General features: G+C 43.2%; 2 protein-coding genes across 5 annotated transcripts; one reads left to right on the forward strand and one right to left on the reverse strand.

Moving 5' to 3' along the window:
• The first annotated feature begins 23,361 nt into the window (after positions 1-23,361).
• Positions 23,362-83,981, forward strand: Raf1 (Raf-1 proto-oncogene, serine/threonine kinase). 4 transcript variants are annotated; one of them, XM_032905868.1, is made up of 18 exons: positions 23,362-23,645; positions 60,304-60,536; positions 66,282-66,394; positions 68,779-68,881; positions 69,171-69,328; positions 70,877-70,975; positions 72,538-72,691; positions 73,204-73,263; positions 76,457-76,484; positions 76,592-76,719; positions 77,026-77,143; positions 78,797-78,881; positions 79,312-79,488; positions 80,575-80,621; positions 82,223-82,341; positions 82,620-82,751; positions 82,837-82,971; positions 83,122-83,974. In XM_032905868.1, the coding sequence occupies exons 2-18, from the start codon at positions 60,330-60,332 to the stop codon at positions 83,263-83,265; spliced, it is 2,007 nt and encodes a 668-aa protein (XP_032761759.1). In that variant the 5' UTR covers positions 23,362-23,645; positions 60,304-60,329; the 3' UTR covers positions 83,266-83,974. The 4 variants fall into 4 exon arrangements, with proteins under 4 accessions (XP_032761759.1, XP_032761760.1, XP_032761761.1 ...); XM_032905869.1 differs by lacking the exon at positions 73,204-73,263 and having other exon boundaries at positions 23,364-23,645; positions 83,122-83,981; XM_032905870.1 differs by lacking the exons at positions 23,362-23,645; positions 66,282-66,394 and having other exon boundaries at positions 60,460-60,536.
• Mkrn2 (makorin ring finger protein 2) lies at positions 83,935-101,727 on the reverse strand. Its single transcript, XM_032905872.1, has 8 exons — positions 101,627-101,727; positions 92,140-92,268; positions 91,155-91,336; positions 90,631-90,938; positions 88,702-88,916; positions 87,581-87,691; positions 85,187-85,331; positions 83,935-85,025 (listed from the first exon to the last, which is right to left on the reverse strand). Exons 1-8 carry the CDS (start codon positions 101,650-101,652, stop codon positions 84,888-84,890), a joined length of 1,254 nt encoding a protein of 417 aa, XP_032761763.1. The 5' UTR covers positions 101,653-101,727; the 3' UTR covers positions 83,935-84,887.
• Between the last annotated feature and the right edge of the window lie 6,186 nt (positions 101,728-107,913).

Here is a 107,913-nt window from a genome sequence, read left to right on the forward strand (position 1 = left end):
AGTGATCCGGGCTTAATGCTTGAATATATATAACCGTGGGTGGGGCTCATTCCTTTCTGCTCAGGGCCTGAGAATCTCAAACAAAACCCAACGGTGTTTGCAGTAAAGATAGGTGACATTCCTATGTTCTTGGAACTTTACCTTATCAGCTGGGACCTTCCCCTCTGGAACCACAGAGAACTTCATTAACCTTTCTTTGTTTTGCTTGTTTGGGGCAAGGGTCTCTCTCTCTTTGGCTGGCCTGGAACTCGCCTTGGTTCCACCTGCCTCTGCTTCCCAAGTCCTGGGATTTAAAGCTGTGCACTGCAAAGTCTGGTTCCTAATTTAGGTTTTTGAACAACCCCCTTTAAATACAGTAACTGTAAGCCCATGAAATTCCTATATGAACAGCTACCCTCCCTTTTGAGGCGGCATCCATGTTGGGTAAGTCTCTTCAGTGACTCTTCTTTACGAAGTCCACATCCATGTCTGCATGAGGGTGTAGGATCCCCTGGAGCTGAAGTTAGTCAGGTTGGAGCTGCCGCGTGGGTGCTAAAAACTGAACCTGGTTCCTCTGGAAGAGCAGTCAACGTTCCTCACCACCGAGCTACCTCTCTAGCCTCACACCACCTTCTCTTAAGTCTTATGCTTGAGACTATGTTAAGTATTTTTATTATACTTATCTATGGTGTGCATATGTGCATATGTGTAAAGGAGGTCAGAGGCCAACTCCCAGGAGTCCTTTCTCTCCTTCCACCATGTAGTTTGAACTCAGGTTGTCAGGCTTAGCAGCAAGTGTCTTTCCCTACTGAGCCATCTCTACAGTACCCTGCATTTAACCCATCGCTGCTTTACAAACTGGTTAGTCCTGACATTTTTTTCTGTGTAGAAGCCACCAACCTCTTTGACCTGAGTTGAGGATGCTAAAAGGTGGGTTGTCCGATGGACCGATGTGCTTGTTTAGATCTGAGCCACAGATGCTAACAATACCAGTACATTTTGATCATGATGTCTGCTGACATTCAAAATGGCAAGGCATCTGGGGTATGGACCAGGGCTAGAATGCTGCCTGGCATGTGTCAGACTCTTTTGCTTTTTTGTTTTTTGGTTTTTTTTTTTTAAATGATTTATGTAGTGGTGGGAATTGAACCAGGGCTTCATACATGGTACGCAAGCACTCTACCAAGTGAGCTCCATCAACCGTCTGTGGGCTGTGCACACCTGCACATATACATACAAATAAAATAAAATAGATAAACAAATAAGAGGGCATGGGGGTGGAATCTTCACGTGTCCACAGTGATTCTGGAATGCCGTATGTTTAACTCTAGGCATGTTGACTCAAGCTCTGGCCCTCTTTCCTCTTTAGGGCCAGAGAGATGACTCGGCTGTTAAGAGCACTGACTTCTCTTCCAGAGGTCCTGAGTTCAATTCCCAGCAACCACATGGTGGCTCACAACCATCTGTAATGGGATCCGATGCCCTCTTCTGGTATGTCTGAAGACAGCTACAGTGTACTCACATACATAAAATAAATAAATCTTTAAAAAAAAAAAAAAAAGACACAGGCAGGTGGATCTTAGTGTGTTGAAGGCCAGCCTGGTCTAAAGAGCTAGTTCTAGAACAACTAGTGCTATGACAAACCCTGTCTCAGAAAAACCTAAACTAGACACGGGGAGAAATTATAGGGGCTGGTAGATGGCCCCAGTTCACTTGCTACTCTTACGTCCTCGAGCACACCAACTGTTAGGAAGTAGATCAGGCCTAGACACAATGTTAGGACCTAGGTAAAATATTAGGGCGTAGATGGAATGTTAAGGCCTAGGTAACAGTTACCTGGCTAGCCTGCCATGATAAGGAAACCGTCTCATATATTTCTTCTGCCACGAGGAAACTTCCTAATGCCAAGATTTATTATGTATTCTGTTATGTTCTGTGTCCTTGGAAACCAATCCTGATAGAAGTCAGCAGAACTGCTTTGTATAGTTACCCACAATGAGCTTGGACCCGAACCAACCAGCCAACAGCACTATCTGCGGCTTTTATGGTATAAGCTGCCCCTGGGTTGGGCCCCAATCTAAAAGAAACACCTGCACCAATATAAGAAGCCATTGGAATAAGGCTTCCATTTTGAGTAGTGGTCAAGTAATGTCTAAGTTCCCAAGACCTTCCTGGGAGCTGACATCCTACTGGGCAGAAAGAGACATCCTGGTTGGCAAGTTAAGACATGTATGTTAGACAAGGCAAGTCCCATCCTGGTAGATAAATTAAGACATGAAAGTTAGACAAGGCAAGTCCCCTGCCACCGTTGAATACCCCAGCCAATGGGAGCAGGATAAATGTACAACAAAGCCATGTCCCTAAGGAAATCTCCTATCCCTAAATCCTGATTGGTGAAATAACTTGGCACAGATGTTAGTGGATTTGGGACTTGATTAAAAACACTGTAGGAAGCTGGAGAGATGGCTCAGTGGTTAAGAGCACTGACTGCTGTTCCAGAGTCCTGAGTTCAAATCCCAGCAACTACATGGTGGCTCACAACCATCTGTAATGAGATCTGATGCCCTCTTCTGGCACACGGGTGTATATACAGATAAATAAATCTATAAATAAATAAATAAATAAATAAATAAATAAATCTTATAAAAAAACACAAAAAACAACCACCCCCTAAAAAACAAAACAATGGCTGAGATTGGTGCTCATGAGGTTTATGGAGGCGATTCCTGGACCCCAACACAAATATGTTGCCTATACATACATGTAAACAAAACACTCTTACACAGAAAATAGAATAAATCTTAAAACAATTTTAAAGTAAAAAATATTTACTAAAATTAGATAGAAGAAGATAAAAGTGTAAACATAGAAAAAGTTTTTTTTTTTTTTTTTTTTAAGATCCCTCTCGAGTTCATACATTTAGAAAAACATGGAGCGCAAGGCCCTGGGTTGGGGTCCCCAGCTCAAAAAAAGAAAAGAAAAAAAAAAAAAGAAAAAACATGGGGTTGGGGATTTAGCTCAGTGGTAGCAAGCTCAAGGCCCTGGGTTTGGTCCTCAGCTCCGGAAAAAAAAAAAAAAAAAAAAAAAAAACCGAACAGAAAAACATCTGTGTGTTTCTTATGTGTGGCACTAAGATCAACTCCAATAGCCTACACTTAGACTGGAGTTACAGATCACCTCTGTGATCCCAGGAGTTAAGATGCTAAGGCAGGAGGATTGTCATCAAAGCTAAGCAGAGCTCCATAGCAAACCTTGTCTCATTAAAAAATAAAATAAGGGGGCCAGAGCGATGGCTCAGTGGTTAAGAGCACCGACTACTCTTCCAGAGATCCTGAGTTCAATTCCCAGCATCCACGTGGTGGCTCACAACCATCTGTAATGGGATATGATGCCCTCTTCTGGTGTGTCTGAAGACAGTGACAGTGTAATTATAAGTAATAAATAAATAAATCTTTAAAAAATAAAAGCCACACTTTTTTTTTAAAAAAGAGAGAAATGATTTATTTGGTAACAAGGAATAAAAAGAAATTCTTTAATTCTTCTCTCTTGTGGTGGTTGGACTGCAGTTATCCAGATGGATGGCGCCACACAGGAGTCCCTCCCTCAGATAAAGCCACACTTAAACATCACTTTCTGAGCCGGGCTCTGGTACATGGGCACTTAGGGAGCATGCAGCAAGCTTCAGTGTTCGAGATGATGATCAATGAGGTGTCCACGGATAGCCTGGGCTCAGTTCCAGGCCGTCCTGGTGGGGACAGATGCATGTGTCTTAACTGGCCCAGAGTGCCCAACTCGATTCATACTCATAGCTGAGACTTTGGTGGAGACATCTGGAATCCTGCGCTCAGCTGAGACAATGGGGCACGGGGCCCCTCCCTTTGGCTTTCCCATGCATTCTTTCTTGGTGGATTCTTGAAGTAGGTAGGAAGATCGAGGTCAAGTTTTGCAAATGCTCCGGCCTAGGTGTGGCCCGTCCTCCAATTCTCTCCTGAGGAGGTGCCAACCCCTTTTCTTCCTTGTTTAAAGTCATTTACCTATGTGCTGTGTTGAGCCCCACAGTGGGAACTTGACATTTACTTTCTCTCAGTACTGGCAATTTTTTTTTTTTTGTAGGAACACAAATTTATTGTTCCTGGCTAACACTTGCTATTTAGGGAACCACAGCAACCGTTTCACAACACACTTCAATTAACTCAAGATGTTCTCTTTAGAAATATCTTCCCAAAACTTTGCAATGCAGGAGGTCACGGGGGCATCAGTGAGCTTGTACACAAGCACACAGGGAAATGTTTTTCCTTTGCCTTGGAACAAGAGACATAAAGATAAAGCTTGAGATAAAGGGCAAGCGCAGGCTCTGGACAAAAACAAAACAGGAAATGGTGGTTTGATTAACTGAACCTAAGGAAAATTTATAGCAGGGTATTACTTTAAAAAATATTTATTTTGTTTTTACCAAATGTGTATGTATGTGATGTATGTGTATCTATGTATGAGTCTGCACTCCTGAGTGCAGTAACCCCGGAGTCCCTGGAACTAGAGTTACAGAGAATTGTAAGCTGCCCCACGTGGGTGCTGGGAACTGAACTCAGGTCCTCTAGCAGAGCAGTAGGCTCTCTTAACCACTGAAATATCATTCTAGCCCCCCAAATCTTCCTGTTTTGTTTGTTTGGCTTTTGTTTTTGAGACAAGATCTGAATTTGTACCTGCTATTGACAATCTGGGCTAAAGTGCCTATCCCTGGGGTGAGTTCATCCTCCTTGGTGGGTGGGATTACCAGAAGGGGTGTGACACCTGTACTCTTGGAGATCTGTCTTCAGTCCAGTCAGGGAAGTTCCCTTGCATTTGGTCCTAAAGTCTAAAGAGGCATGGTTTGGAGTGTTTCTCTGAATGTGTGCACACTCAGGCTAACCAGCATCCGAATGCCAGAAGCTGCACTTCTGTGCTCCCTCTTCTTGGAGACTACCAGCTTGCCTCTCTATAGTCTGTATTTATTTCTCTCTATGCTCACCTGGCAGTGGGTGTTTGGAGGCTTCTAGATTTCACTGGTTTTGGAATATTCATTTACCCCCATATGATGCCCACAGTTTTCCTCTATTCATAGTTCTCTCCTCCCTCCTCCCCTCTCCTTCTTCCTCCTCCTCCTCCTCCTCCTCCTCCTCCTCCTCCTCCTCCTCCTCCTCCTCCTCCTCCTCCTCCTCCTCCTCCTCTTCCTTCTCCTCCCCTTCTTTTTTTAAGATAGGAACTCACTATATAAACCTGGTTGGCCTGGAATTCATTACATAGAGCTGGTTGGCTTCAAAATCGCAGAGATCTGACAACCTCTGTTTTGGGGGATGGGGTGGGGGATGGGATCTTTTTCTTCTTTTTGAAATTCAGTTTCTTTTTTTTTTCAAGTTTTTTATTGGATATTTTATGTATTTATATTTCAAATGTTATCCCCTTTCCTCCCCCTTCCCATTCCCCTCTCTCCTTCCCCTGACAATCTCTTGACAACCAATTCTTTACCTTCCTAGGCATGGATGGAGTACTCAGTGTAAATAGATAGATAGATAGATAGATAGATAGATAGATAGATAGATAGATAGATAGATAGACAAACAAATCACTTAGAGTGAGACCACAGCATACCAACCCTAATTTACACTAAAACCACACTAGGGAATGCTCTTAGTGTACCTCAGGGGTAGAGCCCTTTGCCTAGCATTTTCAAGGTCCTGGGTTTAGTTCCCTGGTTTGACTCTGCACTCCTAATGAAGGACAATGAGACTATGTGATGTTGGGGAAATCATTCTTCATCTTTGAGCCCCAGAGTCCTCATCTGTAAAATGAAGAAACAAATCCCCACCAGACTGGCTAGCACCACCTCTCCCAAGGGCAAGCACCTGGACAGCCCTGAGGGTCCGCTAGTGGCGGTCAGTTCCTGGAATTGGGAGAATTGAACAGGTGGCACACGAGTGTGCAGCTGAAGCCCAAGAGCTCTTCCCCTCTCCTTCCCTCCTTAGTCTTCTCCCTCAATCTGAGCCATGGCAAAACCTTTAAAGGCTTCACAGCACTGACCTCCCCTCCCAGCACTTTAAAGGCTAGCTGGGTGCCCTACCTGTACCTCTCAGCCTTCCCTGGTCTGAGGGTTCAGGGAGGGCAGGGTTTTTTTTTTTTTTTTTTGTTTTTTTTTTTTTTAAAGAACTCATGCTGCATGTCCCAGACTGCTTCCAGCACTCTGCACATGAGGCCTCATGCCTGCCTTGTGAGGTCGAAGCTATTGTTAGCCTCTAGTCCTTCCTTGGGTGAGGGAGGGAGGCATGGAGTCACTAACACATGACTCAGGGACAAAGATGAGAAGTAGCAGTGCCGGGGTTTACACTCGGGCAGCCTGGCTCCAAAAGTAAGCAACACATGGCTTACTTTGGGTAAATGTAAGCTTTTTCTTACTTAATTTTTTTTATCAAAATAAACAAATATTTATTTTTCTGGTAGTTAAAACAAACCAAAACCAAAACCAAAAGCCAAAACCCAAAAAAAACGTGTAAGCCAGCTATGGCTATGTTGGTCCGTGCTTGTGAGTCCAGCACTGGGGGGGGGGGGGGTCGGAAGGGGCCGGGGGGGGGGGAGGGTTGCCACCTCGTAGGAGTGGTAGTAGTGGATACTGTATTCTCAGTTCTGGTGGAAGAAGGAGGCAGGAGAATCAGCAGTTTCAGGCCAGCTTCATGAAACTCCGTCTCAAGTAACAAGAGAGAGAGAAAAAAAAACCCAACCAAACAGAAAAGCAGTGATCTGGCTGAGGTGCCCAGCACGGAAGCTTCGGATAAGGACAGAGGGTCCAGGACCTCCCAAAATGTGGGACATAGGACGACCAGGGTCACTATTCATTTGTGAGAAAAGGCGAAAGGAGTCGCAACCTTGTGACCTGCCCCTAGGAGGCAGAGGATCCTCCTGTGCTCATCCGCAGGGCCCCACAGACCCAGCCTGAAACCAACCGCAGTCTCCGCCCTCCCAGTAAATAAGCGTCGCTATTCTAGGCAAGGCCCAGGATAAAAATACTTGCTGTGTTCTGCAAGTTTTTTTTTTTTTTTTTAAGTCATGAAAATAACAGTGCAGTAAGCTGTCTATTTTTGGTTAGTGCCTGTTGGCACTTGTTCAAAGTCACGGCCCAAATGAGATCTATTTAGAAACAGGTCACCGCACAGTTTGTGGGTGGACTGAGGGGCCTCAGACCTGAGCCTCAAGCGGAGGCCAAGGAGCCCAGCCTCTGGCCAGGCCTGAGCATCCATGTGTGCCCTGTTCCTTGACCAGTCAAGTTCTTAGGGGTGAAGACTTCACTCTGGCCTGAGGAATCCAGCCTTGGGGTGGGACTGGGGTGTGGGAATGTTCCCCGACTCCCCTATAAATCAGCTGATCACATAGCTGCGTAGCAGTCTGGCAGATAGCCCAGCATCTGGTACTGGGCTGGGTTTTTCCAGTCTCCGTGGACAAGAGGTGCTCCTGGAGGCCGAGAAAGGATCATCATTGTTAGATGGCTTCGTGCAGATGTGGAAAGAACCTGCCCAGACCTGGGTTTCGGTCTTGGCCCTGGGCCTCCAGGACAGTATGATGTTAGACAGGTAACTACACCTCTCCACCTTTTGCTTTTCTCTTTTAGTAAAATGGAGATAATAATGCCACGCTTAGAAGAAAGTTGGAGGATTGATGCAGATGGCACATTTTAAAGATTCTGAATCATACAGGGTGGCCACCATGTCTGGTTTGCTGTGTTCTCTTTCTAACCAGTCTTTTAGGGTCACCTTTCAGTAACAACAACAACAACAACAACAACAACAACAGCAGCAGCAGCAGCAGCAGAACCGTGTGGTATTATGTGCCAGGCATTGTTCTAAATACTTTCCTTACACGAACAAGGCTTTTGCCATAGCAACCCAATGAAACAGACACTGTGTGACCCTTCTCTCACAGACAGGGACAACTGAGGCTCAGAGAACCACAAAAAATTTGGTTTTGTGGCCTAAGACTGTAGTCCCAGTCCTTGGGAGGTGAGGATAGGAGGATCAGGAATTCAAGGTCATCCTTAGGTACATAGGGCATTCGAAGCCAACCTGGGCTACAAGGGACCCTGACTCATACAAACAGAAAGGAACAACAGGTTAACACTTTACCCAGTGTCACACAGGCAGCAGGTGACAGATCCAGGTCTCAAAGCCACAGTCACACGTGGCTAACCACAAGCTATTGGTTCTTTCTTAATTATAGCTGGTTTCTTGACCCTTCCACAATGAGAGAACAAACACAGTCAGGACAGTTGCAACACTCTGGTACCACAAAGAATCTTAAAAGGTCAGCTAGCCTCTTTGGCTTTAACCCTCTGCCTTTCCCAGGCCACAGTGCACACCTGGCTAGGTGTGGTGCAAGCCTGTTAACTTAGCACTGGAGAGGTGGAGGCAGAGCGATTAGAAGGAGTTTAAGGTCATCCTCAGCTACCTCACGAGTTCAAGGGCAGCCTGAGCTGCTTGAGACCCAGTATAAAAACAGGCAAATTAAAAACAATGAGGGGAGGGGGTGGAGAGATAGCTCAGTGGTTAAGAGCACTGACCGCTCTTCCAGAGGTCCTGAGTTCAATTCCCAGCAACCACATGGTGGCTCAGAACCATCTGTAATGAGATCAGATGCCCACTTCTGGTGTGTCTGAAGACAGCTACAGTGTACTTATATACAATAAAAAAAAAACAAAACAAAAAAAAAAAAAAACAATGGGGCTGGAGAGATGGCCGATAGCTTGGTGGTTAAGAGCATTGACTGCTCTTGCAGAGGACCTGGGTTTGAGTTCCTACACACCTGGCAGTAACAGGGAGACAGATGCCCTCTTCTGGCCTCCTTGGGTACCACACACATGTGTTACACATACAGGCAAACACAGGCGTAAAAAGAAATGAATAAAGAAGCAGCAACAGGGGTTGGGGATTTAGCTCAGTGGTTAGAGCGCTTGCCTAGAAAGCGCAAGGCCCTGGGTTCGGTCCCCAGCTCCGGAAAAAAAAAAAAAAAAAAAGAAGAAGAAGCAACAAAGAAGAATACTTTAAAAAGATGGACATGGGGGTCAGGAGGAAAGCGCTTGCCCAGATCTCCAGGTCCTGGTTTCCATCTCCAGCACCAAACACGAATGTTTAATTGATGTTGACTTGGAAGTGGGGGTGAGGTGGAGGGTGTGTGTGTGTGGGGTGGCTTCAGGGTCTCATGATGTGTTTTCTCCTATAATGATGCTGCTGATCTTTTCGTGTTTGATATTTTATGCTCCCTCTATGACCTCTTCATCCCTCACTGCCAGGGTCCTGCCCAGCCTCAGGGGAACGAGCTGAGGTGGAACACAGAGTTGGACAAAGGCCAAAAGACTGATGATCTCCAGCCTTTTAACTCTCTCTGACTGGACTGGGTATTAGAAACCGATGGCTTCTGGGAACCTAACACTCCCTTGCTTATTCTGTGGCTGGAAACCACTGGCATCTTTCTTCTTTAACTCTCTGTTGCTTTATTTTTATTTTATAAATCTCCGTGCTTTATTTTTAATTTATAATTCTCTGTGTTTTATTCAACCCTGGAGACTTAACTCTTTCTTACTGTTCTGTGCTTCAATAAGCTCTAAAACTTAACGTTTTATGCTTAAAAAAGTGCTAGGGAAGCAACTGTATCTCTCTCATTGCTTGTGGTTAAATAAGCACTAATATCTGGAAGTTAACACATGCTGTTTAGCAGGAGGGGGATAAGTAAAAGGATTTATTGCTAGTCCTTTCTCTCACTGGCCAGGTGAGAAGCTTGGAGCTAGTAAACTCTTTTTGAACCAGAGAGAAAAAGGAAAGAAAGGAAGTCACTCACACAGATAACACATACACCAGGTGAAGTGGAGAATGGCTGTACCACATTATTATTATTATTATTATTATTATTATTATTATTATTATTATTATTACTTTCTGCCCTTTTATAGCTTAAAAAGTTCTCTATGTGAGAAAAAATTACCTCATAGATAAAATATTAAAAGGGGAGTTACAGAAGAATATCAGTAACAAGTTCAATGCAGTATTTCATTCTGTAAGCTCATTATAAGTTCAAAGCAACAGTTTTCACACGGCCTTGCCTTATCATAGTGCACACCTGTAGCTTCATCCTTGGACCTGAATGATTTTTCTTGAACACAGATTTATCCCAAGCCTCTTTCTCTTTTTAGTGTAATTATGAAAGCTCATTCTATCTATTATTATGCAGCCTTTACTTACTATTATGAGGAGTGGGTACATTCTATTCTTCATTCTGACTTTGTTACATCTTTCTAGCAAAACAACTAAAACCATATCTTAAAACCTTTTTTAAAGATTATTTGAATTAAATCAAGAATTCTGTAAAAACAAATTAATTCCTCTAAATGGTATTAATTCATGAAAGTTCATCTTTATGTTGTTCTGCAGGAAATTTGCTTGATAAAATGGGCTAACGCCTAGGAATCCTTAGACTAGGGAATAGTGACAGGAGAGGCATACCAGCTGCAAGAAGCAATTCTGAGGTGAAGTCTCTTGAGACCTTGTCTCTCAGAGCTCACCCATCTTAGGTCATGCAAAAAAAGTAGGCCACCTTCAGGAAGGTCACCTGCTAGCCTTGGTCTCTCCTAGATGGCTCCTGTCACCCTATATCACTGGGTGTTGAACTCAGGTTCAAGATGTCAGGTAAGCAAGCTCTCTTCCAGTAAGGTACATTCTCAGTCCTTCCTCTTTTTACTATTTTTTTTTTCTAGTAGGTTCTAGTTTCTGACTGATATTTGGAGCTCTTCTGTTGAAGAAATAAATCCTTCATAAAGAATTGAATTGCTGCTGCTCTTGTTTATCTCCATGTGTGTTTTTGTTGTTTTTTGTTTTTTGTTTTTTGTTTGTTTGTTTTTTTGTTTTTTTCAGTGTCTCACCATATAACCCTGGCTGAGCTAAAATTCAATCAGCCTACCTCTCCTCTGGAGGAAAGGCACATACCACCACTCCTGGTCCTGGAAATTTTGTTTTTATTTTGAGGAGAGCTGGAACACAGTCCTACCACAACTATACAGTTGAGTTGAGCAAACTGCAGGGTTCAGTACATCCCGAGTGGAATGGATGGATGAGCTTCAGGCTAGAAAAACCTTATTTATTTATTTTATGGGCACTTGTGTTTTATCTGCATGTATGTCTGTGCATCATGGGCATATCTTGTACCTGAGGAAGTCCGAAGAGGGTGTTGGATCCCCTGAGACTGAAGTCATGGATGGTTGTGAGCCACCATGTGAGAGCTAGGAGTTGAACCCGAGTCTTCTGCAGGAGCATCGAGTGTTCATAATCAATGAGCCATCTTTCCAGCCCCCACACCAAATGGTATCTCTTTGCTATGTATGCTGCACGTTTTAAAAATCATTTGGCTTTTGAGCGTATTTAAGGTATCTTGAAAGTTGACTTCAAAAATATTTTTTTCATTTTTTTATCTTTATTAACTTGAGTATTTCTTATTTACATTTCGATTATTATTCCCCTTCCCGGTTTCTGGGCCAACATCCCCCTAACCCCTCCCCCTCCCCTTCTATATGGGCTTCCCTCCCCATCCTCCCCCCATTACCCCCCTCCCCCCAACAATCACGTTCATTGGGGGTTCAGTCTTGGCAGGACCAAGGGCTTCCCCTTCCACTGGTGCCCTTACTAGGCTATTCATTGCTACCTATGAGGTTGGAGCCCAGGGTCAGTCCATGTATAGTCTTTGGGTAGTGGCTTAGTCCCTGAAAGCTCTAAAAATATTTTAATTATGGATAAGTATGTATTTAACACTCCAGAGGTACAAGCAAGTGGATTTCTGTGAGTTTGCAGCCAACCTGGGATACATAGAGAGTTGCAGGCCACCCAGGGAAATATGGTAAGACTTTATCTAAAACAAAAACAAAACAAATAATAACAACCCTTTAGTTTTTTATTTTATGGGCATCAGTGTTTTACCTATATGTCTCTGTACCACATGCAAGCCTGATACCTACATAGGCCAGAAGACAGCATTAGATCTTTTGGAAGTAAATTTACAGATGGTTATGAGTCACCATGTGTGTGCTGGGAATTGATCTTGGGTTCAGTGGGTGCAAGTACTTGCCTATGATCTAAGTTTGGTCCCTGGAACCCACAAAGTAGAAGAGAATCAAGTCCCACAAGTCATCCTCTGACCTCCACAGGCATGCTGAGGCATGCACAAAGGCACACTGACACACACACACACACACACACACACACATACACACACACACAGAAGTACATGTAATAATAAAATTGTTTCTATGAGGATTTAGCTTAGTGTTTGAGCATGCTTAAACTACGAAAGGGTTGTGTTTAAATTTCCAGCACCTATCCCTTCAAAAGCACTGTCCTCATGCCGCATTAACTGCCCGAAAAGTCATAAAACAGCTTAAAGATAAAAAGTCAAACCAAAGACGAGAATAAACATTTGCTTCAAACACAGATTAAAATACGTTAACTCACTGTCATGCAAAATATTTCATACATGTTGATAAGATAAAACCAGCAATACTTCATGGGCAAAGGTCATAAACAGATAAATCCTGCACAGGGAACACATACGTGGGAAAATACCCACTCCCATGACTAATCAAAGGCTTACAACTTTATTTTTATTTATTTATTTATTTTTTATTTTTTATTTTTTTTCCGGAGCTGAGGACCGAACCCAGGGCCTTGCGCTTGCTAGGCAAGCGCTCTACCACTGAGCTAAATCCCCAACCCCCAAAGGCTTACAACTTAAAACATAATAAAGAGCTTTCACTTTTTGGATCACCAATAGAAATCATTTTTAATAGTTTGGGCTGCCAGCAGTGTTTTGAGACCGACAGGCTCATGTGCAGCGGGTGGCAATCTGGCTGGTACCCTTAAGGAGACAGGTTAGCAACCCAGATCTAAGGCCATAAAAGGGTTTATACCAGTTGATCCAGTTATTCAGCTTCTCCATCTGTATTACATGAGAAAGGCTGTGGTACAGACAAGCTTTCTGAAAAGGTGAGAGAGGAGCGATGGTGGGGCTCTTCTTATCTCATTTCATTCCCTCTACAGATAAGGAAACCCCAGCTCTGCGGTGTTAGGTCTTTGTCAAGGTCTCGGGAATTTATCATGACCTGTGTGGTCCGGGTTACATGGCTTAGGGCTCTTGCTGAATGGGGGGCAGAACAGGGAACCTGCTATCAGGACAGCTGATCCATCGGTCAAACTTTGGGGTCAGTGATGGATCCCTAACAGTTTTTCAGCTCTGGGCTTTGACGGCTTTTTATTATTATACATGAATCCCAGGAAGTACAAGCAGGGAATGAGCAGAAACCAGTGACATACTTCATTTGCCCCATAGCCTTGGGGCTTCCAGTCAGGAGCAACTTTTGTTTTGAATTCGTTTAGAATATATTTGTATTTCCTTTGTTGTTGTTATTGTTGTGGGGCAGCAGTGCTAGTGGAGATCAGAGGATAACGTGAGCGGGTCCCTCCTTCCACCATAAAGGTCCTTGGGGTCAGACTCAGTTTGTTAGCCTTGGCAGCGAGAGTCTTTATCCACATCTTATTGACCCAATGTTCCTCTGTGTGTGTGTGTGTGTGTGTGTGTGTGTGTGTGTGTGTGTGTGTGTGTGTGTGTTATGTGTTGCTGGAGACTGAACCTTGGGCCTTGTACATGTTACAGCAAGTGCATGCCAGGTTTATGAAGTTCTGGGAATCAAACCAACAGTACAACTGAGCTACACCCCTAGTGCCCCCCTTCCCTACCTCTTTCTTCCTTTCTTAATTTTTTTTATTACTTTTGTTCCTCCTCTCCTCCTCTTCTTTCTCCTCCTCTTCCTCATTCTCCCCTTCAAAAGCTACTTTAATACAGGTTCTCAAATGCTTCAACTCCCATTCTAGCCTACCATCCAAAGGTAGGGGAGAAAAGATGTTAAATAGGACAAGGGGATGTGAATCTGTTTAGAAGTAGTTCTATGGGACAAAACCAATCTCCTTTGTCAGGATACCAGCAGTCTAGTTCAGTCGTGTCAAGATATCAACAATCTAGTTCAAAGAGTTTCACCAAACACAAATCAGCAGTGGCAGCACAATCCAGCAGAAACAGCCAGGCCTCCACTGAATTAGTATGAGTCAGCAGAACCAGCTAGAAAGGCAGGACAAGTTCCCTGCCTCAGCCTCTTTCAGTAAAGTAAAGATCAAGGAAGATTTGAGACGAATAAAGCATTGTACAGTCAGCTAGGCAAGCATAACCTGCTACAGTCTGTTGGGTCCTACTTATACTCTATCCAAACATCATGTGTCTTCTCCCAGGTCTTGCTTCAGCAAAACATCACGAGTCTGCATCACATGACACAACCAGAAATTTTCACTTTACTCCCCCTCTTTGTTTTTAGCCAGAATCTCACTACATTGTCCAGGATAGCCTTGAACTCTTTTTTTTTTTTTTAAAGATTTTATTTATTTACTGTATATATGTGAGTACACTGTAGCTATTTTCAGACACACCAGAAGAGGTAGCATCAGATCCCATTACAGATGGTTGTGAGCCATCATGTGGTTGCTGGGAATTGAACTCAGGACCTCTGGAAGAGCAGTCATTGCTCTTACCCACTGAGCCATCTCTCCAGCCCCAGCCTTGAACTCTTGATCTTCCCAACTCTGCTTTTCTTTTTCTTTTCTTTTTTTCTATAAGGAGGGGCAAGCAGCCCCCCCCTTTTTTTTTGGAGCTGGGGACCGAACCCAGGGCCTTGCGCTTGCTAGGCTAGGCAAGTGCTCTACCACTGAACTAAATCCCCAACCTCCCAACTCTGCTTTTCTAATGCTGGGATTTTAGACATATGACAATGAAAGACAACATCCAGCCAGACTTACACAGGCCTCCATTTTCCTTTCTTCCTTCTTCTTCTTCTTCTTCTTCTTCTTCTTCTTCTTCTTCTTCTTCTTCTTCTTCTTCTTCTTCTTCTTCTTCTTCTTCTTCCTCCTCCCCCCTCCCCCTCCTCCTCCCCCCCCTCCTCCTCCTCCTCTTCTCCCTCTCCCTCCTCCTCCTCTTCCTCCTCCTCCTCCTTCACAGGACACAGTGAGTCCCTGTAAGGCTGGGCATCTCAGCATCTTCAGCAGCTAGTTCAGTCTATGGCTTCCAGCAGGAAGTTCATGCTCAGTAAATGCTTGTTAAAATAACCTGTGTGGTGGCTATTCCTTTTTTTTCCTCCACCTTTATTAAATTGGGTATTTCTTATTTACATTTCAAATGTTATTCCCTTTCCCGGTTTCCAGGTCAACATCCCTCTAACCTCTCCCCTTCCCCTTCTATGTGGGTGTTCCCCTCTCCATCCTTCCCCCATTACCGCCCTCCCCCCAACAATCCCATTCACTGGGGGTCCAGCCTTGGCAGGGCCAAGGGCTTCCCCTTCCACTGGTGCCCCTACTAGGCTATTCATTGCTACCTATGAATTTGGAGCCCAGGGTCAGTCCATATATAATCTTTGGATAGTGGCTTAATCCTTGGGTGGTGGCTATTCCTGATAGTCAATTTGATTATATCTGGAATGAACTACAATTCAGAACTGGAGGGCACACCTGTGATCCAGATCTTGAGGCTGGAAGACACAAATTTCTGACCTGGATCTTGACATGGAGATCTTGAGGTATAGTGGCCATGAAAAGCTTAGGCCTAGGCAAGGTGGTATACACATTTAATCCCAGGAAACTGAGGCAAGGAGATCCCTGAGTTCAAGGTCAATCTGGGACAATGCAAGTTCCAGATCCAGGTATGGTGGTATGCATCGTAATTTGGGGCACACCTTCTGCTGGAGGCCTACATTAAGGACATTGGAAGAAGGAAGATTTGCCTCTTCTTTGCCTGCTTGCCCTTACGTGCCAGCACATCTGTTGGAACCTACTTCTACAGAAGACCAGCTGAAACAACTAGCCTGATGGGATTGAGCAACTACTAGATTCTTGGACTTCCCTCCATAGCTGCCCAACAAATGATTGAATCTCAGAAGAGACCTTGAACTTTGGACTTTTAACATTGTTGAGACTGCTATAGACTATGGAGGCTTTGGAAATTGGACTAAGTGTATTTTTTATTATGCTATGGTTAGGTATGGTCCCTGTAGAGTCGTGTGTTTGAACAAGCCTATGGGGACCAGGAAGTGGAAAGTGATGATTTGTCTGTCCTTGGCACAGGGAATGGCACTACTAGGAAATATGGCCTTGTTGGAGTAGGTCTGTCACTGTGGGCATTGGCTTTAATACCCCTATCCTAGCTGCCTAGAGGTGAGTCTCCTCATAGCAGCCTTCAGATGAAGATGTAGAACTCTCAGCTCTGCCTGAATCACGCCTGCCTGGATGCTGCCATGCTCCTGCCTTGATAATGGACTGAAACTTTGAACCTGTAAGCCAGCCCCAATTAAATATTGTCCTTATAAGACTTGTCATGGTCATGGTGTCTGCTCACAGCAGTAAGACCCTATGACAAGCTGGTTCCAGATAATGGAGAGCAGTATGAATCTGGGTGTGGTGGTGTGTGCTTGTAACTTAAGCACTTGGGAAGCTGAAGCAGGTGGATGAATGGAGTTCTTCACCAGTCTACCCCATCTGTAAAAAACAAAACAAAATCCAAACAAAAAGGGCTGAGCTGAAGAGTTGGCTCAGGGTTTAAGGACTCTTGCAGAGGACCAGGTTCCAGTCCCAGAACCTGGACAGCAGTTCACACTGCTTATTAAACTAGTTCTAGGGGATCCAACGCCATTTTCTGGCCTCCTTGAGCACCAGGGACTCACATGGTGCAGGTACATACATGTACACATAAAACATAAACAAATACATCTTTACAAAGGACAAGAAAGAAAACCAGTGTGCTGTTACATGCCTTCAATCCCAGAACCTGGAAGTAGAGGAAGGATTTACCGTTCAAGGCCACAGCTGATGGCATACCCAGCTGGAGGCCAGCCTGGATCACAGGGGACCCTGTCTCAAAAACCTCTACCTCTTATCCCGGAAGAAGAAAGTCTGATTGTTTGTGCAATTTCCAGCAAACATCAATACCAGCATGTCTTTGGCTCTGATTCTCTGGCTTTTGTCCCTGCACTGGAGCAGTCAACTAGAGCTAAAGAAGGACCATTTTAGATGTAGATGCTGGATAACAATAACAATGAAGTAACTTGAAAGGAAGGTTTTTTTGTCATCCAAGGGTTTAGTCATCCAATAAGCCTTGTTCTGTTTGCATTTCGCTAATAGAAGAAAGTGCACATTAGGGACCAACTGTATAATCAGTGCTACTCATTCTAGGTGCTGAGAGAGGCCTAAGACACTTCTTTTTTCTTCCTTACAGTTTTAAAGATTTATTTACTATATATAAGTACACTATATCTGTCTTCAGACACACCAGAAGAAGGCATGAGATCCCATTACAGATGGCTGTTGGGAAATTGGACTCAGGTCCTCTGGAAGAGCAGTCAGTGCTCTTAACCACTGGGCCATCTCTCCAGCCCTATCCTTCTTCCTTTTTAAAAAATACCTTGTATACTTTTAAATTTTTTTAAGTAGTAGGTATAAGATGATGATGGTGTACTTTGTTTTGTTATTGTAGATTTTTTTTCCTTTCGTGGTGCTTATGCATACTGAGTACATGTACAACCCTGAGCTCTGCCTTCAGTCTAAGGATGATACACAAATCATTTAATATTTAGCAAAGAAATGCCTTTAAATTCACACCCTCCCTTGCAACCTAAGGACAATTTGTGATGCTTTTTAAAACTTTTTTTTTTGAGGTCGTTTATTTTTATGAACATGGGTGTTTTGCCTGCATGTATGTATGTGCACACTCATGCAGTGTCTAAGGGGCAGAAAGAGGGCATCAGATCCCCTGGAACTGGAGTAACAGGGGGTTGTCAGCTCCCACATTGGTGCTAGAATCAAATTAATGTTCTCTGGAAGAACAGCAAGAGTCCTTAACAGAGGAGCCATCTCCCCTGTGATGCTCTTTGTTCATGATAATTAAAGGATTTCTTTGAAAATGCCCCTCATATGCATGGCTGACTCTATTTCCAAAGAGGGCTGCAGCCATCCCTCCTGCCCCATAGGAACTCAGCAACTTCACTAGAGAGTTGGTATCTTTGTTTCCTCTTTTAGATGGTGGGTATGCTTGTGACCATTTTATCCAGTCCAGAGACGGTAGGTGACTAGTTCACAAAGGACCAGGCTGCTTCTGCGCTGTGTGCTGGAGCTCTGCTCTCCCAAGTGACTTTAGATTGACTCCACGAACCATGGATGGTTGCGCATTCTGGGCCTGAGGGGAATGGATGCTGGGCTAGATAGATGACCCGTCCAAACTTCTGCTTGCATTTTTTCATTCCCTGCTCCAGGAGGCAATCTCCCACTGGATCATGGTGTGCTGCTCCCAGTACATCATCTAGCCAGCCATACTCTATGGTCTTCATTGTTTGGCTGGGCCTCCTGCCTTTCTGGAAAATTCCAATCCATCCTTGGATGAGCCCCACCCCTGTGGAGGCCTTCCTGAGCCACTGTTGCAGAGGCCATTGTTCCCCTCCTCCTCTGGTGCCCTCCCACTCACCTGGTGGGGTGACTGTTTATTTACATGGCTGTCTCTCTCCCAGCACCCAGCCCAGGCAGGGCCCACACTCCAAACTCATCTGTGACTAAAATTAACCTTACTGGCGAGGCAAGATGGCAAGGAAGGGCCAGGGTGTGGGTGTCAGACTGGTTATGACTCTGCCCTCTGTCCTCACCTTGCTGTCCTCATCACCTCCTGGCTCTTTGCTGTCAACATGCTTTCCTTTCTCCTGCCCCATATCATGGTCCTTGTATGTGTCCTTTCAGCTGCTTAAACGGTCTCTTCTTATCCTTAGTGCCTAGCCTAACCATCATCTAAGGGAGGTTATCCTGTCCTGAATCTCAGGCTGTACTCTCTTCCCACCTTTCCATCCCATCATCTTCTTCACTAGCGTTAGCCTCACAGGTACATGGCTTACTTGTTTGATGCTCATTTGTAATTAGTCCCTTTGAGGGACTTTGGCTTGCTCACTGCTATGAGCTCCTCTGGTGCCCTAACACAGAGTGGCAGGGCATATACTTGGCATTACATAGGTACTTAAGATGGGGTTTTCTCTATGTAGCCCAGGCTGGTCTGAACTTTTGGTCTTCCTACCTCAGCTTCCTGAGTGTTGAGACTATAGTTACGCACCATCACCGCTGGACTTTCCTCTGATCTTTAGCTGAAGGAAGCAAGGAGAAACGAATGGGTCCTAATCTCTGCTCCACGCTTTACCGTCTTTGTGTCCTTGTGTTGATTACAGTCTGTGAAGGATCCGAGGCCTTTCATTGGCTGTGTGTTGGAGAGTCTGGAAACATGCACGAAAGATGAGAGGATTTCATACATGACAGATACCGTTTATTTTGCTTCTTTCATCTCAAAAGTAATCATTTTGTGTTTGTTGTTTTAGATTTTATATGAAGGTGGCTGAAGAGGTCAGCAGAGGGTGTTGGCTCCCCTGGAACTGAAGTTATGGATGGTTCTGAGCCGCCATGTTGGTACAGGGAAAGCCCAGGTCCTCTATGTGAATAGCAAAACTCTTTACCTGCTGAGCAGGTTCTCCAGCACCTTAAACATACTCTTACCGGGGTTGGGGATTTAGCTCAGTGGTAGAGTGCTTGCCTAGGAAGCACTAAGGCCCTGGGTTCGGTCCCCAGCTCCGAAAAAAAGAGCCAAGAAAAAAAAAAACAAAAAAAACACAAACTCTTACCAGGCTTAACGTGTGCAGCCTCTTCTAAAAGAAATCTCACTGAGCTATAACAAAAAAGAAAAGGCTATCCATATCAATTTTCACATCGAAACACATCTGAGTTGCAGCTTCTGAACTTGAGAATGTCCTAATACCAGGAAAGTCGACTTTAGCCTCCCCTCTCCCCCTGCTTCCACAACATCTCCATTTTTTCCTTTCCTGATCCACCACCACCTATTAATTTTTCAGACTATTTATCAGCCCCGACTCCCATACAGCTCCTTTTGCAAGCGTTACCAAATTAACTCCAGCATGCCTACCAACAAACTAGGTCTCCAAGGTGGGAGACGTGCAATCCATCAGGATGTAAAATGTTTCCCCAAATTCCACTCTTAGATATACACTCCAGAAAATGAAAAATGAGGATCTAGAGAGATGGTTCAGTGGCTAAGGGCGTGTGTTTCTCTTGTGGAGGAACTGAGTTCTACTCCTAGCGCCCACGAACACAGCTCAAATTGGGTGGCTCACACCACCTGGCTCCAAAAGATTCAACGTCCTCTTCTAGATCCCGTAGACACCTGCATTAACATGCACATGCCACTGCTCTTACCATAGACACACAATTAAAAATAATCCTTAAACAAAACAAGTACTTAGCCAGGAGCACACCTTTAATTCCAGCACTCCAGAAGCCGGGGCTGACAAATCTCTCTGAGTTTCAGGCCAGCTTGGTTTTCATAATGACTTTCAGTCCTGCCAGGACTACATAGTGAAAGCTTGTCTCAAAAATCAAGTAAAAACCAAACCAAACCAAACCAAACAAAAAAACAAAAAACAAAAAACCAAAAACAAAAAACAAAACAAAACAAAAAAACCCAAAAAACAACAACAAAAAACCCAACCAACAAACAAATAAAAAAAAAATCCTCAAGCAAGTACATATAATACTCTTTCTAGCACCACCATTCACTGTAGTTATAATGGTGAATCCTGACTGCCAATTTCACAGGCTCCAGGGTCTCTTAACCTGTGGGTCCTGACCCCCTTCTCTTTCACCATCTAAGATCATAAAAAACCACACATATTTACACAATGATTCGTAACAGTAGCAAAATTACAGTTATGATGTAGCAATGAAACTAATTTTATGACTGGGGTCACCACAACATGAACTATTTTAAAGGGTCACAGCATTTGGAAGGGTGACAACCACTGCTGTAGGTCTCACCTAGGAGACACATTTCTGGGTGTGTCTTCCAGGGAGCTTCTAGATCAGGTTAACTGATATCAGAAGACCCATCCTAAAAGTGACATAATCTGTGCACACAGTGTGTGTGTGTGTGTGTGTGTGTGTGTGTGTGTGTGTGTGTGTGTGTGTGTATGTCTCAGACTGAAGAAAAGAAAATCAAAAGGAGCAGTGAGCTAAGGCCTGTGTCTCTATTCTGACCTTCTGACCTGCAGGCGTGAAAGCCATCAGCCTCCATCTCCTGCCATCCTGCCATCATGACTTTCCTACCGTGATAAACTGTGTCCTTTAACCGTCAGCCAAAATAAGCCTGTTCCTTCTATATTATTATTATTATTATTATTATTATTATTATTATTATTATTATTATTATATCTATTTATGCGTATGAACATTTTGCTTGCATTATATCTGCACTATGTGATTGGTACACAGAGAGATCAGGAAAGGGCATTGGATTCTCTGCAACTGGAGTTATGGGTGGTTGTGACTACCATGTGGGTGTTGAGAATTGAACCTAAGTTGTCTGCAACAGTAGCTGGTGCTCTAACCACTGTTCTTTGGGCCAACTTACTTTCTTTCTTTCTTTCTTTCTTTCTTTCTTTCTTTCTTTCTTTCTTTCTTTCTTTCTTTCTTTCTTTTCTTCCTTTTTTTAACCGTGTACTTGTCCAGTCCACTATTTTGTCACAGAAATCAGAAAAGTAACCAGTACAAAGGCCAAAAGATGGAAAGAACATAAACTTCCATCGTTATCCTAGACAGAAAATCTGGTGCAAACTTACAATGAAATAGTTTAGCCCTAAAGAGGACTGAAACAGGCTAAGTGGAAAGACTTAAATCATAAAAGGACCCATACTTTATAAATATCCACACATACACGATAATCTAGAAGTCTGTAGTAGCAAAATGAGTATTCTCGGTTGCTGGGGGTAGGAAGCTAGTGAGAAACTGCTTGGTAGGTAATTTTATTTCAGAGTAATGGAAATGTTTTGGAACTAAAGCTGTGGTTACACAACACTGTGAATGTACTAAATGTCAAGAGATGTTTACTTATAAATGGTTACTTAAAAAACTTGTATGTGTATTTGTAAATGCGGTTTGCAGGTTGAGCACGTAGCACTGGGTTCGAATCAAGGTCAGAGGATGACTTTCAGGAGTCTGTTCTCTCTTCCATCATGGCACCACCAGGTTTTACTCTGCAAACTTTTTACTGAGTCACCTTGCAGATACCAAATGGCTACTTTGAAAATACACAGAGGTAGAATGGGAGTCTGAGGTCAACCTCCAATTAAGAGGGAATCTGGCACATATCTTTAATTCCAGCACTCAGGAGGCAGAAACAGACCAATCTCTTTGGGTTCGAGGTCAGCCTGGTTTACAAAGTGAGTTCCAGGACAGACAGGGCTGTTAAACAAAGAAACCCTGTCTCGAAAAACCACAAATAAACAAAGAGATAAAAAAAATTGAGAACGTATTTCAAAGAGGGATTTAAAAAGAAAAAAGCACGTTGACAATGTCACATTGTCCTTTAGGTGTCTAGTCCACTGGGGTTGTACGAAGGCGCACAACAGGCTTCAGTTTTCCGTGGGCCATATTGGCGCATCAATTTTTTTTTTTTTTGGTTCTTTTTTTCGGAGCTGGGGACCGAACCCAGGGCCTTGCGCTTCCTAGGCAAGCGCTCTACCACTGAGCTAAATCCCCAACCCCTGGCGCATCAATTTTATTTTTTTTCTCCATCTTTATTAAATTGTTTTTTTGTTTTTTTGTTTTTTTTTTTTGAGACAGGGTCTCATGCAGCTCAGCATGGCTGTGAACTCCTGATCCTATTGCCTTTACTTTCCAAGCGCTGGGATTACAGGTGTGCAACACCATACTTTTAGTTTTTGGTCAATCTGGTGTACTACAGTGAACCCTCGATCTGCAATACAAATGTGGAACCTGAGGTTTAATATAGTATGAGGGCTTTCCCGCAAAACCCGTAAGCCGCCATTCTCCATGGATGTCAACTTCGGAAGGAAGCACCAAAGCTGGGCCCTGGGCTGTGTGTCATCTGGCGCGTCTGGTCCTCGGAGGGCCTCGCGGGTGGCCGGACCAAGGCTGCAGCCCACTACCGCTGGCCTCCGACCAGAAGCAGTTACTGTGCCTCCACAGGTTGAGCCCCGAAATGGCGGCCGCAGTACCGCGAGGGCCACGCCTCCAGAGGCGGGGCCAGATTCCAGGCCCGAGCGATAGATCCCCGAGCCAAGTTTTAAGCGGACAGCCGAGCTCAGGAGCTCGCGCAGAGGCAGTGAGTCCGCGGCGCCGCAGGTCGCCGAGACGAGTGTCGAGCGCAGGGCTAGCTCGCCGCCGCAGCCTGAGAGCGTCTTCATCGCGGGTGCTTGTTCCGCCATCTTAGATGGCGGGAGTTAGAACCGAGCGAGCTTGAAGCAGGAAGGCTTCTCTGCCGTTCTCCGCAGGCCCTCAGACGGGCCAGCTGGCCGAGCTTTGGGGCGCGTGCCCTGAGGCGCGGGGCGCTAGTGCAGCGATGCGGGGCCTTCCTGGGGCCCCGTCCCCCGGGCTGGGGACACGCCGAATGTGACCGCAACCCGTTCTCTCAACCACCGCTGTCGCTGCACTACGGGACCCGGCGCTGCCCGGCTCCCTCAGGTAGGCCGCAGGGCTGACGGTGCGGCCGCGGGGCGTAGGGTCCGCCAGGCCGCTGTCATCCTGGTGGCGGGTCGGTCGAGGGCTGGGTGTCATGGCCGGCGAGCCAGTTTCCACACCCCTGCTCAGATTTCCCAGTGTTTCTCGGAAATGTGCCAGCGCCACTCCGGTGCCCAGCGAGCATTCCTCATATTTTGGCAATGGGGAAAAAAAATCCTCCTAGAGCTGCCCAGTGTCTGGGTTGTCACTGGGATGGGCTCATTCTTTTTCTCTCGGGCCGCAGAAGTGGGGGGAGCCCGGCCTTGCACCTCCTCTCGGGCTGCTTCGCTTAAGTGACACCCTTTTAGGGAAGACGAGAAGAATCAGGGACGGCAGCGAGAAACGGGTCAGTGCCCCGTCACAAAGACGTGGGACCTCGCCCGGAGCTTCCAAATGGAAGGCCAGGGATGCTCGAGATTGGGAGCTGGACTGCCTTTTGTGTGAAGCGACAGCCTCCCAGGCTCTGCAGAGCCAGTGAAGGATGCGGAGTTGGGACACCACGGGAGGCGAGGTGGCCGTGTTCATTCATTGTTCTCTCTTTAGGGCCCAGGGTGTGCCTCTGGTTTTCATTCTTTGTTTGGAGGGACAGTCGGATCTCTTCTTTCCGGGTTGAGACGTGACCGGGTCTTGGGGAATGGGCCAGGTCTGTGTATAGAAGTGGGGAATGAATTCAGGGCACGTATGGATGCCTGCATTGCGTCCTGTGGGGTCTGTGGAGACTTAGCTCCCGGGGCGTGAAAACAATGCGCGGTGATAAGGCTTGTTTTCCCAAGTGTTCTTGGGATTTAGAACAGTTAGGTGCAGAATAGAGAAACCCAGAGGTTCCTTGCTTGCTTCTGCGCGGAGTTTGGAAGGACTGTTCGCTAGGTGAGGTAGCGGGGAGGACATTGTCAGCGGGGGAACAAACAGCTGGCACCAAGGCACAGGGGCGTAGCCTTCAGGAGTTAGGATGATTTTGGGGAGCAGTTAGTAAATGTGGGGTGCAGGTAGGCGGACGGCAGGGTCTAAAAGGAAAATTGACAGTTGCGAAGGTTCTGTGTGATGGATAGTGAACTAGTTCGTTTGTTAATTAACTTCATGTTGTGAATTTTTAGTTCTTGCGGGTTGCTGCTTTGCTCCCCTCCTGCTATGGTAGTGAACAAGATTTACCTTGTTAAGTCTAGCTAACCAGTTTTGGTAATTGATAGGAAATGTTTAGTGCTTTTTCACTGGTTCTTCTTCAGAGATACTCTTGCAGCTTTTTCTAAGGTTATACCTGCCTTCAAAAATACTGAGGTCATAAACATATTCTTTACTAACTCCTGAGTTTTAAATCGCTGCTGACCACGTAAACACACGTTCCCCAAACGTATAGAATTTGGCAGATTATAGAAAACACCTGGAAAAGTGTAGCATGAAAGTATTTTTTAATGAATCCTATTTATGTAGTAGACTTTTCTTTAGACTGAGTTTCCAGGTTGCAGCTTTGTTAAGTCTCCAGCCCCATGAACATTTTATTTTGTAATTCTAATAAAATAGCTAATTTGATTAAGGCTTATGCTGAAGTAGCTATTTAGAAGTGAAGAGACATCAGGGGCAGTTTCCAAAACTTTGGTGTTGTGAACCACTGAAAAACACTGAGGTTCTTTTGATTTGTTTTTACTCTTATCACTTCAAGGGCTAAGTAAGCTGTTTAAAATCCAGCAGCAACATTTGACCTAGCTGAGACTGGATACTTGGAAAAATAAACCTGCTGATGTTTCTGTTCGAAGGCTTATCTTCAGGTCTGCAAGGCTGGGATTGTGCCCTGAAGTGGGATCAGGCAGCTTTGTTAAGGTCTTGTCAATAGTTGAAAGGACCTTGTATGCCTGTGAAGTAGAGGCTTGACTGAAAGGCTTTTGAATGCATTTTAAGGGATTTGGCCCAGTAGTAAAAAGACTGAGAACCTTTCACTTATGACAAAAAGTATCCAAAAATTAAGAATGACACTGCATTACAGCTGCTCTGAACCCACTTGGTTTTGGCTTCAAGTCAATTTTCTCTGATGATTAAACTACTTGACAGTTTTAGGAAGTTAATTTGATATTTGCAGAAGCACTAAGTATTTTTAATGGAAATACAATGACTAACTTCAAATTGCTCTTTTAGAAAGTCTATTAGTGAATGTTTGATTATTTAATGTTAAAATTCAGACAAAACTTCTTTACCTACCTGCTACCTAAAACCATGAGAGAATGCTTTGGCTTGCCCGTTAGCAACATGCCCCAATGTTGACTTGCAGATCAGAATTTAAATATTGTCTCTGAAAGACAGTGAACAAATGTAACAGTGAGAGGGGTTATGAAACCATACAAATCAGGCTTCAACTTAAAATGTTGTTTTATTTTTCTAAAGTTGAAACTAGACCATAAAAAATCAGGGTCTCCCACTCTTGAAAAATCAGAAATGTTGGGTTCTGTTTTTCTTTCTTTCTTTTCTTTCTTTTTTTCTTCTGTTGGCTGGATCTCACTGTTTAGTCCTTGGATGACCTGGAACTTACTACGTGGACCAGGTTAGCTTTGAACTCACAGAGATTCCCGTGCCTCTGCCTCCCAACTGTTGTGATTAAAGGTGTAGATTCTTTAGGAAGAGGTTGTTGAGTTTTTGTTTTTGTTTTTTTTTAATATGTACACATATGGATGGGTGAACTTGCTAATTGTTTATCCAGTGGGCTCAAAATATAACACTAAATATTTATGTTAAGATTCTACTGATATGGGGTAGGTCTAAATTCTTGTCTGTAATCCTATGATAGTAATGTCAGATTCTTTTATTTTGGTCTTCAAAGTTGTGAGTAAAAAGTCTTTAATTGCTTGTTAAAATTGACACTTTTAATTTTTGTAGTGTTTGTGTCATTCTGTTATTTCTTTGCTCCCAGATTATTTGTGTAGCTCTCAATGATTTAATTTTAGTTTTTAAAATTTTAATTATATATGTATGGATATTTTGCCTGCATATATGTCTGTGAACCACATATATGCCCGGTGCCTTGGAGGTCAGAAGTGGGCATCATGGTCTGGAATTGAGGATACAAACAGTTGTGAGCTAGCATGTGGGTTAGGATACGGGAAACTGAAACCAGGTCTTTTGCAAGATCTACTCTTAACTACTGATTCATCTCTCTAGCCCCTTTATGGTGATTGTTTTTATTTTATTTTGTTATTCACTTGTGTTTTTACTTTCATTGTACACATGTGTATGCTTGCGTGCCTGAGTGTATATGCATCACTGCGTGCAGTGTCAGTGGAGGTCGGAAGAGGGATCGGAGCCTCTGGAGTTGGAATTACAGGTAGTTGTCTGCTGTGTGGGTTCTAGAAACTGAATCAGATTTTCTGTAAGAGCAATAAGTACTCTTAAGTGATGAGCCATTGTTCAGTCCAATTGTTGTTTTTTAAATACACAGTCTCAGGACTGGAGAGATGGTTCAGTAGTTAAGGGCACTGGTTGGTTTTGCAGAGGACCTGGGTTTTGGCCACTAAGTACCCACATTGAGGTTTACAACTGTCTGTCTGTAACTCCAGTTCTAGAAGATCTGGCACTTTCTTCTATCCTCGTTGACACAAGGAACCACATAATACATAGACATATGCAGGTTAAACACCCATACACATAAAATAAAAAATAAATGCATGCTTGTATTAAATACGTATATGTAGACAAGGCTAGCCTCAAATTTGTGATGCTTCTGTTCCGGTCATCTGAGATTTGGGATTACAGGTGTGTGCTTCAACACTTAGTGATTTCAGATGCTTACCTTCTGAAATTGTTCTGAAGAATCTCTGTTTAACTGAAGGGAATTTCAAGTGGATGGTGTTTCTTTGTTATTTATTTAGCTTGGTGCAGGTTATTGGAAGGTTTTTTAAATTGCTCAGTGTGTTAATTGGCATTGCATTTCAGTGTACATAGTATATTTTGAAGAACACTTGACACAGTTTTATTTTTAGATCAGGTTCTAAAGGATTTAGCTGGGTGGTGATTAACAATTCTAAAAGAACTATTTTAGAATTTGCAAACCCTTGTGATTTGGTTATGTTTACATTTTTGGTTAAAGAATGGGAAACAACAGGCAATGAGAATGTTTTAAGTGAACTCTTATATGGTGAATTCCTTCAGCGAAGTGGTGTGGTCCACGTTGTGTAGAGTCATCATCCTCTGTCTCTGTCTCTGTCTCTGTCTGTCTGTCTGTCAGACATTAAAGGCATCCCCTGCTTATTGCCATGCTTCATCTTCCTTTGTCTATTGTTTAATGCAGTCCAGTAGCAAGAGTAAGCGCACTGACTGGTTGAGTCACTAAGTTCTCCCTCTTTATTTCCTTCCAGCCTACTATGAAGTAAAAATTCTCTCTGATTTTTTTCCTTGATTCTGTAATGAGACATGATGTTTGGGCAAAACATCTCCCTTTTCTGTTTTTGTGGGTACAGCTCTGGGGATTAAACCTAGGGCTTTACGTGGACCAGGCAAATATTGCCATTAACACTGCTAGTCTGTTTGCCTTTCTTCAGCCCAATACATCAGTGTTGGAATGGTTATGTCTTAACGAGGGGTTTCCCCCTCCCCCCCAGTTGAGGACTGAACCCAGGGCTAGGCAAGTGTTCTACCACTGAGCTAAATCCCCATCCCCCTTAATGAGTTTTTGTTTGATGTGTTTATTGTTTTTTAGACAGAAGCCCAGGTTAGCCTCATGGCAATTTTATTGCTTCAGCCTTCTGAGTGCTGGGATTGTAGGCACGCATAGCATACCTGTCTTTTTATTAGCTCTTTGAGAATTTCATACAGTGTGTTTTGATTGTATTCACCCCTTTCTCCAACTCTTCTCGGATTCACCACTCCTCTGCACATCCAACTTGGTGTCTTTTCTTTTTTAAATCTTTCAATACCAATTTGTGCTGCCCAAATATTCTTGGATGTGTGGTTGTCTACTGGAGAGTGGTTGACTTACCAGGGGGTTCTTAGAGAGTCTCTCCTTTTTCCAGCAGCTGACAATGGCTAGGGGTGGGATTATGTGCTCATCTCCCTTCACCCTGCTGGGATTTGGTCTGACTTAGTTTGCAAAGGTTTTGTACATATTGTCCCAACTGCTGAGATCCACACAGCACAGTGATCTACTGCAAATAGAAGCTCTCAGATGAGGCTGTAGAGATACATTGCACTATGTATTCTATGTAACAGTAAGTCTTTTAAAGAGTCAGTTTAATACTGTATTCTTTTAGCAACCCAATAGTAGTAAGTTTTCCCCTAGGGTCTATGACCTATCTAATTGTAGGGTTTTTAGCATAATAATGGACTTAAAATCCAATCAGAAAGTGATTGGTTACTCACATGCTGTTTGTGCCACCATTGCACCAGTGGGTTTGTCCTGCCAGGCTAGTCATTATTGTAGCTTGCTTTTCTCCTTTAGTACTGTGCACAGCACTCTCCAACCCTTTGAAAGCTAGCCAATAAGGATGAAGCTTCCAGGTACATACCAGCTTAATTTCACCATGTCCTTTGACTCAAGACCTTAGCAATAGGGTCTTGCCATCAAGTTTTGGAGGATATCCAAGAGTAGTGAAAATATCCTGTACTGTTGGGAGGGTGGTGTCCATGGGATCTCATTGGCCAATAGCTCAAAGAGTAGTAAGCCATTTCTGGTACAGAGTTTTTTATTAGTTAGCCTCTGTGTCTACTACTTACTTGTATTTCCACTCCAGGGGGTGCTTCTGCACTCACATGCATGTACCACCCACCCCCATGCATGCATAGAACATTTTAACGTGTGTGTATGTGTGTGTGTGTGTGTGTGTGTGTGTAGATGCAGATATTTTAGAAAGTTTTTATAGTGCTAGAAAGGTCCTTCTCATGATCCCTACTGTACCCTACTTTCTGTTCCCACCCCATTTAACCCTTCCTGCTCCACTATTCTCCTTTAAACCTTTATTCCCTTATGTAGTTGGTCTTGAACTTGCTATGCTTCCTAGAATGGCTTTGAACTTCTGATCTTCCTTCTTCTACTTTTCAGTTGCTGGGATTATAGACAGGAGCCTTCCCATCCAATTTGTGTGGTGCTAAGTATCAAACCCAGGACCTCTTGCCCCAGATTTAAAAGTGATTTTAATATAATTTATTTACTTTATGTATATGAACATTCTACTTGCATGCATGTATGTGCATTCTACAGGTGTCTGTTGGATTCCCTGGAACTGGAATTATGGATGGATGGGTGTATACTTGTAATAATTAAACCAGGTGGGTACTGGCAGTCGAACCTGGGTCCTCTGTAAGAGCAAGATATGGAGCCATCTCTTTAACTACTAAATTTCTAAAATTTTGAAATAGGGTTTTATGTATTCTACACTGGCTTTGAATTCATTATATAGCCAAATCTAGCCTTGATCTAATCCTGTTTCAGTCTCCCATATGCTAGGATTACAGGTGTTGTTATCATAGCCTACGAAAAGTCATTATTATTTTAAGATTTAGTTATGTGCATGCATGTGCCTGTGGGGATACATGCATGTGAGTGTAGAAGCCTAAGGAATCCCAGAGGCACCAGATCCCCCCTGGAGCTGAGTTACAGGTAATTGTTGGTCACCTGACTCAGATGCTGGGACTGACTGAAGTCTTCTGCAAGAATAGTAAATACTCTTAATTACTCACCCATCTGTCCAGCACAGAATGAAGGTCAGAGGAAGCACTATATTCTTTCCTTCTATGCAAGTCCTGGGAATTGAATCCAGATCATCAGGCAAGCACCTTTAACCACTGAAGCACTTGCTAGTCTTAAAAGCTGTTTTTAAAGTAATAGTAGATACGAGCACTCATTTTGAATGGTACAGGGTGATGAGTGCAAGTTCTTACTGTGAAGGATTTGGTCTGATGGAGAAGCTTAGCTGAGCTTACTGCTTGTTCTTGCTCCTCTGAGAGTCAGTCTCTGACCTTTTGCTTTATGACCTTTTTTTGTGAGCTCCTTATCTTGTTAGACAATAAACTCCAATGACTGATTTCTTCTTTATGTTTATTTATTGATATTTGTGAGGAAATTTCATGAGAGGCTGAGGGACCAGGCTGTTTGAGAGTGAATTGAAATCCCAACACCTGATGCTACTTGTTTATAGTTCGTTCGTTTGTTCTCTTCCCCCCCTCCCTGCCCCCATATATGTGTACACGGTGAAGGTCAGAGGACAATTTGCAGGAGTATATTTTCCTATCAAGTAGATCCCCAGGATCAAGCTGAGGTTCTCAGACATCGTGGCAGGCGTCTTTGCTGAGCCATCTTACTGGTGCTGTTTTGTTTTTTTGTTTTTGTTTTTGTTTTCTTTTTTTTTTTTCCCCCCCCGGAGCTGGGGACTAAACCCAGGGCCTTGTGCTTGCTAGGCAAGCGCTCTACCACTGAGCTAAATCCCCAACCCCTCTTTTGTTTTGTAAGACAACGTTTTGTGCTGAGTAACCATAGGCTGGCCCTGCATTTCTCTTCCTGTCTCAGTCTCCTGAGTGTTGCGATTCCAGATGTTGTGCTATCATGCCCACCAACACTAAACTTACATGTGGATTTTTTGAGACAAGATCTCTTGTAGTTCAAGTTGTCCTGGGACTCTGTGGCTGAGGATGATCTTGAACTCCTAGTCATCTGGCCTCCATCTTTGGACTGTTGAGATTTCCCATGTTTTACATCACAGTTCATGTGGTGGAGGGAGGCTACTTGCCTCATGGTAGACAGGAAGCAGAAAAAGGGGCCTGGGACAAAATATAGGCTCTAAGAACATACCCTTGGTGACCTACTCTCTAAAGTTTTAAGAATTTCCCAAGAGAACATCAATAGCTGTGAACCAAACTTTCACTGTAAGAGCCTTTCAGCAGAGATGGAAGCATACTTCATATCCAAACCATTGCAGTTGCTTCCTTTTTCCCTTCAAATTGATATAAAGTTCTGACTAAGTAGCCCAGGCTGGTTTCAAACTCTCATTTTTGAGCTTTTCTTCCTCTTACCTCAGCTTTCTAAGTTCTGGAATTACAGGTGTAATATGATAGCATTTGCATGAGAAAGGCTAAACAACGTTTTAAAAATTATTATTGTATAGGACAACTTTCAGAAGTCAGTTTTCTCATTTTATGACCTGGGGATTGAACTTGGATAGTCAGGCTTGGCAGTAAGTTTCTTTACCTGTGGATCTGTCTTGCTGGTTTGAGAGGAGTTAATTTTTCATTCATTCACCTACTTATTTAGAAATAGGATCTCACTCTGTATCCCTTGATGGTGCAAATCTTGCGGTGGCACTGAACTCGGAGATTCCTTGCTTTTGCCTCCTGAGTGCTGGGACTAAAGGTGTGCATTACCATTCTGCAAAAGACTAATTTTTAGAACTACTTGCTGTGTATGTAAGGTTTACCACAAAAATGTCTGATTTTAATGTGAAATGAAGTCATTAGTGTTTCCATTTGGTAAGCTGTAGTGAGATAACAGTGGCTTTTGCTGTTCCCCTTCTCACACTTAGTCATTTTAGCCTCATTTTGTGGGCGTCAGACTTTGCACTTTGTGTATTTTGTTATATGTGCTTATGTTGGACTTTGTAAATGATCGTTCATTTAAAAATTATCAGTTACTACCTAAATGAAGAAGGCAGTTACTCATTTGGAGATGAAAAGAAAAACTGAGTTTAAAAACAGTTCAAAGAAAGCCAGAGTTTGGGCTTGCCGTTGACAATCAGTCCCAGCACTCAGATTCTGAGATAGAAGGATCATGAGTTCAAGACCAGCCTGACATACACAGTGAAACTCAAGATCAGTCAGCCAACCTTGCATCCAACCAACTAGCCACCCACTGGCTAACCAAAACAGTTCAAAAGATTTAAAGCAGATAATGAAAAGCTCATTTTGTGGTGAAAGCTAAAAATGAAATTGGTCCCGGCATCTTTCACTGTGAAAATGATTGTTTCTGAACTAGCTCATACTCAGTTTGTATTTTAAAATCCGTTACACTTCAAAACAACAAAATCTGCTTCTGATACTTGGGTAGCTCCTGCTTGCTAACATTTAGAAGGGTAGACTGGTCCATTTCTTTATTTAAGCCTGTGTTGGCCAGTCATCTGATGAAGTCACCAGTTTGTGGCCAGAAATTGAGAAAGAGTTGATGAGGAAATTCAAAATATTGACACATACTGACCACCTTGCAATGCATGAGACTGCCCTTTTGGACTGGTTGAGAAACTGTAGCATAAGACTTGTGCAAACTAGACCATTACTGTTTTCTAACTGGGATGAGATGAGATGAGCTTCAGAACAGCTCATGCTTGCTCAGCAGGAACTTTGTGAACTCCCTCCCCCAAAATGTATGCTCAATTGCATTAGTATTTTCAAACTAATTACTAGATTTTTGGCTTTGTAGGTATTCAGATCTAAAACATTTTATTTTTTAATGTAATTTTATTTAGTTAGGCTCCTTTAAAAACTATTTTTAATTGTGTTCATGTGAGTTCAGGTGCCTGCAAAGGCAAAAGGTGTTGGATCCCCCTGAACTGGGGTTACAGGTGAATATGAACTGTGGGCGTTGGGAATTGAACTCAGATCCTCAGAGAAGCAGTGTGCTCTTAGTCGAGCCTTTTTTTCTAACCTTATTTGGCCTTTTTTTTTGAGCTTGAGAGGGTCTGGCTGTATAACACAGGTGGGCCTTAAATTCAAGATTTTCCTGCTTCAGCCTCCTAGTAGTGCCAGTTTAATTTGGGACTGGACTAGGAGGATTTATTTCCTATAGTATTTAAATATTTAATTATTGTGTTTTATGTGTATGAGTGTTTGTGTGAGTGTATGCCTGTGCATCACAAGTGTGTCTGGTGCCTACAAAGGCCAGAAGAGGGTGTCAGATCCCCTGGAACTGGAGTTACAGACATCTGTGAGCTGCCATGTTGGTGCTGGGAGTTGAACCTAGTTCCTCTGGAAGGAACAGCACTTTAACCCCTAAGATTTTTTTCTCCATCCCTTGTGTTTCTCCTCTCCCTCTCCCTCTCCCCTTCCCTCCTCCCCCTGTCTCCTCCCTCCTCCCTCCCTGTCCCTCCCCTCCCTGTCCCTCCCTCCAGCCTGGGCCTGGCTTCAGTAGACCAGATTGGCCTGAGCCCAAAGAGCTCCATTTCTTCTGGCTCCTCAGTGCCAGCCTGGCTTATTTATTTATTGATACTAAATCACTTTTATCTAAATCATTCCTCCTTTGCTGGGAAATGAAAAGATTTTTGATGAGATGACAAATTGAGGCAGAGAGGTATTTTGAAAGTTGCATTGGTTAGTAGTTCAGAAGTGCATTGCTTTCCTTCATAGGTTTAGACAGTGGGTCTAGATGAAGTGTCTCATTATTTCAAGGGATCTTTAAAATATTTACTTACTCATTTACCTACCTACCTATTTATTTATTTGTTTGTTTATTTATTTTGAGACAGGATTTCTCTGTGTAGCCCTGGCTGTCCTGGAAATCATGTTGTAGACCAGGCTGTCCTTGAACTTAAGAGGTCTGCCTGCCTCTGCCTCTGGAGTACTGGGATTAAAGGCATGCTTCACCACTGCCCAGCAGTATTCATTATTTTAAAATTGTCTGTCTCTGTGTAGGTTTTCGGATGTGAGTGCAGGTGCTGGTGGTTGCCTTGAGGACATTGGACCTTCCGGAGCTGGAGTTACAAGTGGTGGTGAGCTACCTAACAGGGGTGCTGGGGCTAAGCTTTAGTCCTCTGCAAGAGCAGCAACAAATGACCTTAAGCACTGAACCAGCTCTTCAGCTCCCAAAGCCTTTTAAAAATTTTGAGAGAGAAGCAGAGAGATGGCTCAACAGTTAAAGAATGTTAACTGCTCTTCCATAGGACCAGGTTTAACTCCCAGCACCCACCTGGTGTCTCACAACCATAACTCCACTCCCATGGGAATTCAATGCTTTCTCTGGTTTCCATGAGTGCACATACATACATTTAGGCAAAACACCCATGCACATAAAAATAATTAAGAAAATAATTTGGAGATAATCTGCAAACAGGAATGGTCGTGTATAATTGATACAGAGGAGATAAAGCATTCTCCAAGTAATGTGAGAGGGTAATTTATAGGCTCATAGTTGGTCAGTCCTTATTTCAGAACCTGGAACTGTTTTCGAATGTTTTTTAGGTAGCTAACTCAGGAAATCCACTTAGGAGGTAAAAGAGCAAGTTACATTTCTTTTTTTTTTTTTTTTTTCTGGAGCTGGGGACCGAACCCAGGGCCTTGTGCTTGCTAGGCAAGCGCTCTACCACTGAGCTAAATCCCCAACCCCTCGCAAGTTACATTTCTGATCAATAGAACCATCATTGCTTCTAAAACAAAGAATGACAGTATCATTTGGTAGCTTACACTAACAGTTCATTTTCTCTGTGATCTTAAAAGACTAAGAAACATGTCAGGCTGCATAGATATTCGTACTGTAATCCCAGTCACGGAAGTGAAGGAAGGAGAATTGGTTGGTATTCAAGGCCAGCCTGGGCTAGACAATCAGGCCCGGTCTTAACAGAGCAAGAGCTGGGGACGTAGCTCAGTAGTAGAGCACCCACTCTGAAATTATTTTCCAGCCCCCTGGGTTGTGGGGCACAGCTTGATGACACTAGACATGTAAATGCCAAGTAGAAGAGAAAGCAACATAAATCAGTCAATGCAAGTTACCTTATTTTGTTTCCTGCTTTCAAGCCAAGGAGAAACTCGCCACTGTGCCACAGTATGTAACATTGTAGCACAATTGTAACTTTAGGAGGGTGCCCAGTTTTCCCCACAAATAGGAATTGCTTTGTCTTGACTAACCTTTAGAACTAGTCATGGTTTGTAGTTCAGCAGTCTTGTAATGACATGGGGATTTATTTTACCCAACCTATTTTATTACCACCTGTGGGGAATTTTTTTTGGTAATGAAGATAAAAAAAATGACAACACAAAGTTTTCATGTATGCCTGTACACAGTGCCTTAATAGAAATTTTAGTTTCTTCATTATATTTGCAGATTGTTTGCTGAATAAACCGAAATTCATAATTTTAATGTATCTTCTTTTATTTAATGGCTAAGAAGAAGGGAAGGGGCAAATTAGAAAAACCTTGGGAGTGTAACTGTTAAGAGGACTACAGATTGCTAATGATATGTAAGGTGTAGTTTAGATTCTCCTTCCTTTCACATGTCCTACAGATTTGTAAATTACTTAAAAGTAGTAAAATACTAGCATCATTACATAAGAATTACCTCAAGTCCAGATTTATATAAAATATATATCATTTAAGTCAGTATTACAGTAGATCTATAATGTAAAGCCCGAGGACCCGATTGTTTCCCTGTATATTCATTGTGCACAGTACTGGGTTTCACCGATTTGCTTTTTTAACTCTTAAGTTGTTACCTGTTTTTTTAAGCTTTACTTTTTCTTTGTATTCTTTTTCAGGTATAGGTAATTAAACTTTGGGCCTTATTCATGCTAGGCAAGGCTTGACCATGGAATTATTTCCTAGTCCAAAATTTACTTTTTCTTTATCTAAAGAAGAGATAAGAAAAAATACTTGATGATGATGATGATGATGATGATGATGATGATGATGATGATGATGATGATGATGACGACGGTGATGGGTCTCACTATGTAGCTCTGGATGGTCTGTAACTTACTGTAGACCAGTCTGGTCCTGAATCAGAGATCTGGCTGCCTTTGCTGGGATTAAAGTCACATGCCACCATGCTTGGCCCTGTCTTGATTAATTCTAACTGTACTGTGAGATAATGGGGAAGAAAACTAAATAAACTGTCTTCTACAGTTCTGAGTTTCTCTTCATTGATGAAGACTCTACAGTCAACACTAACCACACAGTGTATTGCCATATTCTCAGAAACTAGGGGTTTTGATTTTTTGTTGTTGTTTGTTTTGTTTCTCAAGACAGGGTTTCTTAGTGTAGCCCTGGTTGTCCTGAACTCACTCTGTAGACCAGGTTGGCCTCAACAGAGATCTGTGTGGCTCTCTCTCTCTGCCTTGTGCGTGCTGGGATTAAAGGCCTGTGCCACTAACACCCAGTCTACTATTTTTTTTTTTTTTGGTTCTTTTTTTTGGAGCTGGGGACTGAACCCAGGGCCTTGTGCTTCCAAGGTAAGCGCTCTACCACTGAGCTAAATCCCCAGCCCCTTGAAATACTTTTAAAACAAGAAAATATTTTTGGACATATATATATATATATATATATATATATATATATATATATATATATATATATATTATATATATTATTTTTTTAATATCATCTTAGATTCCAGGCTAGGGACTGGAAAGTTGGCTCAGTAGTTAAAAGAGCACTCACTGCTCTTGCAGAGGATCTGGGTTTGGTTCGCAGCATCTACATGACAGTGCACACTGTCTTTGAGTCCAGTTATAAATGTGGTACCTTTTTCTGGCCTCTGCAGACATTGCACACAGATGGTACACATATATACATGCAGGTGAAACACTCTTCTACACAGAAAATAAAAGTATAAAATAAAATTATTTAGACGTTTCCCAGGCCAGTCTTGAACAGACCTTCCAGTTAAAACTCTTCTGCCTTTTGTCCTTTCTTCCTCTTCCTTTTCTTCCTTGTGCTAGGGATTGAACTGGCTTAGGCAAGTGCTGTACCTTTGTGCTTACCTTTTTTTTTTTTCCTAGCTTGTTTTATTTTTATAAAATGGATTTTATTTATGTATTTTGTGCATGCATGCATGAATGCTGTAGTATGTATAGGGAGGTCAGAAGACAACTTTCAGGAGTCAGTTCCACCATGTAGGTGCTGGAGATGGAATTCAGGTTGTCAGGATTGGTGGCAGCCACCTATACCAGTTGAGCCATCTCACCAGCCTTGTTTCTTTGTATTAAAAGCTTACTTATTTTTCATTCATGTAAGTGAGGGTACCTATGTTACTTTATAATATATATGCATGCTCAGAAGAGTAAGTGTAGGACCCCCTAGAGCTATAGGTCAGATGTCGGTGCTAGGAATTGAACTTGGGTCCTTTGGAAGAGTAGTAACTCTTAACTGCTGAGCTATCTCTCCACCCACCTATCCCAATTTTATTTTATTTTATTTTATTTTTTAAAGATTTATTTTCTGTATATGGATACACTGTTGCTGTCTTCAGACACACTAGCATTATAAAAGAACACTATGGGAACCCATACCCTTTTCACTTTGTATTTATAGCTTAGGGCAAGGCTCTAGAACTAAATCCCCAGCCCCTCACCAGAAGAGGCACGGATCCCATTACAGATGGTTGTGAGAACCCTGGAATTGAACTCAGGACCTCTGGAAGAACAGACAGTGCTCTTTTGAGCCACTTTGTACTTTTAAATGAAAGAATATTTGAAGAAAATCTCAAGACCTTAGTCTCATGTATCCATACATACCTAGAACTTCATGTCTAGCTGAGTATGACTTTGAGCTTCTGATTCACCTTCCTCTGAAGTGCTGGCCTCTCCACTCCTAGTGCTAAGACTTAGGTAGGTTTCTTAGTGTAAGTGTAATAACTCATTTGCTGAGGCATTTTTGGAGAAAGTTTAAAAATGGCCTTGTATTTACAGTATTTAATGCTTGTAGATGTGTCCTTACGTGGGAAGGACAGTTAGTAAGATTTGGCTGCTTTCCTTAAGCAGAGTCAAGGAATAGTACAAGACAAAGTTGACGTCCAGCTCTTCCAGTTGCTTTTGAACACCCAACTCCTTCCTTTTTTGACAGACTCTATCTATGTAGCCCATAGCTTCCAACTCACAGAGATCCCCCTGCTTCTCCTGCTTGATTGCCATCATGCCTGCCTTGGATTCTTTTTAGCAGAAAAAAATTAAACTTGGTTCTTGGAGATTTAATTCTGGAAAAGCCTCTGGGATTAGTCAGGGTCATTTGCATTAGTTATTTTTACTGCAGTCAAAGGGAGTTTGCTCTGACTTTTTAGAAAAGGAGCTATTCAAAAGCACCCATAAGAAAGGCTGTGTGTGTCTCATGGAGGCTGTCCTCTTGCAGGTGTGTAGAATGATAGCCTTGCTGGGCTTGAATGCCTTCTTTCAGTCTCTAATATGAGCCATGTACCTTAAGATGTCAGGACTCAAACTACGTAAAACAGTACTATAAATTCTGGTGCTTACATTTTGGTAATTGCAGTCTCCCTAGATTTGTTTTTCTTGAAGGTGTTTGAAGTACATTATGTGGATGCTTTTCTTTGTTAATCTTGCACTTGGATATGGACTTGCTTCCTTACATTTTCTAGCATCATGTGATGAAACTCAAAGGAAAACCAACAAGATTCTCCAGGACCTTTAATAGTTTGTTTTCTAAATTATTCTTTACTAATTTGATACTGTTTATTCTTTTTTTTTTTTTCAGTTTGGAAAGGTTTAATGAGAGAAGAAGAGTAGAAAAGAGGAGAAGTAAAGGAGGCCGGCCATGGGCACGTGGAGGGAAGGGGAATGGGGAGAGAAGGGACAGGGACAACAAAGAGGGCAGGAGAGCAGAGAAGAGCAAAGAGGATACTATTTGTTCTGATTCTTTTTTTTTATTGGATATTTTATTTATTCGCATTTCAAATGTTAACTCCTTTCCTGGTTTCCTCTCCGGGAACATCACCCCCCACCCTGGTTTCTATGAGGGTGCTTCCTCACCCACTCACCCACTCTTGTCTCCCCGCCCTGACATTCCCCTATACTGGGGCATCGAGCCTTCACAGGACCAAGGGCTCTCCACCCACTGATGTCTGACAAGGCCAACCTCTGCTACATATTCGGCTGGAGCCATGGGTCCCTCCATGTATACTCTTTGGTTGGTGGTTTAGTCCCTGGGAGCTCTGGGGGGTCTTGGTTGATATTGTTTTTCTTCCTATGGGGTTGCAAACCCCTTCAGCTCCTTCAGTCCTTTCTCTAACTCCTCTATTGGGGACCCTGTGCTCAGTCCAATGGTTGGCTGTATTTGTCAGGCTCTGGCAGAGCCTCTCAGGAGACAGTTGTATCAGGTTCCTGTTAGCAAGCACTTCTTGGCATCAGCAATATTGTCTGGGTTTGGTGGCTGTATGTGCATGGGCTGGATCCCCAGGTGGGGCAGTCTCTGGATGGCCTTTTCTTCACGCTCTGCTCCAAACTTTGTCTCTGTATCTCTTCCTACTAATATTTTTGTTCCCCCTTCAGTTCTAGGAAGGACTGACGCATCCGAATTTTGGTCGTCGTCCTTCTTGAGCTTCATGTAGTCTGTGGATTGTATTATTGGGTAGTCTGAGCTTTTGTGCTAATATCCACTTATCAGTGAGTTCATTACCATGTGTGTTTTTTTTTCTGATTGGGTTACCTCACTCAGGATGATATATATTTTCTAGTTCTATCCATTTGCCTATGAATTTCATGAGGTCATTGTTTTTAATAGCTGAGTAGTACTCCATTGTGTAAATGTACTACATTTTGTGTATCTATTCCTCTGTTGAGGGACATCTGGATTCTTTCCAGATTCTATTATAAATAAGGCTGCTATGAACATAGTGGAGCATGTGTCCTTGTTATATGTTAGAACATCTTTTGGGTATATGCCCAGGAATGGTATAGCTGAGTCCTCAGGTAGTACTATGGCCAATTTTCTGAGGAACCTCCAGACTGATTTCCAGAGTGGTTGTACCAGCTTGCAATCCCATCAACAATGGAGGAGCGTCCCTCTTTCTCCATATCCTCACCAGCATCTGCTGTCACCTGAGTTTTTGATTTTAGCCATTCTGACTGGAGTGAAGTAGAATCTCAGGGTTGTTTTGATTTGCATTTCCCTAATGACTAAGGATGTTGAACATTTCTTTAGGTGCTTCTCAGCCATTTGCTATTCCTTATTTGAGAATTCTTTGTTTAGCTCTGTACCCCTTATTTATTTATTTATTTATTTATTTATTTATTTATTTATTTATTTATTTATTTGGAGCTGGGGACTGAACCCAGGGCCTTGCGCTTGCTAGGCAAGCGCTCTACCACTGAGCTAAATCCCCAACCCCCTGTACCCCATATTTTAAAAAGGGTTATTTGGTTCTCTGGAGTCTGACTTCTTGAGTTCTTTGTTTATATTAGATATTAACCCTCTATTGGATGTAGGATTGGTAAAGATCTTTTCCCAATCTGTTGGTTGCCATTTTGTCCTATTGACAGTGTCCTTTGCTTTACAGAAGCTTTGCAATTTAATGAGGTCCCATTTGTTGATTCTTGATCTTAGAGCATAAGCCATGGGTGTTCTGTTCAGAAAAATTTCCCCTGTGCCTGGGTGTTCAAGGCTTTTCTCTTCTATTAGTTTCAGTATATCTGGTTTTATGTGGAGATCCTTGATCCACTTGGATTTGAGCTTTGTACAAGGTGATAAGAATGGATCAATTTGCATTCTTCTACATGTTGACTGACAATCAAACGAACACCATTTATTGAAAATGCTGTCTTTTTTCCACTGGATGGTTTTAGCTCCTTTGTTAGAGGTCAAGTGACCATAGGTGTATGGGTTCATTTCTGGGTCTTCAATTCTATTCCATTGAGCTACTTGCCTGTTTCTGTGCCAATACCAAGCAGTTTTTATCATGATTGTTTTGTAATACAGCTTGAGGTCAGGGATGGTGATTCCCCAAGAAATTTTTTTATTGTTGAGGATACTTTTTGCTGTCCTGGGTGTTTTGTTATTCCAAATGAATTTGCAAATTGCTCTTTCTAACTCTATGAAGAAATGAGTTGGAATTTTGATGGGGATTGTATTGAATCTGTAGAGTGCTTTCCACAATCTATTTGGAGTTCTGTAGGCTTCTTGTATATTCATGGGCATCTCTTTCTTTAGCTTAGGGAAGTTTTCTTCTATAATTTTGTTGAAGATATTTACCGGCCCTTGAAATTGGGAATCTTCCCTCTCATTTATACCTATTATTCATGTTTGGTCTTTTCGTGGTGTCCTGGATTTCCTGGATGTTTTGGGTTCGGAGCTTTTTGCATTCTGCATTTTCTTTGATTGTTGTGTCAGTGTTTTCTGTGTTATCTTCTGCACCTGAGATTCTCTCTTCTCTCTCTGGTATTCTGTTGGTGATGCTTGCATCTGAGACTCCTGATCTCTTTCCTAGGTTTTCTATCTCCAGGGTTGTCTCCCTTTGTGATTTCCTTATTGTTTCTCTTTACATTTTTAGATCCTAGATGGTTTTGTTCAATTCCTTCACCTATTTGGTTGTATTTTCCTGTAATTCTTTAAGGGATTTTTGTGTTTCCTCTTTAAGGGCTTCTACTTTTTTACCTGTGTTCCTCTATATTTCATTCAGGGAGTTATTTATGTCCTTCTTAAAGTCCTCTATCATCATCATCATGAGATGTGATTTTAAATCCACATCTTGCTTTTCTGCTGTGTTGGGATATCCAGTATTTGCTGTGGTGGGAGAACTGGGCTCTGATGATGCCAAGTAGCCTTGGTTTCTGTTGCTTATGTTCTCGTGCTTGCCTCGACATCTGATTATCTCTGGTGTTAGTTGGTCTTGCTGTTTCTGACTGGAGCCTGTGGTCTTAGATGTGTCAGCACTCCTGGGAGACCAGTTCTCTCTGGGCAGGATTTGGCTGTGGAGAGCTGTGCCACAGGGTTAACTCTGGGGCCCAGATGGAGAATGGAAGGATCCTGTTCCCAGTTCCTGAACCCTATGGTCTCCTGGCAGGTTCCTCTTTGGCCAATTACTGGAGCAAAAGTGTTGGTCTCACCTTTGAACTTAGGAGTGATAGCACTCTTGGGAGACCAGCTCTCTCTCTGGGTGGGCTCCCCCCCCCTTTTTTTTTAAGTTGAGATAAATACTCATGGAGACCTCAAAAAAAAAAGTTGGCCTCAAATTCACTATGTGGAAAAGGATCAACTCTGACCCTTCTGCTTCCCTTTACTTCCCAATACTGGCATTAACCATACCACTGTGCCCAGCTCTGTTTACTTAATTTTACAAAAGATTTAGTGTGTGTGTGTGTGTGTGTGTCTGTCTGTCTGTCTGTGAATCTTTTTGCACCACATACATGCAAGTGCCCGTGGAAGTCAGAAGTCGTCAAATTCCCTGGAACTGGAGTTACAGGTGGTGTTGAGTTGCCAGTTAGGTGCTCATTCAACAGCAGTGAGTGTTCTTTTTTTTTTTTTTTTCTTTTTTTTTTTTTTTGGAGCTGGGGGCTGAACCCAGGGCCTTGCGCTTGCTAGGCAAGCACTCTACCACTGAGCCAAATCCCCAACCCAGCAGTGAGTGTTCTTAACTTCTGAACTAGCTCTCCAGCTCCTTACTTATTTTTTTGTGCTATGGATTGAGCTGAGAGCATGCTAAACACATGGTCTATCATTGAGCTACATCTTGTCCCTATTTATTCTGCTTTAGAAATGCCTCTAGGTGCAGAAATTCACTGAAATTCATTTTAGAGCAGAATGAATGCTATCATTAGGCTGACCAGATGGCTCAGTGGGCAAAACTGCCTGTCACTGGAGCCTCACAACTTGAGTTTGATCTTAGATATATAGTGATACTCTGTCAAAAAAGAAAAGGGGTGTGGGAGTGGGGAGTTCAGAAGTCACACCCATGTGGATCCCGTGTAGGTAGAATATGTTCCTGAAAGCTATCCTCTGATTTATATAGGTACCCAGTCCCCTGACCCCAATAATAACAGATAAAATAAATTTATGAAAAAAAAAATGGGGCTGGAGAGATGGCTCCGGTTAAGAGCACTGACTGTTCTTCCAAAGGTCCTGAGTTCAAATCCCAGCAACCACATGGTGGTTCACAACCATCTGTAATGAGATCTGATGCCCTCTTTTGGTGTGTCTGAAGACAGTTACAATGTACTTATACATAATAAATGTTTAAAAAGAAAATTGACCTAAGTGTTTCTATGTTGTTAGTCTTAGTGTTATTGTGAAAATCCCTGATATAAGCAGCCTACAGGAGGAATATTTTGGTTCAATTCAAACCATCATAACAGGGATGGCATGGTTGAACAGAATAGCTCACATCATGATGGTTAGGTAGGAGAAAGAGGAGAGAGGGAGGGAACTGAGGTGCCTTTATTCTACCCATGTGTTTCCCAGCATATAGGAACAGTGTGGCCTACACTCAGCCTGGGCCCTCTTCCCATGGTCAGTCCTCTGTAAAATACTCAGACACATCTGGAGGTGTGCTTCTCCACCTAGTCAGTTAATAGTCATCACAACTCTCATTTATCAAAACCTGGCATTTTCCTAGATTTTGGATATCAGAATAAATTATACTGGTGTTCTTTGGAGAGCTCTTAGAATTTACTAGGACTTGTACTCAGAAATAAATTTGATTTCTTGAATTCATTCACTCACTTATCTGTTTGTGTGTGTTATGTGTTTGTGTGTGTATGTATAACTAAGTGCTGATGTCCACAGAAGCCAGAGGCATCAAATCTCTCAGGAACTGAAGTTACATTATGGGTGATCATGAGCTTCCCACCATGGGTGCTAGGAACTGAATCGGGCAGAGTTCTCTGTGATTAAATGCACAGTATCTCTTTTGCAGAGTTTTTGGAAACTAAGGATGTAGCTCAGTGATAGAGTATTTGCCTAAGGTACAGAGGCTCTGATGCTTGAATTTGAAATTTCTTGTTGCCAGCTAATTTTTATTTTTTTTTACTATTTGTTTTTTTTTTAATTAATTAATTAATTAATTAATTAATTAATTTATTTCTCGGTCTTTTGAGATAGCATTTCTCTGTGTAGCTCTGTAGACCAGGTTGGCCTCATACTTAGAGAGATCCACCTACCTCTGGGAGGTGCCTGAGTGCTGGGTGGGACTGAAGGTGTGTGCTTCATTACCCAGCTAGCCAACTGATTTTTGACAATAAAACTTTTTCTTTCTCTCTCTCTCTCTCTCTCTCTCTCTCTCTCTCTCTCTCTCTCTCTCTCTCTTTCTAGCAGTGCAGTGCTGGGGATTGAATTCAGGTACTTGGTTTTGTTTGTAATTTGAGAAACTTTGAAGGGATATGCCAAGCATTTGTAGAAAATCAGACTTTGGAATTCTTTTGCACAGTAGAGCTTCCTAATGGTTTCAGTTGGATGTTGTGAGGGTTTGTGCATGCATGGGTATGGTGAGTGTTTTGATCAGAGATTGATGTCAGTTGTCTTGCTCAGTTACTAGTCACCTTATTTTTTTTTTTTTTAAGATTTATTTATTTATCATATACAAGTACACTGTAGCTGTCTTCAGACACACCAGAAGAGGGCATCAGATCCCATTACAGATGGTTGTGAGTCACCATGTGGTTGCTGGGAATTGAACTCAGGACCTCTGGAAGAGCAGCCGGTGCTCTTAACCTCTGAGCCATCTCTCCAGCCCCACCTTATTTTTGAGACCAAGTCTTTTGTTGATCTTAGAGCCTCATTGATTTGGCTATGTGAATTTCAGGGATCTGCATGTTGCTGTCTCTCCAGTGGTAGGATTGTAGATAAATTGCTACTCCCAGCTTTTTACTGGTGCTGAAAATCCAGACTGATGTCCTGATACTTGAGTGACAAGTGCTTTATCAACTGTGTCGTCTCCCCAGTCTTTCATTTGGGTATTGGTTAATAAAATTCACAGAAGACTATTGTTTTGGACTAGCTTTTTGCACAAGACCACAGAAGACCAGATAGCTTGTGCCAGATTCTACTAATCAGCTGAACTCCTTAATGGGCCAGTTAAAAGACAAAGATGTCAGCCAGTCAAAGGGGCCAGTTTATCTAAGACAGCAGGCGAAAGACTCCTTAATTAATTAATTAATTAATTCACTCACTTACTCATATCCCCTCCACCCCCCATAGTCCTGGCTGTCCTGGAACTCACTTTGTAGACCAGGCTACTTGAATTCACAGAGATTTGCCTGTCTCTGCCTCCCAAGTGCCTGTCTGCCTGTCTGTATTACAAGTTGTCCACTCTTCTATTTCTTCCTTCTTTAGGTTTCATTTTTTTCTGTGTATGTGTGTGCACTTACATAGGTATGCTTAGTCATGTGTGTATGTAAATGATGGGGTGGGATTGTATGTTGTTCTCAGTTGCTTTCCATTATTTATTTATTTATTTTTTAATTTTTGAGAAAAGGTCTCACTGTGTACCCCTGGTCTCAAAGACACCCTTCTGTCTCTGCCCTCTGAATGTTACCATTGAAGATGTGGTCCAACATACCCAGTTCCACCGTAGCCAACCTGTACCAGTTCTCCTTGTTCCATATGGGATCCAGAGATGAACTCAGGTCATTAGGCTTGGTGGCATGTGCTTTTACTCAGCTGTGTTGCCATCCTCACTTTATTCTTTTTTTTTTAAACATTTATTTATTTTATTTATATGAATACACCGTAGCTGTCTTCAGACACACCAGAAGAGGGCATCGGATCCCATTACAGATGGTTGTGAACTACCATGTGGTTGCTGGGTATTGAATTCAGGACCTCTGGAAGAACACTTAGTGATCTTAACCACTGAACCATCTCTCCAGCCCTCACTGGAGCTATATAAAACACGTATCCTGTCTTATAGAGTGAGGTGTTGCCTGATTTTAGAATCATAGTTAAAAAGCCCATTATTTATTGGGTGTGGTAGTTTGAATGGCCCCCATAGGTTTATTATTAGAATGTTTGGTTCCTAATTGGACTAGGAACTAGGTGGACTATTTAAGGATTAGCTGGACAGTGGTGGCACTTGCCTTTAATCCTAGCACTCAGGAGGCGGAGGCAGGCCACCTCTGTGAATTTGATTATACTCTGGTCTACAGAGCTAGTTCCAGAACAGCCAGGGATACACAAAGAAACCCTGTCTTTAAAAACAAAAACAACTCTCCAACCCAAACAACAGCAATAACAGCAAAAAACCCCAGAAGGAGTAAGAGCTGTGCCCTTGTTGGAGAAGGTGTGTCATTGGGGGTGAACTTTTAGGGTTTAAAGCAGGATACCAGGCCTGTTCTCTCTCTGTCTACTGCCTGTGGATCAGGAGGTAAGTAAGCTCTTACCCACTGCTCCAGAGCCATGCCTGCCTAGCTGCCACCATTCTACCATGATGGTTATCAACTAACCCTTTGAAGCTGAAAGCAAGTCCCCAATTAAGTGTTCTCTTTTTATAAGTAGCCTTGGTCATGGTGTCTCATCACAGAAAGAGAACAATAACTAAAACACTGTGTCTTAGCTGTAATGCCACTTGTAGGTGGCACATGTAATCCCAGCACTTGGGAGGCTGACAATGAATGATTGCTCAAAGGTCAGGGCCAGTCTAGACAACATTGAGTTCAAGACCAGGCAAGGCTACATAGACTTTCTCAAACAAAACAAAAACCCTAAAACTAAAATTACAACCTAAAACCAAAATGAAAGTTACTCATAATCCTCTGCATTGACATATATTATATGCATGCATGAAAAAACACCATGAAACCTATTATTTTGTCCAGTTGCATTAACCAAAAATAAATAAATAAAGCCAGTTAAGAACCTTAAAGTAACTGTAATTCTCTTATTGCAGTGTTAACAATGGCTTCTCTTTGCAGTTTGTTTGATAAACTAGACTTGAGTTAATTGCCAGTCAACAGTTACTCTGCTGGTTCTATAGTTTCTTCGTAGTTGTTAGGGTTCCAGGTCTGAGCATAACTTCATAGCACATATGGCCCATCAATGAATAGTGGCTCTGATGAACTGACCAGATGATCACATATGTTATTCTGGAAATAGATATTAGAGGGTAGTGGGTGACATAAAAAGAAATAGGGAGCTGGAGTTTAGAGCACTTGCTACGCTTACAGAGGACCTGGGTTCATTGCCCAGCATCCACATCACAGTTCTAAACTGCTTGTAACTCCATTCCAGGGCATCTGATGCCATGCTGGTCATTGTTGTGGTTCATAGGCGTCATAGCTGGGTAGGAATGTTGGTTGCTTCCCACCTTTGAAAGCTTGCATGGTGCCTCAGATAGGAAGCATTTAGGTCAGTTTCAGCTCAGGGGGTCTTTGGGCCTTGTATCATGCATGGTGTCTTCAGCAGTAGCAACTTAATTTTCACCCTTGGGGTGGAGGTGTGTAAACAAGGGCAGTAGCTTCTAATATTTGGGGAGTCTTTGGACAGCCTTGAACAACAACTCAAAAGATGGCTTCTTATGCCTGCCTTGGGGATTTTGCTTAATGGTCTTTGACTTGGAGGTAGTAGTATTCTCATTCTGTCTCTGTTTCTCTCTCTCTCTCTCTCTCTCTCTCTCTCTCTCTCTCTCTCTCTCTCTCTCTCTGTCTGTCTGCCTTGGAGGTTTTTGCTTTATGGTCTCATTCTTTTTTATAGCTTTTTTGGGGGGGGAAGATAGTAATATGATTGCTTATGATTTTTTCAGGCACTTTACTTTTCTGCCTTCTTCTGTTTTCTGCCTTTTCTAATTTGAGCCTCTCTCTTCCCATTTTCCTAATCAAATCACCCTTCTCTATTTCTTTCCCAATCCCTGAACTTTATATTTTTATGGTTCCCAGTGACAGTTGCTTTCTAGGGAAGCAGTTCAGAAAAAACAGTGTTGAATTATTGTGTGTGTGTGTGTGTGTGTGTGTGTGTGTGTGTGTGTGTGTGTGTGTTTGGGAGACATGTGTTCACTTTGCACAGGTTTGTGTGGCATGTTCAGGTGCATGTCCCAGTTTGTGGGTATGGATGAAATGAGGTGTCTTTCTTGGATCATTTTTCACCTTATATATTGAAACAAGAGTCTCTAACTCAACCTGGAGCTGGCATGTTTGGCCAGTCTAGCTTATTGTCTTGCTTTATCCTGAGTGCTCAGATTACAGATGTGCTGCCAAACCCGTCTGGCCTTAATATGGGTGCTGGGAATTCTAACTCAGATTCTCATACATGTGTTACAAATACTTTACCCACTGAACCTTTTTCTCAGTAGTGTTTTACAATATTACACTCTTCAAGGATCTTCTGAGAGTTCAGATTCAAGCCATAGCACCTTGTAATACTCATTTAATATTATTGATAGATTGGATTCCTTTATTTATTGAGGCAGAGTTTCATGTGTCTGAGACTGGCCTTGAACTTATGTAGCCTTAGTATGACTTTGAACTTATTTTTGCCTGTACTGTTGGCTGCGATTAGGGGTGTGTAACATTGTGCAAAGTTTATAATATGTGGATTTTAGTATACCTATCACGGAAAGTCCTTTAAAATATATGTGTGTGTGTGTGTGTGTGTGTGTGTGTGTGTGTGTGTGTGTGTCTTGTCTGTATGTCTGTCTGTCTGTCCTATTGTGTACAGTTGTCTTCTGAGTCCAGAAGAGGGCATAGGATCTCCTGGAACTAGCAGTGTGAGCTGTCTGGCAAAGGCCAGAACTGACCTTGATTCTTCAGAAGAGAAGGGATCTTAACCCCTTAGATATTGTTCCAGCTCTCACTTAGTGAATTGTAAAATGTTTTTATCACCTCCAAAATAAAACTGGTATTAGGGAACCACTATTCTGCCTTTTACTTGTTCTTTGTTTCTGTTCCCCCTTTTCTTATAGTTCCCTTTCTTTCCCTTTACTTTATCTTGCTTTATCTAGCTGACTTCATACTTACTGCTTCCCGGTAGTCTTCTGTCCTTAACATTCTGAGAAACAGAGACTATGGCACATTATCATACTATTTATATGAATTTGCCAATTTGGAGCCTTTTTTTATGAATAGAGTCAGTATTTGGACTTTGGCTTAGCCCAATGCCTAACATTCCCGTGTTTTCACATGTGCAGTGCTGTTTCCCTCACGGTGCTCTGGATGTGCTTTGTCCTAACCAAAACCATGCTGGAATGTAATTACTGACTAGGAGTCTTCTTTTGCTGGTCTGAGTTTATTATCATGAGAGTGACTTTTAAAAATTACTATTTTTTATTTATATGTGTGTTTTGCTTGTGTGTGTGTCTGTGCACCATGTATATGCCTGGCGCCCACAGGAGCCAGAAGAAGGCATCAGTTCCCTTAGAACTAGAGATACAGGGGTTGGGGATTTAGCTCAGTGGTAGAGAGCTTGCCTAGGAAGCGCAAGGCCCTGGGTTCGGTCCCCAGCTCCGAAAAAAAAAAAAAAAAAAAAAAAAAAAAAAAAAAAGAACTAGAGATACAGATGGTTGTTCACTGCCATGTGGGTGCTAAGAACTGAACCCAGTTCCTCAAGAAGAACAGCCTGAGGGTTGAGCCCTCTCTTCATCCTCTCAAAAGTGACTGTATTAAAGTATGAAGGCCTGCGCTTTGTCTCTTTGGCATATTCTGCTTCCCTTCTGCTTTTGGCTATGAGCTGAAGCAAAGGCCCTGAGCAGAAGCCAAGCAGACACTGACATACGGTTGGCTTTCTAGCCTCCAGACCACGAGCCAAAATAAGCTTCTATACAAATTATGTATCATGTTCTTTTGTCACAGCTGAAAATGAACTGACACTCTTGTCCTCAGTTTGCTTTTCCCAGTATTTTCCTATTAAGAACATACCTGTGTTAACTGTGTTCTTAAAATATTAGCTGGACAATTAGAAAGGAACAATTCTTGAGTTTTAAATTGTGTGCCATTTGGGGTAGCATGATGAAATCTCACACCATCTTTTCTGTTCTGCCTGGGACATGAGTCATCTCCTGGTTCAGTATACCTGTGCTCTAACTGCTTCTTCCCTCCAGTCACATAGCTGCTGTCTTGTTTATCAGATCCTCTGTGTGGTATTGCAGATTGGCACCCACACTGCCCTTATTTTACTTGATAATGGCTCGTTTTGCAGAGGATAAGCTGAAGAGAAGCAAATAAGGAACCTAAGAAAAGAAGTGTGCGAGTTGTAGTCATTTATGCTGTGAAGGAGTAAGAGACTCTGCTTTTGCGCCTCACAGTTTAACCATCCCATATGACAAGCTGGGCATTGGGAAGTTGATTAGAACTTACTAAGTCCTAGCCGTGGGCCCTGGCATTACTGAGGTCTGGAAATATACACCCATAGGATAAGGGGCTTCTCTACTAGCATTTAATTTGTTGTTGTTGTTGTTTCTTTTTAAAAAAGTACTTTTTATTTAATCTTAGGCAGTATTATGTGTATATATATTTTTATCCTACCCTACAACTCCTCATTACTTTTTATAATCAAGTACTACCAGTCTATTGCTTAGATTATGTACCCATGCCACTTAATGGACTTTGGGGTCCCCCCCCCTTTGGCTATTTGGAATAATGCTGATATGGAATCTTATGTTTTAAGGTTATTGAAACCACTTGGGCCGCAGCCATGGCTCAGCACTTCAGAAGGCTTGTTCTTGCAGAGCATCTGAGTTCAGTTCCCAGCACCTAAAGTAGTTGGCTCACAACCACGTGTAACTCCAACTCCAGGGCATCTACTGCCTGTAGGTCCATAGACACCTATACTCTCATGCAAATATCCTGCCCTCCATATACAAAATAAAATGATAAAAATTTTTTAAAATTACTTGGAAGTCCTATAGTTTTAGTTGATTAAAAAATTGTTCTGGACAGACTTTTTTGAAAGGTAAAAGGATAATTTTATTAGATTTTATTTTGTACATTGAGAATAGGATTTTTTTGTTTAAATTGATGTCTTGAAATTACTTGAGACTTCATGCTGTGAGTAGAAGTTGATACAGTGTTACCCATCCTTGCTGTCACAATGAAGAAGCCACTAAGATAATGAAGTTGTGTGACTATCCCAGGAACTTCAGATTTAGTACCTTTAACTTTAGTAATGTTCCACTTTTAGTGATCAGCATGCTTTTTTAAAATGACACAATAGATTCAATTAACTGTACTAAAAGAAATTATGGCAAAATATATGTATAATAAAGTTTTCTGTGTATAGTGGTGCGTGTCCTTAATCCCGGTACTTGGCAGGCAGAGGCAGGCAGCCAGCCTGGTCTCCTACATAGCAAGTTCCAGACCAGCCAGGGTTACATAGTGAGACCTATAGTGAGGCTATAGAGGGCTCAGCAGTTAAGGACACGATGCTCTCCTAGAGGACCTGGTTCCCAGCACTCACACTGGGAGACTTACAACCACCTGGAACTCCAGTTCCAGGAGATCCGATGTCCACTTCTGGCTTCTGTAGGCACCAGGCATGCACATGATGTACAGACATGCATTCAGACAAAATACCCATATATTTAAATAAATAAATAAATAAAACTAAAGATAAATGATATAATTTTTTAAAGTTAATCACTTTTAAAGATTTATTATTTTATGAGTATGTGTGTGTATTTCTGTGCACTACATAAATAAATAAAACTAAAGATAAATGATATAATTTTTTAAAGTTAATCACTTTTAAAGATTTATTATTTTATGAGTATGTGTGTGTATTTCTGTGCACTACATGAAATACGCATGCTCTCAGGCCAGAAAAGAGGTGTGTTCAAGGTTAACTTGTGGTAAACTGAAAGTTCCAGTCTATTCTATAGTCTAGATCCTGACAACAACAAAACCCAAAACAAAAATGAGATTGTTTTGGCTTCTCTGTGTCATTTGTGTTTCCATCTGAAATTTAGGATCAGCCTGTCATTTTCTACAAAAAATTTACATTACAGTATTCTGGTTATTTGATTTTTTTTTTAAAGATTTATTTATTTATTTTATTTTATTTTATTTTGGTTCTTTTTTTCGGAGCTGGGGACCGAACCCAGGGCCTTGCGCTTCCTAGGCAAGCGCTCTACCACTGAGCTAAATCCCCAACCCCGATTTATTTATTTAATATGTATAAGTATACTGTAGCTGTCGTCAGACACCAGAAGAGGGCATCAGATCTCATTACAGATGGTTGTGAGCCACCATGTGGTTGCTGGGATTTGAACTCAGGACCTCTAGGAAGAACAGTCAGTGCTCTTAACCACTGAGCTATCTCTCCAGCTCTGGTTATTTGATTTTTAATTTTGTAACTTTTATATATTTTTAAAAAATTTTTGTCACCTTGACACAAGCTAGAGTAATCTGAGAAAAGGGGGCCACAGTTGAAAATGCCTCCATAGCATTGGTCTGTATCCTAGCCTGTGGAGCATTTTCTTAATTAGTGATTGATTATGGGAAAGCCCAGTCCACTGTGGGTTTCCCGGGAGTGTAAGAAAGCAAGCCAGGGGGAGCAAGCCAGCAAAGAGCACTCTTTATGGCCTCAGCTTTTGATGCTGCCCTGACTTCCCTGGATGATGGAATACAGGCGGTAAGATGAAATGCACCCTTTCTCCCCAAGCTGTTTTTGTTCATGATATTTTATCACAGGATTAAAAACCATAAATGAGTGTAGAAAGGATTGGTTGAAACCCTAGATGAATGTGGAGATTACTGCCTCTTTAACAGTGACCTGTGTATTGATACGCATGGCCCAACATGCTCATGAGTTTGTCTGTTTTCAGTTTTAAGAACCTCATGCTCAGTGACTCCGTTTCAGATCAAGTTCCAGCTTGGATCCTTGCAGTAATTTGTCAAGATTGGGGTTAGAATGTGAGGGAGATAACTGTTGTTTCTTTAAAGAGGACTGTAGGTTGTGTATCTCACTTTACTGAAAGAGAACTCTGCAGACTGGCTGTGAACAGTCAGCTGTGTGGTACACTTGTGTGATCCCTGAACTCAAGAGGTGAAGGCTAGAGACGCTCCAATTTGAGGCGAGGCTGGGCTATCCTGTGAGGCTCCCTGTCTGAAAAACAAAAAGGGCTGGAGAAGCCACGCAACTTATGAAATGACCCTTGATGTCTGCTTTGAAGCAGGAGAGATGACAGAGGACAGGCACTGCTAGGTGCTTTGTTTAGCAAGAGACCTGGAGGTGCAGGAGAGAGGAAGTGAACAGACAGGCTTTAGATCTGGTCTAGAATTTTACGGTGATTAGTTTTGTTTAAAAGTCTGTGGGTGGTAGAGCGCTTGCCTAGGAAGCACAAGGCCCTGGGTTCAGTCCCCAGCTCCAAAAAAAAGAACCAAAAAAAAAAAAAAAAAGTCTGTGGGTGGGGCTAGAGTTATGGCTCAGAGGTTAAGAGGTTAAGAGCTGGGGTTGGGGATTTAGCTCAGTGGTAGAGCGCTTGCCTAGGAAGCGCAAGGCCCTGGGTTCAGTCCCCAGCTCTGAAAAAAAGAACCAAAAAAAAAAAAGAGGTTAAGAGCTTCAGAGCTCCATGGTCTTGAAGAGGACTGGGGTATGGTCCCAGTCCTCACGTTGTGGCTCACAATTCAGTATCTGTAACTCCAGTTCCAGGGGCTCCAGTGCCATCTTTTAGCCTCCCTGCGCTCTAGGATCTGTTAAGTACAAGGTCATTTTATGTAAAGGACACCATTTCTACTAGCATAGTGTTCCGTTAACTTTAGCCTTTGCCTTTCTCACCTAACAGCAGTGAACTGCTGTACTTAAAATATACTGCACTGCACCCAACGACAGCTTTTAAAATTTAATTTTTATGTTTATGTATTCCTTCATTTTGTGTGAGTTTGTGTGTATGTGAGTGTGTGTATTTGTGCCACGGGACACATGTGGAGGTCGGAGGGCAGCTTGATGCTGGTTCTTATTGTTAACCTTGTGAGTCGAGGTAATCAAACTCAGGACAGGCTTAATGTCAAGCCTTTTACACACTGAGCATCTTATTGGCCCTCACTCTTTTCTTACATTTTTATTTATTTGTGATTGTTTTGTGTGTATGATATGTAATTGCATATGTGCTTGCTATGGCTCAAATGTGGAGGTCAGAGGACAACTTATAAGAGCTATGTGTCACTATCCACTGTGGTTCCTGGATATTGCACTCAGGCTTGAATGACAAATGTTTTTATCCACTCCAATGGCCCCGTTTCACTATTTATATTTATTTATTATTTTACCACAAATCAAGGGACAGTAATGTTATAAGTACTTTTTTTTCTTTAAGATTTATTTATTGTATGTATGAGTACACTGTCACTGTCTTCAGACACACCAGAATCCCATTACAGATGGTTGTGAGCCACCATGTGGTTGCTGAGAATTGAACTCAGGACCTCTGGAAGAACAGTCAGTGCTCTTAACTACTGAGCCATCTCTCTAGCCCTTAAGTACTTGTAAGAATGTGGAAATTGAGCAGACCTGCTAAGAGAGTTGCATATAATACTACACTTTCTGTACTGTTTTGGTAAAAGAAAGTCAGCAGTGTTACTTTAATTAGCTATCTGGTTTCTCCAGGGTTTTGAGCTGGAAAGAAATTAGGAAGTATTAAAGAAATGCAAACCAAGTCCTAGCACCAGCTGAGGCTTTCTCCCCTTCAAGCCCTTCTTAGGGTCATTGGTAGTAGTCAGTGCCATACCCCATATTCCTTAAAGTCATTCAGGAGGTATGTGTGTCCTGTGTTTTGTGAAGTGCTGCCCTGTTGGATTATGTCACTCATGTTCAGCCACCAGGAAGTTCTCAGAACCCAGCACAGGCCTTACTGCTTCCTCCATGGGGAAGATAATAAGCTTAAGGGGCTAAGTTCCCAGAAAACAAAAGTAAAACAAAAAACATACCTGTGTAGAAGATTCTAGAAGGCTGAATTAGAACTTCTTTAATTGTGGAGAGTTAGAATGTCCTGAGTGAATTATCTTGGGCTACTTTTAGTCCTCTTAATAGTCATTGATTGTCCAAGCATATATTTGACCAAAGAGTCTGGTTGATATCAAGCAAAATCTCTGAACTGTCCTCTGAACAGACCATTAGGTTCCACCCATCCCCAGAGTAGATGTGGCTTGGGTGGATCTGGAGCCTGTAGTAGAGCTGCCCACTCCTCTTGCGTCCCCTTGCTGTGTCCCTGCCAGTGAACTCAGTAAGTGCTCTGACATATGACTTCTTTCTCCTGCAGTCAGTCACTTCTGTGGTGAAGCATGTCATTTGAGGCCACATAAGTCCTTGTTCCTGGACTGCTGCCACTCATTTTTGACTCAGAATAAATTCTCTCTCATTTCTTTTGAGGTGAGCTGTGTTGTCAGCAGGACCATAGATGCATGGAAACTTAAAATGTGGGTTATCTGCTGTTTTCTCTTTTTTCCTTAGAAGACAAGGAAAAAAAAAAACCCTTTGGTGTATATAAATATTGCTAGTGGTGGTTTGATGTTTCTCGACTTAGGTCATTAAGGGCTCCTATGTTTGGCACATGTATGTCATCCAGGAATTCCCTCCCCTAGCCTGCTGGGAATTTCCTTTGCTTCATTCTATATTCAGTGTCCTATTGCTTCCTGTGTCTTAGGTTATTTTCTTTCTTGACTTATGTGAATAATGAGGCCCTTCAGAAAGGGACCATGGACAGTAAAGCTCATGAATCATGAATGTTAGAAAAAGCTCTCTCTTTTACCTTTCTTTATAGTTTTCTTTCATACTGTATCAGACATTTCTTCCGATGTTGAGATTTGAAGCCATTCCTGATCCTTTGGCTAAGACTTCTGGAGTCTTGTTTTCTTGTTATTATAAAAATAAAAAATAAATGATGATTCTATGTATTCTTAGTCTGATATATAATCAGGTCCCCATCTATGTGGTTTGGTCTCTGTCCTTCATATTAGAAGTTCTCTGCTAATCTGCTTAGTTAACAGGACAGGATTAAGAACTGAGTATGGTCTTAGAGCACAAGTGAGCTTTGCTGAGCATCGTGGTGTGATGGGGAAGCTCTCTGAGTCTGGTTGCTGAGCTGGGAAGGAAGCTGCCAGGTTTTGTAGTCAGACGTTGAGTCATACGTTAGGCTCAAGTGTTGGGCCTGTTGAAATAGCATCTGGTCTGTCTTTACAGTTCATGCTGGTCTATAATCAGAGCCCTATGTGCCTCCTCCCATGGCCTGAGTCTTTTGTTTTGAGTAAGGGTCTTGCTATGTAGATCAGGCTGGTCTTGAACTCTCCATATTCCTGCTTTGTGTCTGAAGTGCTAGGCATATACAGACCTGTACTACCTACCACCTGACCTGGTGTGGTCTGTCTCTCTCTGTCTCTGTCTCTCTTTCTTTGCTGAGCCGTCTCTCCAGTTCTGTTTTTCAAAGGCATATAAAACATAAGTAGTCTAAAACTTTTCATTAATATTATAGAGTAGACTTAATAATGAGACTGTTAGGCATGTTACAAAACTGGGGATGTGGCTTGGTGGTAGAGTGCTTTCCAATCTAGAGTGTGCTGTGTGGGTGGAAGGAAAGAAAGAAAAGTTACACCCGCTAGTGTTGGTTACTTTTATCAGTCTGTGTCTTTATCCTTTGTAAATTTGAGAAGTATTTGTTATTTCTAAGAGAGGTGAAGCAGTAGCACATCCCATGCTTTCTGTATCTACTCCCAACCCCAGAAGGCGATGACAGAAAGTGGATATACTATTGACTGGTCAGTTAAACAAACGGAAATGCCTTAACATAAAAGTCATCCAAAATCTAATTTTAAAATGTAAAAAAAAAAAAAAGACAGTATAACTTTTTATTCACCCAGTTTTTAGCAAGAATTGTATATAAGATAACTCTGTTCCTACATCTCATTTGTCTGTTCTTTGTGTTTTTCCTTTTTTTCCCCTAGGCTTTTGTCTTTCTGTTCCATGCTCCCCCAACCCCCTTGAGCCTTTGTCCAACTTTAGCCCGTGCTAATCACTTTTCTGGGATGACTGCCCACATAGCAGTGTACCACAGTCTTTTCCCACTGCACATGTACAGAGTAGATGGCGTCATTTTATACTGTAAATCTGAATTACTTCTGCTGACTTCTGTAGTGCCCTTGGACAACCTGAATGTCATCATCTTTTAGGGTGGGTATATGTCTAATGCTAGGCCTCTGTCTCTGCTCTTTGGAAAAAGGAAAAGTCATAATGTTCTTCTGAGTGTGAGAAGCTGCAGTCAAAGCCTTCTATGGTTCTTGCTTTGGTCAGAGTCACAAAGAATTAAACTCCAGCAATGGCCAACAAAGGGAAGAGCTGTATATAGTTTTATTGATCTAGTAATCCTTTCCTTAGATGTCAGCAGACTACTTATGTACTTGCCGGCACGGGGTCCTCTATGTCAGCAGTACTTACTCTTAACCTCTGAACCATCTCTTCTGCCCAATATTTCTGTGTGGTTTTTTTTTTTAATGGAACCTGCTTGTAATTATAATTTTATGTTGCATCTTCTAGCAGTTTTCTTAATACATTTTAATATTTAATGTTATAGACTTAGAACGACTGCTGTTTAGTTTTTCCTTTTCCTTTCCTCCTGCTCCTCCCACTCCTCCTCCTCTTTTCTTTTTCCTTCTTCTTTTTTTTTTTTTTTTTTTTTTTTTGAGACAGGGTCTCTGTACAGGGCCCTGGCTGTCCTATGTAGATTAGCTAGCTGGCCTACTTAACAGAGGTCTGCCTGCCTCTGCCTCCTTGTGCTGGGATTAAAGGGATTACTATGCTTGATTTTGGTTAGTTTTTTTAATTTCAGTTGATAGCTCACTTTGGTTGATTTAAAATGATCATAGAAATTATAGTTATCATGACTTCTTCCACTTTAAAATCAAGTCACAATGATAAGTAAGGTCATATAATAACTAACAGTTACTGTGTAAAGAATTAAAATTTAGTGTATTACAGCAGTGGAATGCCTGAAAACTCACAGAATTACACAAAGCTTTAAGTTAGGTGCCTTTGTGTTGCAGGTACTGGTCCAAGTACTAAGAATATACCAGTGAGCTCTGCTCACAAAGCAGACATTTATGTATGTGTGTATGTATGTATGTATGTGTTTGTTTTTAAATTTATTTTTTGTTTTTGACATTTATAAACAGTCTTTGTAATAATAAATGTCGCACTGAGAATTAATCAGGTTTGTTTGCTGGGGGAAGGAGAGTAGACTCTTTTGGCTGGAGTGTCAGGTAAGGACTCTTTAAAAGGCTATCTTGGTGGAGACAGGTAGTGGAAAGGCCATCTTGACTGTTTGTGGAATTTTCATTCTTTTGGGTGAAGGGAATAAGAAATTCTGAGGTATGAATACTGGTATGTTCTGGTGGGTTTGTTTGCTTTCTTTTAAAAACAAGGTTCCACTTTGTAGCTCTGACTATCTAGGAACTGGGTGTTTTGACCAGAATGACCCCACACAGAGATCCACCTGTGTCTGCCTTCCAAGTGTTGGGATTAAACCGTTACTGTTACCAGTATGACTGGCATGTTCTGAAAGCAGTTTTAGAGGCCTGGTTAAGGGGTTCAGAGTTTATTCTGAGTTTTAAGCAAGGGGGTCACATGATGCACAGTCTGCATTTGTTCAGGTCCCTAATGAATAGTATTTGCATGGGCCCTGCATGTGTCTCTGATGTAAGTCCACTCCACCCAGAGAACTCAGGATTGCTAATCTAGTGTAAATGTTGTGCAGATAGTTACACAGTGACGAAAAAGAAGTCTGCAAATGTTCAGTGTAGACACACACACACACACACACACACACACACAATTTTGGTTTACAATTGGTCGAGTCGATGGCTGTGGACCCACAGATGTGGCACAGGAGTCTGGTTGCAGTTAGTCCCCAGTTTCTTTTCATGGGCTGAAAATTTAGCACATAGTGGGAAGTCAGGGAGAAAGTTCTGGTTGAAAATGAGGTATAAATTACATTTTCTTTAATTCTAGCCATCTCATCCCCGACTAAATGATTTGTGTGTCATGACTGTATGTGAGACAGTAAGAGCTGTGGAGTTAGAGCTGCCCAAGTCTGCATCTTAGTCTGGACACTCAGAGTATGTTGTAAGAATTCTCTCTGCTCTAGATGGGACATCACTTCTATTAGTATCTAACTGTACATATCAAGGTGGATAATAGGAATGGGTCATATGTATATATGTAAATTTCTATATGTGCTATGTGTGCATGCATGCATATATGTATGTGTACATGCATGCTCTGTATTCTGCCTCACAATAGAGGCTCCTGGTGAATTCTAGCTCTTGCTAGATAGACAAAAATGTCTGACAGAAGGCTTGAAGGGGGATTCTCTGTTAACCTAATAGTTTTCTAGAGGAGGAGAACCATTTACTTTGCCTGCTTGCTGACTTGCAAGTGTCTGGGCATTCCTAGTCCTTATGCCTGAGGCATGTTACGTGGTTAAAACATCAGATTGTGATGGGTTAAATGACCGGTTTTCTTCTTTGGTTCTGCACCCAAACTGAATGCTGAATGTTATAGTGGAAAATTCATGGACTTTGTAAATAGATATGGAATCTGGGAATTTTGGGACAGCTAGGGTGATTTCTCTGATTTAAAGAGAAAGTAAAATGAAGATTTAAAAGCTGAAGTTCTTATACAAATTAAATGAGAAAGCTTATCCATAAAAATATACACATATGGTATCTACAGTGCATCCTGGGAATTAAGTTTTCTGCTTTTCTCTTGGAGGCAGGACTCCCTACTCCCCAGTGCATAATTCTCAGAGTTTAAAATATATTGCTCATGGACAGAGGTGATGACCCAATTTATTTATACATTGTAATCAAAGAAAATAAATATATATGAAAAATATGGACTTGATGCCAGGCGATCTTGGCTTATGCTCTAGGTTAGCTTTGAATTTTGGTCTCTTTTTCTTTCATTTTATGGAAATATACCACTATATTTCTTTCCTGACTAACTTGCTCTCAGATTACAAAAAGCTGTATATCACTGTTTTCACAACTTTCTATATTGTGTTCTTGGGTTAAGTACTTTTTCTCTAGAATTATAATTATTTGTCTTTCAGGTATAAATACTGTTGAAATTGCATCAATGGAGCACATACAGGGAGCTTGGAAGACGATCAGCAATGGTTTCGGACTCAAAGATGCTGTGTTTGATGGCTCTAGTTGCATCTCCCCTACAATTGTTCAGCAGTTTGGCTATCAGCGTCGGGCCTCTGATGATGGCAAACTCACGGATTCTTCTAAGACAAGCAATACTATCCGGGTTTTCTTGCCGAATAAGCAAAGGACTGTGGTATGTGACCCTAGAAAATGTCGTTCTCCTGCCCTTGGAGACTGTGCTCTGCTGTCCAGTTTATAGATGGGAGCATCTCCTTGTCACTTGGGGTCTCTTAATTGTTTTTTCTCCCCCAAGTGAGATTTATTTTTATTTTTAAGAAGACCTATTTGTTTTATCTCTCTCTATATAAGTGTTCTGTCTTCATGCAGAAGAGGGGATCAAATCCCATTACAGATGGTTGTGAGCCGCCATGTGATTGCTGGAACTCAAACTCAGGACCTCTGGAAGAGCAGTCAGTGCTCTTAACTACTGAGCATCTCTCCAGCCTTCAGATTTATTTTATGAAAAAAATCACTGTTCTGCTCACACTCCCTATTGTGTTCTAACATTGCCCACAAAGGCTTTTTTTCTGTATCCTTATTTTTTGGGGAGGAGGAGAGGATATTTCTGATACTTTTTTCTTTTGAAACATTTTAAAAATTGTATTTATTAGTTTTATGTGTGTTCATGTGTTTGTGGTGCTTGCATGACATAGAAGTGAGCAAACAACTTGTGTGAGGAAATTCTTCTCGTTTATTACCACATGGGTTTTGGGGATTGAACTCAGACTGTCAGGCTTGGCAGCAGCTGCCTCAGTCCAGAGCCATCTTGCCAGTTCTTAGCCATTTCTTTGAGAAGATTTTTTTTCTTTTAGTTTCTAAGCTAATTAAAATAATTAAAGAAGGAAAAAAAGAATGCAAAGTATTGACTTAATTTTTGAGATTGCAATTAAATATGATGAAAGTAAAATTTTCTGGGTTATTTCACTTTAGGAAAAAGGTCTAGATTTTTAATTTTGAAAAAAAAAATGTAGTCTTTGTTTTATGTGAATGGGTGTTTACTGCCACGTATGTCTGTGTGCCCATAGCGGCCAGAAGAGGACATTGGATTACCTGGAACTGGGGTTACTGACAGGAGCTACCACGTGGTGCTGGGAACTGAGTGTGGCTGCTCTGGAAGAAAAGCCAGTGCTTTTAACTGTTAGGCCATCTCTCCATCTCCTCGGAAAAGGTTATTTTGTTATTTCATAGGCCCAAGACAGACTTTTCGGTTGCTTAAGAAGAAACTCCTGCCTTGTCTCTTCTCAGGGCACAAAATATTTCTGCATTTTCTCCATGGAATCGGTGACAGGTTCATGTTGGAACCAGATATTGTCAACAGGATTTCCTGACGTGAAACCCCATTATTTTCTAAAGACCCATTGTTCAAAAAACCCTTTACTGTTCTGAACTTTAAAAGCAAAAAACCTGTTTGGCTAAAACAGAAGAGTGAAGTTGTATTGGTTTTTGTTTGTCAGGTCTTGTTTAAACCTGAACTGAAAACTTGTCCATCCTTGCCCTCCCACTCCATGGTCTGTGGAGCACAGTGTCTGACATCTGTTTGTTCCTTTGGCTCTGAGACTGCAAGGCCAGCCAGAGCTTTTTTGGTTTTCTTCTAACAGCTCCCTCTGGTCTTTCTAGTTAATCCCTTCATCATTATTTATTTTGTGTGTGTGATTTGTACCTGAGTGTTTGTCAGTGCCATGGGTATGCAGTGCCCATAGAAGCCAGAAGAGGACATTGGATTCTCTAGATCTGAAGTTAGAGATGGTTGTGAGCTGCTGTGTTGGTGCTCAGCATGAATGGTCTTAAGTTTGAGGCTTATCTGGGCTACCGAGTGTTTTCAGGGTTCATAGGCAGCTTAATTTGAGATTCAAAATAAGTTAATTCTTTCTTTTTTGTTTTTTTAAAGAAGGTTTCTGAGCAGCTACCTTAAGATAGGGACACAGTGTTTGTGTCAGTTAGAAGTGCTGGCTGGTGTTTCTTTCAGACTGAGTACAAGACTCTATCTCTCTATTTACTTTTCCACTCTGGAGTTCAGATTCACAGAGCAGGTGTTTCAGAAACAGATCTGTAGTGCCGACATTAGATCATAGACCTTCTAGCTGTGCTCCCTTCCCTGGATCCAGAACTTTGAGTTGTAGGTTGTCTAGCGCAATTCTTCCAAGTCAGGACCATGTTGGCTAGGTCACATGGAACCTCCCGCTTCCCCTAAGCATGTAAGAACCTGGGAACCTGGCCTTTGTTCTTCTTGACTGAAGATGTCCTTTGTCTCCCCCTTGTTGTACTTCTGTAGTACAATATTCCAATTCTAATACCTTCCTTTAGGGCTTACGGTGGCTAGTTATGGCTGTGAGCTCATAACTATTCTTTTAAATGTGTCAGCTCTCCTAATGCTACATGTCCTGTTTCTACTAACCTGCACTGATTTCAGATCAGCTTATTTAAAGCTTATTTCTCCATGGGTAAAAAAGAAAATCTTCACTTGTTAGTATTGCTTTATACAAGAAAGGTCATTTTAATACTAAAAGAGTAAAAAGGGCTATTTCAAGGAGAGAATGGATTTTATTCGAAGGTGCATCACATGACAAAATAATTCAGCATGTCATAAATAATGGAGTTATTCTTCATGTTGCTGAACACTGTGATTTAGAACCATATTTAATACTTATTTGGGTCCATTTGTAGATGATGTTAAAAACTAACAGCCATTGAGGCTGCAGAAATGGCTGTACAGTTAAGAGGGTCCCAGAGTTCAACTAGCAGCACCCTAGTTAAGGAGCCCACACCCTCCTGCTCCAGGGGATTTACATCTGTAGTCTCTGTTACAGTGCACCTGCGTTTATGTACATGCCCCCCCCCAACATAGTTAGAAATAGTAAAACCCCTCTAACAACGAAAAGAGAAGCCAACAGTAGTGGCTGCTAATAGTATTTCTGAGTGTTTTATTCATCTGTGTAATCCTTGACACCTTTGTTGGGACATAGCAGGTAGTTGGGATTGATATCTCCTGAAGCTTATGGGAAGCACAAAGCAGATGTTAGTTTCTTCTATTTCTTTGGCAAAAGATGGAGCATCCTTCTCTGGGAAAACCAGTGGTGGAAAGTGCCCTCAGGCAGCCAGCACTCTTCCCCGGTCCTAGAGTGGCTTCACGGGATTTCTCTTTTTACAGCTCTTGAACTCATCATAGTGTGCATCATGGGGGTAGGAGAAACAGACTGAGGATGTGTCTAATGGAAACAAATTTAGAAGAATAATTACCTTTAGAAGAACAATAGTCTTTTAATGTTTCTTGTTTTTCTTTCTTTTTTTTTTTTTTTTTTTTTCCGGGGCTGGGGACCGAACCCAGGGCCTTGCGCTTTCTAGGCAAGCGCTCTACCACTGAGCCAAATCCCCAACCCCTGTTTCTTGTTTTTCTGATTTCTTTTTTTTTTTTCCCCCGGAGCTGGGGACTGAACCCAGGGTTTTTCTGATTTCTAAACATACACATCTCTCTGGTAGCTGCTTCTCATTGTTACTGGACAAGTGAGTTGCTAGAGCTGAGACTGCTGCCCTTACAACCAGCCACCTAGCAGGACAGGTTCCTGGGCTGTATTCCAAAGTTATGGACGCAGACTCCTTGGATGTGTCGGTACACAGAAGGCTAAGGAGTCTCTTTCGCAAAGCCTTCGTCTGCTGCTTCCCATGCTACATCTGGGGACATCAGTGGAGCAGAGAATCAAGATCTGTCTAGCTCTCAGAACCTGTGACTTCTAATGGAAACAGTAAAATAACTACATACAAAACTTTACAGTTTTGAAAGCTGTTGCCTGCAGTATAGGTGCCAGTATAGGTGTCAGTGTGTGAGTTTAGCACTTTGCTGTTTTCTCTTCTCATGTCTTTATAGCTCAGCTCTCTAGTGCAGGCATTGTCTGTCTCGTTTTGCTGGACACTAGTAAGGTGTTAAAGGGTAAATACCTGTGATTACAGTAACAGTTCTGGTATGTTCATCACCTGGCTTGCCCTTGGCTGATCATAGCAGTTCTTTCTGTCTGTTTCCACCCACACCTTTTCATTTGTTTTGATACAAATCCTAGGTAAGGTTTGTCTGAACTAGTTTGGTATGTCCAAGGAACTTTTTTCTTTAGACAGAACCTAACTCTGTAGTCCAGCACATGGACTTAAATTCAAAGCAGCCATTTGTTTCAGACTCAAGATGTTGGAAATAGATGCAAGGGACCATGCAGCTTTAAGAAACTTAAAGAATGTTACTTGTTTAAATAGGCAACATGATTTACAAGTATGGGTGACTTCTGCCCCCGCTAGTTCCCCAGTTCTTTCCCTTAGTATTCCTGTGATAAGGAAGGTTTATTAATCTGAAGAGTCAGATGGCCTCATTCACAGCAAAGGAGGAGATTTCAGAGCTGCTTAGAAACCCTTTTTCTTTCCTCTGATGTAATTGATCCTTTAGGAGAACTTTCTGACCTCTGTCACCCCTAAATTGTGTGTCCTACACTCTCAAATTATGCTGTAGTTCTCCCTTACTGACCTAGCTATTCTTCAGCGATTGGTGACTGGCCAGTTAAGTCCCTGTTAGTAGTCAGTGACATCAAAATCAGGCTATGTGAAGACAGATGCGCTGTCATTCCTTGGGTTCCCTCTTGCTCTTCCTACTAGCTTTGTCTCCACTTTGGATCCGGGTGGTGTGGTCTCTTTGACGTTGTTAGACAGCTCTGCCTTGCTTCTTAAGACTCATCTCTGTCTTAACCCAGCTAGAAAGGAGGAGAGAAAAGGGCAGAGATTGGTTCTGCAGAGCTCTACAGTCAGCCACAGGGTTCTGTGCAGGCAGTTCATAGCCACTTCAAATTATCCTGCTGTCCTTGATGGTTCTGGCGACTCTTTCTGTTTTTTCTCTTTTAATTAATTTCTTAGGCTTTGATATTTTGGAAAAATATCGACTCTTTAAGATTTTCCAGTATTTCAACACTGTGGGTACAGACACTTTGCATTGTGCTTCCAAGCAGCAACCTAGTTTTTGAAGCCTAGATTAGGACACTGCATGGGGCACCTACTGCCTAGGCTGTCTGGTATACATTGGTGTCTGCCACTAAAATCAAGCAGGAACTTTGCTCATCTGTTTCCCATTCACCCTTACTACTTTGAAATTTGTTAGGAAGATCATCTCTCCATTTTGTTGAAAGTAGGCAAGATTTTATTATAAAGCCTTAACTCATGTTTGTTTTACTTTCTGTTGGACTTGCTTATGTACACTTGCAAGTCCAGATAACTAGAGTGTATCCCCCCCTTCCCCGCCATACAACTTAAAATTATTTTTAAAAACATATCTATTTTTGTGTGTGTGTGTACGTGTACCTGTGCATGTGCGTGCGCCTGTGTGTATTTGTGCTCCACAGTAACATTTGTGGTGATCAGAGAATGGATAACTTCTGCTGTTAGTGTCTGCTTTCATGATATATTGGTCTCAGGGATTGAATTTCAGTTGTCAGGCTTGGCAAAAAGTACCTTTCCAGAACTCTATTGTTAATAGCAAGGCATACATCTTTCTAACCCACACAATATGCATAAATACATATTGGTTTCCCCTCTTTAAGAATACCCTTACTCTGTATTACTCTAATAGAAATACTTTCTCCAGTTACCATGCCACAGACTACTATCCCCTCAGATAGTAATGCAGGGTAGTGCAGGAGGCGCATATTGTTGCCAGTGCTGAGTCAGGTCTGGGTGCATTCGCCTATACTTAATTCTGGATATTGAGGTGTTTTTCCCTGTCCGTTCACTATTGCAAACAGTATGAAATAAGTCTATACCATTTTACCTGTGGGTGTGTGCACTTCAGGGTTCACTTTTGCAAGGGGTGCTGTAGCCTACATTGGTTCTAAAGGTGCTCGTTTGTTTGCAGGTCAATGTGCGGAATGGGATGAGCTTGCACGACTGCCTTATGAAAGCTCTGAAGGTTAGAGGCCTGCAGCCAGAGTGCTGTGCAGTGTTCAGACTTCTCCAGGAGCACAAAGGGTAAGAGCAGAGCCAGGGGGCCACCTTTTAGAATTCTAAGCATTTCCTGACCACAAATAACTTGTTCTATAACAAATGCTTTGTATTTGCTTCTTAGGGATTGGTGTGTGTGTATATACTTTATTTTTAAAGTGTCAATTCAGAAAAATTTGCTACTGAGAACTTGAAATTATTGCCTGGACATTGTCCTAAAATTTACAGTGCATAGGAGATGCTAACAGCAATATCCAGGGATGTAGGCGGCACTGTTAGAAGGCATGTTTTTAACTGCGAAGAATTTTCCTGGTGTTTGCCATGCAAGTGGGTACTCTGAACATGTTTGCATTGTGGTTTCTTCCCCCCCCAAGAATGCTAGGGCTGAAGAGTTGCTCATTAATGGCATTTGCTGCTCTTGGTTCAGTTCCCAGCACTCACATCAGGAGGTTCACAACTAGTTGTAGCTCCAGTTCCAGGGGCTCTGATGCCCTCTTCTGGCCTCCAAGGGGATCTTTGCACACACACCACTTAGAGACATTCAAATATACAGAAAGACGTCTCACCTCCCCTCTTTTTTTAAAAATAATTTTTAAAGATTTATTTATTTTATGTATATGAGTACCCTGACTTCATGCACACCAGAAGATGGCATTGGATCCCATTACAGATGGTTGAGAGCCACCATGTGGTTGCTGAGATTTGAACTCAGGACCTCTGAAAGAGCAGCCAGTGCTCTTAACTGATGAGCTATCTCCTTAGCCCACTCTTTTCCTCTTTTCTGCCTTCTTTCCCTTATTCCTTGTCCCTTGTCCCTTTCTCTCCCCCACAACCCCCGGGCCCCTATCCCTTATCCTTTTTCATCTTTGGCTTGAAGAAATACACTAGTTAGTGTAGTGCTTGCCGTGCTATCTGAGTGCCAGACTGCCATAAAACCCTGGCTGTGGTTGTTCTTGTAACCTCATCACCTGGAGACATAGACAGGCAGGTCCCTGAAACTTGCTGGCCTGTTTAACCTACTTGCTGAGCTCCAGATCAGTTAGAGAATTTGTCTCAAAAAGCAAGATAGATGGGACCTGAGGAATAACATCTTGTGTTGTTTTGCTATATGTATACATTTACTACAGTCCTAAAGGAAACTCTTGTCATTCATGCTTTCCTCACCCATCTCTTTTTGGTGGTACTGGAGACAGAGCCTAGGGCCTGGAATATGCCAAGTATTCAGTTTGATGAATATTACTTCTTGGCTGTCTGATAGCCACAAGACTGAAAGAAGCAGGGAATTTCTACTTCCAGGAAAATATACCTTATTTCCAGTGGTGGTAGCAAGATAGAGGTGGTTTCCCCATCCTCAAAAGCTGAGATCATGGCCCATAGCAACAGAGCACCACATATGTATTGTTATTTACTATGTTAGCTAAACCTTTGACTCTGTCCTCTTTGGGGAGCAGTGCTTCTTCTGTTACTGACCTCTTGCTTGGTTTTTCTGTGGTTGAGTTCCCTGGCTGGAGAGAGCATCTCAGGGAGTGACTCCTCCTTCCTCTGCTTATTCAGCCAGTTTGCTCATCTTCAACTTGTCATCACCTCTATCTAGCTAGATTGATTTCCATGTCCGTTCCCAAGCTGATACATAGACTTCCTTCAGGACTAGGGAGATTCTGAGACAGAGTCTTGGTCTACTCTTCTCCAAAGCTGTACTGATTTGGAACTGATCTGCATTCTCTCCTCCCTTTTCAGGAAGTGGGGTTTCCTTCCTGGTCTTCATTAGGAAACAATAGTACTTTAGACAGATGCCATTTCCCTACCTTGCATAGGGAATTATCTTAAGGAATGAATTATTGCTCTTTAGGTAACCAAGGGAGTGGCTTGTTGGCTTCTGGAAGCTGATAGGAGGGGCCTGAGTGATGTCATATGTGCGCTACATTTGGAAATATTCATCCTCAGCAAATGGGAAGATGACCTGAACAACAGTTTTTGCTTAAATCACTATGGTTTCCTATCTTCCTTGTTTTGGGCACAGAAAAAGTGGTGTCAGTCAATTTTAAAGACTGTTGTGCTCCTATAGACTTGTGTTTATTTTTATAATTTCTACAACCAACTTTTAAGTCTGTAAGTAATGCACAGCACATTGTGTTTGTGTTGTGTGTATGTGTTTCAGGTGGAAGTAGCTGTTGAACACTGACCTGTAGTGGCTTGGTAGGATTTTAACATTACATAGTCATTCTTGTCATGAGATTGTATTTCATTGTTTAAAGGACACTTTGTTCTAGGAGCATACATTTTGGCTTATTTTTTGGGTGGGACCAGAACACCTGTGAGGTGTGCTTAGCCAGCATGCAGTAGACAGAACTGCTCTAATGTCTTAAGCCTTGTCCAGTGCTCTCTCATGTTATGCTTTGGGTAATTTTTAGTAAGAAAGCACGCTTAGATTGGAACACCGATGCTGCCTCTCTGATTGGAGAAGAACTGCAAGTGGATTTTTTGGATCACGTTCCACTCACAACTCACAACTTTGTAAGTTTCAGCTTCTCTCTTTCTTTGCCATTTTGGGCTCTCTACGGTAGATCGTTGACCTTCCTGAAAAGCCCTGGGTGCACATTAGTTGCTTTCAGCCCTCCCTGTGCTGTCATGTATAGCTGGTAGTTTAGAGTCCGCTAACAGAGGCCCCTTTACCCCGAATCTGAATCTGACAGTGTCAGAAGTGTGATTCTTCCCAGGGGGGACTCTTGAGGCTGGTGAAGACAGTGCTATATTTGCTTGTCACTCGAGTTCTCACAATCCTATACCTGCTTTCTTGTCACAGGCTCGGAAAACGTTCCTGAAGCTTGCATTCTGTGACATCTGTCAAAAGTTCCTGCTAAATGGATTTCGATGTCAGACTTGTGGCTACAAGTTTCATGAGCACTGTAGCACCAAAGTACCTACTATGTGTGTGGACTGGAGTAATATCAGACAGCTCTTGTAAGGCACTATGGTTTTTTTCTTTGTAAAACATGTGAGGGTCAGGTCCAGACACACTTTTGACGGTGTTCATTACACATTTTCAATGTTAAATCTGAGTTTTAGGTTTGCTAAATAAATGATTGCTGTGAGTCGGAAACAATCTACTTTAGAAGCATAATATAGTTCTGAAATTAGTTATTCTTAGTGTGGTGGTTGTCTAGCTGTAAAATAAACAGCTAGGGAGCTGGGGGCAGGGATGACTCAGTTGGTAAAGTGTTAACTGAGCAAGCATGAGAACTGAGTTTGATCCCAGCCCTGACATCAAAGCTGGGCCCACAGTGTAATCTCCGAGTTGGGGAAGTGGAGACACGGCGATAGCTAGCCTGGGGTTTGCTAGCCAGACAGTCTAGTGAGTCACTGAGCTCCAGTTTCAGTGAGAGATCCCGTCTCAAAAACTATTGAGGAGGACTCCTAGCATTGACCTCTGGTACTCACACAGTCATATGAACTCAGACACAGATGCACAAACACCACCACAAGCAGGCAGGACCCATTGTCTCTCAAATTGATACTGACACTGCTTTGTCAAGGAGAAGAACAGGGACATGGAAATTGAAGGGTGGGGTTTTCTCTCTTCACCTGGGCTTCAAGTGGCCAGGGCTGCAGGCTATATCCCAAGAAAGCAGAAAGTGGAGTTTGTGCTGCTTCCTTCCTCTCACACTGGGGAGCAATGTGTTTGGGCCTCAGACAGTTTGGGTATAAAAGGTTGAGACTTTCTCTGTTAGGAGATAAGCCAGATACAAAAATATATTTCACAGAGAGAAAATGATTTAAATGCATATTTTAAATTATACTTCTTAGAGACTTTTTAAAACTTGTGTTGAGATTATGAAAAGTCAGTTTTACCCTTATTGCAACATGTTCGGAAAATGAAAGGAATAACATTTTCACATTTCCCACAATGGGAGGGAACCTTTTAGCTCCCACAGAAGTTACTTGTTGGTTCTCAGAATACTCGAGTAGCAGAAAGGCATGTGCTTGTGGCCAGCGCACACCTCACACCCTTAGGACTGTCACTAGCACAAGTCTTCTCAGCTCCTTCATTTCAAAAGAGTTGGTGGGGATAACCTGAGATTGCTTAGCACCAGGACTCAGCATTTGGAATGAATGTGCCTGGTTAATAGTAATCCCACTTCCTCTTCTGTTTTACTGTTGGTACTAAATATAATGAATTTGTGTGTGTGTGTGTGTGTGTGTGTTTCAAAGACAACAGTTCCAGAAAAGCTGTATGTGGTATAGGTTGTGAGATGTCGTTCTGTCACTTAAGAAGCATTATGTAGTGTAGCCGGACAGGACCGCTTTTCTAGAGGTGTACCCTGGCAGCTGGTTGCTGTCACTCAGCCTGTAATGCAGCCCTTCAGGTTGATGGTCTTCATAGTAGGTGACTGACTTTAGGAAAATGAATCAAGGGAAGTTGGGTTTTAGCTTTGGGTTTAGAGGCAAGGCGGGATGGTTTCTCTATGAGAGGACCAAATCCACAAACTACTCGTTCCATGTTTCTTCTAGGCTCTTTCCAAATTCCACTGCAAGTGACAGTGGAGTCCCAGCACCACCCTCTTTCACAATGCGTCGGATGCGAGAATCTGTTTCCCGGATGCCTGCTAGGTAAGGTTTTACTTTGGGCTTTTGGAAAGTTGCATTGATCGGGTAGGTTGTCAGCCTGAACACAAAGAAGTCCCTCTTCATGTCCTGTCTGCAGACCCTTGGCTGTTTCTGTGGAACACCAAGTACAGTGTTCTCCACGTTCTCTCTGTGGTCCCAGTGCACTTGCATTCTGGAAAGTGATTCTGACGCAGTCCTTCTGTTACAATACCACCTCAGTCTCACATTACCCATATAAAAAGCTTGAATTCTGTCTTCTTCCCGTTGTGGTGAATTAAGCATCTGTGGAAAGGGTCCCCAAAGTGAGTATAGCAACTAAGAAGAAAGCAGGCCTGAACTTGTAGATGTTTCCCCAGCCTTAAGACCCGGGTAGTTGGAGGTAGATCTGGTTATGGTCAGAGTTCGCCTCTAACTTGTCTGCACTGCTTTCTGGCTCTAAAACTCCAAGTTCAGTGAGTTACATCAGTCAGTGACACGCAAGTATTTAGGACCTAAGGTAAAAAATCTACATTTTTGTCTAAAATGTCTGATAGCTAATCAGCTATCATTTAATGATCCATGTAAAGCTACTATAGAACTAAAGGCAGCATTTAGAACAAGGAATTTGTGCTGAAATATGTGTTTATGCCTGACTTGAATGAATCGAATCCTTTTTGGTAATTTGGACCACATTCAAGCAAAAAACAACTTACCTTGAAGATAAGGAGCTAGACTTAAACTTAGAAAACCTAAATGTACAATTCCTAATGCAAGGTGGCATTTCAGTGAGGGAACAGCCTTCCCTAAATAAGGCCAGGCTTGTTCAGGGTAGTATGGGCACAGACAGAATAGTATTCCTTAGAAAAAACAGCCTTTATCCCTTGAATTCATGTGAGTGTGATCTGAACAAACCTTAAATTTCATCTATGGAACACATATGGTCTGCTTTGGTTTTTTGGAGTTGGGGTGGAATTTAGGACCTCATCTAGATGACATGCTATGGAGTCAGACCTTTAGTCACGGGAGTTACTGGTTTCAAGCTGTTGCGGTTCAGACTTAGAACTTTATCAGGTTAGGGAAACCGTCTGCCATGGAACTGCACCCCAGCCCTCCTTCTGTACTTGTTGATGTATGCTCCTAGGCTGAAAGTCTTTTCACAGTCGGGCTGCAGATGTCCTAACAGTAGAACACATGCTTTGCTGTGTGCTGACTACAGGGAGAGATTTCCAGTCTTTCTTTGAATTAAATTGGGCCGATTCCAGTTAGGTAGTACTTGTGGCAAATACTGATCTATTCTTAGAAAACTCTGAAGTATTCTGAAGAGTGATTTTATTACCAAGGATAAACTGTATAATGGACTCTTCACAAGGGGTGATAAGCACATTTATTTCTCATTTTCAAAATTTTGCATGAAAAGGAACACAGAAGAGTTTGTAGTGCATATTGAGAGAGTGAAATATTGTGTCATGGGTTGTATGGGTCAGGTTTGCCCTTAAGTGTCTTAATGAGCTAAGCAGTTGAAAAGACTTAGCCACTGTGGAGGCCTGAGTGCCAATCATGGGACTTTTTTTCTCCTTCATGCCCAGTTCCCAGCACAGATACTCCACACCCCATGCCTTCACTTTCAACACCTCCAGCCCTTCCTCTGAAGGTTCCCTGTCCCAGAGGCAGAGGTCAACGTCCACTCCCAATGTCCACATGGTCAGCACCACCCTGCCTGTGGACAGCAGGATGATTGAGGTAATAGGGCCCCTTGGGGGTGGTGATGAGCAGCAGTAGTTAACACTGGGAAGCCCAGAGAATGTGGATTTCAAAGCTGCTCAGGAGTGTTGCAGTACTTTCTCAGGCCCTTGGACTTTGAAATGTTCTTTTTAAATCTGTTAACGTCTATAGACTGGCTTAATAACTAGGCCAGTGTGTCATTCCAGCAGGAAACAGCTCCTCACTAATCAGTGTGCTCTGGGTCCCAGCTTTGGATAGGATTTCTTTGCGCTGGTACAGATGCTGCAGAGCAGTGAGGGTGTAGTGTGACGACTCAGATGCTCTAGAGGACTGTAAAGTAGGAGCGCTGGGTCTACTGTGCATTGAGGGAACTGTGTCAGTGCCAGGCAGTGTTTGCAAACTGCCCTTTCTTTCCTTGTGTGTTCTGTTTGTTTGGTTTGCTTTCTAGCTCATCTTTAAAATCAACTGAATACACTTCAAATGCTTCCTCTGTTCTTTATTCTTCTTTATTTCTCATTGCTTTGGACTAGAATAACAGCCTGAATGCTTCTCCCAGGGCGTGCTCCAGACGATTTTGTCTGAGGGGAAGAGTAGGTATTTTCTTCATGCCTTTGCTTTCTTGGGTTTAACAGGAGAGACTGTCTATTAAGTGAGACAACTGTACATTTATACTTCTAGCCAGACTTGTTGCCATGATTTTTTTTTCCTTTTCTATAGTTATGAGTAAAACACTCTGTGGGATATCACGGATAGGTGAATTTCTCAAGGTAGATTTTTTAAGACAAGGGCATTGGAACAGTTTTTAAAACTCAGTTCTTTCAAAAGATGGACCAATATAGTAACACAGCATCTGTATTGAGTTCAGACATTAGAAATCCATCTGGTTGGTACGACTTAGAAAAGCTTATCAGAAAGTCTGGCATACAAGCACACGCCTAGAGGACTCTGGAGGACCTTACTGAAGACCAGCTTGGGCTACATTGTGAGATCCTATTTCAAAATCAAATAAAAAAAGACCCAAGAGACATGAGCACATAACACCATGAATTGATCTTTGTAAAAACTTGTTTCTTGACACCTGTCATCTCAGGTGCAGGTTTCTCTCTAGCTATAAATCACCTTTAACTGCTTGTCCTACCTCATGTAAGCTAACAGCTTTATCATCATTAGTCCCAGTGATAGAATCATAAAGTAGCCTTTTTCTTCCCATGTCCAACTTGTTTCTGTTTAAACTGTTAGTAGATTCAAAGTGAAAATTCTTCAGTTTCTAACATAAGTAGCACAAGTATCAATCCTGTTTGTGCCTCAAAAGAAAATTTTGTTTGTGGCTTTTTTTTTTTTTTTCCTTTATGGAGGTGGTATTGTGTTCTTTGAGATAGGGTCTCTGTATAGTTCTGGCCGTCTTGGCACTCACTATGTAGACCAAGGTAGCCTCAAACTCACAGAGATCTGCCTGCCTCAGCCTCTCAAGTGCTGGGGTTAAAGGCATGTGCCACCATGTCTGGCTTTTTGTTTTTTCTTTTCCTTTTCTTTTTCTTTTTTATAACACAGGATTCATTCAGCATTTTGGACTGTATATGTATATTTTGGCTTAATATGTTCTTCTAAACTAATACTTAAACTTAGGAACACTTAGAATTTTATCCTGGGATTATGTGATCCAATTATAATAATTACTACCAAATAAAATAATGGGCAGAGGAAGGAAAAAGTAAGAGGCATTGAAAACTACCCCACTGCACTCTGGGATATAATCTACTTAGTAACCATAACAGAAGAGATTGGCTGGATGACCAGGCTTCTCCTACTTGGTTACATTGTGATAGGCAGATCCCAGGCTTTGCCACCCTTCTCACTCACACACACCAGCAGGCCTAGGTGAGTTGTAGAGTGAAGATCTGTATTGTGTGTGTGTAGGCATGTGCAGGCTAGGGATGGATGTCTTCCTCAATTGCCCTCCAGCTGTGTTTTGAAATAGGGTCTCATTGAGCCTGGAGCTTGCTGACTAGGCTAAGCTGCCCAGCCAGTGAGCCTCCAGGATCACCCTGTCACCATCTGCCCAGTATAGGGTTCATAGGCATGTGCCACCACATGGGGATTAAACTCTGGACTTCATGCTTAACATGGCAAGCCCTTCAGCAACCAAATCCTCTCCCCAGTCCCAAGGATCTGGATTCTTAAGTATCTCTGTGGATGTTTTTACAGATAGGCTTGGGACTCACAATTCGGTTTTATACTGTTAAGATACTTGGACAGGGTGGCTGAAACTGTGTGTGTGTTGAGGGGGGGTTTGGAAGGGGAGAACACACAGTAGCTTGGTTTGTTTTACTCTTGTAAAGATATCTTTGAAAGCTAATCATGGTGGCACATGGTGGTGCTATGTAGTCATAGCACCAACAAGGTTATGGTAGGAGAATGGCAAGTTCAGAGTCAGCGTGGGCTACACAGTGAGACCCTGTATTTAAAAAACCTACCAAACAGTCATCCAACCAACAGAAAACATGACTGGAGTCATGGCCCCGCAGTTAAGAGCACTTTTTTTGTAGAGGACCCTAGTTCAGGTCCCAGCACCCACATAAAAACTTCTGGAGAATGTAATATTTTCTTCTGGTCTCCAAGGGCACTGCACAGATGTGGTGCACACACATATGTACAGGCAAAATGCCCGTACATATAAAATGAAAAATAAACCTTAAAATATTGAGTGGGAACATTCTAGTAATGGTGTTGTAGAACAAATATCTTGTTTGCTGCGGTTATACAAAGAAAAGTAACAGATGACTTTCTAGAAAGACACTTTCTGAAGTGATAAGGGTCAAGTGGTTTTATATTATTGTATAAATCCCACACTCAAGGAAGAATTTTAAAATTAGAGTTTAGAACTGCCCCATGGAGAACTATACAGATAGTTGGGCAGTTAAGAGTGCTTGCTGCTCTTGTGGGGCATGAGTTCAGGTCCAAGTACCCATGTCAGGAGGCACACAACTAGCTGTAACTCCAGCTTCAGGGATCTCACATTATCTTTTGACTTCTGTGGGCACCTGGATTTTCATGTGTGTGTGTGTGTGGTGCACAGTACACAAATCAAAAATAAAATCTTTAAAAAATGTCCTGTTGAGGTAGGTCTCCATGATTTGAACTATTCTCTGAAACAGTGTCTAGTAGAGTTGGCTTGTCACATAAGAGAATGTAGCCTGCTTGAGAACATCACTAAGGTTTAAAGTAATATCTAGTGCTAATAGAGCTGAGGCTGAGATCCACATTCTGTCCATGTGGATTTTAAAAATGTAAACACAGGATTCAGGCTCTGGGGTTTATTGTCATCCTTCCAGTTCCCTGTGACTTAGGCCTCAAGTAGTGCTTACCTCTGTCAAACCCAACTTTAGGTCCATATCTGTCCTTATTCCTAATGAAGTGAATGTGAGCCTTCACTGGATCTCTGTCTCTCTGTCTCTGCCTCTGGTTAAGTCTCAGTAGACCTGAGTCTTTGGAGGAGATCCCTATTGATAGTACTTTGCCAGCCTTTGCTGAAGGTTTGTTTCTGTTGCCTTCCTCTTCTCTGAGAAATGTTGTTACCATGAATATTGACATTCATTTAACATAATATTTAATAGAAATCAATCTGGGAAAAATTTGCTTTTGACATTAGATAAACCAGGAATTTAGAATATGGAAGTATAATTTCTATTTTAGAGAGTTAATAATTGTTTTGTTCCTACAACCCTTCCCCCAAAGAGAAAGCCTTTTCTAGCTTGCCTGATCAGCTTTTGTTTTTTGTTTCAGGATGCAATTCGAAGTCACAGTGAATCAGGTACTTTACCCCAGTCATTTAGTGATCAGTAATGGGCTTTTTTTCTCTATGCTGTGATCTTCTGTTGGCTTATCTACGTGCGGATTCTGTTTGTCTTGTCTATTAAGCCTCACCTTCAGCCCTGTCCAGCAGCCCCAACAACCTGAGCCCAACAGGCTGGTCACAGCCCAAAACCCCTGTGCCAGCACAAAGAGAGAGGGCGCCAGGATCTGGGACCCAGGAAAAAAACAAAATTGTGAGTATGGCCAGTAACACTTCCTGTCACTCGGGGTTCAATAAAGATAAACGCTTGGAAATTAGATATTTGGGGGTGGGAATCTAATAAAACATGTTAAAGGGAAATGAATGCCAGTGCTCCCTGGCACCTTCACATCCTGTAAGTTGCCATTTGGCTACAATTCACTGAACTGGCATCTCCTCACAACGACAGAGACTGTAGCCGCAGTGACAGTGTCCATCATTAAAGGAAGCAGGAACAAATGGGGTTAGGACGGTCCTTTCTTTGATAGCACGGATTATGAATGTTCTCTACTTGTTTCAGAGGCCTCGTGGGCAGAGAGATTCAAGTTATTACTGGGAAATAGAAGCCAGTGAGGTGATGCTGTCTACTCGGATTGGCTCGGGCTCCTTTGGCACTGTGTACAAGGGCAAGTGGCATGGTGAGTTTACGGCCCATTTCTAGCTGCAGCGCTCTGGTGGTCAGGTTCTAGCAGAGAGGGCTAGGGGCTTCTTGGTTCATGGTGGCTTTCTCTATGGGTACTTGATCACACCTGGCAATCAAATCAATTTTGAAATTCCACAGCACTTTAACCTTATATTATTTTAATTGGTATAATAATAAGTAATTGGTAATATAATAAGTCCCTGTGGTGCTTAGAAACCAGTGAACAAGTATTAAGGGTTAATTGTAGCTATCTCTTCCTGTGCCATGGGAAACACTTGATCACTTAGAAGGTTCGAGCTTAAACTCTGTAGCTGTAGCTTGAATAAGGTGGCAACATACTTAACCATTTCCACACCAGGTTTTTAACACCTGGATTTAGGACGTTAGCAGTGTAAGTAGGGGTTTCTTGAATGTGCTTACAAAGTCTCCCCCAGTTCAGACATGGTGCTAGTAACTTTATAGATAATAGGGCAGAAATAGACAAAGGTTCTGAGCATCAAGTGTGCAGACATTCAAATTCCTCTGGAGACAGCAGCATCAATTTCTCTCAGTGAACATCATTACACAGGTTTTTGCCTAGCCTAGTTGTTGTATGAAGAATTGATTTCTTTTTTAAAAAAATTTATTTTATGAATATTAGTACACCGTAGCTGGCATACCAGCTGAAAACACCAGTCGAGGGCATCGGATCCCATTACAAATGGTTGTGAGCCACCATGTGGTTGCTGGAAATTGAACTCAGGACCTCTGGAAGAGCAGTTAGTGCTCTTAACCACTGAGCCATCTCTCTAGCCCCAAACAGTTGATTTCTTAAGAGCATAGATAGAGAGCTGGCTAGTGACTTGTACAGGGACTCCTTCTCTGAGAACTGTTAAGGAATGCCCTGCTGGCTTGTCTCTTGGTCTGCAAAGGAAGGCAGTCACTGCAGCAGGCCATGAACTAGGCAAAGCCTGCTCTTGAAGGGCTGCTCAGCATCACCTCCAGCCTCCTTCCTGCACTCCTAGTCTGCCTGTCAGGTTTTGCCTTTGCAGGCACCTGGCCACCTACCATCTTCCTGGTCTCACCACTTATGGTCTCACCACTTAAGCTGACTTGACAGCATACATGCTGTGACGCAGCAAGGTTTCAGTACTCCTGTCACTCCCAATCTTCGTCCTCACAGGGTAAGGCTGTGGAGCTAGCCCACACCACCTACCTTGATGCTCAGGTGGATGCAGGAGGATGAAGGCCTCCATGGGCATGAGTAGCAGGGAAGCACCTCAGTCACATGATGTGTATTAGTTGGCATATTTGTTCTGCCTGCACAGATACATGTTCTTTGAAAAGTGACGCCCTATCTTCCTTAGAATTAGGGTGTTTGAAAGGCTGGGAGGTGGCTTAGTTGGTAAAGTGCTTGCCATCCAAACATGAGAAGCTGAGTTCAAGCCCTAGCACTTATATAAACCCAGCTGTGGTTGTATTCAATTTGCAATCTCAGTACTGGGAAAGTAGGTGGGGCTTACTGGCTGACCCCAGTCAGGGAGTGAGTCCTGGGTCCCAGGGAGAACCTGTCTCAAAAAAAAAAAAAAAGGTAAGATGCATATAAATCCTACGGTATTTGAAAAAATAAAGACTATATAACTGAGTGTGACTATAAATTAATTTGCAGGAGATGTTGCAGTAAAGATCCTAAAGGTGGTTGACCCAACTCCAGAGCAACTTCAGGCCTTCAGGAACGAGGTGGCTGTTTTGCGGTGAGCCCAGCCCCTGGACAGCAGGGTTAGCTAGGGCCAGGCTGCGCAGGTCAGCACCTGCTGTGGGTTTTAAGGGACATTCTTCCTCTAGAATATATGTGCTGGAAGCCAGAAGAGCCCTTCTTATGGATGTATCCCTTTGTACTCAAAACTTAACAGCCCAGCTCTACGGGTCTAGTTTGTGGTACTGAGATAGTTTTTAGCCTTTATTTCTAAGCATCTTTTTATAGCTCATCTGCTTTGCTCTGGAGCTCAAACACTCAGCCTAGTTACTGAATCACTCTTAGCTTTGTAGAGAATGAGTTGGACAGAGGTGGATTCCACAGACAAGGGGTCCTGTGCAAAGCACATCCTCTTACAAGCAAAGCTAGCATGGAGGTGTGTGAAAGGTGGTCTCACAGCTGTGCTCCCCTGCCCCCGTTTCCCCTAGCAAAACACGGCATGTTAATATCCTGCTGTTCATGGGGTACATGACAAAGGACAACCTGGCGATTGTGACCCAGTGGTGTGAAGGCAGCAGTCTCTACAAACACCTGCATGTCCAGGAGACCAAATTCCAGATGTTCCAGCTAATTGACATTGCCCGGCAGACAGCTCAGGGAATGGAGTAAGTAGACAGCTTGGTGAGTCCTTGTGGCTTGAACCCTGAGTTGCCCTTGTGGGACCAGATTGAGTAGCACCTGGGTAGACTCTTTTACAGCAAATATTCATGTAAGAAGTCTAGAGTTCCCATTTCTCATTAGCCTGACTACCCATTCAGCCATGGTCTACTGGAAAATAGACCTCTCTTTAAATTACATATATTTATGTGGGTCTGTGTGTATGTATGGAATTGAAACACTGTTTTTGTAAGAGCAGTTTGTTCTCTTAAACACCCAAACCGTTTCTTGAGCCCCTTTGTCACTTTTGATGATCTATTTTCTTTCAAAGGCCATCTTTAGGATTTTTGCTCAACATGGTGCTGAGTGACCATGTGAGCACCAGGCAGCGCTCTTAAGCTTTAGTTTTCAAGTGGTGAGGGAGCAGTGTAAGTTTTACACAGGCTTTTTTTTTTTTTTTTTCTGTTAAAACTCATGCAGAAGCCAAATAATGGTGGTACATGCCTTTAATTCTAGCATTAAAGAGGATCTCTATGAGTTTAAGGCCAATCTGGTCTATAGAGCAAGTTCCAGGACAGCCAGGACTAAATAGAAACCCTATCTCAAAAAACAAAACTAAACAACAACAACAAAAAATTTCATACAGAACTCTAAGAAGCACTGAGGTATATAATTCACATGCCATACACATTCTTTTTGGAGGGGGGTTTCTATATCCATAGAATAGTCATCCTATTACATTCTGTATTCTCATCACCCAGAAAAATACCCAGCTTCCAGTCACCCCTGGCCACTGATAACCTGCCTTCCCACTTCTCAGTTTTGTCTTTGGATAGGCAGAATGTGAGGTAAAATAGAGCATCCTACAAGCCTGGCAAATCCAAGTTGTAATATGCAGGGCACAGTTAGCTGATGGACAGTGCAGCAGTCACAGTTACCTTTCAAATGAAATTAATGCTTGATGTGCCCATTTATGCTGGAATCTTTCTATAGGTGGCAGGATTAGGTTAGGAAGACAGACAGGCCTTTTGGTGCCTTGACTTATTAGCCGTAGTCTCAAAACAGTTCAGTTAACTGATTTTTCTCCTTCACAGCTATTTACATGCAAAGAACATCATCCACAGAGACATGAAATCCAACAGTATCCTTTGGTATTGAGTTCTCAGCTTAAGGACCCAAAGGGGCCTTTTTCTCACACAGGGTTCATGGTGCTGGACTGGGGAGAAAGGGGTCTTTTTAAAGGAAAACAAAAATGTAGTTGAGAAGCCAACATGGTGTCCATGAGAGTTCCTTCCTTAAGGTTTTGTTTTAAACCAACAATGATCTGGAAATAATTCTTTCAGAATTGGGATACAAACTTGAAATAGACTTACCTCAGCCTGGCTGGATTATCCAAAGCATAGCTTGAGAAGGTTATTGGATCTGTTTTATGTCTAGCCTATGGAAGGTGTGTGACTGTAGATGCACACAGGTGGGGAAGGTAACTGTAGTTCTCGGATGCACATAAGCATTACCAACAAGTCCAAAGTGATTGCTACATCCTGCTCACTTGGTCAGACCAGTATGTCATCCATATAGTAGACCAATGTGATATTTTTGACATGACCAAGATCCCTTCAAACTAAGTTATGACACAGGGCTGGAGAATATCCTTGAGGTACAACTTTAAAGGTATATTGATGGTCTTGTCAATCAAAAGCAAGTTGCTTCTGGTAGTCCTTATGGACAGGTACCAAAGAGAAGGGCATTTGCTAGATCAATAGCTATACATTGTATATCAGGAGGTATGTTAATTGCTCAAGTAAGGACACCATATCTGGTACAGTCTGTCAGACAGGAGCATTAAAGGGGGAAACGTGAATTACCACCACTGCATCTTTCAGGTCTTTGATGGTGGCACTGATTACTGCAATTCTGCCAGGGAAGTAACACTTTTGTTTCACATTCCTGTCAGAGGCTACTTTAAAGGCTTCCATTTAAGCCTTTCCAACCATAACAGGATGATGAGCTTGGGGCCCACTGTAACTACTGTGAGTTAGACTTTAACCAAAATTCCATTAATTACCTGGCCTCCACAAGCTCCCATTTTAACTGGAAGGACACAATGTTTCTTGGGGTCTCCTGGAATTAGCATTAATTCAGAACCAGTATCCCAGAATTCCCCAGTATTCAGGAAATTTCAAAATAGCTTACTGTCCTTAAATGTACAGAAGCCAGCCTGGAGGCCACTGTTAGAACAGCATCCCCTCACCAACTGCACCTCCCATGCTATAACTCAGTACATGGCTCAGCTGTTCTGCATGGCCAATGAGCTGTGCTTGATCAGTGGCCATGACTCCTTGCTATACTTTCCTAAGGTAAGTTTTTTAGCAGCTAAGCACTGGGCCAAGATTAACATACCTCCTGATACACGATATGTAGCATAGATTTAAGGCTTGAACCCTAATAAACCAACAGGTCACAAGTCAGACCAGATTTGCCTGTTACCTGGAAGCAAGTGGACAGAAGTCAAAAAGTAGAGCAGATCTATTAGGTTTTACAGAAAGCATTTTAGGTAGGAAGCCTCCGCTGCCTTATTGCTCTGAGAACCGAATGCAGGCAGAGGGGATAAGCAGTGTGGGGTCCTGTAATTGAGTGTGCGCCATAGTTTCACGTCTGCTGGAAGATTTAGTAGAAAAGTGAAGGTGAGGAAGCCCTGTTATAAACAGTACAGAACTGTCAGTCTCCTTAACAAGCATTGAGATATATTTCTCCATGAAGGCCTCACGGTGAAAATCGGAGATTTTGGTTTGGCAACAGTGAAGTCACGCTGGAGTGGTTCTCAGCAGGTTGAACAGCCCACTGGCTCTGTGCTGTGGATGGTGAGGAAGCTGGCCCCATGTAATCTCCCAAGCATGATGGAAATACTGGCCAGAGCAGGGTGCAACATTGATAGCCAGGGGGTCCGGCTGATCTGTGGTGTCAGTCAGCCTAAGTCTAAAACCACGCATCTCCTGGCAAGGCAACAGTGGCCAGAGTTTGGGGGTTGAGTTTTTAGGGAAGAGCTACCCTGGGCTAAGCACTCCCTAACTAGTGGGAGCCTGGCTCCTCAATGTCTCTGGAGGTCATTACCAGGGACTAACACACTTCGTCTTTATAGGCCCCAGAAGTAATCCGAATGCAGGATAACAACCCCTTCAGCTTCCAGTCCGATGTCTACTCCTATGGCATTGTGCTGTATGAGCTGATGACTGGGGAGCTTCCCTACTCCCACATCAACAACCGAGACCAGGTAATCTGCATGGAGCCTGGCAAAGCAGTAAGGGGCTAGTTAACTAGGCGGATTTAACTCCTTTGCTCAACTGTTTCTTCTTCAGATCATCTTCATGGTGGGCCGTGGGTATGCCTCCCCAGATCTTAGCAGGCTCTACAAGAACTGCCCCAAGGCAATGAAGAGGTTGGTGGCTGACTGTGTGAAGAAAGTCAAAGAAGAAAGGCCTTTGTTTCCTCAGGTTAGACAGAGCTCTAAGGATGAAATATGGAGGGCCAGGATTGGGTCTTTTTTATATGTAACCCCCCCACCAAACCCAGCCCGTGTGCTTGGTATGGCTGGGGAGATGCCAAGTTTCCAACTAATGAGACCACATGGGGCCTTGTTTCAGATCCTGTCTTCCATTGAGCTGCTTCAGCACTCTCTGCCGAAAATCAACAGGAGCGCCTCTGAGCCTTCCCTGCATCGGGCAGCTCACACTGAGGACATCAATGCTTGTACGCTGACCACATCCCCAAGGCTACCAGTCTTCTAGCTGACGTTATAGCTGTTCTTAGGCCACCAGGGGACGAAGAAGAGTCAGTAGGCACCACTTTCTGTTTCCTTGGGGGCAGAATGCATGTTTCCGGAAAAGCTGCTGCTAAGGACCTAGACTACTCACAGGGCCTTAACTTCATATTGCCTTCTTTTCTACCCTTCCTGCCCTGGAAATGGAAGCTGTCTGCCAAGCCAGCCTGCTCCAGAGGTATACAAGTCAGCATTTTTAGGGCAAATGGCCTTGGAGAGAAGGCAGGGCACTCCGGCTACTGCAGGGACATGCAATTGGGAACTTGGCTCATTGAGCCTGTACTGTTGCAGGGCACAGACAGTGGTGCAGTGCCAGTTTTGCACATGGAGTCCTGGCCACCTGGGGGAGCCTGCTTTGGTACTACAGAACTTCACTTTGTGGACACACCTTCCTCTTACTGAGTCTAAGGTGTCCTGTGCAGAGGATGCTTTCCAAGCACGGTGCTCCACCTTCTGGCAGCCTCTCACACGCTGAATCTGTCTTCCAGGAGCTGCCCCTATGGGGTGGGCTGCAGCCCAGCCCTATCTCTATAGTCACATCCTTGTCTGTAAGAAAGCCAGGAATACAGGTTTTCTTAATGATTTTGGGTTTTAATTTTGTTTTTATTGAGCCTGATAAAATACAGTTATCTGATGGTTCCTCAATTATGTTATTTTAATAAAATAAATTAAATTTAGGTTTAATGGCTACTGACTCCTTCAAAAGTAATATGAAATTTGCAGTGTGGGCCCTACTTGTTCAGTTTCTTGTGCAGAACTCAAGGAGCTTCCTCTGCAGTTACATGAACAACCAAGCAAAAAGCACACAGGTAATAACAGCTTTTTACAAAAATAAAATCAGGTTTAAAACAAACTTGCTCTGCCTTGGCCCCAGTTCTCCTTAGACAGAGGAGTCACTGCTCCTGTCTACCACAAACACCAGTGTAGAGTATAGCCTGCTTTTAGGTGAGAACAAGCAATGTGAGTGTGAGTCCTGTGTCTCGTGCTCTAACTACCAGGGGGAGGGGAAGGTGGAATCTCCCTGGAGATCTTTACACATGCCAGTTGACTTGAGACCCTGGAAGGAATGCAATAGCCATCCTCGCAGCCTTAAAAGTACTCTATGGTACAGCACCAATATGACCAAATGTGTTCTCACTATACAGCTGCATAAATTCAAGGATCAACAACTATATTAGAGATGGTCACTGCACAGGAGTCCTCTATAGGGTTGGCGATGTCTTGGCAAGAAAGATTTGCTGCTTTAGGAGCAGCTGTTATGTTTACTGTTGCTTAAAGAAGAAAGTCACAAAAGAAAGATGGTAGTCGGGTTTCATTTAGAAGCAATCAATTAAAACAGCTGGACCACATAGCTGGTCCCTGATAAAGGGGCTGGAGGTACAACTAAGAGCTCTCAAATCTAAATGTAGTGATTCCATGGACTTGGTGATCTCCCTTCCCTTCACCAGGGCAGGGAAATTTCATCATGAAGAGACCAAGGGGACTCACTACTGCACTCACACCCCGGTACCACATCACCTCAGGTCAGTGACAGATGCGTCCACACCACGCCTTGGAAAGTTGACTGCAGAGCCCAAATGAAGGCACTGACTAGGGTTCTGATGACTCTACTCCAGAAAGGTGCATGAAGAGGTCTCCTAGCTCCGTCACATCCACATCATCAGTGCTGGGGACTTGCCGGGTTTCTCGGTTCTCGATAAAATCCCAAAGCCGCACTGAGTTAAAGAACTGCAAAAACAGCCAACAAGCAGGCCCAGGTCAAGGAGACAGCAGCAGGCTCTGAGTGCCAGCTTGTGCTTTGCTTATGTTGATTCCACTGCTCTGCTGCCAGAGCTACTGAGAGCCTGGACATTCCCCAGAAATTCCCACAGCATCCCAAACCAGCTTACCCTCACAGTGCCTTCAGAACTTAGCTGCTTCCGAGGTTTCTCTGGCTCTGCCAGCCGCCCATCAGGGTAAGCATGGCGGTAAAGGCACTTGCTTCCAAAGGGACAGGTCCCCTTGCCTTGTTCAAAGTATTTACATGCCTTTTTCCTGAAAAGTACACACACAAATCAGAGGCTGATGGAAAAGTGAAGTTAAGTGTGACTACTGTGTTACGGCTACCCTGCCTTTTATACTGGAGAAGCCTGTGCTGGGAGAAGTGAGGTGACCTGTTGAACTGCTCAGTTGGTGTTCTGATTCCCCAGCTAGGCAAAGCTGCTGGGATGCACTGTGTGGAGACTACTGTGCTCAGAAGCATGGTGCCCCAGGCCCAGCCCAGCACTCCAGTGCTGCACTAGGGCTGAATGAGGCTTGGATAACTTCAGGGTGCCAAGGCCTGCAGCTGGTTCACTGCTCTGATCGAGTCTCCAAAGCAAGTGAGTTAGTTTCCTTTCCTCTTGGTCAGGAATCCTGTCGAGGTCAGAGGGCAGCTTGGGAATGCAGGTCTTAGCAGAGATCTAAATTGACAGACACCTTCTACCGTTTAGAACCTAGCTTAGCTCTTCACTCTGCCCTTGGCTTTTCTCCACTGTTGTTTTCTTAGAGCTTAGACAGTAAATTCTCAGCTCTCCAAGGGCTCTTTACCAGCTTCAGGACTGCTTCTCATTGGGTATGGTGACACAGACCCTGGAAAGCAGAGGCAGGAAGTTCCTCAAGTTTGAGGCCAGCCTAGTCTACAGATACAGCCAGGGCTGTAAAACAAGACCCTATATAAAAAACAAACCTTGCCTTCCCTCCTTTTTCTGCTCTGGTCCTACCTATCTGTCCACCAAAGCCAAAAGCTCCAGTTTGACTACTTCACTTGGTGTTCTCAGCTCTCACAGTCATTTAATCTACAGACAAACAAATCCCAAACCCATCTGGCCCTCTACTGCCCACTGCCCCTTATCAGAGTGTATGCATGGCTGCCCGGTTCTGCCAGTCATGTCTTCCTTGCTGTCCTCCCATCCCCACTGGTAAGTCTCTAACTTCTTCAAAGGACCACAGTGGAGCTGCTGCTGTCCAGCCCACAAGGACAGGTAGAGAGCTCCACATGGCTTCCTTCTTGCACCCAAGATGAACTCAAGTGCTTTCTCAGTTCTGGCTTGGGTTTACAGACTAAGAAATCTGCCACCATACTGCCCCATCACACTTTGATGAGAAATGACCTCACTCATATCCTTTCCCTGGTGGTGCTTGGCACAAACCCAGTGTCTGGAGACTGCCCAAGAACATCCACAGAGGGATACACAGCCAGGCAACATCAACAGCAGTGAAGCAACTTCAAACTTCAGCACAGCACCTTTCTAAGCCCAACCAGCTCTATCTTGCAGCATCTGCTCTCTTGTGGATGGACACAATCATAAAAATGGAGGAAAAAGTGGTAAAATGGGTAAATATCAAGCCACATTAACTAGATAAATATAAAAACTTCTCTAACATAATTGGGAGGGGGTGCACTTTTTCAAAAAGTGAATTATGGCCAGGCATAGTCATGCATGCCTTTGATTCCAGTACGTGGGTACAGACAGGTGGATCTCTTGACTTCAAGGCCAGCCTAGTCTACATAGCAAGTTCTAGACCAGCCAGCACTGCACAATGAGATCCTGTCTCAATAAAACAATGACATAAAAGGAAAAGTTTTAAATGGTAAATGTGATGTTGCTTTGTAAGTTTTGTAATAATGTAACTACAACACATTTATTACTCACAATACAAATGATGGTGGTGACAAAGGCAATGGGATATTCTGTGGAAAATTCACACAAAGATAATTCTTTAAAACAAAAATGCCAGGTGTGGTTGCACATGCCTATAATTCCGGCACTAGTGTGGCTGGGGCAGAAAGTTGAGGCCAGACAAGGCAACAGAGTGTGTTAAGTGTCATGACAAGCATCTGGGGTCAGTTCTCATCTTCCACCTCATTTGAGGCAGGCTCTCTCTGCCTATTCACCTTACTGATCATTACTTTCCTTTGCTAAGTGTGAGCTGTATTGAGGCTGGCACTGTCAGCTTCTTGGGGCCTTGCAATGAACAGGTTGTGAGACAGCAGATCCTCAGTAGTACTTGTTAAATGCATGGACAGTCAGAGATGCCAAGACAACCTTGGCACAAAGGCATAGGACTCATCTTAGAACTCATCTGCTTCTTTAAGGCCTCGGCTCTGCAGCCCAGAGCCCAGGAAAAGTGCCCAACAGGAGCAAGAAGCTCAGATCCATCTACCAGGTCCACATTCTTGGGAAACCTGAAGATGACAGAGGCTCAAACGATACCCAGCCAGGTAGGTCCAGGATCCCTCTATATGAACTCAAGGCACTTACCCCATTCCCTGTTTAAAAGCTTCAATTAATTCATTCTTTTTATTCTGATCTTCTACCCAATACACACTTGGAATTACAAACTCTGATATCACACGGCACTCTGGACAAGACCTGAAAAGACAACAAAACCAATAGGTTGGTAAGAGAGAAAACATGTTCTGAATCCTTTGCACACTCCACTCCAAACACCATTGCTCAAGCACATGACCAAAGACACAATTACCATAGTTAAGAGCAGCTTCTGCTGCTGAAAAGGTTCAACTCAATAAGAAACAGAGAGATCTGAGGTGTTCCTCCAGGGCAGCCAATAAGCACACAAACGATGCTCATTATTTTCAGTGACTATGCAAGGCAAGATGACAGCTCAGATTAGAAAGAAAGGCAAGTACAAGAACCTGGATCTGCAGGTAAGAGTGAGATATTGGACTACCACTTTGGGGGAACAATGTGTTGATGTTTCAGTTGGAGGTCAAGCTACTGTGACCATTCCTGGGGTCTGGTCTTGTGTATGAGTGCCCACCAGCTGTTGAATAGGCACAAGCTGTTCTCAGAGAACAAAGGAGTAAATGCTGAGCATGCCCATCATGGGTGGCCCTGCGAACATTTGTTAAGGTACAGGGTATGCATGACAAACAGAGTAAAGTTTCTGTAGAGAAAGCCTAGGCTGGAGACTGCTTGACATAAGACAAGGATGGGCAGGCAGACAACAGTATAGGCTTTGGGGATGATAAAGTTTCTAAAAATGGACTGCATGTCAACCGAGAAAGCACTGGATACCACAGAACTGTACTCTTTTCTCAGTGACTCTGCTGCATACAGGCGAGTTCCCCAATGTGCACCAGGGAGTGGGAATATATAGGAGCCATCCAAGGGAACCGCAGCCCCTTTTTAAGGCGAAAAACCTGAAAAACCAAAGGTTACAAGGCAACTAGCCAAGGTAGACACGACAACTGTCCATGAGGGCTGCAAAACAGAACCCAGCCAGCAACAACTGACATTCTGCAGTTCCCAGCATGTAGAGATGGGCTCAGGAAGCATGACTTGTAAAAGCTCACACAACTGGGGGCCTGGGCTCTAGAGGGGAGCAGCCCCCATGCTGCAGAGAAGCAAAGCTCACTCACTTGATGATGGGGTTTTCAAACTGCTTGGCACATCTCCACTGACGGATGCAGGACAGGCAGTAGGTGTGGCTGCAGTTGGAGAGAATGCCAAACCTCCTCTCAGAAGCAGAGGCTTTCTCTAGGATCACCTCCATACAGATACTGCACACTTTGTCCTGGCTCGCCTGGAAGGCAAAAGCCTTTTCCATCTCATGTTCAAATGTCGACATACACATCTGAGAATGACAGGAAGGGAAGCCTTAGGTTCTGTTTGGCCAAGATCCCAGGAGTTCCTCAGCCATAGTCAAAGCAGCTACTAAAGCAGTGTCTGCAGTCCCTGGATTCAGGATACGAAGATCTGACCACAAAGTGGACCTCAAGCTACCTTGTCCCTGTTCTAGATTCCCTAGATATGATCACTTCCAGCCTAACAGCTCTGGATTTCTAAAACACTTAGATTATTATGTGTTACTTAATTATGGAGGCTGCAGCATTCAAAAATCCTGATCACAGGTCTTCTGAATGTCATGCCTACTCCATGCCACATCAGTATAGGAAATACTGAGCTGAGTGAACTCAAATGAAAGCAGGTAGATGAGGAGACCCAGGACCTGCTCCAAGTGGAGTGCATAGCACGGTGCTCTGTGTGTAGACAGAGAGGATCCAGAGACCAGGGATATTCATAACCTTTTAACACTTGTTGGCTCTTAAGTGTCCATGATAGGGGGCTGAAGAGATGGCCTAATGGTTAAGAGCACTGACTGCTCTTCCAAAGGTCCTGAGTTCAATTCCCAGTAACCTCATGGCGGCTCACAGCCGTCTGTAATGAGATCTGATTCCCTCTTCTGGTGTGGACAGCTAGAGTGTACTCATATACAAAATGAATAAAAAATATTTTTTTTAAAAGTCCACGATAAAGGGGGCTAGAGGAATGGTGGAGCAGCTAAGAGCTCTTGATGCTCTTCTAAAGGACTTGAGTTTTGCTTCTAGCACCCTCATCAGCTCACAACTGCCTATATAACTCTAGCCCAAGGATTCTATGTTATCTTCTCACTTCTACAGGTACTCACATATATGGACATAATTACACATTTAGACATTAGATAGATAGATAATAAGATTAAGGAAAGTTCTTATAAAAGGGTTTTCAAGTTTCCAAAGCATTGAATGCCTGTAACCCAACTACAGAGATATGTAAACCTGGGGAAGATGTGTAAGAGGTGTGTGTGTGTTCACAAATGAGGTTCTTATGGAAGTAAAAGGAAAATGCTGGACTGGCTGGGGCTGGAGTTACGGGAGACTGTGTTTGTTTTGTTGTTACTGCTTTTGTTTTGGTCTGAGACAGGGTTTCTCTCTGTAGCCCTGGTTGCCCTGAAACTCACCAGGCTGGCCTTGAACTGAGAGATCCACCTGCCTCTGCCTCCTGAGGGCTGGGATCAAAGGTGTGCACTACCACTGCCAGGCTCAGCAAGTCTTCTTCACTGATGAGCCATCTTTCTAGTTCTGAACTTTGCATTTCTAATACTTCTTACTCTTCTTTGTTCTCAATAATCAAAAAGTAGCAACAGGAAAAGAACTTGAAAACAGAATAAAAACAAGCCAGGAACATAAAACAGGGATTTCTGGCTGGAAGATGTCTGGTAGACTCCTGAATGACTCCATCCTGTGGTTCACTCAGGCTTCTTAAAATGATCTCAGGCGGGGGGCTGGAGAGATGGCTCAGTGGTTAAGAGCACTGACTGCTCTTCCAGAGGTCCTGAGTTCAAATCCCAGGAACCACATGGTGGCTCACAGCCATTTGTAATGGGACCCAACGCCCTCTTCTGGTGTGTCTGAAGACCATGCTACAGTGTACTTACATATAATAAATAAATAAATCTTTAAAAAAAAAAAAAAAAGAACAGTTTAAAAAAAAAAAAAAAAAGATCTCAGGCCAAGGTTTCAAGTTACCTTCTCGTGAGCTTTCCTCTGTTCTGGGTCAAAGGGGTGGAGGACTTGAAGCCTGCAGATTTCACACATGTCCCCATGCAGATAGACACAGGCATCTCCAAACCGGCATTCCCCAGCAGCAGCATAGGGGCACAACTGCTGCTCGTTGCTGTAGGAGCTGCTGGCCTCCAAGTCATCCAGGCCAGTCCTGATGGCATCTAGGTAGGAATGGGGCTTCATCTCTGGGCTGGTCTGAGGGTCATTGCAGCCACCTGGATTATTCACTGTGCTTGGAGGAGGAGTCTTGTCTTCAGCCAGACCAGTGAGATCTGAACACAAAACACACAAATGCACACATGAGCTCAAAGTGGAGCTCAGCCAAGCTGTGGAGATACACCTTTGAACCCCTGCAGCCTGTTTTCCGATCAACTCTAGGCTCCTGGGGTATCTATCAGGAGCTCCGTGACAAGGAGGCCTGAGAGCAGCACAGTACTAAGCTATCCATGGTGCCTCTCCAAAGGCAGCAAAGGCTGCGAGTCACTCACTGCGGTCTCTGAGCACCAGCGTCTTCTTCTCCCGCTTTCTAGGTTCATTTGAATGTGTCCTCATAACAGATGTGGCAATGTCGGAAGAAGGGTGAGGACTATGCAGGCCTGAGGAGGGCGAAGGGTGGGGTGCAGGACCCACAGCTCCACCTGCTGCAGCTGGGGGCTTTGTATGATCATATCTGAACAAAACACAACAATGTGTCATGGCCATGCAGGCCTAACACCTCTACCCCTCCTTCCCCTGCACTCTCAGCCACCAACAGCTGAACTCCCTGAGGTGGCAAGGTGCCTCTGTACTCTCAACTAACAGAGGCTATTGGAGCCATGTACCTATCCTGGTACTTATACCCATACCTGTGTCCCAGTAGGACTGACAGAAACTCATCTACTGCCAAAGAGAGCCCTTGACACCTGCACTACCAAGACAGGCCCCTTGGTTAGGAATCTTCAGGATACACTGGGGTGGGTGGATGGATTGGGGAAGAGCAGGTGGTCAGCTCAGACCCTAGAACTCTGCCAGACAGTAAGGCTAGGTGGAGCATCTCACACTGTTGTCTAGCCTGGAGCAACAGGGCTCGTGTGCCTGAATGCCATAAGCATCCACGCCACCAGTCACTGAGCATGAACCAGAAATGGTTTTCAAATCAATGGCACATCACCTTACAACACACAAAACCACAGTGAGGGTGTGGACTGGCAGCAGTGGGAAAGTCTAGGGTGTACTACACAGGGTTTAAAGGTAAGACACAGATTACTAATATTCTAAATACAATTTTAAGTTAAAATCTCCCCACATCAAGGCTCATGCTCAGGCAGGCATACGGCATACACCTGTATTCCCACCACTGAAGATGAGGCAGGAGACCAGTTTAAAGTCAGCCTTGGCTACGTAGGAAGTTTGAAGTTAGCCTGGGTGGCATAAAACCCTGTCAACAAAACCAAACACAGCTCCTCTTCAGTTACACAGCCGTGGTGGCCTTGCCTGCAGCGTGCACCGTAGGCACAGTAGCCCTTCTGGTAGTATTTGCAGATGGTGGACGGCTTGCTGTTTGCCAAGTCATGTGAAAACAGGCACTGGCTGCCTTCGCGACATACACCATGCATAAAATACCTGAGAAGACAAACAGAGGAGAGCTGTGTTATGCCGTGGGGAACTCTCAAGCACTATACACCAAGTGCCCACAGTGCACTCATTTCCCATGATTTTCCATGACCTGAGACCAGCTTTGTAGAAAAATTATCTCAAAAGTTTCTATCTTGAGGGGTTAAGAGTGCCTGCTGCTTTTGCAGAGGACCCAGCCTCTATTCCCAGCACCTATATCACAGCAAACCACCACCTCAAACTCCAGTCTCAGGGGAATCTGACGCCCTCTTCTGGTCTCTTTGATCACTGCTTGCATGTAGTAAACAACATATTTTTCAAAACCCTTCTATGGAGAAGCTTCTGATTCATGTTAAATATGTAAGATGAGTTTCACAACTGGGAAACATGTCAGGGAAACCTGCCTTCCCATTTCCTGGAGCTGTTACGAGAGATGACTGAATGGGGTGAGAAAGCCTCTTCCCCACCCTCACTGTTTCACCTGTAAATGAAGACACCACATACTGTTTCACAAGGCTGTTGTACTGAGCCCAAAGACAGTGGCATCAAAAGACATGAGTGATGCTGGGCACGGTGGCATCAGCCTGGAACCCTCGCCCTCTTAGGAAGCTGAGGATTTAGTTCTATTGGCAGGGTGCTTGCCTAGCATGTGCTAAGCCACGAGTCCCATTCCCAGCACAGAATAAAGCAGACACAGTGGTGCACGCCTATAATCTCAGCACTCAGGAGGTAAGAGCCATCCTTAGACACATAACAAATCCGAAGCTTGTTTGCACATGACACCTAGACTTAAAAACCAAAACAAAACAGAACAAAAGAGGATTTAGAAAAGTGGTTTTAAACCTGTAGGTTGTGAAACCCCTGTCAGGGTCATATATCAGATATTTACATTACAATTCATAATAGTAGTAACGAATTTGTTACAAAGTAACAAAAATAATTTTATGGCTGGGAGTCAACACAGCATGAGGAACTGTTATTAAAGGGCTGCAGCACTAGGAAGGTTGAGAACCACTGGTCTAGAGAGATGACTCAGTGGTTAGGTTCGGCTGGTTTTCCAGAGGGCTCGTGTTTGATTCCCACTCAAAAAGCACATGGCAGCTAACATCTGTCTGTAACTCCAGGTCCAGAGGGACTCAACATTCTCTTCTAGCATCTTCAAACACTGCATGTGATAGTGCAGAGTTTTATACATGTAGGCAAAACATTCACACATAAGATAATAATTAAAATAAAAAGAGAAAGGGAACGAGTGTGTGGTTTGGATGAAGGCAGCTCTGAGGTATCGGGCATATCATATATTCACTTACCCGACAACACAACTAAAACCCCCAACCAAAACAAGAACCTCTGGCATATTTCTAACAAATTTTTATAAGTTAAAAATAAATCTGGGGGGAAGGGGTGTGTGGCTAGACAGGCAGAAACAGTGGCATATATGGGTGGTAATCAGGTGTAGTTTTGAAACAATCCACTGAAGCCTGAGTATAGACAAGGCCAGCAGGTAAAATGAACATTACTGGTGCTGTGGGGCAAGTGGAACCGTGTCACCAGACAAAAACTAGGAAGGTTGAGTGAGCAGATTCGGAAACCTCAGTAAATTCTCAAATCTGAGAATGGTAGGTGTTCATCTACTTCTGACCAGGTTCCTGTCCTGGAGCATGTGACCCTGACACCCCATGTGACACATCATAGAGCAGAGATCTCCGTGCTAATGATGTATCTACACGGGCCACCTGAGGGTTTAGCCAGTAAGTTTCCGTTCCCGAACATTCCTTCCTGCAAAAGGTATTTAATCTCAGGCCACCCAGAGTAAGTTGTATGTACTATTTTCATCATGAATACACAGTTTAGATAGCATTCTCTCATCAAGAAGCGCTATGGCGGGAAGCCGGTCAAGCAGAGCCAACCACCTAAGTCTGCAACAGAAGGCCCTCCACACACTGGACTCTCACTCTTAAGCTAAGCTGTATTCCCTCCCCCACATCGCCAGCTCACGAGTCCTCCCCTCGTTCGCACGATCTGACTTGTGGCATGGGTGATTATGGCTAGACCGCAGTGTGAGACTGCAGTTCACACTCCTAGATACCCACTGTTGGGAACTACTCCTTCATTCCCAGCGGTGTCTGTCCAGGGTATGTGAGCCCAAATCCTGGGGTGTTTCTCACCTGGGCTGGGGTCCCTATCTTAGCACCACCATGGCGGACAGTGTGGTGGAACCAGCTGGTATTGTGCTCACATTGCCATGTATGAGAGGCACCACTGGGAGCAACAGTACTTGTCTGCAGTGCTGGCACTCTGGAGACAGAGCAGTTCAAGGTCACCCATGGTTACAGAGGGACTCCATGTCGACTCATCCCCCAATCTCCAAGTCAGTATTGACACTCCTGGGAAACTGAAGGCAGCTGAGAATAGATTATAAAACCACATACAGGCAGACATGGTGGGTCACACCTTTAAGCACAGTATTCAGGAGGCAGACTGATGTCTCTGAGTTCAAGGCCAGCCAGGGATACACAGTGAGCCCTTGTTTCAAAAAACAAAACAAAGAAGGAAAAAAAAAAGAAAAAAAAAAAAAAAAAAAGCACAAACCTCCTAAAGTAACATGTGCATACACTGGGATATTACTCAGCCTGGAAAAGGGACATATTTCCAACTCACGGCATGAATGAGCCTTGAGGTCACTGTGCTAAGCGATCACAACATATTCATGTGCGGTACTTTGAACAGTTACATTCACAGAAGCAGAAAGCAGAGGGACTGTTGGCAGGTAAGGGGGACGACTGTGGAGTTCAGCATATATTTTTATCTAACAGGTAGAGCTCTGGGGACTGCTTACATAACTGTGATGTACTATAAATGTAACTGTGAATGAACTAAACATGGATGCCTGGTAAACCTAGGCTATTAAGATTCACTTTATCACAATATCTTTCAGGGTTTCTACTCCTACGGTAAACACCATGATCAAAAGCAGTATGAGTTAGAAAGAGTTTACTTCAGTTTTCAATTCCCAGGTCACAGCCCATCACTGAGGGAACTCAAGGCAGAAATGTTGCTGACTGGCTTGCTCAGCCTGCTTTTTTATATGGCCCAGGGGTGGCGCTACCCACAGTGAGCTGGACTCTCCCTCCCACACCAATTACTAATCAAGAATAAGCAGTACCAGGATTGCCTACAGGCCAAGCTGACAGAAGAATTTCTCTTCCCATATAACTCTTGGCTTGTGTTAACAACAAACTAACCAGGACATAAAACATTCTTTAAAAATGCCATATACAGGGTCTCATTTTGGTTAAGAATATCATAAACATAAATTAGTGTGCCAAGAGTGGTGATCCATCCAAGTATTTAATTGTCTAGGATAAAGGGTACAATGGGAGGGGTAAAAAAAAAAAGAGGGTGGGAGGTAGAAGTGGATAAGTTCAATAAATATACAAAGGGGCAAAATCTTTAAAAGCTACGGATGATGCCTACTGTAGGCTGCTGGAATCCAGGCATTTGGCATTTTCCTTTTTACAGCACCTGCCCTTCCCCATGTTCCTACTGTGAACAGATTATATAACTGCCAATGTAGTAACAGAAGGCTGGCGTCACTTTTTAAATGAGCGGGTGCAGTGTGAATGCTCAGCTCAGCTCAGCTCAGCTTTAATCAGGCTCTCCAGAATGCAGCTCTTATGAAGGCCTAGAAAGGACAGGACCAATGGCATTAGTCACACTGATGATGTAATCTTCCAAATGAAAGCTGAGTGCTAGGAAAACAGAGACAGGTGACACAGACCACAGCTGGGAGGGTGGCATTCTTGAGCTCATGTCCAGTGGAGACTGGAAGACAGAGCTGTGTGGGGAAAAAAATGGGCCAAAAAGAAAGGGCACAGAGGTGAGGCAGGGCAGGCCTGCTGGGAGCCTAGACTGGAATCATGCTATCAGTGCTCACCAGGTCACCTTGGTGTCAGCTGTAACACTGCTGGCCTGCTCAAAATGAGGTGCCCAGGAAGCTGAAAGGCACAGGCTTAGACCAGGATTTCCGAAGACTCCAGAACATTCCCTACTGTGGACACACTGCAGGGAAGAGGGAGCCTGCTAAAACACTCCCTTTACGAAAGGCTTAGAAATGCTCTTCTATACTACATTATTGGGAAGGAATATTTTTTAACTTATTTAAGAACACAATAGGCACTTGAGATGCTGAAGCAGGAGAATTGCCACAAGTTAAACGCCAGACTAGCTACATACACCACCTTGTAGAAAAAAGGAACACACACACACACACACACACACACACACACACACACACACACTCTCTCTCTCTCTCTCTCTCTCTCTCAGATGTACACACACACACACACACACACACACACACACACACACTCACACTCTCTCTCCCTTTCGCTTTCTCTCTCACTCACACTCTCTCCCTTTCGCTCGCGCTCGCTCTCTCTCTCTCTCTCTCTCTCTCTCTCTCTCTCTCTCTCTCTCTCTCTCTCAGCAGATTGGATCCGAGCCAGTCAACTGTGTTGCTACTCCCCTGCCTGATTTACCCAGCACCCCTCCCATTGGGTAAAGAACTTTTTGAAGTAGACTTTTGGGCAGAATCTCCTCACATTTCATTGAGCACATACAATCTAAGGAACACATAAAATGAGAAACATATAAAGGATTACAGCGTCCATGAATGAGGTTAGCCTCTAGCTCATGAGAGGACATACAACCCAGGAGGAAAACGGGAGAGCTGAGTTCAGAGAGGTGCGGCCTACAACTTGCCCTGTCCAAGCTACACAAGATGACTAATTGGGACCCAGAGAGAGAGAGAGAGAGAGAGAGAGAGAGAGAGAGAGAGAGAGAGAGAGAGAGAGAGTGTGTGTGTGTGTGTGTGTGTGTCTGAGTATGTTCCTTTTTCTACAAGGTGTTGTATGTAGCTAGTCTGGTGTTTAACTTGTGGCAATTCTCCTGCTTCAGCATCTCAAGTGCCTCTTGTTCCTCACAGTCCCAAAGCTCGCAACCTGGATCACTGAGCACATCCACATTGACAGTGAGGGCAAAAGCAAGGCCCTGCTCCTTGGAGAGCTGGCATTGTGGTTAAGCCAGCAAGGCAAAAGAGCAAAGCACAGTTCAGCACCTGGCCTTTTCCATGACAGCAGGTAGACCACACAGTGCACAATTCATGATAGGGTAGGCAGGCTGCTGAAGAACCCTACCTCCTACTTATGGACGAAGCCTGCACTTTGCCTGCTATTTCCACCTATCAACTTCTTTCTCCCCTGAATCTGATGAAAGGACAGCAATCTCACCATCAAGAAGAGAAGTCCTGAACTTTCCTAGGAAGTCACCCAGGTTTCCCAGGAAACACTGTCCAAATCTGACACTGGTCAGTAGCTTGCTAGGAGGCTAGAGCAAGAGCTGAAGATGAAGCTGATGGAGAGCCCACGGCATTCAGAGGCCTTGGGCTTAGTTCTCACCCCTAGGGATGGGGTGTAGAGAGCAAGTAAAACCATGGAAAGAAGTCACCACAGCAGGCCCAAGACCTAAGAACATCCTCAGGCTTCTAAAAGTGGATGGCACAGTCAGAGTTTCTCTAATGGTGAAAGCAGCTAGGTGCCTCAGCTGTACCACTGTGTGGTTCATACAACATCCATCTCCTCCTGAGTCTGGAAGGTGGGTCACAGGCAGAAGCTGCACTGGCCCCATACTGTACCTGACCTGATACCTCAGATGAGGAAGGTGCTGTGTGCTTCTCCGAAGAAGAGGTAGGAGGCACAGCTCTGGACTCTTGTTCTCCCTTACCTGGCTGTGTATTGTTGCTAAGCTGGTGTAACAGCTTGGCCTGGAGACTAGCTGTATGCTAAACACCATGAATCTCTCTAGCCAGTCTCAAGGTATGAATGTAGTTGGTCCTGGGACTCCTCCAAACAAGAAGATATTCCATATCTAAACAATTGGGCAATTCTTTTTATTTTCTGACTCAAAGTTTTGTTATATATTATCTTAGCTGACCCTGAACTCCTGGACTTAAGTAATTCTGTTAACTCCCCTGCCTCAGATCCAAGTGGCTGAGAGCACAGGCACAACACTACACCAAGCTTAGTAATTCTTTGAGAAATGCCACTCAAGACTCAGGGTTTCTCCATGTAGCCCTGATTGTTCTGATCCCGAACTATAGATCAGGCTGGCCTTGAACTATAGTTCCACCTGCTTCTGCCTCCTGAGTGCTGGGATCAAAGGCGTTCGTACACCACCACCACTTGGCCATAAATATTATGTTTTAAAGAAACCTTTTATCACTGTAAGATATTTTGTGATCTCCACATACATGGAGTTAAGACTCACAGTTTAAGAAACTGGGCCCTAAACCCACAAATCATTCCTTGAGCATTTTCTGTAAGTCATTACTGTCACGGACAAGGCTTTTGTGAATAAAATGAGAAATCATACCATTCTCTCACCACAAACACAAACCTATTGATATTGTGACTTTCCCACTTAAATACTGACTCCTTCACAGCCTTAAAAATAAAAACTGTATTGTGTATGTGTACGTGTTACCTGTGGTTATGTCTGTGTACTGTGTACATATGTGTGTGCCTGAAGAGGTAGAACAGTGTCAGACCCCTAGAACTATACTGACGCCAGGAATTGAGCCTGGTTTCTCTGCAAGGGTAGTCCACATTCTTTTTTCTTTTTTTTTTTTTTTTTTTTTTTTTTGGTTCTTTTTTTTTTTTTTTCGGAGCTGGGGACAACCCAGGGCCTGCGCTTCCCAGGCAAGGGCTCTACCACTGAGCTAAATCCCCAACCCCATGGTAGTCCACATTCTTAACTCTCCAGTTCCATCCTTCCTAAACTTTTCCAAGGAAAGGTTCCTTTTCATACATGTTTTTGCGAGAACAGGAACATGTGAAAACTCTGAAACATCCTTCAGAGCACGGGGTCTAAGACTCAACACTGGTGTCACACCCGTGTCACTCTGAAGCTACTCTTAGGGAAAATACCAAGGTCATTTCACTGTGGAAGATATTCACAGGGTTGACAGATCGAAAGACTGTGATGGTTGCCGCTGACTGCAAATCACTATAGAGACAAGTATCTGGTCATAACTGTGGGGAGATATCTAGATTAGGTCAACTGACGTGGGAAGACCCATCCTGAGTGTGGAGGTGCTGCTCCTTAGGCTGGGGCCCAAGACTGAATAACAAGGGATGAATGAGCTGAGTTCCGATCGACACTCATTGCTGTCTGAGTGTGTGAGATCAGCTACACCAAGCTCCTGCCACCATGCCTCCTTCTCCATCATGGACTGTACCTTCAAACTGAGAGTCAAAACAAACACTTCCTTCATTTCCTGCTTTATTCAGGCATAGCACTATACAGCACCAAGTACTTTATGACTTGACAGGGCCACAGAAATAAGACCACAAACACTAGTCAACCCTTGAATAGAAACCATCTGTCCCCAGCATTCCAACTCTTAGCCATATCATTTCTTAGGACTCTCTTATTTGTGAGACAGAACTAAAACTATCTCCAGGTACAAAATGGGGAAAAGAGAATCAAAATGACCAGTCCTAAGCATTACATAAAGGTTTTGTAGACCACATCTTAGGAAAGCCTTTAAGTAGTAGAATTAAACTATAAAGCAGCTAGAAGTGGTGGCACTTAATCCTAGCACGGGAGGGAGAGGCAGGCAGATCTGAGTTCAAGGCCAGCCTGATGAACACAGAGTTTCAGGATAGTCAGAACTACACAAATCGACCCTGTCTTAAACAACAAAACAGTAAAGGAGCAGAATTTTAGAGGTTATTTTCTAAGTAGCTTGAGTCTGCTTTACAGGATACTATGGTAGGAACATTTCCTCCCGCAGAAGGGAGGGGGAAATACCCATACACCCCCCCTCAACAAAGACATTGGGTAGTAATGACTTGCAAGTACTGGTACAGGCCTGTCTTAAGGTTCCTGCTGCTATGATAAATCCGTAACCAAAAGCAACTTCGGGGGAGAGCTTATACTTCTAGGTGTATCTTCTACTTAGATATCTTACCTCGCCACTAAGGGAGATAAGTGCAGGACTCTAGGCAGGAGGTAATGCAGAGGCCAAGGAGTAGTACTGTTGACTGGCTTGATCCTCTTGGCTTGCTTAGCCTTTCTTACAGCACCCAGGACCACTAGCCCAGAGGTGGCACCACCCAGTGAGGTGAATCCTCCCACACCAATATCAATCAAGAAAACAGACTAATCTGGTTGGAACATTTTCTCAACTGAGGTACCCTCTTCCCAAATGACTCTGGCTCAAGTCAACTTTGTCAAGTTAACATAAAACTAGCTAACACCTACACACACTAACTGCAGTTTTCTGATAACTACTTAACATAAACCACCTGAGACCTTGGTACGTGGTTCAACCCTTAATATCTAATTCAAACAGGCATTAGTTCCAGGTGTCTGCACTAATGAGAAGTAACAAGGTAATTAAATGTTTACCACATAAACTACACCTCATAATTTCTTAATTCACTGAAATCAACTAAAATTTGTATAAGCTGAGGTTCCTCTAATCCAAAACGCTTGGGCTCAGGAGTGTCTAATTTTTTTTTTAATTTTTTGGGTATTTTCATGTACATGTCTTGGGGATAGTGCAAAAGTCTAAAGACAGAATTCATCATTTCATATATGCTTATACACATACCCTGAAAAAACTCTCTGTGTAGCTTTGGCCGTCCTGGAACTCCCTCTATAGACCAGGCTCACTTCAACTCACAGAGATCCATCTACCTCTGCCGACCATTGCTAGGATTAAAAGCGTGCGCCACCACCGCCGCCTTCTATTTAGATATCTTAGAGTTTTGGATTTTGGAGCATTTCGATATTTGGATTCCCACGGTCGGGATTCTCACAAGTTGCACTTCCTAGGCATGCAAATCCACAGGACTAGACCCCAATGACAGTCACAAGCTTGTCACTAAATTAGGATGTTGCTACTCAACTCAACTATGTTTTGTTTCAAAATAGTAGTCACAGAGTAGTTTTTCTGGTATTCCACTTCGTCTAACAAGCCGTCCTCTCATGCCGCCTTTCTGCTCCTAAATAGGTCTCGCTTTTACCTCTCTCTGTGGCCTCGGTTTCCTGCATCCCGAAATGGGACTCTACACTCAGTGGTGATGCTGGATAAGAAATGCTACCTGCCCGTGTTGCCCGCAATCCCCCTCGCTCACTCTCTGCAAACCGCGGTTGCAGCAGCTCTTGCCGCTCCAGCCTCTCCGCGGCCTTCCTGCGAGTTATCCCCGCTGTACACGACCCACCACCGCCCGGCTCAGCCCCTCACTTCCCTCCCCGGGTGCGGGGCAGTGCCCGAGGCCCCGCGGCGATGCGCACTCACCTGCAGGTGACCTGCTTGGTGCTCATGGCGGTAGGGCCACGGGCTGGAGTCGCACTGAAATCTCAAAGCCGCCAGCGCCGTGGCCCAGCCCGGCCCCGCCCCGCCCCGCGCGCGTAGCCGCGTCACTCCTGCGCGCGCCACCCCCACGCGTGCGTTACTTCTAAAGTACCGGCAGGAAACTTAACCACCATCATAATGGGTTCCGCTAGGGCGTGGGGCCGGAAGGTACTTACTCCCTAGTAATCCGGGTCCCACCTTTTCCAGACTAAGGGTCTGAGAATGTCTAGCATACTAAATTTACCAATCCTCTGCTGGACCGTAACCTCTAGGGTTCGGCCCCCATCTCCTAAGGCAGTCTTTTAAACAACAACAACAACAACCACAACAACCACCACCACCACCACCACCATCACCACCACCACCACAACAACAACTATTATTTTATTATTTATCTTTATTTTATGACATAGCTGTTTTTGCCTGCATGTGTGGCTGTACACCAAGTGCATGCAATGTGGTGCAAGCCAGAAGAGGGAGTTGGGTCACCTGGAACTGGGGCTGCAGACAGTTGTGAGTTACCACGTCTGTGCTGGTTCCCTACAAAACAGCCAGTGCTCCTAACCACTGAGCCATACTCTAGTAAAAATATTTTTATTTATTTTTTTATAATTTCATACATATGTACAATGTATTTGATCACATCCACACCAAATAGCCTCTCCCCCTACTGGTCTTTTTATGTAAATACATAACTCAAGGCAGGAACCTGGGGGCAGGAACTGAAGCAATATATATATATATATATATATATATATGTATATGTATATGTATATATGTATATATATGTATATGTATATATGTATATATGTATATATATAATATGGATTTTTGCAAACTGTAGTTGTATTGTCAGCTTTGAAAAAGTGTCTCCTGGTTTATTGTGTTGAGTTAGCATTGTGTAGAAATTAACAGCATATTGATCTGGAAACATTATGGGTATTTTTTTTGCCATTTTTATAAAGGCAGTACATTGTACTAAACGAGCAAGGACTGCTCAGTGCTCAGCTTTAAATAGAACATGCCTGACAAACCCCTGACCCTGCAAGCAAGGCTCTGAGAATATCATGGAAGAGGTAGAAAGGATGTAAAAGCCGGAGGATGGGAGGAATGCCACAGAATGATGTTTCCTGGACATGACATAGCTTTAGACTTGAGAACGCTCAGTAGTGTGGCTACCTACAAAAGATCTACACAAGACTGTGCCCATGGCCAAGTGTGGTGGTGCATGCCTGTGATGGTTTGTATATGCTTGGTTCAGAGAATGGCACTATTAGAAGGCATGGCCTTATTGGAGTAAGTGTGTTACCGTGGGCATGGGCTTAAGACCCTCACCCTAGCTACCTGGAAATAAGTATTCTGCTACAGTTGAAGCCTTCAGATGAAGATGTAGAACTCTCAGCTCTGCCTGTACCATGCCTGCCTGGTCGCTGCCATGTTTCTGCCTTGATGATAATGGATTGAACCTCTGAGCCTGTAAGCCAGCCCCAATTAAATGTTGTTGTTATAAGACTTGATTGGTCATGGTGTCTGTTCATAGCAGTAAAACCCTAAGACAGAAGTTGATACCAAGAGTAGGGTATTGCTGTGATAGGCCTGACCATGCTTTTGTTTGGAAGAGTATGGATTTGGATTTGGATGTTGAATTTGGAAAGCAGTGGAATGATTTAAATGGGACTTAATGGACTATCCTAGTAGGAATATGGAAGACTTTGTTACTCAGAGTGATTTGAATTGCACTGACCTGGCCCAAGAAGTTTCAGTGAAGAATTTCAATACGTGGCCTACAGGCTGGTTTCTTTTTTTTGTTATTTGTTTGTTTTGTTTGTTTTTTGGTATTTTGGTGAAGAATGTGACTACTTCTTGCTCTTGTCCGAACAGTCTGCCTGAGGCTAAGGTGAAGAAACTCAGATTAATTGCATTGACAAAGGAAGTCTCAGAAATGCTCATCATAGATTTTGTTCTCTGGTTAAGTGTCATGAAGAGCATTTTAAACAAGCTCAGCAAGCTGAGTAAGGAAAAATATAAAATATATGGTTTGAGTATTAAAGGGGCACCAGGAAATGGAATGGAGCTGAATCCTGTGTTCAAGGAGATTAAATTGAATTAAGGGAATAATGACCTTGTGACAAGATTCCATCCAGCTAAATTTAGATCCACACATGGTAGTATAAGCCTTTAATCCCAGGAGGCAAAGACAAGCAGATCTCTGAATTCAAGGCCAGCCTAGAACAGATCACATTCTAGGTAAAGAAAAACTTAAACCCAGGTTTGCCGTCCCACACCTTTAATCCCAGTGCTTAGGAGACAGGCATGCAGATCTCTGAATTCAAAGTCAGTCTACAGAGCAAGTTCCAGGACAGCCAAGCTTAGGCAGTGAAGGAATTGGAAAACAGAAAGCTGGTGATATTGTAATAGAACAAGGGGCCATGTTCCAACCACAACTAGCAGCAGAACTTGGCACCTTTGGCCACGTGGCTCTGGCTTTAGAGTTCAGAATAAAAGGGGCTACTAGGACAACTGATGCTGGTTAGCTAGAGCTAAGAAATTAGTGGTGATTAAGAAGGGACCAGCATCATTGAGGAGAAATCTTCTTCGAATGTGTTTTCTGAGAGCACAACAAAGCTGTATTCCAGAGAGAACCAAGGCAGTACCTTGTGTTGCAGCTGAACTTGGTGTGTAAGAATCACCCAGGAGGTACTGGTTTTGAAAGTATGAAGGGGCCATGAAGAACAGCTGAGGCTTGGCACTGTGAGAGGCCATGGAAGGCCATTGGAATACGTGCAGCCCAATTTGCAGTTGACAGCCCTGGATTGAAGGGGTCATGCAAAGGACTTGAGGCATGGCACCATGAAGAGAGCCTGTGAGAGGCTATTGTTGAAGCCTAGTTGTAGGGGAAGACTCCAGCGTATTGGAGATGCCAGTACCATGGGATGGTCGCCAAGAACAGCAGCAGCAGTGGAGTGGATCAACCTGAGCTTAGAGTGCTGCAGAGGGCAGAGATAGAGAAGTGATGCTAGCCCTTTGGAGGAGCCCAGAAGATCATGTGTGGATCCCAGACATTGAAACAAGAAGCTGTAATATTGAAGGAGACTCCAAGATGTTTGAGATGCCAGAGCTGTGGGCTATCTGCTGAGGAAAGCTGCTAACAGGGAGTGGAACCAGCCCAGGAGAAAGAAGTCTGTTGTAGTCAACAAAGATGAAAAAGGAGTTGGAGATCTGAAGACTGCTTTGACATCAGACTTGGAGATGAGTTAGGAGTTTGCCCAGCTGGTTTCCTAGCTGGCTTTGGGGATTACAGTTAAGAGATTGGATATCAGAAGAGACTTTGAACTTTGAACATTGTTGAAACTGCTATAGACAATGGGAACTTTTGAAGTTGAACTAAATGCATTCTGCATTATGCTAGGTTTAGGTATGGCTCCCATAGACTCCTATGTCTGAACAAGCCTAAGGGGGCCAGGGAGTGGAATTTGATGGTTTGTATATGCTTGGTCCAGGGAGTGGCCCTATTAGAAGGTGTGGACTTGTAGAAGTAGGGGTGTTACTGTGGGTGTGGGCTTCTAACACCCTCACCCTAGCTACCTGGTAGTATGTATTCTGCTAGCTGTCTTCAGATGAAGATGTAGAACTCTCAGCTCCTCCTGTACCATGCTTGCTGGATGCTGCCATGCTCTCACCTTGATGATAATGGACTGAAACCTCTGATCCTGTAAGCGAGCCCCAATTAAATGTTGTCCTTTATAAGACTTGGATTGGTCATGGTGTTTGTTCATAGCAGTAAAACTCTAACTAAGACAATGCCTTTAGTCTTAATCCTTTAAACCATGAGGCAGAGGCAGTTAGATCTCTATGAGTTTGAGGGCAGCCTGATCTACATAGTGAATACAGATCTGCCACTACACAGTGAGACTCTATCTGAAGAAGAAAAAGAAAAATACTAGGCTCATCAGCATTCTGTCATGGGTGGGGGAGGGACTCATAAACACCCGCCTCCTCCACAGGCAGCTATAAGGAGTTAGTTCCTGGGAGACAGCCACTAGCAATTTGTCCTTGCTCAGGTAAATGACCCCTATCCATGCTCTTGCAAACAAAGTTAATGAAAATTCAGCGGGCAATTAAAACACACACACACACACACACACACACACACACACACACACACACACACACTCCAAAATAACTAGGTGTTGGTATTCTGTCTAAGTTCCACCCCCACAGTTACCTGGCAACTCCCCATTCCCCTCCCCCCTTCCCTCCATGTGCTCAAGGCCAGCCTCTATTTCTCTCGTCTTCCACTCTTCTTCTCTCATTAAACCTTTCCACGTGGAACCATGTTGGCTTTTTGTGTTTGTGTTCTGTCTGGATTTGAGCCGAGATTTCTACCCCAACTGTGAGTATGGGAGTTGGGAAGAAAAAGAAGGGATTCAGTGGGAGGGGCATGGGGTGAAGAAAATAGGGGAAAATATGGAGAGAGAGAGAGAGAGAGAGAGAGAGAGAGAGAGAGAGAGAGAGAGAGAGAGAGAGATTTTAAAGGACCACAGTATAGCTCAGTTGGTAAAGTGATTTCTCCCATGCAGTCCTAGGTAAAAATGCCAGCACTGCAGAAACTGTGCACGGTGGTTGTCTTAGTTATTTTTCTATTGATGTGATAAAAACATGTATGGTTATAAGTACCTTGGGAAGGAAATGACTTAATTTAGCTTAGGGTTCCATGCAACAGCCCATCACTGAGGGAAGTCAGGCCAGGAACTCAAGGCAGGAACCCAGAGTCAGGAAATGAAGCCGCAACCATGGAGGAGTGCTGTGAACGGCTTGCTCCCCATGGCTTGCCCAGCCTGCTTTCGCAGAGCACTCAGGACCGCTAGCCCAGGGCTAGCTCCACCTTCAGTGAACTGGATCCTCCCATATCGATTACCAATCAAGAAAATGCACTGCAAGTTCACCCAGGCCAGCCTGGTGGGGCACTTTCCCTCTTCCCAAGTAACTCTGGCTTGTGTCAGGTTGACACAAAAAGTGGGCAGTATAGTAGTTCACACCTGTAATCTCAACATTCTAGGGTTGGGGGCAGAGTTTAAGCTCGTTTTGGGCCAACTTGGGCTATTTGAGACCTTGCCTTAAAAAAAAAAAAAGAAAAAAGAAAAAGAAAGGTTGGGCAGGAGTAGGATTAAAGAGAAAGCTAGTTGGTTTAAGAGGCCAGTCTGGTCCCCAGAGCTCTAGGACAGACAGGGACACACAGAGAAACCCTGTCTTTAAAAACCGGAGGTGGGGATGAGGGGGGCTTACTATTCTTTCAAGAGAATTGAGGTTCAGTTCCCAGCCCACCACAGCAGGCAGCTCAAAACAATCTGTAACTTTAGGGGAGTCAATGACCTCTGACCGCTTCTGGGACCTGCATAAGAATGCTGTACGTAAATTCATCATGTTGGAACACATACATAAAATAATCATTAAAAAAATTGCTATGGGGGTTTGCGGAGGGGAAACCAGGAAGGGGAACAACATTTAAAATGTAAATAAATAAAATAACCAATAAAAATAAAGTAAAAAACTAATACATTAAATAAAGGTTATTGGGCTGGAGAGATGGCTCAGCAGGTAAGAGCACTGATCTTCCAAAGGTCCTGAGTTCAATTCCCAGCAACCACATGGTGGCTCACAACCATCTGTAATGGGATCCGATGGCCTCTTCTGGTGTGTCTGAAGACTTCAACAGTGCACCCACATACAAAATAAATCTTTAAAAAAAGTAAAGTTTATTAAGACATATTACTTCAGTCCACTTTTTATGGGGTCAACAATATTTCTTTCTCTTCTTTTGGTTTGATGCTAGGGATGTACAAGGGTCTTAGACAACATGAGGGCCCAACCACTGAGCTACTGTCCCCAACCCTGGCCTAAAAGTAATAAATTTTGTGTGTATGGGTCTTTTTTTCTGACGAAATAAAAATAGAAAACGTCAACCCTAAGCCCAAGAGCCTCTCTGACTGTGGGAAAACACAAACTGAAATATGAATAATTGACTAGAGAGTTCTGTAATCTGAGTCCAAATGAGCTATTCAGTGTGGGAGGGAGAATGGCTCAGCCCACACCCATCTCCTTCACCCTACACCCCAGTTAGTGGTGTTAGATAGTGGCCCTCTCCTCCCACCACAGAAGCAAGCTGTGCCATCCCCATCCATCCCAGTGGAGTCTGAGAAGTGTCAGAGAAGTCATGTGGCCTCTGGGCC

The sequence above is a fragment of the Rattus rattus genome, chromosome 6, assembly GCF_011064425.1.
Source record: "Rattus rattus isolate New Zealand chromosome 6, Rrattus_CSIRO_v1, whole genome shotgun sequence".
Taxonomy (NCBI): domain Eukaryota; kingdom Metazoa; phylum Chordata; class Mammalia; order Rodentia; family Muridae; genus Rattus; species Rattus rattus.

Bases quoted from the DNA above. Each gene is read 5' to 3' on its own strand.
- Mkrn2 (XM_032905872.1), bottom strand. From the start codon at position 101,652: ATGAGCACCAAGCAGGTCACCTGCAG. The intron at 90,939-91,154 runs GTGAGTGACTCG...TTTTGTGTTCAG, and splicing joins GCTGGTGCTCAGAGACCGCA to ATCTCACTGGTCTGGCTGAA. The intron at 88,917-90,630 runs GTAACTTGAAAC...TGTCATTCTCAG, and splicing joins AGAGGAAAGCTCACGAGAAG to ATGTGTATGTCGACATTTGA.
- Raf1 (XM_032905868.1), top strand. From the start codon at position 60,330: ATGGAGCACATACAGGGAGCTTGGAAGACGATCAGCAATGGTTTCGGA. The intron at 68,882-69,170 runs GTAAGTTTCAGC...TTCTTGTCACAG, and splicing joins CACTCACAACTCACAACTTT to GCTCGGAAAACGTTCCTGAA. The intron at 73,264-76,456 runs GTAGGTATTTTC...TTTTTGTTTCAG, and splicing joins GATTTTGTCTGAGGGGAAGA to GATGCAATTCGAAGTCACAG.